The sequence below is a fragment of the Anomaloglossus baeobatrachus genome, chromosome 7 (genome assembly GCF_048569485.1).
Source record: "Anomaloglossus baeobatrachus isolate aAnoBae1 chromosome 7, aAnoBae1.hap1, whole genome shotgun sequence".
In the NCBI taxonomy this organism is placed as follows: Eukaryota; Metazoa; Chordata; class Amphibia; order Anura; family Aromobatidae; genus Anomaloglossus; species Anomaloglossus baeobatrachus.
The window spans coordinates 130,143,740-130,287,918 of NC_134359.1; positions in this window are offsets into that span (position 1 = coordinate 130,143,740).

Sequence of the window (144,179 nt, forward strand, 5' to 3'; positions counted from 1 at the left end):
CGACCCTGCAGCAACAGGTCACTGGATCAAATCCTCAAACTGTACCCCTCCATTTAAAAGGGGCCACTAGACCCTCAGAAGCCCCTTTCATCAGACGTTGCTGATGGAAATCCCTCACCAGGCAATTCACATGAAGATCCTCAGAATCAACCCAGGAGTTATCTTCAGGACCATAACCTTTCCACTTAACGAAATACTGTAGATGGTGCCTGATCTGCCTGAAACCAAGAACTCATTCTACCTCACTCTGACCTTTAAGAGTAGATTCTGTAACGCCTGGTCCCACCAGACCCCGTGGGGTGCGCGCTCCCTCACATCTGCCCAGTCCCAGCATGGCTCCCACGTGCACTCCTGGTCCCAGTCCCAGGCAGCTAAGGCCTTCCTCTTACCGGTCCCATGGCTCTGCAGACGCTGCTCCTACTCCCAGGCCTGCTGCAGCCTCTTCCTGTCTCCCGTCCTCATACAGAATTGCAGTAAGTGACTCTAGGCTGCGCGCGAGGCCACGCCCCCTTTCTTAAAGTGGTATGCCCCGTTTTCTGGAAGTGACCTCAGAGGTCACCTGTTACCTAATAGGTATTTAGGTTCACCTCCCCCGGCAGCAGGCGCCCGAGCAACACTTCTACTTGAGCTCTGCTAGTGTTCAGGCCCCCTTGTACTTCTGTTACCTGTTTGTTATCTGCCCGTTACTAATACTCTATCTCCCCGTAGTGCCGTCTGTACCTTCCGGCCGTACCCGCAGTGGACGTCACCAGCCATACCCGCAGTGGACGTCACCGGCCATACCCGCAGTGGACGTCACCGGCCATACCCGCAGTGGACGTCACCGGCCATACCCGCAGTGAACATCTCCGGTACCACACCCGTGTTCTGCCTGCTGCAGACGTCATACCCGAGCTACGCCTGGTCGTACAGAGACTCCTACCACCGGTTCCTGGCTGCCATGCATTTAGGCCTTCTGGGGAGGCGCCGCACAATCCCTGTACAGGGGTTCGCTGTTGGTCGCCTTCTCAGGGGAGTCCGGTGCACGGTCCAGTGGGTCCACTTCCGGACGCTCGCCGCTCCCCGGTGAGCGCAACAGTTTGCTCGGGCCATGGACTCCGCCGGGATCAAGACTAATCCCCTGACCGACTTGCAACAGGAGCTCTCACGCCAACGTGAGACCCAAGCAAGATAAGTGGGTCACATGAAGTCTGTGGAATCCCGTCTGGCATCCATGCAAACCTCCGGATCCTCTGACGCTTCCCAACTAGTGGAATTACAGAAGGAGCTTTCCCGCCAGCATGAGGCCCAGAGACGCATGGCCGTTGACATGGCATCCGTGGATGCCCGTGTATACGCCCTGCAGAACCCGGCCTCCTCTACAACTACTGACACTACGGGTTTGTCGACATGCATGTCTCCTTCCTGCCTAGCGTCCCCACCCATGTATGGAGGGGATCCCAGTTTGTGTCGCGGCTTCTTAAACCAGTGCTCCCTGCACTTTGAGCTGTCGCCACTGCAGTGAGCGACTGATCGCTCGAAAATCGCATTTGTCATGTCTCATCTGACTGGTCAGACTCTGGCTTGGATGAATCCGCTCTGGGAGAGGAATGACCCGACCGTTCAAGTCCTGTCCGTCTTTTTGAATACCTTCCGTAAAGTGTTCGATGAGCCAGGCCGTCTCTCGTCTACTGCCTCTTCACTCATGAGAATCCACCAGGGGAATCTCACCGTGGGACAGTATGCAATCGAGTTCCGCACTCTTTCCTCCGAACTCAAGTGGAACAATGACGCCTTGGTTGCTGCCTTCTGGGAAGGATTATCCGGAAAAATCAAGGATGAACTGGCCAGCCGGGATGTACCTACCACCCTGGAAGAGCTGATCTCTCTGGCTACCCGTATTGATCTCCACTTCCAAGAGGGTGCCAGAGAAGTCACCCGGGCGAGAAGAACCCCGCGCCTTGCGCCCGCCTTCCAATGGCCGATGTTACCTCCCTCCACCAGGCCTATTGCTCTGCACGAGCCCATGGAGGTTGATCGCGTCACTGAGTCCAGACTGTGGCAGAGGAAACGGAGAATGGCATGAGAGTGCTTGTACTGTGGAAGTGCCAAACATCTGATTCAGAACTGTCCAGTAAAGCCGGGAAACTACAGAGCCTAGGGTCCATCAGAGAGGCCACCCTAGGTCACACCAAGTCCTCTCCTTTTTTCCATGTACCCGTATCCCTCTCCTGTGGTTCCATCCGGTTGTCAGAGCATGCATTTCTGGATTCCGGCTCTGCTGGGAACTTTATCCAGCAGTCTGTGGTGGACCTACACCAGATTCCCGTCCGATGTCTTGCTACCCCCATCAGTCTTTCTTCCGTGGATGGAAAACTGCTTTCTGAACCCATCCGGTACATCACGGAGAACTGTACAATGCAAGTGGGGTTGCTGCACTCTGAGACAATCGCCTTCCACGTACTCCCTGGCATGATGCATGCCCTACTACTGGGAATACCCTGGCTTCGGTCACACAAGCCAGTGCTGGACTGGGATTCCGGAGACATCCTGCAATGGGGTGCTTCTTGCCACACTAACTGCCTGAAACCAGTGCATCATCCGCACCCACCAGTCGAACCGGTCAGCCTTCCCGGGTTACCTCCCGCCTATTGGTCCTTTGCCGATGTCTTTGACAAGAAGGAGGCTGAGACGTTGCCGCCACACAGACCCTACGATTGTCCCATCGACCTGCTCCCCGGAACAGTCCCTCCTCGTGGGCGCATCTACCCACTGTCGCGAGAAGAGACCCAAGCCATGTCTGAATACATAAAGGAGAATTTAGCACGAGGCTTCATCCGAAAATCCTCCTCTCCCGCCGGAGCGGGCTTCTTCTTTGTGGGAAAAAAGGATGGGGGTCTACGGCCTTGCATTGACTACCGCGGATTGAATAAGATCATGGTAAAAAACAGGTAAGCGCTACCCCTTATACCGGAACTGTTTGACCGCTTACGAGGTGCCAAGATCTTTTCCAAGTTAGATCTCCGGGGTGCGTACAATCTGGTCCGCATTCGGTCGGGAGACGAATGGAAGACCGCATTCAACACTCGTGACGGGCACTACGAATACCGAATGATGCCCTTCGGGCTCAGTAATGCTCCGGCGGTCTTCCAAGAGTTCGTGAACGACGTCTTCTGTGATCTTCTCTACACCTGTGTAGACGTGTACTTGGACGACATCCTTATCTTCTCTCCAGATTTGCATAGCCATCGAAGACATGTCCGTCTTGTCCTGCGGAGATTGAGGGAGAATCGTCTTTACGCCAAACTTGAGAAATGCCTGTTTGAGCAGACCTCGCTACCCTTCCTTGGCCACATAGTCTCTGATACCGGTCTGAAGATGGATCCAGATAAGTTGTCAGCCGTACTGAAGTGGCCCCGTCTGGAAGGGTTGAAAGCTATCCAGCGATTCCTGGGATTCGCCAACTATTACCGGCAGTTCATCCCACAATTCTCGTCCCTGGTACGCCCCATATCCTCTCTCCCTCGCAAAGGGGAGAACCCAAAGAAGTTGACCCCGGAAGCTGAAGACTCCTTCCTGTCCCTTAAACGAGCCTTCGCTTCTGCTCCAGCCTTACACAGACCCGACACTGACAAGCCGTTTATCCTTGAGGTAGACGCCTCCTCATCTGGAGCCGGTGCGGTCCTTACACAGAAAATGCCCGAGGGTAAGACAGTAACCTGTGGCTTCTTTTCTAAGGTTTTCTCCCCAGCAGAAAGAAACTACTCCATTGGAGACCGGGAGTTGCTGGCAATCAAGTTGGCCCTGGAGGAGTGGCGATATCTGCTGGAGGGGTCATTGCATACAGTTACCATCTATACCGACCACAAGAACCTGGCATATCTCCAGACAGTCCAAAGGCTAAACCCCCGACAGGTCCGATGGTCATTGTTCTTCGCCCGATTTGATTTTGTTCTGCACTTTCGTCCAGCCAAGAAGAATCTGAAGGTCGATGCGCTGTCTCGATCATTCCTGTTAGTGGATCAGTAGGATGACCCCCGGCACATCATTGAACCATCCAAGCTAATGGCGGCACCGATTGACATGCTCCACCTTCCTCCCGGTAAAATGTTTTCTTGCTGAGGCCGATAGGGAACATGTACTCCAGTGAGGACACTCTTCCCGAATAGCAGGTCATGTGGGTCAAAAGAAATCTCTGCAATTGATATCCCGGTATTACTGGTGGCCAGGGCTAGGTCAAGACGTCCAGGACTTTCTTTCCTCCTGTTCCTCCTGTGCCCGTAACAAGGTCCCGAAGACTCTTCCAGCAGGCCCTTTGCTTCCTTTACCCGTACCATCCTCTCCATGGCAACATATCGGCATGGATTTCATCACAGACCTGCCAAAATCGTCTGGCTGCACAGTCATCTGGGTGGTGGTGGACCGGTTCTCCAAGATGGCCCACTTCACACCACTCACTGGGCTACCGTCCGCTCCGGTTCTTGCTGAACTATTCATTCAACACATCTTCCGGCTTCACGGCTTGCCTCTCCATATCGTATCCGACAGAGGGGTCCAGTTCACCGCTCGGTTTTGAAGAGCAGTCTGCAAGATGATGGATATGGAATTTGACTTTTCTTCTGCCTACCACCCTCAGTCCAATGGGCAAGTGGAGCGCATTAACCAAGTCTTGACTAACTATCTCCGCCACTTCGTGGACGAACACCACAGCAACTGGGTCAAACTGCTTCCATGGGCCGAGTTCTCCTACAACAATCTTGAAAGTGAGTCCTCTGCTAATTCCCCATTCCAGGTGGTGCATGGACAGCGACCCAAAGTGCCCTGCCCTGTGACATGTTCTTCAGGCAACCCTGCAGCTGATGACCTCATGAGGTCTTTCTCCGCCATCTGGGCTGAGACTAAGTCGGCTCTGGAATGGTCCTCTGTCCGCATGAAGAAACATGCTGACAAGAACCATCTTTCAACCCGGAGATAAAGTCTGGCTCTCGTCTAAGTATGTCCGCCTGAAACAGCCGTCTTACAAGCTGGGTCCCCGCTTCATTGGTCCATTTGAAGTGCTCCGACAGATCAATGAGGTGTCCTACAAGTTGAAGCTGCCGTCTACACTTCGCATCCCGAACTCCTTCCATGTGTCCCTCCTCAAGCCGGTGGTCCTGAGCCGTTTCCACAATGATCCTGGGGCTTCGCCTCCTCCTGTTGGTGATGATGACGACTATGAGGTAAAAGCCATCCTTGCGGCTAAGGAGGTCCGAGGTAAATCCTACTATCTGGTAGACTGGAAGGGGTTCGGTCCTGAGGAGAGGACGTGGGTACCTGTGGAGGACGTGGATGCTCCTCGTCTCCTCCGGAGCTTCCTGAGGAGGAGGGGGCTTCAAAGGGGGGGTACTGTAACGCCTGGTCCCACGAGACCCCGGGGGGGAGCTCTCCCTCACATCTGCCCAGTCCCAGCATGGCTCCCACGTTCACTCCTGGTTCCAGTCCCAGGCAGCGAAGGCCTTCCTCTTACTGGTCCCATGCCTCTGCAGATGCTGCTCCTACTCCCAGGCCTGCTGCAGCCTCTTCCTGTCTCCCGTCCTCACACAGAATTGCAGTAAGTGACTCTAGGCTGCGCGTGAGGCCACGCCCCCTTTCTTAAAGTGGTATGCCCCGTTTTCTGGAAGTGACCTCAGAGGTCACCTGTTACCTAATAGGTATTTAGGTTCACCTCCCCCGGCAGCAGGCGCCCGAGCAATACTTCTACTTGAGCTCTGCTAGTGTTCAGGCCCCCTTGTACTTCTGTTACCTGTTTGTTATCTGCCCGTTACTAATACTCTATCTCCCCGTAGTGCCGTCTGTACCTTCTGTCCGTACCCGCAGTGGACGTCACCAGCCATACCCACAATGGACGTCACCAGCCATACCCGCAGTGGACGTCACCAGCCATACCCGCAGTGGACGTCACCGGCCATACCCGCAGTGGACGTCACCGGCCATACCCGCAGTGGACGTCACCGGCCATACCCGCAGTGAACATCTCCGGTACCACACCCGTATTCTGCCTGCTGCAGACGTCGTACTCGAGCTAAGCCTGGTCGTACAGAGACTCCTACCACCGGTTCCTGGCTGCCGTGCATTTAGGCCTTCTGGAGAGGCGCCGCACAATCCCTGTACAGGGGTTCGCTGTTGGTCGCCTTCTCAGGGGAGTCCGGTGCATGGTCCAGTTGATCCACCTCCGGACGCTCGCAGCTCCCCGGTGAGCGTAACAGATTCCTTGAAAATGACAACACAAAATTCCCACCTTAAAGACAGGAGCCTTTCTACGTCTGCAGTTAGAACTTCTTTTGGCCCAGTCACAAAGTACCAAAAGACAAAGACCCCTTTCATCCTTGTTACAGACCCTAATTAATAGAGGGGAAAATTTCTCCCTCTCTGACACGGAGGACTGTAACACTGGAAAGTTCCCAAAAACTGGATGAAAACCCCTTCAGCAAAAAAAAAAAAAAAATGAGATCTCCGTAGCTATAGAGCTATAGTTATTTAGAACAAACTCGTCAATAGGCAGAGCCTCCACTTATTCTTCCTGATTAGACAAAACAAAACATCTCAAAGGCTATGTGCGCACTTTGCGTTGAGTTTCTTGCAGTTCTAAACGCATCCTCTGGCAGAAATTGTATTTGTCAAATTTGGTTTTGACCACAAAAATGCTATAAATACGCTTGCGTTTTTCTGCGTTTTAGCCGCGTTTTTACCGCGATTTACATGCTTTTTCATTGCTTATAGTCAGATGCGTTTTGAATACCAGCCAGAACAAGCAAGGTTGTGAGCGTGCGAGGTGCTTCAGCAAAGTGCGGGGATTTCAGGTAAGTGCAGCATAGTTTAAATACAATCTCATAGTGGTGATAACTGTAATTGTTTAATTTCATTAGGGAATTGTGTGTCTGTTTGTCTGTGTTACTGTGAAAAAAGCAAAGAAAACAAAAAAAAGTGTGTCTTGTTTAAACACAATCTCATAGTTTGAAACAAGAACATAATTTTAATTTATCCTTATACGTTTCCCATTTTTTTTTTCTCTTTGTTTTTCTACTGTTTATCCCCATTTAATAGGTGCTCCGTGGACAATGATACCAGGTGTCTATCTTGTCAGATGTATGCAAGCCTTGAGCAGCCGTTCGAGTGTGAATATGTCTGCACTCGATGCGCTTTAAGGTACCGTCACACTAAGCGATGCTCCAGCGATCCCACCAGCAACCTGACCTGGCAGGGATCGCTGGAGCGTCGCTACACGGGTTGCTGGTGAGCTGTCAAACAGGCAGATCTCACCAGCAACCAGTGACCAGCCCCCAGCCAGCAGCGACGCGTGGAAGCGATGCTGCGCTTGGTAACTAAGGTAAATATCGGGTAACCAACCCGATATTTACCTTAGTTACCAGTGCACAACGCTTAGCGCTGGCTCCCTGCACTCCTAGCCAAAGTACACATCGGGTTAATTACCCGATGTGTAGTCTGGCTATGTGTGCAGGGAGCAGGGAGCCGGCACTGACAGCTGAGTGTCGGACGCTGGTAACGAAGGTAAATATTGGGTAACCAAGGAAAGGGCTTCTTGGTTACCCGATATTTACATTGGTTACCAGCGTCCGCAGAAGCCGGCTCCCTGCTCACTGCACATTAAGTTGTTGCTCTCTCCAAGTCACACACAGCGATGTGTGCTTCACAGCGGGAGAGCAACAACTAAAAAATGGTCCAGGACATTCAGCAACAACCAGCGACCTCACAGCAGGGGCCAGGTTGTTGCTGGCTGTCACACACAACAACATCACTAGCAACATCGCTGTTACATCACAAAAGTCGTGCCTCAGCAGTCATGTTGCTAGTGATGTTGCTTAGTGAGACGTGGCCTTTACAGTTCAGGAGGATCATATACAAGCAAGTAACAGTTATAGAAGATACAATATTTATATGGGAAAAAAAGACAACCCTGCTTGTGAGAGCTTACAATCTACAATGAGATGGAGGAAGGGTGCAAGGTACAAGTGCTTATTTACAGTGGCAAGCACACGAGCTGCGAAACGCGCGTCAGTGTTGGTGGGGGTTGCTACACTGATACCACTTGTTCCACCTGGTAATATGATGTTATGATGCATGATTTATAATTTCTTACTACATACCCTCTTTACTTCCTATCATCTTTTGAATTTTTCATGTTGTGATACACTTGTATCTCTTTTTGGCTATGTCATTCACTGACAAACATGCATATATATATATATATATATATATATATATGATACATTTTTTTACGTTTCTATGTGGTATATAGTGGTGCTATTAGTCACCATAGGTGTTGTACCCCCATGTGTTTATATTTCATCCGTCACCTGGGCGGTTCCATTTTTGATTGATGTGGTTTTAATTCATTTTGTTAATAAAGGTTACCCTTTTAATCATTATTGCTTGCTTTAAATCATTGGTGTTCATTTTGTCATATAAGCAAAGCCTCTTACTAGTTTTGTGGCATTGGTGTCATATTTCTCTAGTTTAGCAAATAAATAGTTGTCACCTAGAACCTGGAGAACCTGTCAGACACGCTCACAATTGTCCTCCTGAGTACGCGAGAAAATTAATGTCATCAGGGTACAAGATTAGCACAAATCTACCCACCAGGGAGCAAAAAATGTTATTTATGAAATTTTGAAAAACTGACGGAGCATAATTAACCCAGACTGCATCACCAAATTTTCAAAATTACCTTCAAGTGTATTAAATGCAATCTTCCATTTATCACACTGACAAACGCTTATCTGCGTTTTTTACCCACTTTTTTTTGCATTTTTGCTTCAGAAATTTCTTGAGAAAATGGTTGTAACCTTTCTGCAGACATTCCCTAGCAAAACCTATGGAAAAAAAAATAGCTATGCACACACTGCGTTTTTTTCTCATGAACATTCTTTCTGCAGAATTTTTTGAGAAAAAGAATGAGCATGTCACTTCTTTTCTGCAGGTACCTGCATTTTTTTTGCCATAGATAATGGTAAAAAAATGCAGGGACCAACCTGTGGAAAAAAACGGACAGAAACGCGGTAAAAACACATAGGTTTTTCAGTGCGTTATTGGTGCGTTTTTGTGCGCAAGCGCGCTAATCTTTCAGACTCAAGAAATTTCTTGAGAAAAATCCTTTTTCTAGTGTGCACATGGCCATAAGGTTTTATGACTCTCTCAAATCAAGTTTTGAAAACCATTTAGCGCCAGTCAATTCTTTAAAAAGGTCAGGTATAAGGGGCAAAGGATAAGGATTGTGAATCTTGATGGTATTAATCCCTCTAAAATGCAAGCATGGACGTAACCCTCAATCCTTTAAAAAAAAAAAAAACAAGGCAACTGGAGAGGTGGACAATCTCATACTCTTGAATCCCAATCTTTACATTTTAGAGTCTACTCCTTTTTTTTTAGAGAGATTCATTATTATATTTGAAACATTGAACCATTATGTGACCCAAGCAATTGCAGTATGAACAAAAACAAACTGATACACCAAGTTTTGTACCCCCTCTTAGATCACTGCCATCACTAATTTCCATAGTTTCAACAAATATGGAGGGAGATAACACTGAAACACATTTAAATGGGTCTCTATTTTTCAGGCGTCTATCTAAATGAACAAGTGTCATAGCCTCTTCCAGGGAATGCGGACAAAAACTGCAAACCATCATACTGTATTTTTAATGTGATCCAAAATTCCATGACAGAATTGACTCCAAAGATCAGGGCTGTTCCAGGAGGTCTCTACTACCCAGCGTCTAAACTCTGTGTAGTAGGACTCAGCTCTGCAAGTTCCCTTAACCAACTTAGGCTGGAGTCACACTTGCGATTGAATCGCATGAGTGCAATGCGAGAAAATCTCGCATTGCACTCGGACCAATGTTAATCAATGAGGCAGCTCCGATCTGCTATTTTTTTCTCAGCTCAAATCGGACTGAGAAAAAAATCGCAGCATGCAGACGAGGTGGAGGAGGCAGAAGCCGTGGCGGAACTTGGACAGACAGAGGATTGACACACAAGTCGTGGGGACGGCAAGACTTGTGCAGCAGACCCTTCACCATCTATCACCATAGTTACCCAGTGCCCAGTCAGCGACATGTAACGTCCCTGTCCATGCTTACTGGTCCAAGTATCAGTGGTGAAATGCACCCATTCACACACAGAATTTCTCAACGAAGTGGTGATGTTGTGTGCGACATGCTGGTGTAGCGCAGGCACACCTTTCTTAGAGAAGTAGTGGCGACTGGGCATCTGGTACTGGGGCACAGCGACAGACATAAGGTCTCTAAAATCCTGTGTGTCCACCAGGCGGAAAGGCAGCATTTCGGTAGCCAAGAGCTTACAGAGGGATAAAGTCAACCTCTTAGCTTTGTCATGGGTCGCAGGAAATGGCCTTTTATTTGTCCACATCTGAGGGACAGAGATCTGGCTGCTGTGTGTAAACGGTAATGAGTAGGGTGTCCCTGAAAAAATGCAGGTTTGTGAGGAAAGTGCAGGCGTAGACATGATGTTACCTTCATCCAACGTTGATGCTATCGATGTCTGAGAGAGCTGTACACACGCACTTGTTTCCCCTTCCAAACCAACTGACGACCTACCAAGCAAACTGCCTGTTGCGGTTACAGTGGTGGAAGTTGTGCGTGGAAAACCAGGTGTGACAGCTGTCCCCACAGTCCTAGAAGATGAAGAGCGCGCGGATGCACTTGAAGGGGCAGGCGGTGGATGGTTCGCTCCGCTAGACTGCATTGCAGCACGGTGAGCTTCCAACTGGGACATATGATATTTATTCATGTGACGATTCATGGAAGAAGTTATCAAACTCCTGAGGTTTTGCCCTCTACTAACAGAATCACGACAAATTTTACATATCACATGATTTGGGCGATCTTTTTCTATGTCAAAAAAGGTCCAGGCTAGGCAAGGCTTAGAGGGCATGCGACCTGCTGAGCTCCCGACTAGTGCTCAGTAGAGTTGAGCGCGGTTCGCGGTTCGTGGTTCTCCTGTTCGCGGTTCGAGTGATTTTGGGGGCTGTTCTAGATCGAACTAGAACTCGAGCTTTTTGCTAAAGCTCGATAGTTCTAGTTACGTTCGAGAACGGTTCTAGCAGCAAAAAGCTAAGCTAATTACTAGCTGGCTTTCCGCTGTAATAGTGTAAGTCACTCTGTGACTCACACTATTATGAAAATTCAGCGTATAGTGTGCGGGAACAGCGCATTCAGATCACTGCTGCTGGGATAATGGCGATCGCCATGTTTTGGGTTTTTTTCCTTGTCTTCCTTCCCTAAGCGCGCGCGTGTAGTGGGGCGGGCCAGCATGTCAGCCAATCCCAGACACACACACAGCTAAGTGGACTTTTAGCCAGAGAAGCAACGGCATGTGTGATAGGATGTCCATGTCACATGTCCCTGCATTATAAATACGGGCATTTTCCTCCAGCACGCCATTATCTGCCCTCTGCGTCTGGGTGTCAGTCACCGCTGGCGTAGCTCCTGTCTCCGATACTGCTGTGTACACTCTACACACAGCGCTATACAGAATAGGGATAGAAGTTTCTATTAGCCCTTGTAAGGGCTAATACCAGCAGGCTCAGAGCCATAGGTGACAGTCAGGTCCTTGAAAAAAGATTTTAACAGCTACACAAGATAACAGCGTCTGTGTAGCTAAGGTCAGGGATTTCCTCGCTGCATTTCCCCATTAGGAGGGATAGAAAGTGAGGCTTCCTTTCCTCTACCCAGACCCACAACCCTGCCACTGTACCCTCCTGCCCTTTGCACACTCAAGCTCATTGTTACTGAGCCATTATACTAGCAAACACTGAGTAAACTTAGTGGGATGCTAAAAGTGGGTGTTGGACTTCCATTAGTGTCCCACTGGTGCAAATCTATTTGCAGCACCTCTGCATTGCACACTGAAACTCATTGTTACTAAGCCATTATACTAGCAAACGATGCTGCCAGTTTAAGGGCTGTAGTTGCATTGTCAGGGATAATTATTGTTGTTTATTCTGCTGTTGATAAAGCTAGACAACCACTGCAATCTACACCACCTCTCAATTTTTACTACAACATTTTAAGTGCACAATCTTGTTGCAATCAAAATGAGTGGCAAAATGACAGATGCTGGTGGAAAGGGGAAGAGGCATGTTGGAAAAGGAAAAAAAGGGGTTGACCGTGGGGAAGGTGGCAAAGCTCCATTAACATCTGCTGAAGATAGACCATCTTCCAGGAAAAGTAAGATGTCTACTACTTACCGTGGACAATCCGATGTCCTCCCTTTTTTACGGACACGAACAACTGGAACAAAGGTAGATGATGGCCAAAAAAGGAAAATGCTTGAATGGATCTCAAGTGGTCCAACAAGTGCCCTCTCCGCCACCTCAACTACCACATCCAAAAAACACCAGTCCTCTGAGTTGTCAGCCCAATCACACTTGCATTCTCACAGCTCTGAAGTCTCCATCTGCCCTGCACAGTATGGTGGAACTGAGATGGCTGAGTCTGCAGAGCTGTTCAGTCACACTATAGCCTGGGAATCAGAGGTCTGCTCCCAAGCTACAGTGAGTACAGACCAGGAAATGGTCTGCAGTGATGCCCAGAACCTTTGTGACTCTGACTCAGGCCGTGAGGACCAAGTTTCTGAGCATAATGTTGACCCTTTTTCACAAACTGTAACACCTGTTGTTATAGACAATGAGAAACATACTGATGACGATGAGATGCAGATACCAGATTGGGATGACAACTTAAATATTCTGTCAGGGCAAGAAGAGGCTCAGTCTGAGGGTGAGGGGAGTGCAAACACAACAATTGATGAGGAAGTTCTAGATCCCACCTACCGTCAACCCACAGTCAGGCACTGGAGGAGGTCAACAGAGGCGGTGGAGGAGGATGCAACCGATGACGAAGTTACCTTGCGCCTTCCTGGACAGAGTTGGAGCACTGGTAGCACGTCTACAACTGCATCCTCAGCCACCACTCTGCCTCTGAGCACTAGTCGGTGTAGATCAGCAGGTCGCATGCTTGCCTTGCCTTGCCTAGCCTGGTCCTTTTTTGACATAGCAAATTATGTGATCTGTAAAATTTGTCATGATTCTGTTAGTAGAGGGCAAAACCTCAGCAGTTTGACAACTTCTTCCATGAATCGTCACATGAATAAATATCATATGTCCCAGTGGGAAGCTCACCGTGCTGCAATGCGACCTAGCGGAGCGAACCATCCACCGCCTGCCCCTTCCAGTGCATCCGCGCGCTCTTCATCTTCTAGGACTGTGGGGACAGCTGTCACACCTGGTTTTCCACGCACAACTTCCACCACTGTAACCGCAACAGGCAGTTTGCTTGGTAGGTCGTCAGTTGGTTTGGAAGGGGAAACAAGTGCGTGTGTACAGCTCTCTCAGACATCGATAGCACCAACGTTGGATGAAGGCAACATCATGTCTACGCCTGCACTTTCCTCACAAACCTGCATTTTTCCAGGGACACCCTACTCACCACCGTCTACACACAGCAGCCAGATCTCTGTCCCTCAGATGCGGACAAATAAAAAGCCATTTCCTGCGACCCATGACAAAGCTAAGAGGTTGACTTTATCCCTCTGTAAGCTCTTGGCTACCGAAATGCTGCCTTTCCGCCTGGTGGACACACAGGATTTTAGAGACCTTATGTCTGTCGCTGTGCCCCAGTATCAGATGCCCAGTCGCCACTACTTCTCTAAGAAAGGTGTGCCTGCGCTACACCAGCATGTCGCACACTACATCACCGCTTTGTTGAGAAACTCTGTGTGTGAACGGGTGCATTTCACCACCGATACTTGGACCAGTAAGCATGGACAGGGACGTTACATGTCGCTGAGTGGGCACTGGGTAACTATGGTGATAGATGGTGAAGGGTCTGCTGCACAAGTCTTGCCGTCCCCACGACTTGTGTGTCAATCCTCTGTCTGTCCAAGTTCCGCCACTGCTTCTGCCTCCTCCACCTCATCTGGGTCCTCCACCTCTGCCCCAAGCCTGCCTGGTCAGGCCATTAGCGTTCTCACTGCGCAGAAGGAATCACGCACCCCTCATTACTATGCTGGCAGCAGAGCGCAATGGTATCAGGCGGTCTTTAGCTTGAAATGTCTTGGAAATAAGAGTCACACAGCGGCTGAGTTGTGGGCAGCTCTGGAGACTGAGTTTAATAAATGGTTGTCTCCACTCAACCTGCAGCCTGGTAAGGCCGTGTGCGACAATGCTGCAAACCTGGTTGCGGCCCTTCGCCTGGGCAAGGTGACACACGTGCCTTGTATGGCTCACGTGTTGAACCTTGTTGTCCAGCAATTTTTAACACACTATCCCGGCCTAGATGGCCTTCTGAACAGGGTACGAAAACTGTCTGCTCACTTCCGCCGTTCAACCACCGCTGCTGAGCGACTTGCATAGCTCCAGAAGTCTTTTGGCCTGCCGGTTCATCGCCTGAAATGCGATGTGCCGACACGCCGGAATTCGACTCTCCACATGTTATAGCGACTGTGGCAGCACCGTCGAGCCCTCGTGCAATACGTGATGACGTATAGCCTGGGTCAACGAGATGCAGAGGTGGGGCAGATCACCCTGATGGAGTGGTCTCACATCAAGGACCTATGCACCCTTCTGCACAGTTTCGACATGGCAACGAATATGTTTAGCGCTGACAATGCCATTATCAGCATGACAATTCCAGTCATTTACATGCTGGAGCACACGCTAAACACTATTCGGAGTCAGGGGGTGGGACAACAGGAAGGGGAGGAACTACAGGAGGATTCATATGCGCAAGACACAACAACATCACCAAGGTCCAGACGTTCATCATCACCAACGCGGCAGGCATGGGACCATGGGGGACAGGGATCAACAAGGGCTCATGGTAGCAGGCGAAATGTTGAGGAAGGTGCAGGAGAACATGAAGAAATGGAGGACGAACTGTCCATGGACATGGAAGACTCAGCGGATGAGGGAGACCTTGGTCAAATTTCAGTTGAAAGAGGTTGGGGGGAGATGTCAGAGGAAGAAAGAACGGTTAGCACCTCTATGCCACAAACACAGCGTGGACTTGGTCCTCATGGCTGAGCAAGACACATGAGCGCCTTCTTGCTGCACTACCTCCAACATGACCCTCGTATTGTCAAAATTAGAAGTGATGATGACTACTGGCTTGCCACACTATTAGATCCCCGGTACAAGTCCAAATTTTGTGACAAAATTCCATAGCCATAGAAAGGGACGCACGTATGCAGGAGTATCAGCAGAAGGTGTTACTTGATCTTAGCTTGGTTTTTCCACCAAACATCCGTGCAGGTGCAGGGAGTGAATCTCCCAGTTGTAACTTGACAAACATGGGACGGTCTCGTCATCTTCAACAGTCTACCCGTACCAGTAGACTACCAATTTCCCATAAGCCAAAAAATGAAGAATACAATGGTTGGATGTCAAAATCCTTTTCTCTTATTTTATTAGTGCCAAAAAGTGAAAAACAAGTGCTGTACAATTGTCCGCCAGGAATCGACGTTTCGGCTAGCAAGCCTTCATCAGGTCGGACAGGCTGAATACATTATTTACAAGTGAGAAAACAAAACAAAAGAAAAGAGATAAATTAATAACATTGAATGGATACATTAGTCAAGGTACAGAAGGCAAAATAGGAAAAACGAAGATCATAGGTAATGACAAAAACATAGAAGCAAGGGTACAACGTACGCAGATTGGAACATTGAAAATACTGTATATTTAAGTATATAGAACCTAATAGGTATAGTAGCAATGTAACAGGGTAGAAGTGAGACACAGGTGCTGTGGAGTGACCGTACAGCACACATGGTAAGGACGCTCACCTTGACTTATAATGAGATGGCAACCTGGTACACATGCAGGATAGCTGCAAAAATATAGAGCCCTCCGTTTGGAGATAGCTAAGGGAAAAAAAGTAAAAGGGGTGAGGGAAATATATTGGCAGAAGAAAAGCAAGGAAAAGAAGAACAGAAGGTAGTGGTTGCTTCGACATACCCTGTGTCAAAGCCGTGAGAGCCCTGGGAAATGTCAGTATGTGGGATCCTAAGAGGTTAGTGGATCATGACCAGGGAGGTCTGAAACAGAGAATATGAGACCTATCTGTAAGGGTAAGAGAACGGGGGGTGACCCATTAGGTTGGGTAATATTTATTCATTGATAGGTGTTTCCATTAAGAGGTGAAATGTTGGTTACCTCGGTGGTCAGCTGTACCTCTTGGGGGTCTCAGTATACTAGGCCAGGGCGGCGACCATATGTGTCCCAGGGGGATAGCAGCTCCTGCAGTGTGGTGTCAATATCTAAGGTTCAAGTAAGAAACCAGGTTAACGTGGCTACTGTTGCTGTGCAAAGATAGTGGGTGGGGTAAAATACAATATTACCTATTAGCTCTGGTAGTATAGCCTAGAGAAGGATCACTGCGGCTCAAAGTACATCAGTCAATGACTTATATGGAAGAAGAGCAGTTCCCGTGGTATGGAATAGAGGTCACAGGCTCACGTATAGGAGTCAGGATGGTGTGCCTGATTGGAAATCTGTGGCATCGGAGGGGATAATATGGAAGATAATGTTGTCAACAGTACAGGGTAAAAGACTAGTAAGAGAAAGGGGAATAGAAAAGGTTACCTAGTGATTTGTTGAATAAGGTACTCTTGTAGGGGTTACCTAGAACGGACCGCTCCTGTAGTGGGGAGTCAGAGTCCAGAATTCATCCTAGTAATCAGGGTGATATGCCTGACTATCGCCTATAGCTGTGTGGAAAGAATTGAAAAGTAGTTAAGTAATAGTAATGGAGTTTGGATTAGATAGGAAGACGAGGAAGAAAAAGAGAAGGGTTACCTAGTGACTCTGAGGGATATGGCCTGGAGGGAAGTCCGTTGGCCCTGAAGAGAGTCAAAGGTAGCTGACTAGGAAAAAAAGGAGGAGATAGTGAAAAAAGGAATAGTAAGTTTACATCATACATTGGTGGTATGAGTGTGGTAATGTCCCGGTGAGTCACCTTACCATGAGCCTGTGGTGCCGCAGAGTTGGATCGCACGTCCTGTGGAGTGAAAAAAATGAAGGAGAAGCGTCTATTTAACTTCAAGCGTACCGCGACGTCATTTCCGGTTTTCGTGCGGAGTGGTGCATGTTGGGATTCAGTGTCCTGCGCATGCGCAAGTGACTTCCAATGGTAGAGGTGGTGAGCGCGTCACTGCCGCTAGGTGGAACGCGGTAGTGGAGCCATGGAACGCACATGTGACAAGGAGGGCGTGTTAGTGAGTCACATGACCGTGTTGGTAGTGGATCTGGACACGGATTACACATTTCGGTGCAGGAGTGAGTGACAGGCTGGTTTATAGTTGTCACGAAGTAGTATTAATTCTGTAAGGCAGAAAGGAAGGATTAGGATACCATATAGCAGGATAATCACATAATCAATATAGTATGTATACTGAGGTTATACAATGGGATAACTATGAGAACGCAGTTAATCAATAAGCCTCTACATCATAAGGGAAGCAATGAATAGACGGTTCATATTAGAATAACATTATGAATCACTGATATGGGATAAGTCGGAGATAGAGATTGCGATGCCTAGGGCAGAATATTCATGTATGCGACCAAGGTATACGTACAGTAAGGATATGTGGTGGATATATAATAGAATAGTAATATAAATGAGATTAGTTACTTATCTCCTAATATCAAGGAGGGGGAAAAAAGGGGGGAAAAAAATCAAAATAGAGATGAAAACGGAATTATGTTTCATAAGGGGACCGTACTGCAGTTCAAAATTATGGTCATCCATGGGTACTTCCATAGAATCAATATAAACTGGTATCCTCATGTATACTCTCATCAATAACAGAGGACCCTCCTAAGGAGAAGCCCATCAAAAAACCTGTTCGTACCTCCGGTTCAGACCCTGGGGCTCAAGGGTGCCCAGAGTGTGAATCCATCGAGCTTCTTTCTCCCGGAGTTTAACCCTGTCACCACCTCTGCGACTGGTGCCGACCTGATCGATGACCTGAAACCTCAGTTGTGAGATCCTATGACCTGCTGTTATGAAGTGGAGGGGAACGGGTAGTAAGGTGCGACCGCACCTAATGTCCGACTTTTGCTTGTTAATGCGGTCTCGGATATGTTGGGTAGTCTCTCCAACATATCCAAGACCGCAGGGGCATTTAATAAAATAGACCACGAAGGAACTATCACAAGTAAAGAAATCCCTAATTGGAAAGGCTCTACCAGTTCTGGGGTGTGTGAAAGAGCTCCCTTTGGTGATATTAGAGCATTGGGCGCACCTAAGACAAGGGAAGGTGCCAAACTGTGGGTTACTAAGAAACTTCTGTTTGGGAACGTGGTGACAGGAGCCTATGTCCGCCCGAACCAGTTTATCCCTGATGTTTGGTGATTTTTTGTAACAGAATAGTGGTGGTGTCTTGAATTCACTAATTTCAGGATAGGAGAGGCCAAGAAGTGGCCAATGCTTTAGAATAATTCTCTTGACCAATGGAGAGAAGGGATGGAATGTATTAATTAGGGGCATACGGTCTGATTGTATTTGCGGCTTGCGGGATAAGGATCTCGTATTGGTTGCTATGTTAGTGGGGTAGCCCCTCTGCCTAAACTTGTTGGTCATCTCATCATGTCTTGCCCTGCGATTATCGTTGTCACTTACGATCCGGTCTACTCTCGTGTGTTGACTAATTGGCAAGGAATTTTTCGTATGTTTTGGGTGGTTGCTGGTGTAGTGGAGAAGGCTGTTCTTATCTGTGGGCTTGGTATAGATGTCGGTTGTGATGGTACCATCCCTATTTTTGATGACCCAGCAATCCAAAAAGTTGATCCTATCGGTACTATGGTTAATGGAGAAGGTTAAGCCTGGTTGGAAAGTGTTGATCTCCTCGTAGAATGTGAGTAGGGAGTCTAAATCGCCATCCCAAATCAAAAAAACGTCATCTATGTATCTACGCCAAATCAAAGCATGGCGTACGATTTGAGGGTGAGAATGTATATATCTGTCTTCAAATGCAGCCATGAAGATGTTAGCGTAGGGGGGCGCGACGTTAGAGCCCATCGCGGTCCCCCTACGCTGCACATAAAATTGATCCTGGAATAGGAAAAAGTTCCTTTCCAGGATAATCCTGAGTAGATCAATACAGAATTCTCTGTTTTCAGTTGGTAAGGTGGTAAACTGTTCAAAAAACCATTGTACCGATGCCAAACCCTCCTCATGTTCAATGCTTGTATATAGTGAATTAACATCAAGTGTCACCAATATGGATGTATCTGGAATATGATGGAGATCCATTAATACCTCTAAAAAATGGGACGTGTCCTTGAGATACGAGGGAGTCAGGGGAATGAAGGGTGAGAGGATCTTCTCAACTGTGCGGGCCAATGGAGAAAGGACCGAGTCCGTTGAGGCCACTATGGGCCTACCTGGGGGTCGAGTAAGATGTTTGTGGACTTTCGGAAGTGTGTAGAAGACTGGGGTAATTGGATGTGGATTGCTGAGAAAGTCCCTTAATTTCTGATCAATGATACCTCGTTCAAAGTGAAGTTGAGCCGTAGTTTTGATCAGAGAGGAAATATCTGATGTTGGATTATGGGGGATACATCTGACAATTGTCCAAGGATTTCCGAAATATAATACTGTCGGTCAAGGACAACAATGGCTCCCCCCTTATCCGCTGGCTTGATAATAACTGTCTGATTATCCCTCAAGTTGTTAAGAGCCCTAGATTCATCTACTGACAAGTTGTTTCTAATGTGAAATGTGCCAGAATGAATCTGTTTGTTCAAATTCTCAATATCATGGGAAACCAATGAAACAAAGGTTTCGACCGGATGATATGATCTAGGGGGCATGAAGGAACTCTGTGATTTAAGTTGTAGGGACTTGAGTGAGAAGCAAGGGGGAGAGGCAGTTGAAACCATATCAGCATTGTTAACATGATCAACAGTGTTTACATTATCGAAGTGCACTTTTAACCATACAGATCGGAAAAAATGATCCAGCTCCTTTTGCACAGAAAAGGTGTCATACATAGGGATAGGGCTAAATGAAAGCCCTTTCTGCAGGACCAAGTGCTCAGCAGGTGATAGGTTGTACGAAGAAATGTTATAGACTAGGTTCGTGTTACCTGTGACCTGGTCCATACCCGGTCCTCCCGGTAGTTGCGGTTGCCGCCTGTACCCCCTCCTCGTCTTCTTATGGGGGGCCGTCGTTGACCTAAAAAAACGGGCTGTGGGCGCTGGGGACGGGTGTCGAAGTCCGAACTCCCCGATGATGAATAGCCTGTGTAACGAGAAGGACGTCGTGAGAAGAAGGAGGAGGACTCCCCTGAGCGCCATCGGTAGACGGTCCCCTGGGAATAGTCCTCCTGATCTCTGAGAAATTTATTGCGCTTTTTAGCCTCTAGAGTCCTCCTGAAGTTGGAAATATAATCGTCAGTTTCTTTTTTAAGTTGCTCGAGCTCGGTAGCTGATAGAACTTGTTTCAACTGGGTTTCGGTTACTGAGATATTTGTAGACAGTAGGTCAACTTATTTCTGCAGGAAGTCAATAGTTAGGGTAATAATGTCCATTGAACATTTGTTTAAAATTGCTTCGAACTTATCACAGTATTCATTGTTGTCAGCAAAAATTGTCGGTCTTAATGTGACCCGTAGGCCCCTTGGGATACGTTTGGTCCGGTGGTACTCAGCCAAGGTGGTCAGGTGGAGATCTAGGGAAGCGTGTTTCTGCAGCACCTTCTCAAGGTCCCGTTTCTTGGTTTCCTCTGCTGGTATGTTGAGAAAAGAGCAGGGCTTCGTGACCCTTGATACTATGTTATTTGTCTCATCTTCATTATATGAAAAAGTGGTGAAACCGGATTGCGACATGGGCAGATCCAAAAACGCCTTGTTGGGGAAATGAGGGAGCTAGGTCAAAATGAGTTAAGTAATGAAGTAACGAAGACCTTGCTTCACCTCTCGTAGGTGCTCAGGAGAAAAATAGACTATCATTGGAGGAACTTACTATTCCTTTTTTCACTATCTCCTCCTTTTTTTCCTAGTCAGCTACCTTTGACTCTCTTCAGGGCCAACGGACTTCCCTCCAGGCCATATCCCTCAGAGTCACTAGGTAACCCTTCTCTTTTTCTTCCTCGTCTTCCTATCTAATCCATACTCCATTACTATTACTTAACTACTTTTCAATTCTTTCCACACAGCTATAGGCGATAGTCAGGCATATCACCCTGATTACTAGGATGAATTCTGGACTCTGACTCCCCACTACAGGAGCGGTCCGTTCTAGGTAACCCCTACAAGAGTACCTTATTCAACAAATCACTAGGTAACCTTTTCTATTCCCCTTTCTCTTACTAGTCTTTTACCCTGTACTGTTGACAACATTATCTTCCATATTATCCCCTCCGATGCCACAGATTTCCAATCAGGCACACCATCCTGACTCCTATACGTGAGCCTGTGACCTCTATTCCATACCACGGGAACTGCTCTTCTTCCATATAAGTCATTGACTGATGTACTTTGAGCCGCAGTGATCCTTCTCTAGGCTATACTACCAGAGCTAATAGGTAATATTGTATTTTACCCCACCCACTATCTTTGCACAGCAACAGTAGCCACGTTAACCTGGTTTCTTACTTGAACCTTAGATATTGACACCACACTGCAGGAGCTGCTATCCCCCTGGGACACATATGGTCGCCGCCCTGGCCTAGTATACTGAGACCCCCAAGAGGTAAAGCTGACCACCGAGGTAACCAACATTTCACCTCTTAATGGAAACACCTATCAATGAATAAATATTACCCAACCTAATGGGTCACCCCCCGTTCTCTTACCCTTACAGATAGGTCTCATATTCTCTGTTTCAGACCTCCCTGGTCATGATCCACTAACCTCTTAGGATCCCACATACTGACATTTCCCAGGGCTCTCACGGCTTTGACACAGGGTATGTCGAAGCAACCACTACCTTCTGTTCTTCTTTTCCTTGCTTTTCTTCTGCCAATATATTTCCCTCACCCCTTTTACTTTCTTTCCCTTAGCTATCTCCAAACGGAGGGCTCTATATTTTTGCAGCTATCCTGCATGTGTACCAGGTTGCCATCTCATTATAAGTCAAGGTGAGCGTCCTTACCATGTGTGCTGTACGGTCACTCCACAGCACCTGTGTCTCACTTCTACCCTGTTACATTGCTACTATACCTATTAGGTTCTATGTACTTAAATATACAGTATTTTCAATGTTCCAATCTGCGTACGTTGTACCCTTGCTTCTATGTTTTTGTCATTACCTATGATCTTCGTTTTTCCTATTTTGCCTTCTGTACCTTGACTAATGTATCCATTCAATGTTATTAATTTATCTCTTTTCTTTTGTTTTGTTTTCTCACTTGTAAATAATGTATTCAGCCTGTCCGACCTGATGAAGGCTTGCTAGCCGAAACGTCGATTCCTGGCGGACAATTGTACAGCACTTGTTTTTCACTTTTTGGCACTAATAAAATAAGAGAAAAGGATTTTGACATCCAACCATTGTATTCTTCATTTTTTGGCTTATGGGAAATTGGTAGTGTGCCGGAGTTAACCTCCAATGATAGTCTATTTTTCTCCTGAGCACCTACGAGAGGTGAAGCAAGGTCTTCGTTACTTCATTACCCGTACCAGTAGCACCGTATCTGGTGCTGGTAACAGCAATTTTATTGAATCTTTTCATAATGTTTTTAGACCCTCCTTTGCAAGGCCACCAGAGACAACAAGTCTGATACATAGTCAACGGCTGGAGAGGATGATACAGGAGTATCTCCACATGAACATCGATGCCATTACTTTGCAAATGGAGCCTTGCTCATTTTGGGCTTCAAATCTTGAAAAATGGCCAGAGCTCTCCACTTACGCCTTGGAGATTTTGTCGTGTCCAGCTGCCAGCGTTGTCTCTGAACGTGTCTTCAGTGCTGCTGGGTGTGTGCTGACAGATAAGCGCACGCGTCTGTCCAGTGACAATGTGGACAGACTAACGTTCATCAAAATGAACAAGTCATGGATCCACAAGGAATTTCCTACCCCTGTGTCATCCTGGGAAGAGTAAATGCTTGTGGATTTGGAATGTGCTTGATGCAAATCTATCTGTGAAGTGTACAACTGGGGCACAAGTGCTGCCACTGATGGGGTGTGTGTGGGACCCAATTTTTGGAAAAAAAGGGACACTCTGCTTGGAGTAACCCTTGCTTTCTGGGTTTTTTAAAATGATTTAAGATGAACAGATCTGGGAAAAGCAAAGAGTTTGCCACCTACCCCGGGGCCATCCTGGAGACGGTGAAGGATGGCATATTTTTGAATGTGCTTGATGCAAATGTACCTGTGAAGTGTACAACTGGGGCACAAGTGCTGCCACTGAAAGGGTGGGTGTGTGTGAGGCCCAATTTTTGGAAAAAAGGGAGACTCCGCTTGGAGTAACCCTTGCTTGCTGTGTTTTTTAAAATGATCCAAGATGAACAGATCTGGAGTAACTCTTGCTTGCTGTGTTTTTTAAAATGATCAAAGATAAACAGATCTGGGATCAGCAAAGACTTTGCCACCTACCCCGGTGCCATCCTGGAGACGGTGAAGGATGGCGTATTTTTTAATGTGCTTAATGCAAATGTACCTGTGAAGTGTACAACTGGGGCACAAGTGCTGCCACTGAAGGGGTGGGTGTGTGTGTGGCCCAATTTTTGGAAAAAAGGGAGACTCCGCTTGGAGTAACCCTTGCTTGCTGTGTTTTTTAAAATGATCCAAGATGAACAGATCTGGGATCAGCAAAGACTTTGCCACCTACCCCGATGTCATCTTGGGGACAGTGAAGGATGGCGTATTTTTGAATGTGCTTGATGCAAATCTACCTGTGAAGTGTACAACTAGGGCACAAGTGCTGCCACTGAAGGGGTGGGTGTGTGTGTGGCCCAATTTTTTTAAAAAAGGGAGACTCCGTTTGGAGTAACCCTTGCTTGCTGTGTTTTTTAAAAGGAGCCAAGATGAACAGAGCTGGGATCTGGAAAGACTTAGCTACCTACCCCGGTGTCATCCTGGGGACGGTGGAGGATGGTGTATTTTTGAATGTGCTTGATGCAAATGTACCTGTGAAGTGTACAACTGGGGCACAAGTGCTGCCACTGAAGGAGTGAGTGTGTGTGTGTGGCCCAATTTTTGGAAAAAAGGGAGACTCCGCTTGGAGTCACCTTGCGGTGTTTTACATGATTTTAGAAGGGCGAGCCATGCCTATATTTGTGTCTCCTCCTCTTTTTCCTTGTCCAGCTCTTTTGTTTTCACATGAGTATATGTCCTTGTCACTTTCCCATGTGTTTGTGTTGTGAGTTGTTTGTCACCTTTTGGACACCTTTGAGGGTGTTTTCTAGGTGTTTTTATGTGTTTGTGATTGCCTCCCATTGTTTCCTATGTGGTTCGAGTGGTTCGCCGAACCGAACTCGAACGAGACCTCCGTTCGGCGAACCGAACTCGAGCCAAACCGCGACCGGTTCGCTCATCTCTAGTGCTCAGAGGCAAAGTGGTGGCTGAAGATGCAGTTGTAGACGTGCTACCAGTACTACTCCTCTGTCCAGGAAGGAGCAAGGTAACTTCGTCGTCAGTAGCATCCTCCTCTACCACCTCTGTTGACCTCCTCGAGTGCCTGACTGTGGGTTGACAGTAGGTGGGATCTAGAACTTCCTCATCAAGCGTTGTGTTTGCACTCCCCTCACCCTCGGACTGAGCCTCTTCCTGACGTGAACCAATATTTAAGTTGTCATCCCAATCTGGTATCTGCGTCTCATCGTCATCAGTACAATCCTCATTAATCATCCATCATTGTTCCTTAACATTATGCTCAGAAACTTGGTCCTCACGGCCTGAGTCAGAGTCACAAAGGTTCTGGGCATCACTGCAGACCATTTCCTGGTCTGTACTCACTCTAGCTTGGGAGCAGACCTCTGATTCCCAGGCTATAGTGTGACTGAACAGCTCTGCAGACTCAGCCATCTCAGTTCCACCATACTGTGCAGGGCGGATGGAGACTTCAGAGCTGGGAGAAAGCAAGTGTGATTGGGCTGACAACTCAGAGGACTGGTGTTTTTTGGATGTGGTAGTTGAGGTGGCGGAGAGGGCACTTGTTGGACCACTTGAGATCCATTCAAGCATTTTCTTTTTTTGGCCATCATCTACCTTTGTTCCATTTGTTCGTGTCCGTAAAAAAGGGAGCACATCGGATTGTCCACGGTAAGTAGTGGACATCTTCCTTTGGCTGGAAGATGGTCTATCTTCAGCAGATGTTAATAGAGCATTGCCACCTTCCCCACGGACAAACCCTTTTTTTCCTTTTCCAAGACGCCTCTTCCCCTTTCCACCAGCATCTGTCCTTTTGCCACTCATTTTGATTGTGACAAGCTTGTGCAGCTTTATTAACAGCAGAATAAACAACAATTACTATCTCTGATAATGCAACTACGGCCTTTAAACTGGCAGCATAGTTTGCTATTAGAATGGCTTAGTAACAATGAGTTTGAGTGTGCAATGCAGTGGTGCTGCAAATAGCTTTGCACCAGTGGGACAATAATGAAGTCCAACAGCCACTTTTAGGATGCCACTAAGTTTCCTCAGTGTTTGCTAGTATAATGGCTTAGTAAAAATGAGTTTGAGTATGCAATGCAGTGGTGCCGCAAATAGCTTGGCACCAATGGGACAATAATGTAAGTCCAACATCCACTTTTAGGATGCCACTAAGTTTACTCAGTGTTTGCTAGTATAATGGCTTAGTAACAATGAGTTTGAGTCTGCAATGCAGTGGTGCTGCAAATAGCTTTGCACCAGTGGGAAACTAATGGAAGTCCAACAGCCACTTTTAGGATGCCACTAAGTTTCCTCAGTGTTTGCTAGTATAATGGCTTAGTAACAATGTTTAGTAACAATGAGCTTGACTGTGCAATGCAGAGGTGCTGCAAATAGATTTGCACTAGTGGGACACTAATGGAAGTCCAACAACCACTTTTAGGATGCCACTAAGTTTCCTCAGTGTTTGCTAGTATAATGGCTTAGTAACAATGAGCTTGAGTGTGCAATGCAGTGGTGCTGCAAAAAGATTTGCACTAGTGGGACACTAATGGAAGTCCAACAGCCACTTTTAGGATGCCACTAAGTTTCCTCAGTGTTTGCTAGTATAATGGCTTAGTAAAAATGAGTTTGAGTGTGCAATGCAGTGGTGCTACAAATAGATTTGCACTAGTGGGACACTAATGGAAGTCCAACAGCCACTTTTAGGATGCCACTAAGTTTCCTCAGTGTTTGCTAGTATAATGGCTTAGTAACAATGAGTTTGAGTGTGCAATGCAGAGGTGCTGCAAATAGCTGTGCACTAGTGGGACACTAATGGAAGTCCAACAGCCACTTTTAGGATGCCACTTAGTTTCCTCAGTGTTTGCTAGTATAATAGCTTAGTAAAAATGAGTTTGAGTATGCAATGCAGTGGTGCCGCAAATAGCTTGGCACCAGTGGGACAATAATGAAGTCCAACAGCCACTTTTAGGATGCCACTAAGTTTCCTCAGTGTTTGCTAGTATAATGGCTTAGTAAAAATGAGTTTGAGTATGCAATGCAGTGGTGCCGCAAATAGCTTGGCACCAGTGGGACAATAATGGAAGTCCAACAGCCACTTTTAGGATGCCACTAAGTTTACTCAGTGTTTGCTAGTATAATGGCTTAGTAACAATGAGTTTGAGTCTGCAATGCAGTGGTGCTGCAAATAGCTTTGCACCAGTGGGACACTAATGGAAGTCCAACAGCCACTTTTAGGATGCCACTAAATTTCCTCAGTGTTTGCTAGTATAATGGCTTAGTAACAATGAGCTTGAGTGTGCAATGCAGAGGTGCTGCAAAAAGATTTGCACTAGTGGGACACTAATGGAAGTCCAACAACCACTTTTAGGATGCCACTAAGTTTCCTCAGTGTTTGCTAGTATAATGGCTTAGTAACAATGAGCTTGAGTGTGCAATGCAGAGGTGCTGCAAATAGATTTGCACTAGTGGGACAGTAATGGAAGTCCAACAGCCACTTTTAGGATGCCACTAAGTTTCCTCAGTGTTTGCTAGTATAATGGCTTAGTAAAAATGAGTTTGAGTGTGGAATGCAGTGGTGCTACAAATAGATTTGCACTAGTGGGACACTAATGGAAGTCCAACAGCCACTTTTAGGATGCCACTAAGTTTCCTCAGTGTTTGCTAGTATAATAGCTTAGTAAAAATGAGTTTGAGTATGCAATGCAGTGGTGCCGCAAATAGCTTGGCACCAGTGGGATAATAATGAAGTCCAACAGCCACTTTTAGGATGCCACTAAGTTTCCTCAGTGTTTGCTAGTATAATGGCTTAGTAAAAATGAGTTTGAGTATGCAATGCAGTGGTGCCACAAATAGCTTGGCACCAGTGGGACAATATTGGAAGTCCAACAGCCAGTTTTAGGATGCCACTAAGTTTACTCAGTGTTTGCTAGTATAATGGCTTAGTAACAATGAGTTTGAGTCTGCAATGCAGTGGTGCTGCAAATAACTTTGCACCAGTGGGACACTAATGGAAGTCCAACAGCCACTTTTAGGATGCCACTAAATTTCCTCAGTGTTTGCTAGTATAATGGCTTAGTAACAATGAGCTTGAGTGTGCAATGCAGAGGTGCTGCAAATAGATTTGCACTAGTGGGACACTAATGGAAGTCCAACAACCACTTTTAGGATGCCACTAAGTTTCCTCAGTGTTTGCTAGTATAATGGCTTAGTAACAATGAGCTTGAGTGTGCAATGCAGAGGTGCTGCAAATAGATTTGCACTAGTGGGACAGTAATGGAAGTCCAACAACCACTTTTAGGATGCCACTAAGTTTCCTCAGTGTTTGCTAGTATAATGGCTTAGTAACAATGAGCTTGAGTGTGCAATGCAGAGGTGCTGCAAATAGATTTGCACTAGTGGGACAGTAATGGAAGTCCAACAGCCACTTTTAGGATGCCACTAAGTTTCCTCAGTGTTTGCTAGTATAATGGCTTAGTAAAAATGAGTTTGAGTGTGGAATGCAGTGGTGCTACAAATAGATTTGCACTAGTGGGACACTAATGGAAGTCCAACAGCCACTTTTAGGATGCCACTAAGTTTCCTCAGTGTTTGCTAGTATAATAGCTTAGTAAAAATGAGTTTGAGTATGCAATGCAGTGGTGCCGCAAATAGCTTGGCACCAGTGGGATAATAATGAAGTCCAACAGCCACTTTTAGGATGCCACTAAGTTTCCTCAGTGTTTGCTAGTATAATGGCTTAGTAAAAATGAGTTTGAGTATGCAATGCAGTGGTGCCACAAATAGCTTGGCACCAGTGGGACAATAATGGAAGTCCAACAGCCACTTTTAGGATGCCACTAAGTTTACTCAGTGTTTGCTAGTATAATGGCTTAGTAACAATGAGTTTGAGTCTGCAATGCAGTGGTGCTGCAAATAACTTTGCACCAGTGGGACACTAATGGAAGTCCAACAGCCACTTTTAGGATGCCACTAAATTTCCTCAGTGTTTGCTAGTATAATGGCTTAGTAACAATGAGCTTGAGTGTGCAATGCAGAGGTGCTGCAAATAGATTTGCACTAGTGGGACACTAATGGAAGTCCAACAACCACTTTTAGGATGCCACTAAGTTTCCTCAGTGTTTGCTAGTATAATGGCTTAGTAACAATGAGCTTGAGTGTGCAATGCAGAGGTGCTGCAAATAGATTTGCACTAGTGGGACAGTAATGGAAGTCCAACAGCCACTTTTAGGATGCCACTAAGTTTCCTCAGTGTTTGCTAGTATAATGGCTTAGTAAAAATGAGTTTGAGTGTGCAATGCAGTGGTGCTACAAATAGATTTGCACTAGTGGGACACTAATGGAAGTCCAACAGCCACTTTTAGGATGCCACTAAGTTTCCTCAGTGTTTGCTAGTATAATGGCTTAGTAACAATGAGTTTGAGTGTGCAATGCAGAGGTGCTGCAAATAGCTGTGCACTAGTGGGACACTAATGGAAGTCCAACATCCACTTTTAGGATGCCACTAAGTTTCCTCAGTGTTTGCTAGTATAATGGCTTAGTAACAATGAGCTTGAGTGTGCAATGCAGAGGTGCTGCAAATAGATTTGCACTAGTGGGACACTAATGGAAGTCCAACAGCCACTTTTAGGATGCCACTAAGTTTACTCAGTGTTTGCTAGTATAATGGCTTAGTAACAATGAGTTTGAGTCTGCAATGCAGTGGTGCTGCAAATAGCTTTGCACCAGTGGGACACTAATGGAAGTCCAACAACCACTTTTAGGATGCCACTAAGTTTCCTCAGTGTTTGCTAGTATAATGGCTTAGTAACAATGAGCTTGAGTGTGCAATGCAGAGGTGCTGCAAATAGATTTGCACTAGTGGGACACTAATGGAAGTCCAACAACCACTTTTAGGATGCCACTAAGTTTCCTCAGTGTTTGCTAGTATAATGGCTTAGTAACAATGAGCTTGAGTGTGCAATACAGAGGTGCTGCAAATAGATTTGCACTAGTGGGACACTAATGGAAGTCCAACAGCCACTTTTAGGATGCCACTAAGTTTCCTCAGTGTTTGCTAGTATAATGGCTTAGTAAAAATGAGTTTGAGTGTGCAATGCAGTGGTGCTGCAAATAGATTTGCACTAGTGGGACACTAATGGAAGTCCAACAGCCACTTTTAGGATGCCACTAAGTTTCCTCAGTGTTTGCTAGTATAATGGCTTAGTAACAATGAGTTTGAGTGTGCAATGCAGAGGTGCTGCAAATAGCTTTGCACTAGTGGGACACTAATGGAAGTCCAACAGCCACTTTTAGGATGCCACTAAGTTTCCTCAGTGTTTGCTAGTATAATGGCTTAGTAAAAATGAGCTTGAGTGTGCAAAGGGCTGGAGGGTACAGTGGCAGGGTTGTGGGTCTGTGTAGAGGAAAGGAAGCCTCACTTTATATCCCTCCTAATGGTGAAATGCAGCGAGGAAGTCCCTGACCTTAGCTACACAGACGCTGTTATCTGTAGCTGTTAAAATCTCTTTCCCTGGACCTGACTGTCATATATGGCTCTGAGCCTGCTGTTATTAGCCCTTACAAGGACTAAAAGAAACTTCTATCCCTATTCTGTATAGCGCTGTGTGTAGAGCGTACACAGCAGTATTGGAGACAGGAGCTACGCCAGCGGTGACTGACACCCAGACGCAGAAGTCAGTAATGGCGTCCTGATGGGCAGATACCTGTTTTTATAATGCAGGGACATGTGACATGGACATCCTATCACACATGCCGTTGCTTCTCTGGCTAAAAGTCCACTTAGCTGTGTGTGTGTCTGGGATTGGCTGACATGCTGGCACTCCCCACTACACGCGCGCGCTTAGGGAAGGAAGACAAGGAAAAAAAAATAAATGGCGATCGCCATTATCACAGCAGCAATGATCTGAATGCGGTGTTCCCGCACACTATACGCTGAAATTTCATAATAGTGTGTCACAGAGTGACTTACACTATTACAGCGGAAAGCCAGCTAGTAATTACCTTGGCTTTTTGCTGCTAGAACCGTTCTCGAACGTAACCAGAACTATCGAGCTTTAGCAAAAAGCTCGAGTTCTAGTTCTATCTAGAACAGCCCCCAAAATCACTCGAACCATGAACTGGAGAACCACGAACCGCGCTCAACTCTACTGGAGACTGCCCTTCCCGTGGTTTTTCCTTCCCGGTGAAAGACCTGGCTAGTTACCTGCCAGCGTTGAGAAACATGTGATGGTGTCTCCGCGACTTCCTTGTTTTGCATATTTCCCAGGGGGCATTGCTCTAGAATCACTGCGTTGAGAAAACACGTGATGGTGCTCCGCGGTGTTGGATGTTGATCTCCTTAAGGTCAACCATCCTTACCTATATAGTCTTCTACTAGGCATTGCTCCCACTAGCCAGTTTCTTACTCCACACTGATGAGAGGCAAATACCCCGAAACAGCTGTCTATGGATGGATACCATGTTTTGGCATAGATGGTTTCCTTGACTGAAGACTGCCCTTCCCGTGGTTTTTCCTTCCCAGGGAAAGACCTGGCTAGTTACCTGCCAGCGTTGAGAAACATGTGATGGTGTCTCCGCGGCTGCCTTGTTTTGCATATTTCCCAGGGGGCATTGCTCTAGAATCACTGCGTTGAGAAAACATGTGATGGTGCTCCGCGGTGCTGGATGTTGATCTCCCTAATGTCAACCATCCTTACCTATATTGTACCATCTCCGGGCTCGGACCCGGGCACGACGGGGTGAGTGGACCCTAAGTCAAGGAGTAGCTTCAGGCAACCTGACAATTTACCCGACGAGAACGGAGCCTTCAAGATCCGCTCTTCACCCGCTCCAAAATCGGGGTACTAGCGTAACGAGGGGGAAAGGACTTTCCACTAAAACGGTCCAGGAAATCCCAAGCGTGAACCCTGAGAGCAAGCTCCCACAGTTAGCCACACTGGGGAGCGGGACCCGGCTAGTTTCAAGCTATAGGGGCCAACTAAGAAGAGAACAAGGTGCCAAGGAAAAGGTCACAGATCATCAGGCAACACCAGCAGAAACGGGACACATATGTGCTCCCCCTCAGCGGCAGCGGTGTCCAGAACTTTGGTTTACTAAGTTATCGGTGTCAGCATTATTGGATTGAGTGAGTACGCAAGTGACCCTTACCATCCCTGTCACCATCACCAAGCCCTGGGACATTCCCCCTACCCGTGGAGGGGTTAAACACCTTGCTGCCCACTCCATTACCCCCGGGTACTCCCAGCTGCAGCAGTGGTACTCCACCTTGCCACACACCACGGGTGGCGTCACGAACTTTAGACACTATCCCCTGTAAATACTCTCACTTTAATTGGAGTGGCAGCATGACCCCCGGGTCCGGATGCCCTTCGAGCCACCGCGGATTCGGATCCAAGCAGCCCGGCTGCTGACGCGGGGGCGGCACACAACCACACCATGATCAAACCACATATAGCCAACTCATGGTGGCCCAATAATACAATACTGATCATAAAAGAAACCACAATATTAAAAACCTTAATGGAACTCTGTATATAGTGTTCAGGCAATACCAAGATCACTGGTGACAATATACACAGGAGCTCTGAATATAGTGTACAATGTACAGGTAATACAGAGCTTACTGGTGACATTATACACAAGAGCTGTGTATATAGTGTAATGTGTGCACATTTAATATACAGACTTACCATTGACATCTCTAAATGAAGTTATACATGTTCACATTTCTTCTTCGTCCGGAGCAAACCACTATCACGTCTTCCTGCCAAACTCATCTTTGCAGAAAATAACACACATACATCTATAGCTGATCACTTCAAGAACATATTCCCCACTTTTCCCCTACTTCACACCACACTGAGCCAGAAAAATAAAAAAGCAACATAAATCTATATTTCTACATTGCGGGTTTTTTATGTAAGTTAAAAGCCATTTTTTAGAGTACCAGTAAAAGCTATGAGATTTCAAAAATACTGAATTGGAAAAATGCTACGTTTTTGAAAACTGCAGCATATCAAATCTTTCAGAGTTTTTGCCCATACACATTTAACCCCTTAACAAACGCGGGCAGTAAAATTACGTCATAAGAGGTCATAGTGTAATGCTGTTGCTGGCAGCCGGCGGGGATCCGCACACATCAGCTTATTTTTATAGCTGACATGTGTGCCTCACAGGAACGAGTGGGTCTGCGTTCCACCCGTGCCTGTTAACTCCTTAAATGGCGCTGTCAAAATGTGGCGGAGCCATTTAAATCCCCGCCATGGTAAATCTTCACTTACCTGGCTCCATCGGCGTCGCAGAGTCGTGATCACTGTGAGCTGATGGTTGTCATGGTAACACATGGTCATGTGATGACTCCTGTAGCTCACATGACTCACTTCCTGTTTCACACGACTGCTGCCAGAAACAAAAGCTGAGTAGTTCTGGTGATCACAGCTGTGTAGCTGTGATTAACAAAAATAAATGAGAGATAAGACTGCTGATCCTTATAGTCCCCTAGGGTGACTAGTAAAATAAAAAAGTTTTAAAAAATTAGAAAAAATAAAAAAAAAAAATATTTAATATTTCAAATCACCCCCCTTTCACCCCATTGAAAATTAAAGGTTTAAAACAACTGAAAATATGTCTTATAGTAGCCACCTTTTGCTTTGATTACTGCTTTGCACACTCTTGACATTCTCTTAATGATCTTCGAGAGGTAGTCACCGGAAATGGTTTTCACTTCACAGGTGTGCCCTGTTAGGTTTAATAAGTGGGATTTCTTGCCTTATAACTGAGGTTGGGACCATCAGTTGTGTTGTGCAGAAGTCCGGTGGATACACAGCTGATAGTCCTACTGAAAAAACTGTTAGAATTTGTATTATGGCAAGAAAAAAGCAGCTAAGTAAAGAAAAACAAGTGGCCATCATTACTTTAAGAAATGGAGGTCAGTAAGTCCGAAAAATTGGGAAAACTTTGAAAGTGTCCCCAAGTGCAGTGGCAAAAACCATCAAATGCCACAAAAAAACTGTCTCACATGAGGACCGCCCCAGGAAAAGAAGACCAAGAGTCACCTCTGCTGCGGAGGATAAGTTTATCAGAGTCACCAGCCTCACAAATCGCAGGTTAACAGCAGCTCAGATTAGAGACCAGGTCAATGCCACACAGAGTTCTAGCAGCAGACACATCTCTAGAACAACTGTTAAGAGGAGACTTTGCACAGCAGGCTTTCATGGTAAAATAGCTGTTAGGAAACCACTGCTAAGGACAGGTAACAAGCAGAAGAGACTTGTTTGGGCTAAAGAACACAAGGGATGGACATTAGACCAGTGGAAATCTGTGCTTTGGTCTGATGAGTCCAAATTTTAGATCTTTTTATCCAACCACTGTGTCTTTGTACGACACAGAAAAGGTGAGCGGATGGATTCTACTTGCCTGGTTCCCACCATGAAGCATGGAGGAGGTGTGATGGTGTGGGGGTGCTTTGCTGGTGACACTGTTGGGGATTTATTCAAAATTGAAGGCATACTGAACCAGCATGGCTACCACAGCATCTTGCAGCGGCATGCTATTTCATACGGTTTGCGTTTAGTTGGACCATCATTTCGTTTTCAACAGGACAATGACCGCAAACACACGTCCAGGCTGTGTAAGAGCTATTTGACTAAGAAGGAGAGTGATGGGGTGCTACACCAGATGACCTGGCCTCCACAGTCACCACACCTGAACCCAATCGAGATGGTTTGGGGTGAGCTGGACCGCAAAGGCAAAAGGGCCAACAAGTGCTAAGCGTCTCTGTGAACTCCTTCAAGACTGTTGGAAGACCATTTCCGGTGACTACCTCTTGAAGCTCATCAAGAGAATGCCAAGAGTGTGCAAAGCAGTAATGAAAGCAAAAGGTGGCTACTTTGAACAACCTAGAATATAAGACATATTTTCAGTTGTTTCACACTTTTTTAAGTATTTCATTCCACACGTGTTAATTCATAGTTTTGATGCCTTCAATGTGAATCGACAATTTTCAGAGTCATGAAAATAAAGAAAACTCTTTGAATGAGAAGGTGCATCTAAACTTTTGGTCTATACTGTATATATACACACATTTGGTATCGCTGCGTTCAGAAATGCCCGATCTATCAAAATATAAAATCAATTAATCTGATCGATAAACAGCGTAGCAGCAAAAAAATCCAAGGCCAAAATTAAGTCTTTTGGTTGCCACAAATTTTACGCAAAATGCAATAACAGGTGATCAAAACGTAGCATCTGCGCACAAATGGTACCATTAAAAATGTCAGCTCAAGATGCAAAAAATAAGCTATTGCTGAGCTATAAATTCTGAAAAATGAGAATGAAAGGTCGCGGAAAATGGCACAAAAAGTGTACCACTTTTTTCGAACAAACTTCTGATTTTTTTTAAACCTCTTAGATAAAAGTAAACCTATACATGTTTAGTGTCTACGAACTCATACTGACCTGAGGCATCACACCAACATATCAGTTTTACCATATAGTGAACATGGTGAATAAAATATCTCAAAAACTATCATGCAATCGCACCTTTTTTGCAATTTTTCCGCACTTGGAATTTTTTGTGCCATTTTCCAGTACACTGTATGGTAAAACTTATAATTTCATTTAAAAGTACAACTCGTCCCGAAAAAAACAAGCCCTCATTTGGCAAGTTTGATGGAAAAATAAAAAGGTTGCGGCTCTCAGAAAATTGGAAGCAAAAAAAAAAACGAAAAATGGATAATCGCCAGGGGTGTGCGGATGGTGCGCACCCATTCAAGTGTATGTATGCAAGTGAAACATTGGACTGATATCATCTAAGTGCAGTCCAATATAAGCAGAGTAAGACAAAAGAGAAGATGGAGAAATTAATCTCTTGATTGTCTCTGCCCCTGTGATCTGATTCTTGCATGTGAGAGAATCGGAGCACAGTGAATGACACTCAGCTCATACTCACAGCAAAGTTTGAGCTGAGTTTCATTGGCATGAGAATATAAATGCCAGAATGAGCATGCTCTAAAATAAAGTAAAACAGTAATAATGTCTCCTAATTAGCCCCTACAGTAATTAGGTCCCCTAAATGCCACCATAAATTAATAATGTAAGGCCCTCATCCTGGGCCCTTTTATTTAATAATGTTCCCTATCCTGTGAAAATATTAAAGGGTTTGTCCAGTCTACAATGAAAACTATGGAGTCACTTTGTGTGCCACTCTATGTACCTGCAGACTTGTGAATCTTCCCAGTACACGCACTGTGCGCTGTGAGGATACGTCACTGTCAGGATCATGAAAGGCAGACAAGTATGCAATATGCATACTCCCGGGCTGGCCAGTGTAATTGTCAATAGACAGTATTAGCCATCATGTACCTGCCTATATAAAGCTTGAGCCCACACATAACCCCCCATAAACAGTATGAGCCACACATGGCACCACTATATAAAGTATGAGACCACACATATCCCCCTATAAACAGCATGAGCCTCCATATAGCCCCACTTTATACAGCATGAGACCATACTTCCCTATCAACAGTATGAAATTAGCCCTGTATAAACAGCAAGAGCCCACACATAGCCTCTTATAGACAGCATGAGTCCCCACTTAGTTACCTATATACAGTGTGAGTGCACTTATAGCCCCCTATAAACAGCATGAGCCCACACATAGCCCACCTATATACAGTATCATCCCACAAAGACCCCCTATAGACAGAAATAGCCACCACATGGCCCACTATAAACAGCATGAGCCCCCTCATAGCCCCATATAGACAGCAATAGTGTCACGCTCCCCGGCTCCCCTGCCATGCTCCCCGGCTCCCCTGCCATGCTCCCCGGCTCCCCTGCCTTGCTCACCGACTCCCCTGCCACGCTTCCCCGCTCTCAGGTCACGCTCCGCCGCTCCCGTGCCAGGCTTCCCGGTCCTCCGCTCCACAGCCTTCATGCCCCATCACCTGCGGTCCCCAGGCAGCCCGGTCCCCGCTCCCGGCGCCCATCGGCAACGCTGAGCCAGCCCGGCACTCCTGCCTCCTGTGCACCGCTTCCTGCTCTGGCTTCTGGCACCCGGGCCTCGCGCATGCGCATTAGGGCGCGCGCGCGGTCATTGACCCGCTCTTAAAGGGCCAGTGTCCTCCAACAGGATATTGAAGAATCAGGTACAGGGTATATAGGGGGATCCTTTCCAAGTGGGCGGGGCCTGTTCTTCCTGTTTGCTAAGCTAGGTGTCAGGTCTCCCTGTGTCTTGTGCCATACTTACCTATCTCTCTTGTAGAGTCGCTCCTGTCACGCCAAATGGTCCTGACGACTCCCGAACCCCGAACGGTGACTGTCTGCCATCCCGTCAGTCCCTACCATCTCCGATCCCCGGATCCGTGTGGTGACCCTCTTCCTCGCTCCGCTGGTTCTGGACTCTGCCTAATATCATCTCGGCCTCCGAACCTGAGCTCCGTCACCCGGACTACCTTCAGAGACTCCGTAGTCCCAGGGACTTCTTCACTCCACGCCTCTCAACGGACTGTCCTTCTACCCGTAGTGCTCCGGCTACCGGGCACCTTGCCCTCGGTGAGGTGTTCAGCCCAGTGGATCCACCTCCTGGGCCTACCCATCCACCTGGTCCTAACAGTAAGAACAGGCCATGGATCCCGCCGAAGCACTAGCGGCCCAGCTGGGCAACTTGCAGCAGGAACTCGGACGACAGCGCGAGACCCAGTCCCGCATGCTGGCCTTCATGTCCTCGGTGGATACCCGCCTGAACACGCTGCAAGCAACCACCACGTCCCTGGCATCTCAGGCTTCTACAACACGGCCTACGGCCACAGTTCCCGTGGCGGCTACCTCGGAAGCTTCTAAACTCCGCCTGGCCTCTCCACCCCACTATGCCGGAGATCCTAAGACCTGCAGAGGATTCCTGAATCAGTGCTCCCTCCACTTTAAGCTGCTTCCGCACCTGTTTGCCTCCGACCAAGCCAAGGTGGCGTTTGTGATGTCCCATCTGGAGGGTGAGGCACTGGCCTGGATGAACCCCTTGTGGGAGAGGGAGGACCCTGTAACTGCTGACATCCAGGACTTACTGCAGGAGTTTAGAACCACCTTTGACGAACCTGGACGTGCCGCCACGTCCGCCTCATTACTCCTCAGGCTACGTCAGGGGACCATGACGGTGGGGCAATATGCCATCCGTTTTCGCACCTTGGCCTCAGAATTGGGGTGGAACAATGAAGCCCTCACCGCCGCCTTCTGGGAAGGTCTCTCCAGTCGTATTAAGGATGAGCTGGCAGGCCGCGATGTTGCTTCCACTTTGGATGCCCTAATTGCACTAGCCACCCGCGTGGACCTCAGATTCCAGGAACGATCCAAAGAGGTGTCCCGCGAGAGACGTCCGATACGGCATTCCTCGCCTCCACAGAAGCCCGTCGTACCTCAGTCGGCATCGTCTGGCATCTCTGTTCATGAACCTATGCAGATTGACCGTCTGAGGCAGTCCGAACAACGCCGAGCAGAACGGCTTGCTAAGGGTCTCTGCTTCTACTGCGGAGAGGACACACACCTGCTACGTTCCTGTCCAGAGAGGCCGGGAAACTCCAAAGCTTAGGGTTGGTAGGAGAGGCCACCCTAGGTGCTGGGACTCTCTCAGACCCGGTTACGTGGACTGTTCAAGTGACAACGGGAGAGACGTGGTTCACGGCCGAGGCGTACCTCGATTCCGGGGCAGCAGGCAATTTCATCCAGCAGGCCACGGTGGACAAGTACCAGGTGCCGGTTACTCCACTCGACAAACCCCTCGTGATTGCCTCTGTAGATGGGAGACCCCTCTCTGACACCATCTCGTGGATCACCAAGCCAGTAGAACTACGTACCGGTGCCCTGAACACCGAGAACATCAATCTCTACGTCCTCCCACACATGTCTCATCAAATCCTGCTGGGACTCCCCTGGTTACGGACACACGAACCGTCGGTCAGCTGGCGTACTGGTGAAATTACCCGATGGGGCTCCTCTTGCCACGAGAACTGCCTGAAGTCTGTACAGCCCATCCGACGACCTCCGGTTCCGGAGTCACTACCAGGACTGCCTTCGGCCTATTGGTCCTTCGCGGACGTCTTTGATAAGAAGGAGTCAGAGGTACTGTCGCCACATCATCCTTACGACTGTGCCATCGACCTACTCCCGGGAACTACACCACCTCGAGGACGGATATATCCTTTGTCCCCTGCTGAAACAAGGGCCATGTCTGCCTACATCACTGAGAACCTGGCAAGGGGATTCATCCGGAGATCCTCCTCTCCTGCTGGAGCAGGCTTCTTCTTCGTTAAGAAGAAAGAGGGCGACCTACGCCCATGCATAGACTACCGGGGATTGAACCAAATCACCGTAAAAAAATAAATACCCCCTGCCGCTCATCCCCGAATTGTTTGATCGGCTTAGAGGAGCTCGTGTGTTTACCAAGTTGGATCTTCGGGGTGCCTACAACCTGGTCCACATCCGTTCTGGGGACGAATGGAAGACCGCATTCAATACTCGCGATGGGCACTACGAGTATTGTGTGATGCCCTTCGGCCTGTGTAACGCACCGGCAGTCTTTCAAGAATTGGTGAACAACGTGTTCTGGGACCTTCTCTACGTCTGTGTGGTGGTATATCTGGATGACATCCTGGTCTTCTCTCCGGACCTCCAGACCCACAGAGAGAACGTGCAGCTGGTACTGCAAAGGCTGAGAGAGAATCGTCTGTACGCCAAGTACAAGAAGTGTGTCTTCGAGCAGTCTTCTCTTCCCTTCCTGGGTTACGTGATCTCCGATACCAGTCTGCAGATGGACCCAGAGAAGGTCTCTTCCGTTCTCAACTGGCCTCCTCCTTCCGGACTGAAGGCAATCCAACGGTTCCTTGGATTTGCGAACTATTACCGCCAGTTCATCCCTCACTTCTCTGCCCTGACTGCGCCTCTCTCCGCCTTGACCAAGAAGGGGGCTAATCCAAAGGACTGGTCACCTGCGGCCGACCCCGCGTTTGGCTCCCTGAAACAGACCTTTGCTTCCTCTCCTGTGCTCCACCGTCCTGAGTTAAACCGACAGTTCACCTTGGAGGTGGATGCCTCCTCCTCAGGAGCCGGAGCAGTGCTCATGCAGAAATCCTCCTCCGGGAAGATGGTTACTTGCGGTTTCTACTCCAAGAGCTTCTCAGCGCCGGAACGCAACTACACCATCGGTGACCGAGAGCTATTAGCAGTCAAACTGGCTCTGGAGCAATGGCGCTACCTTCTGGAGGGAGCAGTGTACCCCGTGATCATTTACACGGACCACAAGAACCTGGAATACCTGCGGTCTGCTCAGCGACTGAACCCACGACAAGCCAGGTGGTCCTTGTTCTTTGCCAGGTTCGATTTTCAGCTCCATTTTCGGCCCGCGGAGAAGAATGTGCGAGCAGATGCCTTGTCCAGGTCATTCGTACCCATGGAACAGGAGGAGGAGACATCCCAGCCCATCATCTGCCCAAGTAAAATCATTCCGGTGGCCCCTGTCACTCTGGCCCAGATACTGCCCGGGAAGACCTATGTCTCTGAGACTGACAGACAAAAAGTGTTGCATTGGGGCCATGCCTCGAAAATAGCCGGCCATGCTGGTCAGAAGAGAACATGGAGTACAATAGTACGTCACTACTGGTGGCCATCCCTTCGCACGGACGTCGCGTCTTTTGTCTCAGCCTGCTCCTCTTGTGCCCGGAACAAGACGCCCAAACACCTGCCATATGGTCGCCTTCTGCCACTGCCAATCCCCTCCGTTCCGTGGCAACACATTGCGATGGACTTTATTACAGACTTGCCCTTGTCCGCCGGACACACAGTCATATGGGTCGTGGTGGATCGGTTCTCCAAAATGGCTCATTTCGTCCCTATGGCTGGACTGCCCTCTGCCCAGGAACTCGCTGAAGCCTACATACAGCACATCTTCCGGTTGCATGGCTTTCCATCCCACATTGTGTCCGACAGAGGAACTCAGTTTACCTCCCGCTTCTGGAGGGCCCTCTGCAAACATCTGGGAGTGGCTCTGGACTTTTCTTCAGCCTACCATCCTCAGTCGAATGGCCAAGTGGAACGAGTCAATCAGATCCTGACCTCCTTCTTGCGTCACTACGTTAATACCCATCACGACGACCGGTCCACGCTTCTTCCTTGGGCTGAATTCTCCCATAACCACCACGTCAGTGAGTCCTCCTCCAGCTCTCCCTTCCATGTCGTTTACGGACTTCAGCCTTCCGTCCCATTACCTGTATCTTCTTCCTCGGATGTCCCTGCTGCTGATGCTGTAGTCCGTGACTTTTCTACAATTTGGAACTCTGTCAAGACGTCCCTTGAACGTGCTTCCCTGCGGATGAAGAGACACGCAGACAAGAGGCGTCTGGACCCTCTGTGTTTCTCTCCTGGAGATCTGTTCTGGCTTGCTTCCAAGTACGTCCGATTGAAGCTGCCATCATACAAGCTGGGTCCTCGCTACATCGGGCCGTTTAAAATCATCGGCAAAATAAACGAGGTCTCCTACAAGCTGCAGCTCCCGGCCACGATGAGAATACCCAACTTGTTCCACGTCTCCCTGCTCAAGCCGGTTGTCCTTGGTCCCTTCTCCGCTGCTGCCAGTTCTGCTCCTCCTCCTATTGCTGATGATGACATCTATGCGGTAAGGAATATCGTGGCCATGAAGACCGTACGGGGCCGACAGTTCTTCCTGGTGGACTGGGCGGGGTATGGTCCTGAGGATAGGTCCTGGGAACCCCGGGAGAATGTGGGTATTCCTCTGATACGTGCCTTCCTGTCCCGGTTGCGGGGAGGGGGGCGTGGGGGAGGGGGTACTGTCACGCTCCCCGGCTCCCCTGCCATGCTCCCCGGCTCCCCTGCCATGCTCCCCAGCTCCCCTGCCTTGCTCACCGGCTCCCCTGCCACGCTTCCCCGCTCTCAGGTCACGCTCCGCCGCTCCCGTGCCAGGCTTCCCGGTCCTCCGCTCCACAGCCTTCATGCCCCATCACCTGCAGTCCCCAGGCAGCCCGGTCCCCGCTCCCGGCGCCCATCGGCAACGCTGAGCCAGCCCGACACTCCTGCCTCCTGTGCACCGCTCCCTGCTCTGGCTTCTGGCACCCGGGCCTCGCGCATGCGCATTAGGGCGTGCGCGCGGTCATTGACCCTCTCTTAAAGGGCCAGTGTCCTCCAACAGGATATTGAAGAATCAGGTACAGGGTATATAGGGGGATCCTTTCCAAGTGGGCGGGGCCTGTTCTTCCTGTTTGCTAAGCTAGGAGTCAGGTCTCGCTGTGTCTTGTGCCATACTTACCTATCTCTCTTGTAGAGTCGCTCCTGTCACGCCAACCGGTCCTGACGACTCCCGAACCCCGAACGGTGACTGTCTGCCATCCCGTCAGTCCCTACCATCTCCGATCCCCGGATCCGTGTGGTGACCCTCCTCCTCGCTCCGCTGGTTCTGGACTCTGCCTAATATCATCTCGGCCTCCGAACCTGAGCTCCGTCACCCGGACTACCTTCAGAGACTCCGTAGTCCCAGGGACTTCTTCACTCCACGCCTCTGAACGGACTGTCCTTCTACCCGTAGTGCTCCGGCTACCGGGCACCTTGCCCCAGTGCATCCACCTCCTTGGCCTACCCGTCCACCTGGTCCTAACAAATAGCCCCATATAGACAGTATGTGCACTCATATAGCCTTCTGTTGTCATGCTGTGACTGCAGAATAGCAAGGGATTATGCTGTTTCTCATGCTAAGGGACTATAAGCTAGCCCTAACCTCAGGGTTACCCCTAATGGTGGAGATGCCTGAGTCGTGTGCTTGGCTTTTCTCCTGACTAGAAGTAATCTATTTTCCCATAGGGAAGGAAGGGTCAGGAGTGTGATGGCAATAAAGATAAAGACAGACAGGGAAAAAGCAAAACTCTGACACACTGCAAACTCACAGGAATAAACAGTAAGAGGCTACAGAGAAAAGCAAGAGAAGTAAGGCAGCAATAAAAGGACAACAGGATTTAACACCACAACTGCTCACAGCAATAAAGTACTACAACTACCAGTAACTTTGAATCACACCACCTCTCCAAACCAATATAGACTAGCTATACCTGGCATTAATGGAATTGTCCATCCAGCATATACAGTCATGGCCAAAAGTTTTGAGAATGCTACAAATATTAATTTTTACAAAGTCTTACTACTTAGGTTTTTCTAATGGCAATTTGCATATACTCCAGAATGTCATAACGAGTGATCAGCTTAACAGCAATTACTTGCAAAGTCAATATTGGCTAAGAAAATGAACTTTAACCCCCAAAACACATTTCAACATCATTGCATTCCTGCCTTAAATGGAGCAGCTAACATTGTTTTAGTGATTGTTCCATTAACACAGGTGTGGGTGTTGATGAGGTCAGGGCTGACGATCAATCAGTCATGATTAAGTAAGAATGACACCACTGGACACTTTAAAAGGAGGCTGGTGCTTGGGATCATTGTTTCTCTTCAGTTAACCATGGTTATCTCTAAAGAAACACGTGCAGCCATCATTGCTCTGCACAAAAATGGCCTAACAGGGAAGAGTATCGCAGCTACAAAGATTGCACCTCAGTCAAAAATCTATCGCATCATCAAGAACTTCAAGGAGAGAGCTTCCATTGTTGCCAAAAAGGCTCCAGGGCGCCCAAGAAGGACCAGCAAATGCCAGGACCGTATCTTAAAACTGTTTCAGCTGCGGGATCGGACTACCAGCAGTGCCGAGCTAGCTCAGCAATGGCAGCAGGCTGGTGTGAGTGCTTCTGCACGCACTGTGAGGTGGAGACTCTTTGAGCAAGGCCTGGTTTCAAGGAGGGCAGCAAAGAAGCCACTTCTCTCCAGAAAAAACATCAGGGACCGACTGATATTCTGCAAAAGGTACAGGGAGTGGACTTCTGAGGACTGGGGTAAAGTCATTTTCTTAGATGAATCCCCTTTTCGATTGTTTGGGACATCTGGAAAACAGCTTATTAGGAGAAGAAGAGGTGAGCGCTACCACCAGTCTTGTCTCATGCCAACTGTTAAGCATCCTGAAATGATTCAAGTGTGGGGTTGCTTCTCAGCCAAGGGAATCGGCTCACTCACAGTCTTGCCTAAAAACACAGCCATGAATAAACAATGGTACCAAAATGTCCTCCAAGAGCAACTTCTCCCAACTGTCCAAGAGCAGTTTGGTGCCCAACAATGCCTTTTCCAGCATGATGGAGCACCTTGCCATAAAGCAAAGGTGATCACTAAATGGCTCATGGAACAAAACATAGAGATTTTGGGTCCATGGCCTGGAAACTCCCCAGATCTTAATCCCATTGAGAACTTGTGGACAATCATCAAGAGACGGGTGGACAAACAAAAAGCAACAAATTCTGGCAAAATGCAAGCATTGCTTATGCAAGAATGGACAGCTATCAGTCAGGATTTGGTCCAGAAGTTGATTGAGAGCATGCCAGGGAGAATTGCAGAGGTCCTGAAGAAGAAGGGTCAACACTGCAAATATTGACTTGCTGCATTAACTCATTCTAACTGTCAATATAACCTTTTGGTACTCATAATATGATTGCAATTATATTTCTGTATGTGATGTAAACATCAGACAAACATAATTAAAAACCAGAGGGCAACAGATCATGTGAAAAAATAATTTTGGTGTCATTCTCAAAACTTTTGGCCATGACTGTATAGGTGGGGAGTGAATGTGACTGGCTCCCCCAAAGCATGTGATAAAAGGAGATTATCAAGCAATTCAGCAGGAATTAATCCTTGCCAGCCTGCCTATGAACCAGAGGGACCTGCTAATGGTGCAGAGGGACACATGGTTCATGTGAAATCACATAGCTGTGACGATCCCCATTGATTTTAATTAGAATGCATGTGAATGTGTCTCCAGTACATGTGAAAATGGACACAACACATACTGGAAACATGGACTTGTGAGGGCCTAAAAAATCTACTATTTTACATTAATGAGACAAAATATTAGGTTCCTCTTGTGTTCCTATTTCTTAGAATACAAATAATAACTGTATCCTTTATTCTTCTTGGAGAACCGTGATCAATTAAAGTGTCCTTCCTTTCATATGTATACATCTAATACAGTCATATGAAAAAGTTTGGGCACCCCTATTAATGTTAACCTTTTTTCTTTATAACAATTTGGGTTTTTGCAACAGCTATTTCAGTTTCATATACCTAATAACTGATGCACTCAGTAAAATTTCTGGATTGAAATGAGGTTTATTGTACTAATAGAAAATGTGCAATCCGTATTTAAACAAAATTTGACCAGTGCAAAAGTATGGGCACCTCAACATAAAAGTGACATTAATATTTTGTAGATCTTCCTTTTGCAAAAATAACAGCTTCTAGTCGCTTCCTGTAGCGTTTAATGAGTTCCTGGATCCTGGATGAAGGTATATTTGACCATTCCTGTTTACAAAACAATTCCAGTTCAGGTTAAGTTTGATGGTCGCCGAGCATGGACAGCACACTTCAAATCATCCCACAGATGCTCAATGATATTCAGGTCTGGGGACTGGGATGGCCATTCCAGAACATTGTAATTGTTCCTCTGCATGAATGCCTGAGCAGATTTGGAGCGGTGTTTTGGATCATTGTCTTGCTGAAATATCCATCCCCTGCGTAACTTTAACTTCGTCACTGATTCTTGCACATTATTGTCATGAATCTGCTGATACTGAGTTGAATCCATGCGACCCTCAACTTTAACAAGATTCCCGGTGCCGGCATTGGCCACACAACCCCAAAGCATGATGGAACCTCCACCAAATTTTACTGTGGGTAGCAAGTGCTTATCTTGGAATGCTGTGTTTTTTTGCCTCCATGCATAACACCTTTTTGTATGACCAAACAACTCAATCTTTGTTTCATCAGTCCACAGGACTTTCTTCCAAAATGTAACTGGCTTGTCCAAATGTGCTTTTGCATACCTCAGGCGACTCTGTTTGTGGCGGGCTTGCAGAAACGGCTTCTTTCGCATCACTCTCCCATACAGCTTCTCCTTGTGCAAAGTGCGCTGTATTGTTAACCGATGCACATTGACACCATCTGCAGCAAGATGATGCTGCAGGTCTTTGGAGGTGGTCTGTGGATTGTCCTTGACTGTTCTCACCATTCTTCTTCTCTGGCTTTCTGATATTTTTCTTGGCCTGCCACTTCTGGGCTTAACAAGAACTGTACCTGTGTTCTTCCATTTCCTTACTATGTTCCTCACAGTGGAAACTGACAGTTTAAATCTCTGAGACAACTTTTTGTATCCTTCCCCTGAACAACTATGTTGAATAATCTTTGTTTTCAGATCATTTGAGAGTTGTTTTGAGGAGCCCATAATGCCACTCTTCATAGGAGATTCAAATAGGAGAACAACTTGCAAGTGGCCACCTTAAATACCTTTTCTCATGATTGGATACACTTGTCTATGGAGTTCAAAGCTCAATGAGGTTACAAAACCAATGCTTTAGTAAGTCAGTAAAAAGTAGTTAGGAGTGTTCAAATCAAGAAATTGATAAGGGTGCCCATACTTTTGCACCAGTCAAATTTTGTTTAAATGCGGATTGCACATTTTCTGTTAGTACAATAAACTTCATTTCAATCCAGAAATATTAGTCCATCAGTCAGTTATTAGATATATGAATCTGAAATAGCTGTTGTAAAAACCCAAATTGTTATAAAGAAAAAAGGTTAACATTAATAGGGGTGCCCAAACTTTTTCATATGACTGTATATAAAGCTGAATGTGTGTATGTATGTCCGGGATTGGCATCTGCACCATTGCAGCTACAGCCACAAAATTTTGCACACTCACACGTCTGGACCCCGAGAGCGTCATAGGCTATATTGTGAGGTGAAATTTTAACCCCGCGCATTCCAATTTACCAATCAATTTTGCCCCTATCTACATAATGGGGAAAAAGTGAAACGAAAAGTGTATCCGCACCGTCGCATTTACAATCACGAAATTTTGCACAGACACCTCATGTGACCCAGGGAACATCGTAGACTATGTTTTAACAGGAAAATTTAACCCCGTGTTTTACAGTTATGCTCCAAAAAACATGCCTCCATTAAAGTAAATGGAGCCTGGAACTACAGGTTATTAGTAGGAGCTATGATTGGTTGCTATAGGAACAAAAGACATTCATAGTATAAGAAGCTTATATGTGAGGTAATAAGATGTCGGTGGGGAGATGGACAGAGAGAGACAGACAGACAGAGACAGACAGAGACAGACAGGAAAGAGACAGAGAGATAGAGACAGACAGGGAAAGAGACAGACAGAGACAAACGGTGAAAGAGACAGACAGAGACAGACGGGGAAAGAGACAGACAGAGATAGACCTGGAAAGAGACAGACCTGGAAAGAGACAGATGGGGAAAGAGACAGATGGGGAAAGAGACAGACAGACATGCAGACAGGGACAGAGACAGGCAGACAGGGAAGGAGGAGACAGCCAGAGAGACAGACAAAGATAGATGGGGAAAGACACAGACCTTGATAGAGAAAGACGGGGAAAGAGACAGAGAAATAGAGACAGACAAGGAAAGAGACAGACAGAGACAGGCAGACAGGGAAAGAGACAGACAGGAAAAGACACAGACAAAGAGACGGGGAGACAGACGGGGAAAGAGACAGACTTGGAAAGAGACAGATGGTGAAAGAAACAGAGATAGAGACAGACAAGGAAAGAGACAGACAGAGACAGGCAGATGGGGAAAGAGACAGACGGGGAAAGAGACAGACGGAGAAAGACAGACGGGGAAAGAGACAGACGGGGAAAGACACAGATGGGGAAAGAGACAGATGGGGAAAGAGACAGACAGAGACAGACGGGGAAAGAGACAGACAGAGACAGATGGGGAAAGAGACAGATGAGGAAAGAGGCAGACCTGAAAAGAGGCAGGCCTGGAAAGAGACACCTGAAAAGAGACAGACGGGGAAAGAGACAGACAGAGACAGACCTGGAAAGAGACAGACCTGGAAAGAGACAGACGGAGCACATTACTTGGCCAATTTAGTTAAATCTGTGTGGAATATCTGGGGTGTTGAAATATATATTGTGAAATGCTTCTATTAGCTTAGCTTTTGAATTTTAATAATTACATTTCTATTTGTTTTGTGGTTTTTGTGTGCAGAATAAATTTTGGTTAATACATTCTATTTTGTTAACAGCAGTTATTAACCCGGGCGAAGCTGAGTAGTACAGCAAGTATAGAATAAAATGCAACCAGGCCTGGTTTATACCATAATAAAAAGAGGGATGGTGTCTTTATCTTGAGACATATGATTATTGCAGCAATATATCTTACTTCATTATATTTTATTTATTGCATTTGTGGCGCCCTGGACAAGCCAGGGGCCACAGAGCACAACACCCACACACCCCACACTCCCAGCAGGCACACCAAAGCCAGAACACAAAACCCTTGTTGCCTTCCTCCAGGGGCTGATGATCACACCAGGGGGTGGGCCAGGCGGTGGGTCCCGCCCACCGAGGAGTTCACAGTCCTGGAGGCGGGAAAACCAGGCGAGTTGAGCTCAGGCAGAGCTTGAGTGCAGAGCAGAGTCTAGTTGTGACAGCAAAAGTGGAAGGAGGAAAAGTGTTGAGAGAGGAGAAAAGTGACAGCTAAGCAGCCTGAAGTTGGTCCGGGTGTGTGGCCCGGACAGATCAGCAAGGTTGGCAGACGGTGGTGACCGTCTGCAGGAGTGGCTGATTGGAGTCTACCGTAAGGACCGTGGACGGGCGGTGGCCTGGCGGTATCGGACCGGTACGCAAAGAGAAGCTAGCACCATCTGGCAGGGGCTTTTCGGACCCTGGCAAGGCTAGGAGTCGCCGTGAATTTGCCGAATCCGTTAGTGAAGGGGACCTCCTGGGTTTCCAAACAGTCAAGTCCCGACAGAAGGCAACAGTCCAACCAACAGAGGGAGACACTGCCACCGCCAAGGCAACCGTTTCTCAGGGCCAGCGCATGCGGGCAAAAGGGGCGCCTCCGGCCAATATCCCAGCCGGGGAGCGGGTTACCGGTGGGAACCCATTGGAACCGTACAGACATCTTAGGTGCAGGGAAAGGCAGTTGCCACCAACCTGCTGGGAGCAGCAACACCGCAGCCGTCTGTGGGACCCGTCCATCCAGCCGTGTGTGTTACCAAGAACTGTGTCTTCATCATTGGGCTGAGTGAGTACCACCGTGCCGTGCGGCACAGCGCTGCCCCTGCGACCCTGCACCCCGCCAGGTCCCGTAACCTGCCTGCCATCCATCCCTACCCCATCACCGGGCCCCAGGACAACCAACCCCCTACCCACGGAGCGGAGGAATAACAACAAAGCTGCTCCCTGTCACCGCTCCCAGGATCCCCGTCCAGAGCAGCGGTGGTGTCACCAACAATATCCATAATCAAAACCCCTACAACCAATCAATCCCCTTTTCACTCACGGGCGAGGAGCGCCGCTCGAGTCCCCGGGATCTGGCCCACCGCTCGAGCCACCACCGAGCAGCAGCAGCGGCCGCAGCAGCAGCGGCAGCCGGACCCGAGCAGTGGGAGAGCGCAGCGTCCCCTCCTCCGCCCGCGACACATTTTTTTCTCCGTTACTAATATAAAGAACCAAATAGCTTTAGGGTGGGTAGATATACTTAATTTCCCATTCAGCCACACATTTAAGCCAAGAGATTTTGAAGGAGTGTTTGAAAACCTTCAGAAAGCAATCTAGTAATATATGGATGACAATAAATATGAATATTCTGCTAAGACACTGAGAAAACATACTTTTATGCTCACCAAACATTTAGCAATGTCATGGTAACAGCAAGACAATAAAGTAAATATATTTTGGCATGGTTATGTGAATGAAAAAAAAATCAATTGTACAATCTCATCCAAATTTTGACTTCCAACTTTTTGCTTATGCTGTTAAGCAGCCAAGTAACTTGGCACCAAAATATAAACCAACTTCTTAAACTGACCTAAGAATAAACTGATATCCTCATAACTTATGTAAATCTCGTTCTCCATCTGAGTGTGCTGTGATACAGAGGACTACAAAGCCTGCTTCATGTTATCTACCACAGTTGAACTTTTGTTCCTCTTTGCTGACAACTAGCCCAGCAGATTAAGCCTGATTTACACCTTTCAATTCTGCATACGATATCATATGCGATGTGACACGCCCCCATCGTATGTTTGACATGTTCAATTTGTTGACCGTGTCGCACAAACGATTATTTGCCGTCACACGTACTTACCCTTCTATACGACCTCGATGTGGGCTGCGAACCTCCACTTCCTGGAGTGGGAGGGACATTCGGCGTCACAGCGACGTCACACGGCAGCCGGCCAATAGAAGCGGAGGGGCGGAGATGAGCGGGACGTAAACATCCCGCCCACCTCCTTCCTTCCACATTGCCGGCGGGAGCCGCGGGACGCAGGTAAGATCTGTTCATCGTTCCCGGGGTGTCACACACTGCGATGTGTGCTGCCTCGGGAACATTGAACAATCCGACGTTCAATTTTTAGGTTTTGAACGACGTGTATGCGATGAATGCTTTTAAGTTCAATCGCAATCGCACGTAGCTGTCACATGCTACAACAACACTAACGATGCCGGATGTGCGTCACTTACGATATGACCCCGCCGACACATTGTTAGATTTGTTGTAGCGTGTAAAGCCCGCTTTATTCAGTTCAAATCATTCCAGGTTCTCTAGTCTCCCCTCAACCACTTACTTATTAACATATTAGTTATTAGAGATGCAACATTACCACTGGCAGAGATAAAAATAAAATGTTAACAAGACTCTTTGAAGGCAGGCTTCATAATGTAACACTTGCCGCAGGAGATGGTAAAGTGGCAAGCTGAAGTGGACCCACTGGACCACAGGGGGACCCCAGGCTTACACTTTAATGGAACAACTGAAGAATTGTGAAGGCATTGAATGCATGATTACATAAATATATGAAAAATGAATGTATATCCCATAATTATATCAGCACCAAAAAATATGGACCAAACAAACAAATCGCAAGGAAGACTCAGAAAAAAACAAAAGAAACGTGATCAAATGTGCGTATACAAATATTCTTTATTGAACCAAAGGAGTGAGGTGAAAATAAGCGGTATTTATCCAAAAATATGAAACGCAATTGGGTCAAAATTACAACCAGATAAACAGGTAAACACCAACACACAATGCAACCTCTGACACGGAGTATGCACAATTTGCAATAATATAAGGAATTAGTCATTGTCTAATTAACAAAAGACTAGGAAGTAGTGTCCAGAATTCTGTGCTGTTATATATAAAGACAGTCACTAGGGCTGTATCAAGCAAAGACCACTTAGTCTAAATGCAGTATATGTGTGCCGCCCCCGGGTCAGCAGCCGGGCTGCTCGGATCCGGATCCGCGGTGGCTCGAGGTGTCGTTTGGACCCAGGGGTCGTGCGGCCACTCCAATTAAGGGGGTATTTACAGGGGACGGTGTATTTACAGTTCGTGACGCCACCCGTGGTGTGTGCTAAGGTGGAGTACCACCGCTGCAGCTGGGAGTACCAGGTGGTGATGGAGTGGGCATCCAGGTGTTTAACCCTAGAACGCATACCTGGGGCCTCGCAGGCCTGCTAGGTCATTTGTTTTCTATGGTAGATTGAATTGCTTGCGCGTTCTAGGGTTAACCCCTCCACGGGTAGGGGGGAATGCCCCGGGACTTGGTGATGGTGACAGGGATGTGCCGTTGGGAAGGTAAGGGTCACTTGTGTACTCACTCAGTCCAATAACGCTGACACCGACAACTTTAGTAAACTAAAGTTCTGGACACCGCTGCCGTTGAGGGGGAGCACGTTTGGGTCCCGTTTCTGCTGGTGTTGCCTGTTGATCTGTGACCTTTCCCTTGGCACTTTGTTTTCTTCTAGTTGGTCCTCTAGCATGAAACTAATCGGGTCCTGCTCCCCAGTGTGGCTAACTGAGGGAGCTTGCTCTCAGGGTTCACGCTTGGGATGTCCTGGACCATATGTGTGGAAAGTCCTATCCCTCTCGTTGCGCTAGTAGCCCGATTTTGGAGCGGGTGGAGAGCGGATCTTGAAGGCTCCGTTCTCATCGGGCGAATTGTCAGGTTGCCTGAAGCTACTCCCTGACCTAGGGTCCACGTACCCTGTCGTTCCCTGGTCCCAGCCCGGTGATGGTCCAAGGCCACCGGCTGTCCTCCACGACAATACCGTGCCCTTGTCACGATCCCCTGCGACTGGGGATCCAGCTCCTACCAGGCCCAGACCAACGTCTGCTACCTAGTAGTTCCAAGGAGCCCAGCTCTTTACCTCCTCTCACTTTCACCTCCAACACTACACTCTCACTTTTTCTGACTGACTCCTGACACTCCTGATCTCCCCTTAATCAACCCCCCAAGTGGGCGACCCTATTCCATTCAGGCTGTCCACTGATGTGTCTGGTGGGTGTGGTGCAGAGTGTTCCTAGGATTTTGATTAGCTGGTTTTGGCAACACCATTGGTTAGGGACTCGTAACCAAGGAGGAAGTGGATATTGCACAGAAGGGCAGATTGCACAATACCCTGTGACGACCTGATAAGCCAGGACTTCACATTCCCCCTTGGTTAAATGTAGCTCGTCCCCGAGCTACAGGACATCAGAGGTTTATTTATTTATTTATTTTTTTAACTGTGGAAAAATAGAAAAAGAACATTTTTATTTACACAGGTTCATCCCACACTAGGGAGGCTTGTCACTTATACGTTACTTACGGGCTCGCACCGTCATCACCAGGCTCCTCATCTCTTCCCTCCAGTGATCCAAGATGAACAGGAACTGCGTCAGCATCCTCCTGCACAGCTGCTCTGTCTCCTCCTCGATCCAGGTCGCGGTCCTGGGAACAGCACGCTCCGGTGACCAGCTCCGCTCCGCCATCTTGCCTCTGCGCTGTCCAGGAACGTTATGGCAGAGAATTGGAGTCCCTGCTTCTCTTCCGCTGTAGTTACATTCCGGCATGCCCCCTCGGTTTTCACTCAGCACTCCTCTCGATTCTGTGGCCCTCTGGGAACTTCCGGTTCTGACCTCACATGCAGGACGAAGGGCAGTGCATCTGCTTCGCGTGCTTTCGCGGGGAAGATGGTGTTTTTGGCGTGAAAAGATGGTGGAAGATGGCGGAATTGGCAGGAACGGGATCTTGACTCGCGGATTTCGGTCTTCAAGGCGCACATCACCCAGGTAAGTGGGTCCTGCTCGTATCCTGTTCATGATGCCAGGTTTTTGAGGTGTGCCACCCCCGTGTCAGCAGCCGGGCTGCTCGGAGGGGGCGTCCGGACCCGGGGGTCATGCGGCCACTCGAATTAAGGGGGTATTTACAGGGGACGGTGTATTTACAGTTCTTGATGCCACCCGTGGTGTGTGGTAGGGTGGAGTACAACCGCTGCAGCTGGGAGCACCCGGTGACGATGGAGTGGGCAGCCAGGTGTTTAACCCCTCCATGGGTAGCGGGGAATGCCCCCGGACTCGGTGATGGTGACAGGGATGTGCTGTTGGGGAGGTGAGGGTCACTTGTGTACTCACTCAGTCCAATAACGCTGACACTGACAACTTTAGTAAACCAAAGTTCTGGACACCGCTGCCGCTGAGGGGGAGCATGTTTGGGTCCCGTTTCTGCTGGTGTTGCCTGTTGATCTGTGACCTTTCCCTTGGCACTTTGTTTTCTTTTAGTTGGTCCCTCTAGCATGAAACTAATCGGGTCCCGCTCCCCAGGGCCCCGTAACCAAGAAGGAGGTGGATATTGCACAGAAGGACAGATTGCACAATACCTTGTGAAGACCTGATAGGCCAGGGCGCCACACCTGCATGTCTATGCATTCAAATTAGCCAGTGGACAGGTAAAAGATGATAAAGGTATTACAATGATCTACGCCGCACAACAGATGAAAGGTATGTGTTAATACCAGTGCTGCAGGAAAAATATATAAATGCATGTGTCGCGGGCGGAAGGGCCGCACTCACTACGCTCGGGTCCGGAGCTTCTGCTGCTGCTCGGTGGCTCGAGTGGTGGGCCGGACCCGGGGACTCGAGCAGCGCTCCTCGCCCACGAGTGAAAAGGGGGTGGTTTGTTTTGGGAGATAGTTTGTGACGCCACCAACGGGTCGTGGTGATAATGGGCACCACGGCTGCTAGTGACGGGGATCCCGGGAGCGATGGCAGGGAGCAGCTAGGATGTTGGTTCCCCCTCCGTGGGTAGGGGTTGGTGATCCCGGGGCCCGGATGGTGATACGGGGAGGCAGAAATGCCGGGGTGCAGGGTTGCAGGGGCAGCGCGGCGTGGTGCCGGATGGCACTGTGGTACTCACTCAGGCACAAATTCACAGAGTCTCTGGTAAACCAAACGGCTGGATAGACGGGTCTCGCAGCCGGCTGCAGTGTCTTTGCTCTCCCCGGACAGGTTGATGGTGGCTGTCTTTCCCTGCACCGTTGTGTATGTATCGACTCCGATGGTTTCCCAACGGTAGTCCGCTCCCCGGCATGTATGTACCGAAGGAGCCCGTTTTGCCCGCAGGCGCTGGCCCTTGGATCTCTAGCCTATGGCGGTGGCTTTTTATCCTCACTGTGTGGACTGTTGCCTTCTGTCGGGTCTTGGGTGTTAGGAAACCCCTGGGGTTCCGGTCACTCTCGGATTTGACCATTGTCGGCAGCTCCCAGCCTAGTCGGGGTCCGATGGCCCTGCCTTTGTGCTTGGTACAAATCTGCTCCCCGGCTCGGTACCGGCAGGCCACTGCCCGTCCCCAGTCCTATGGTTACGCTGACTTGCACCACCTCCTGCCGATGGCCACCACCGTCTGCCGACCTTGCTGACAGTACCTGGGCTCCTAACCAGACACTAACAGTTTCTGTCCTCTCACTTTCAACTCTCAAATGAATCTGTCACTTTTCCCGCCTCCAGGCCTGGGAACTCCTTGGTGGGTGGGGCCAACCACCTGGCTCCGCCCCACCTGGTGTGGACATCAGACCCTGGAGGGAGGCAACAAGGGTTTTGTTTGACTGATGTACTCGTAGACTATCCAGGGGAGGGGGTGTGTGTGATGTTATGTTTGTGACTACCTGGCTAGTCCAGGGCGTCACATTCCCCCTTGGTGAAATGCAGACTGTCCGTGGGCTGCCAGTCCATCACCGGTTTTATTTCTGAAAAATAGAAATTTAACATAAAAAAACTTATAACATAAGCATATTTTTCATTCTTCCCTTACGGGAGGCTTTTCTTTTAAACGTTATTTAACGGCATAAAAACATTTTTATTAATAACGGACGGGTTCATGTTCCTCCGCTCCCCCACCCAAGCAACCTATACCTTGATGCTGCCCCTAAGAAACGGACAGCACCCCTTTACCCCAGTCCTGGTCCAGGTCACCCGAGCGGGAACATGTACGGTGTCTCGCACCCGGCTGTCATTTCAGGGGACCCCACGTCCAGGGGGACCCCTGACCACCGGAGGATGGCCACCGGTCCTGGTGGTGGCCGGACCCCAGCCTGCTCTGCTGCGGGTCCTTCCTCCAATCTGCCTCTCCAGAGGCGGCAAGCGGAAAACGGCCCACAAATTATTTACAAGACCACAAGTTCGTGGTTGGCCTGCAAGTTCTCGGCCTTATTCATGAGTAGTTTCTCATGTGGGCTGTTTTGAAGTAGTAATACGGCAGACGAAGAATAAACATATAATGATGGTCCCAACGGGGACCACTTTCTCCTTTTCCGGACGGTATAAATCAGGTAAGTCATTTGGATCATTGGTGTTCATTCATTCAATTATTTACATAATCAACATGCTGCACCCCTAGATGGTAGTTTCCCTATACCTAAGCGGGGGCCTACCTAGGTTGGGGCATGTGGACCTTCTGGGCCAATGACGTTAGTAGCGGGCGATGGGACAGAGGAGACAACCGGTTCCTCCTTCCATATGTCGTGTATGGCAGGTGGAGACCTACGGGGGCTTGGTATAGGTGCATCCCTGGGCACTGGTTCACTGGCGGTAATTTCCGTTTCCATTTCTTCCACGGGTTGTGGGAACATTATCACCGGAAGAATCACCGCGCCGTTCTGCATAGGCCAGTCTGCTGGAAAGTCACCCATCACTGTGTGGATCACCTCTTTTTCTTTCTCCCTGTTCGGTATGGGAACCGGAACTTCGTTTGCCAATTCAATGGGGGTGGGCACCTCTTCAGGTCATCCCTGGAAACTGTAGCCGAGGTCTTCCCCTGGTCGCGACTAATCAGATAGGCCTTTTCATTCTCCCATTCAGTGGGCTGTATGACATACGGGGTCTTCTCCCACTGGTCATCAAGCTTATGAGTTCTTCTCTTCCGTTTCAGCACCACATCCCCGGGTTCAAAGGTGATGGCTGGAGCCCGCTTGTTGAAGCGCTGCTCCTGTTTTTCCCGGCGCTGGCGCAGATTCTTCTCCACATATTCCTGGACCCGCTGGTACTGCGCTTGCCGCCGGACATCCCAGTCGGCGGTCGAAGGGAGGGCCTCTGGAACTTCCAAGTCCATTTCCAGGTCCACCTGCAGCCGGCCCGGCCGGGCTCTCATCAGATACGCCGGTGTGCTTTTGGTAGAACCACAGGGGATGCTATTGTACATGTCTACCAGGTCAGGCAGCTTCTCCGGCCACAGGTTTCGTTCTTCAAAGGGTAGTATCTTGAGGAGATTCAGAACTAGGTGGTTCATCTTTTCACACATCCCATTAGTCTGGGCATGATATGGCGTGGTCCTGATCTTTTTACAGCCGTATAATTGACAAAACTCTTGAAACATCTCTGCTTCAAAGGCCGAACCCTGGTCCGTAAGCACCCTCTCCGGTTATCTGTGCGGTCGACAAAAGTAGGCCTAGAATGCTCTAGCCGCGGTGCGACCGGTCAGGTCTTTGACTGGAACAACCATCATGAATCTCAAGTAGTGGTCCACGATGGTCAAGGCATAGGTATATCCATTCCGGCTGGGTGTAAGCTTGACATGGTCCAAGGCGACCAACGCTGGCCTAAGGAACCACCAGCTGGCGAACCTTCTCGTGAGTCTTCGGGTTGATCAGCTCCCGATACAGCTTCCCTTGGTGCAGGTACAGCCGGGCTCGTTCTTTCCACAGCCGCTGGGCTTCAGAGGGAGCTGCGGGATCCATTCTGGAGGAGCCCTGCTCAATCATGGTCTTGACCAACTGGACGGCAGGCGCCTGGTCTTGGGCTTCTTGCCACCCCTGGCTGGGTAGCGGGTCCAGGTTCACCTGTTGCTGTTTGACATAAAGTTTCTCGACCGGTGGCCGATGGAACGCGGGCAACTCGATTTCTTCGAGATCATCGTCTTCCGACCCCCCATCCGGCAGGTGGGGCATCTGGGATAACGCAACTGCGTTGGTGTTCTTGCGGTCGGCCCTGTACTTGATAGTGAAGTCATAGTTAGACAGCCTATCCACCCACCGTTGCTCCAGAGCGCCTAGCTTGGCCGTGTCCAGATGTTTCAATGGATTATTGTCCGTGTAGGCAGTGAATCTTGCTGCCGCAAGGTAATGTCGGAACCTCTCGGTGATTGCCCACACCAGGGCTAAGAACTCAAGCTTGAAGGAGCTGTAATTTTCGGGATTCCTTTCCGTGGGCCGGAGTTTTCGGCTGGCGTAGGCGATCACCTTTTCCTTCCCGTCCTGGACCTGGGACAAGACTGCCCCCAGGCCCACATTGCTGGCATCGGTGTAGAGGACAAACGGGAGGTTGTAGTCGGGGTACGCCAGGATTTCCTCTCCTGTCAAGGCTGTCTTCAGCTGGCGAAAGGACTCTTCATTCTTTTCTTCCCACACAAACGGGAGTCCAGGGGCTCTGCCACCCTTGGTCTGTCCCACGAGGAGATCTTGCATAGGTGCAGCCATCTTCGTGTACCTCTTGATGAAGCGGCGATAATAGCCCACCAGGCGCAGAAACTGTCTCACCTATCTCACTGTGGTCAGCATCGGCCAGTCCTGGATAGCAGTGATCTTCTCGGGATCTGGGGCGACACCTTCTGCGCTCACCACGTGTCCGAGGTACTGTACCCTAGGCTTCAGCAGGTGGCATTTGGAGGGCTTCAGCTTCATCCCATACCTAGCAAGGGACGCAAACACTTCAGCCAGGTGCTCCAGGTGAGCCTCGTACATCTGGGAGTATACGGTCACATCATCTAGATACAGCAAGACAGTTTCGAAATTGAGATGTCCCAGGCAGCACTCCATGAGCCGTTGGAAGGTTCCAGGGACATTGCACAGCCCAAATGGCATGCTGTTGAAGTCGCAGAGTCCCATGAAAGTGGCAAATGCAGTCTTCTCACGGTCCTCTGGTGCGACCGCCACCTGCCAGTATCCGCCGGTAAGGTCAAGGGTAGAGAAGAAATTAGCAGTTTTCAGCACAGCCAGCGATTCCTCGATACGGGGGAGAGGATAGGCATCTTTATGCATTATCTGGCTGATCTTCCGGTAATCCACACACATTCGCATAGTGTCATTCTTCTTCTTCACCAGTACCAGTGGGGCTGCCCAGGGACTACAACTATCCCGAATGACCCCTGCCTCCTTCATGTTCCTCAACATGTCCTTAGCGCATTGATAGTGTGCTGGCGGGATGGGCCTATACCTGTCTTTGATGGGTGGATGTATGCCTGTAGGGATATGGTGTTGAACCCCTTTAATCCTCCCGAAATCTAGTGGGTGCTTGCTGAAAACCTGCTCATACTCCTGTACTACCCTGTACACTCCCTTTTTGTGATGCGTGGGTGTAGCTTCAGTGCCTACATGCAGTTCCTGGCACCACTCCACTAACTGCTCGGGGGGTATATGGTTACTGGCAGGGGGTGCAGAGGTAGGAGGGGCGGTCTCATGAATGGTGTGAGGGTCTAGGGTAAGCAGCTTGGCCAGGGTAGCGTAACGGGGAAGTCTAACTTCTTCCTCCCCACAATTCAGCACTCTCACAGGCACTCTCCCCTTCCTGACGTCAACCACCCCTCTGGCCGCCATCACCGTGGGCCAGTGCTCAGAAGGCATGGGCTCCACCATCGCTGGGTAGTCGCGCCCCTTGGGACCTACTGCTGCCCTGCACCAAATCATCATCTCGTTTCTTGGTGGCACTGTGGCGCCCTGGACAACCCAGGGGCCACAGAGCACACACCCCACACTCCCAGCAGGCACACCAAAGCCAGAACACAAAACCCTTGTTGCCTTCCTCCAGGGGCTTATGATCACACCAGGGGGTGGGCTAGGCGGTTGGCCCCGCCCACCGAGGAGTTGACAGTCCTGGAGGCGGGAAAACCAGGCAGATTGAGTTTGGTAGTGAAAGTGAGCAGAAGGAAGTAGTAGGTGAGCAGCCTGAAGTTGGTCCGGGTGTGTGGCCCGGACAGAGCAGCAAGGTTGGCAGACGGTGGTGACCGTCTGCAGGAGTGGCCGATTGGAGTCTACCGTAAGGACCGTGGACGGGCGGTGGCCCGGCGGTACCGGACCGGTACACAAAGAGAAGCCGGCACCATCTGGCAGGGGCTTTTCGGACCCCGGCAAGGCTAGGAGTCGCCGTGAATTTGCCGAATCCGTTAGTGAAGGGGACCTCCTGGGTTTCCAAACAGTCAAGTCCCGACAGAAGGCAACAGTACAACCGAGTGGGAGAGACACCGCCACCGCCAAGGCAACCGTTTCTCAGGGCCAGCGCCTGCGGGCAAAAGGGGCTCCTCCGGCCAATATCCCAGCCGGGGAGCGGGTTACCGGTGGGAACCCATTGGAACCGTACAGACATCTTAGGTGCAGGGAAAGGCAGTTGCCACTAACCTGCTGGGAGCAACAACACCGCAGCCGTCTGTGGGACCCGTCCATCCAGCCGTGTGTTTTACCGAGAACTGTGTCTTCATCATTGGGCTGAGTGAGTACCACCGTGCCGTGCGGCACAGCGCTGCCCCCGCAACCCTGCACCTCCCCAGGCCCCGTAACCTGCCTGCCATCCATCCCTACCCCATCACCAGGCCCCGGGACAACCAACCCCCTACCCACGGAGGGGAGGAATAACAACAAAGCTGCTCCCTGTCACCGCTCCCGGGATCCTCGTCCAGAGCAGCGGTGGTGTCACCAAAATCACCACAACCGTGGGTGGCGTCACGGACAATATCCATAATCAAAACCCCCACAACCAATCAACCCCCCTTTTCCCTCACGGGCGAGGAGCGCCGCTCGAGTCCCCGGGATCCGGCCCACCGCTTGAGCCACCACCGAGCAGTAGCAGCGGTCGCAGCAGCGGCAGCCGGACCCGAGCAGTGGGAGAGCGCAGCGTCCCCTCCTTTGCCCGCGACAACTTGGCGTCACCAACAGGATCCTACCGCTCTGCCGTCTGGTAGAGGTGCGCCTTGTTACCGCCGGAGGTGTCCGGCCGGAAAATTTGAAAAGCCGCCATCTTGGGCGCGAAACGTTCCCGCTCGAGCGTCTCCTCGAGTAGTGGAGGCGCGAAGGTCTAAACCCCGCCCCGATAGAGGAGGAGCCGGAAAGAGACTAAGGGGGACGGAAACAAGATGTCTGCGCCCGACGAAGCCGCCGGAGGAGCGGCGGATGCAGCCGCGGGAGCACCCGTAGGTGGGAATGGGCCTGCCCAGGTCCCGGCCGCGTTGGCGGGGGGTGCCGCGGCCCCAGCCCTCGCACAGGTGATGCTGTTCTCTTTGCCCTATGTGCCCGGAGCTGCCTGGCTACCGCAGTACGATGGGAAACCTGATGCCTTGCAGGTTTTCCGGAAAAAACTTAGTCCGCTGCTAGAACTGTACCCCCTGACTGATAAGCAACGTGCAGCGCTAGTGCTGGGGCAGCTAACCGACGCGGCTGAGCAAGAGGTGGAGACCTGGGCCGAGGGGGACCGGTCCTCTGTAGCCACCATATTTGAAAAGCTGCAGACTACATTTGAGACCCGTACCGAGGCAGAGTTGTGGATGCAGTTCTATCAGTGCCGACAACAGCCCGCAGATAGCATTCGGGACTATGCTCTGCGCCTGCAGACCGCACTGAAGCGGGTGGACACTATCAGCAGCGTGGACAGTAACAAGATGTTATTTAAGCAGTTTGTGCAGGGGATGAGGTCCTCAGAGGACCACAAGCAGCTTCGGCTGTGGGCCCTAGAACACCCTGACGTGGACTTTGCCGTATTAAAGGAACGGGCCATCAAAGCTCTGCAACTTCCAGCATCGGAAGCTCCTGAGCCAACCCCGTGGCCAGTTGAGACTGCTCCCGTTGTGGTGGCTCTTACCCCACCGGCACCGCCAGTGCCTGCAGCCCCAAGCGGGACAATGGAAGAGCTCACTGCTCGAGTTCGCCGCATGGATGGGGACCTTGCTAAGATTCTTGCCGCACTCCAGCCTCCAACCAGATCCCAGGCACCGGTGAAGATGCAGCTCGCCGACAGCCCGGAGGACGTCCCCTGGATGCAGCGGAGAAGGGCCAATGACTCCCGGAATGGGCCCCCAATCTGGTACAGGTGCAGCAAACCCTGGGGCCATGGGCCAATCCTCAGGAGTAGAACCCCATGGCCCCCCAGACTGGCGGGACTGGTACATCGGGGCCCGGCCCATAATCCCCGTGGCTGTGGACGGCATACCGGTGATGGCTCTCCTGGACACTGGATCACAGGTAACCACCATACCATACACATTGTATCAACGGTATTGGGGGACAGACGAGCTGGCTCCCCCAGATGCTAGTATAACACTGATTGCTGATGATGGACTCCCATTGACCCAAGTGGGATGCAAACAAGTGGCCATGACTATGGAGCGAGCTGAATTGCAACACCAGGGTATGATTGTGACAATGACTGAACCCAGTGATCATAACCCAAAGATAGTGCTAGGAACCAATGTGATGGAGCACTGTATCAGTGATGTGTTGACCCTACTGCAGCAGCTGGCCGCCACAGCGGCGGGGAGCCGACAGAGAGCTGTGCAGCGTGAGATCCGAGCCTTGATGTACCACCAGCATGTGAACTCGACAGGAGGAGAGATTGGTGGGGTGTGAGTGATGGATGTTGCCCCGTTGACTGTGCCCCCCCAGGAGCGACATGATGATTTGGTGTAGATGATAGAGCCCATGCCCTCCGAGCACTGGCCCACAGTAATGGCCGCCCGAGGAGTGGTAGATGTAAAAAAGGGGAGAGTGCCTGTGAGGGTGCTGAACTGTGGGGAGGAAGAAGTCAGGCTTCCCCGGTATGCTACACTTGCCAAGTTGCTCACACTGGACCCCCACACCATCCGCGAGGCAGTCCCCCCAACCTCACCACCGACTGCCAGCACTCACCCGCCCCAAGGGGAGTTAGATGAGTGGCACCGACAGTTACATGTAGGCACTGACGATACTCCTACACATCACAAAGAAGGGGTATACCGGGTGGTACGGGAGTATGAGCAAGTTTTTAGCAAACACCCCCTAGACTTTGGGCAGATTAAAGGGGTCCAACACCATATCCCCACCGGTGAACACCCCCCTATCAAAGAGAGGTACAGGCCTATTCCCCCTGCACACTACCAATGTGCCAAGGACATGTTGAGGAACATGAGGGAGGCAGGGGTTATCAGGGACAGCTGTAGTCCCTGGGCCGCCCCGTTGGTGCTGGTTAAGAAGAAGGACGGCGCCATGCGGATGTGTGTGGATTACCGGAAGATTAACCAGATAACGCATAAAGATGCTTACCCACTGCCCCGTATTGAAGAGTCCTTGGCCGCACTGAGAACCGCAAACTACTTCTCTACCCTTGACCTCACCAGCGGGTACTGGCAAGTGGCCGTGGCACCCGAGGACCGGGAGAAAACTGCCTTCACCACCCCAATGGGGCTCTGTGAATTCAAAAGTATGCCGTTTGGGCTGTGCAACGCCCCTGGAACCTTCCAATGGATGGAATGCTGTCTGGGGCATCTACATTTTGAGACCATCCTGTTATACCTGGATGATGTGATTGTGTACTCCCAGACATATGAAGCCCACCTGGAGCACCTGGCCGAGGTGTTCGCGTCCCTTGCCAAATACGGGATGAAGTTGAAGCCCTCCAAGTGTCATCTGCTGAAACCCAGAGTGCAGTACCTGGGGCATGTGGTGGGTGCAGAAGGTGTCGCCCCCGACCCCGAGAAGATCACTGCCATCCAAGACTGGCCGAGACCAACCACAGTGAGGGAAGTAATGCAGTTTCTGGGTCTGGTGGGGTACTACCGTCGCTTCATCAAGGGGTAGACGAAGATGGCTGCCCCCATGCAAGACCTCCTCGTGGGACAGACCAAAGGTGGTAGACTCCTCGGAGCCCCACTGGTGTGGGAAGAGAGGCATGAGGAATCCATCCGCCAGCTTAAAGCGGCCTTGACCGGAGAGGAGATCCTAGCGTATCCTGATTACAGCTACCCGTTCATCCTCTACACCGATGCCAGCAATGTGGGCTTGGGGGCAGTCTTATCCCAGGTCCAAGATGGGAAGGAAAAAGTGATTGCTTATGCTAGCCGAAAGCTCCGACCGACTGAAAGGAATCCTGAGAACTACAGCTCTTTCAAGCTTGAGCTCCTGGCGCTGGTGTGGGCTATCACCGAGCGGTTCCGCCATTACCTGGCTGCAGCAAAATTCACCGCTTTCACGGATAACAATCCGCTGACCCACGGACACGGCCAAGTTGGGCGCGTTAGAACAGCGGTGGGTGGCCAGGCTAGCCAACTACGATTTCACCATCAGATACAGGGCCGGTCGTGCCAACGTTAATGCTGATGCACTCTCTCGGATGCCCCACTTGTTGGAAAAAGGGTGCGAGGATGACGACCTCGAAGAGATCGAGTTGCCTGCGTTTCACCAGCCACCAACTGAGAAGGTGCATGTCCACCAACAACGGGTGAACCTGGACCCGCTACCCAGTCAGGAGTGGCAGGAAGCTCAAAACCAGGCGCCCGCTGTCCGCCTAGTCAAGATCCTGGTGGAGCAAGGTGCTGCTGGAATAGACCCTGCCGCCCCAGCTGAAGCCCAACGCCTGTGGCGAGAACGGACCCGGCTGTATCTACACCAGGGGAAGTTGTACCGTGAGCTGATTAACCCAAAGACTCATGAGAAAATCCGCCAGTTGGTGATTCCGCAAGCTAATGTGCCCACCGTTCTACAAGCGTACCATGATGGTGCCGGACACTTCGGATGGAAGAAGCTGGAAATGCTGTTGAGAGAGCGGTTCTATTGGAGCGGGATGTGGGAGTCTGTAGAGGCCTGGTGCCGAGAGTGCGGGCCTTGCACACTGAGAAGGAAGGACGAGGCCAGCCAGAAGGTGCCCCTACACCCGATCGTTACACATCAACCGCTGGAGCTGGTCGCCCTGGACCATGCAAAGCTCACCCCCAGCCGAAGTGGGTACACCTACGCTCTAACTATAGTAGACCACTATTCAAGGTTCATGGTGGTTGTCCCAGTTAAAGACCTAACTGGCCGTACCGCCGCTAGAGCGTTCCAGGCTTATTTCTGTCGACCACATGGATACCCTGAGAAGGTGCTTACTGGCCAAGGCCCGGTCTTTGAAGCGGAGGTGTTCCATGAGTTTTGTCAGTTGTACGGCTGCAAGAAGATCCGGACCACGCCTTACCATGCCCAAACCAACGGCATGTGTGAGAAGATGAACCACTTGGTCCTGGGCCTCCTCAAGACATTGCCGCTAGAAGAGCGGAACCTGTGGCTGGAGAAGCTACCTGACTTGGTCGATATGTACAACAATATCCCTTCCAGCTCAACGAAGTGCACCCCAGCATACCTGATGAGGGCTCGCCCCGGCCGGCTACCGGTGGATCTGGACATAGGATTGGAAGCCCCAAAAGCACTCCCTTCGACAGCTGAATGGGAAACTCGGCGGAGGGTCCAGTACCGACAGATTCAGGAATATGTTGAGAAGAACTTGAGTCGGAGTCGGGAACAACAGGAGCAGCGCTTTAACCAGAAGGCGTCTTCTGGCCCTTTCCAGCCTGGAGATGTGGTGCTGAAGCGAAAGAGGAGGACCCACAAGCTGGATGATCAATGGGAGCAAACCTCATATGTCATACAGCCCACAAGATGGGAAGATGGGAAAGCCTACCAGATCAGTCGTGACCAAGGGGGCACCTTGGCCACGGTTTCCCGGGACTATCTAAAGAAGTTCCCACCAGCATTGAGAACAGCGGCTGAAGTTCCGGTTCCTCCACCAGCGGAGAAGGCAAAAGAGGTAATCCACACAGTGATGGGTGACTTCCCAGCGGACTGGCCTACACAGAACGGCGCGGTGATTCTTCCAGTGATACTGTTCCCACAACCCGTGGATGAAGAAGTGATGGAGGCGGTCAACCGTGAGCCAGTGCCAGTGCCCAGGGATGAACCTGTGCCCAGCTCCCCTATGCCTCCGCCTGCCCCACACGATAGCAGGGAAGAGGAACTGATTGTCCCCGCTGCCCCACTGCCTGTCCCCACTGACCCCGGCCCCGGAGGTCCACTCGGCCCAACCTAGGTAGACCCCCACTTAGGTACAGGGAAACTGTTCTTTAAAGGGGAAAAATTCTGTGTGTGTTTGAAAGTTTGAGAATGATAAGTAAATGATTAACCAAAGATTTACCTGATTGTCAACCTTGATTTGGAACCGGTTGTAGCCGGCAGCTGGTCCCCGTTGGGACCCCCTTCACCACCTTACATAAGAAACTACTTATGAAAAGGCCCGAGAACTTACAGGGCAACCACAAACTAGTGGCATGTAAATAAAAATGTTTGTTACAGCTTCCATCATTACCGCCTCCGGAGAGGCAGATTGTAGGAAGGGCCCGCAGTGGAGTAGGCTGGGGCCCAGCCACCACCGGAACCGGTGGCAATCCTCTGGGGGTTTCAGGGGCTCCCCATGGACGTGGGTCCCCTGAAAAAGACAGAACCCGCTTGGGCAACTTGTGCAGGACTGGGGTCAAGGGGTGCTGCCTGTTTGCTTAGGGGCAGCATCAGGGCCAGGTTGCTTGGGTGGGAGAGAGCGGAAGCCGTAACCATTTGCAACCGTTAGTAACGTTTAAGTAAGAGTACCTCCCGATGTGGGAAGATGTTATTATAATTTTATGTCTGTTACCGTTTTTTATCTTTTTCAGTTGGTGAAAATAAAACCGGTGATGGACGGGCAGCCCGCAGACAGTCTGCATTTAACTAAGGGGGAATGTGGCGCCCTGGACAAGCCAGGGGCCACAGAGCACAACACCCACACAACCCACACTCCCAGCAGGCACACCAAAGCCAGAACACAAAACCTTTATTGCCTTCCTCCAGGGGCTGATGATCACACCAGGGGGTGGGCCAGGCGGTTGGCCCCGCCCACCGAGGAGTTCACAGTCCTGGAGGCGAGAAAACCAGGCAGATTGAGTTTGGTAGTGAAAGTGAGCAGAAGGAAGTAGTAGGTGAGCAGCCTGAAGTTGGTCCGGGTGTGTGGCCCGGACAGAGCAGCAAGGTTGGCAGATGGTGGTGACCGTCTGCAGGAGTGGCCGATTGGAGTCTACCGTAAGGACCGTGGACGGGCGGTGGCCCGGCGGTACCTGACCGGTACACAAAGAAAAGCTGGCACCATCTGGCAGGGGATTTTCGGACCCCGGCAAGGCTAGGAGTCACCGTGAATTTGCCGAATCCGTTAGTGAAGGGGACCTCCTGGGTTTCCAAACAGTCAAGTCCCGACAGAAGGCAACAGTCCAACCAAGTGGGAGAGACACCGCCACCGCCAAGGCAACCGTTTCTCAGGGCCAGCGCCTGCGGGCAAAAGAGGCTCCTCCTGCCAATATCCAAGCCGGGGAGCGGGTTACCGGTGGGAACCCATTGGAACCGTACAGACATCTTAGGTGCAGGGAAAGGCAGTTGCCACCAACCTGCTGGGAGCAACAACACTGCAGCCGTCTGTGGGACCCGTCCATCCAGCCGTGTGTTTTACCGAGAACTGTGTCTTCATTATTGGGCTGAGTGAGTACCACCGTGCCGTGCGGCACAGCGCTGCCCCCGTGACCCTGCACCTCCCCAGGCCCCATAACCTGTCTGCCATCCATCCCTACCCCATCACCGGGCCCCGGGACAACCAACCCCCTACCCACGGAGGGAAGGAATAACAACAAAGCTGCTCCCTGTCACCGCTCCCGGGATCCCCGTCCAGAGCAGCGGTGGTGTCACCAAAATCACCACAACCATGGGTGGCGTCACGGACAATATCCATAATCAAACCCCCCACCACCAATCAACCCCCCTTTTCACTCACGGGTGAGGAGCGCCGCTCGAGTCCCAACCGAGCAGTAGCAGCGGCCGCAGCAGCAGTGGCAGCCGGACCCGAGCAGTGGGAGAGCGCAGCGTCCCCTCCTCCGCCCGCGACAGCACCACCAAGGGGGCCACATCCATCACCCTTACTCCACCAATCTCTCCACCCGTCAAATTCACTTGCTGCCGATGCAGGAGGGCCCGGATCTCACGTTGTACTGCCCTCTGTCGGCCTCCTCCTGCAGTGGCGGCCAACTGCTGCAACAGACTCAGCACCTCACCCATACAATGCTCCATCACATTAGTCCCTAGAATTACTTTTGGGTTATGGTCACTGGGTTCATTCAGCACCACAATCATTCCTTGGTGTTTTAGCTCCGCACGTCCCACGGTCAGGGCCACTTGTTTGTATCCCACCTGGGTCAGAAGGAGTCCATTGGCCGTGACAAGGGTCAGGCTATCATCAGGGGGGGGGCAAGTTCACCATTACCCCAATACTGCTGGTACAATGTATATGGCATAGTGGTTACCTGCGATCCTGTGTCCAATAGGGCCATGAGCGGGATGCCATCCACTGCCAGAGGAATGATGGGGCGAGTTCCAACGTACCGGTCTCTCCAATTGGGGGGGCCATTGGGGTCTACTCCTGAGGATTGGCCCTTGGCCCCAGGGGTTGCTCGTTTAACGGGCATCGCCTAGAGTAGTGGCCAGGCTTGTTTCACCTGTAACAAATAGGAGGCCCATACCGCGAGTCATTGGTCCTTCTCCGCTGCATCCAGGGGATGTCCTCTGGGCTGTCGGCGAGCTGGATCTTCCCTGGGGGCTTGACTCTCTTCGGAAGCTGGAGTGCGGCGAGGATCTTGGCTAGGTCTCCATCCATGCGGCGGACCTGGACAGCCAGCTCATCCATCATCCCGACGGGCGCTGCAGGGGCCGGTAGAGCCGGGAGAGGAGGTGCCACCGAGATGGAAGCGGTTTCAGCCAGCCATGGGGCCGCCTCATGAGCATCTGGTGATGGGGCTTGCAAGGCCTTGATGGCTCGTTCCTTCAATACTGCAAAGTCCAGATCGGGATGTTCCAGGGCCCACAGCCGTAGCTGCTTGCGGTCTTCCGTGGACCCCAGCCCTTGCAGGAATTGTTCTACTAGCATCTTATTGCTGTCCACATCGTTAATAGTGTCTACCCGCTTCAGCACACGAAGGGCTGTTTGCAGGCACAAGGCATAGTCTCTTATATTATCCGCAGGCCGCTGTCGGCACTGATAAAACTGCATCCGCAATTCCGCTTTCAAGCGGGTCTCAAAAGCGGTCTGGAGTTTCTCAAAAATGGTAGTCACTGAGGCCCGCTCCGCGTCGGTCCAGGTCTCTGTCTCCTGCTCAGCCGCGCCAGTTAGCTGCCCTAACACTACCGCCACCCGTTGCCTGCCAGCCAGGGCATACAAATCGAGGACCGGGCTAATCTTTTTACGGAACGCCTACAAAGCATCAGGCTTCCCATCATATTGCGGTAGCCAGGCAGCACCAGGAACATAGGGCAGGGAGATCGGCATTACCTGGGCGACTGCTGGACCTGCGGCCTCCCCCGCTTTTGCGGCAGGAGCAAGGGCTGCCCCATTTCCGTCTGCGGGCGCCGCTGCGGCTGCGGACACCACTCCTCCAATGGCTCCGTCGGGTGCAGACATCTTTTTCCCATCCCCCCTTGGTTCTTTCCAGCACTTCCCTCTTCTGGGGGCGGGGCTTCACTCTTGCGCCTGCTCGGGGAAGACGCTCGAGCGGAAAATCTTCGCGGAACTTCAAATTTTTCGGCCGGACGCCGCCGGCGGGGACTGCAAGGCGCACATCTACTGGTAGCTAGATTGGTTCTAATCCTGTTCGTGACGCAAAGTTGTCGCGGGCGGAGGGGCCGTGCTCGCTACGCTCGGGTCCGGGGCTTCTGCTGCTGCTCGGTGGCTCGAGTGGAGGGCCGGACCCAGGGACTCGAGCAGCGCTCCTCGCCCAAGAGTGAAAAGGGGGTGGTTTGTTTTGGGAGATAGTTCGTGACGCCACCCACGGGTCGTGGTGATAATGGGCACCACCGCTGCTGGTGACGGGGATCCCGGGAGCGATGGCAGGGAGCAGCTAGGATGTTGGTTCCCCCTCCGTGGGTAAGGGTTGGTGATCCCGGGGCCCGTATGGTGATACGGGGAGGCAGGAAGGCCGGGGTGCAGGGTTGCAGGGGCAGCGTGGCGCGGTGCCGGATGGCACTGTGGTACTCACTCAGGCACAAATTCACAGAGTCTCTGGTAAACCAAACGGCTGGATGGACGGGTCCCGCAGCCGGCTGCAGTGTCTTTGCTCTCCCCGGACAGGTTGATGGTGGCTGTCTTTCCCTGCACCGTTGTGTATGTATCGACTCCGATGGTTTCCCAACGGTAGTCCGCTCCCCGGTGTGTATGTACCGAAGGAGCCCGTTTTGCCCGCAGGCACTGGCCCTTGGATCTCTAGGCTATGGCGGTGGCTTTTTATCCTCACTGTGTGGACTGTTGCCTTCTGTCGGGTCTTGCGTGTTAGGAAACCCCTGGGGTTCTGGTCACTCTTGGATTTGACCATTGCTCCCAGCCTAGTCGGGGTCCGATGGCCCTGCCTTTGTACTTGGTACAAATCTGCTCCCCGGCTCGGTACCGGCGGGCCACCACCCGTCCCCGGTCCTACGGTTACGCTGACTTGCACCACCTCCTGCAGACGGCCACCACCGTCTGCCGACCTTGCTGACAGTGCTTGGGCTCCTACCCAGACACTAACAGTTTCTGTCCTCTCACTTTCAACTCTCAAACGAAGATGTCACTTTTCCCGCCTCCAGGCCTGTGAACTCCTTGGTGGGTGGGGCCAACCGCCTGGCTCCGCCCCACCTGGTGTGGACATCAGACCCTGGAGGGAGGCAACAAGGGTTTTGTTTGACTGATGTAGACTATCCAGGGGAGGGGGTGTGTGTGATGTTATGTTTGTGACTACCTGGCTAGTCCAGGGCGTCACACATGCAGGAATGAAACCTGACAACAGGCTCTATGTGAGATGTATATGTGATGCCCTGGCCTATCAGGTCGTCACAGGGTATTGTGCAATCTGCCCTTCTGCACAGTATCCACTCCTCCTTGGTTACGGATCCTGGTCCTTTGGTGTTGCTAACAGCTTAGCCAGTCAAAATCCTAGGAACACTTTACACCAAACCCACCAGACACACCATTGGAGGGCCTATAGGGTGTTGGTAGGGAGAAGTGAGAAGTGAGAAAGTGACAGAGAAGTGAAACAGGAGTGAAAGGAGGAGGAGGTGGAAAGTGACTCTCTGAGAGAGAGAGGTCACCGATCCGGATCAGGGCTCCTGGAGTTTACTAGGTGGCAGACGTTGGTCTGGGCCTGGTAGGAGCTGGAACCCCAGTCGCAAGGGATCGCGTCAAGGGGGCATGGACTGCCGAGGAGGGCAGCCGGTGGCCTTGAGCCATTACCGGGCAGGGGAAAGGGCACAACGGGGTACGTGGAGTCTAGGCCGGGAAGTAGCTTCACGCATCTCGGTAATTTACCCGATGGGGGTGAAGACTGCAAGATTCATCCCCAACCTGCTCTAAAATCGGGGTACTAGTGCACCGATGGGATAGGACTTTCCCAAATACAATCCAAAGAAATCCTACGCATGAACCCTGAGAGCAAGCTCAGTGCGTTAGCCATACGGGTGAGCGGGACATGAAAAGTTTCAAGCTTGAGGGTCCAACTTGTGAGAAGGTGCCACGGAAAAGGCCACATGCTAACAGCAACACCAAGGGCACGGATCCCAGCATGCTTCCTCCAGGCTGCAGTGGTGCTCAGAATTCTGGTTTACAAGCTGTCGGTGTCATTATTTCTGGACTGAGCGAGTACGCTGAAAAGCCCCTTTTCCTCCACCCAATGGCACCCCAAACGCCTCCACTCAACGGGCCCAAGGACACAAACCCCCTACCCACGGAGGGGTTAAACATCCTGCTGCTACACCTTTGCCACTGGGCTCGCCCAACAGCAGCAGTGGTTTCCTACATTACCACACACCGTGGGTGGCGTGACAAACTTTCAATCCCCCTGTAAATATCCCCCTTTTTCTGAGTAGCCGCACGACCCCCAGGTCCGGAGACCACTCGAGCCACCGCGGATCCAGATCCGAGCAACCCGGCTGCTGGCACGGGGGCGGCACACCTCAGATTTTCTGGCATCATGAACAGGATACGAGCACTTACCTGGGTGACGTGCACCTTGAAAGCCGAAGACTGGAGGTCCAAAGTTCTTTTCCCGCCAATACCGCCATTATCCACCATCTTTTCGCGCCAAAAAGCTGTCTTCATCGTAAAAGCGCGCAAAGCCTAAGCCCCGCCCTTCGTCTTCCAAGTGAGGCCGGAACCGGAAGTTCTCAGAGGGACACAGTCAGCGAGAGAGTGCTGTGAAAAGACCAAGAGGGTGGGCCAGAATGTGTTACTAGCGGAAGTGGAACAGGGACGCCAGGACTATGCGACAACATTCCTGTGAGATGCAGTGGCAAGATGGCGGAGCGAGACTGATTTGCAGAACGTGCTGTCCCTGAGACCGCAACATGGATAGAGTTGGAAACAGAGCAGCTGTGCAGGAGAATGCGGATGCAGTTCCTGTTCATTCTGAATCATTGGAGGTAAGAGATGAGGAGCCTGGCGGTGGCGGTGCGAGCCCATGAGATTGAAATCCCACGTGAAGAGAGGGTAAGCAATTACCCAGCCCTTTTTGATTGCCCAAATATGGCCACAGCAGCTGAGGGATCCAGACCGTCCCTGCTTGCGGTGAGCGCTCCACCATCAACTACCCCTTCCTTGGCGGACGCCGAGCTGCCCACACCAACCCCGGCAGCGGAGCCTTCAGTGTATCTACAGGAAGCTCCAGCTGCAGAGATCCAGACCACAACCCTCATTCCAGTCACAGCAGCGGTCATCCAGACACCAGCGAGACCAGACCCGGCCGCATCACCGGGCCCGTCCTCAGAGGCGGAGCACCCAGACCCTGCAACCCCGGCTGCGGAGCAGTTGGTTCATCAGTTTACACCTGCGGGAGCGGAACCAAGATGTCCACCTGGTCCGCAACTGCGCGGCATCCCGATGGATGTTGGGGCCGCCAGAGTCCAAGTAAAGCCAGAGCCAGATAGGGAGCTGAGGCCGGACGCCGACACCCCCTACTAGGAACGACAACAGTACCAATTGCAGACGGAGATTGCAACCCGAGACCGGCGATGACGGGACCTTGCCGCCCGTGATCGAGAAGAGAAGGAGCAGATAAGGAGCACTGCTTCCCGAGTAAGAGGGCCACAGTGCCATGGCCTTATGTAGCGGTTTGACTCCGAGCAAGGATGGGGGTTTATCTGCGAAGCGGGCCTCACGGCGGGGGTGTATGTGTCCCAACGAGATGTGGCGCAGCACCTTCTTTGGGGCCACCCAGAGCGTAATCTTCAGCCGGAGGAGATGGTTACCTATACCCGGCATTGCGGAAAGCGGGGCTGGTATGCCCTGGAGGTAACCAAGCATGTGATGTTTGAGGAAGGGTATGTGTCGGCGTCAGTAGCGCGTAGTCGCAAGGAAGCGTGGCTGCGAGACCTGACAGTCTATTACTGAGTGAAAAAGGTTACAGTTCCAGTAGTTGCGATGCCATAGAATTGTTAGGTATGGGTGCTTTCGTTTGTTATTTTTTAGTTTGTTATTTTCCATATAGAAAATGTTAGTAAATAAGTGCCTAATCAACCAGTTTTAATGAAAAGAGTGAAAGTTACCAGATTTGCAAGTAAATTGTGGAAAAGTGTACAGCCGGTATATGGAAGTCGTTTAAGTTTTTATACATAGGTAAATATGGACCACGGTCACAGGACTGGCGTGACCAACATGAACTTGTGTTTTGTATAATAGTTGCACCTCCTATGCTGACCAGAGTTGTCTAAAAGACAATACCTGGGACCTTAACCCGGTCACGGACCCACCATAGGTTTCCAGTGGGAACAGGTTGTTTGGTGGCGGGTTGTTGGGGTCCAGGACGTTGGGACTGGACTGTCGCAGGAAGGGGCTGCAACGGAGTAGGTTGAGCCTCTGCTACCATAGACACCGGTAGCATCCCACGGTTGGGCAACGAACTCTTAATAGTTTTGGTAACGTTTAAGTGAAGTGCCTCCCCTGTGAGGGATGGAACCCAATAATAAAAATGCATAATGTTAAAATGTTCCTTTTTTCCCTTTGCAGTTAAAAACAAAAATAAACCTCTGGTGTCCTGTAGCTCGGGGACGAGCTACGTTTAACCAAGAGGGAATGTGACGCCCTGGCCTATCAGGTCGTCACAGGGTATTGTGCAATCTGCCCTTCTGCACAGTATCTACTCCTCCTTGGTTACGGATCCTGGTCCTTTGGTGTTGCTAACAGCTTAGCCAGTCAAAATCCTAGGAACACTTTACACCGAACGCACCAGACACACCATTGGGGGGCCTGAAGGGAATAGGGCCGTCCAGATGGGGGGTTGGTATGTAGAAGTGAGAAAGTGACAGAGAAGTGAAACAGGAGTGAAAGGAGGAGGAGGTGGAAAGTGACTCTCTGAGAGAGAGAGGTCACCGGTCCGGAGCAGGGCTCCTGGAGTTTACTAGGTGGCAGACGTTGGTCTGGGCCTGGTAGGAGCTGGAACCCCAGTCGCAGGGGATCGTGTCAAGGAGCACGGATTGCCGAGGAGGGCAGCCGGCTGCCTTGAGCCATCACCGGGCAGGGGCCAGGGCATGACGGGGTACGTGGACCCTAGGCCGGGAAGTAGTTTCATGCATCTCGGTAATTTACCCGACGGGGGTGAAGACTTCAAGATTCATCCCCAAACTACTCCAAAATCGGGGTATTAGCGCACCGATGGGATAGGACTTTCTCCAATACAGTCCAAAGAAATCCTACGCATGAACCCTGAGAGCAAGCTCAGTCCGTTAGCCCCATGGGTGAGCGTGACCCGAAAAGTTTCAGCTTGAGGGTCCAACTAGTGAGAAGGTGCCACGGAAAAGGCCACAGGCTAACAGCAACACCAAGGGCACAGATCCCAGCGTGCTCCCTCCAGGCTGCAGTGGTGCTCAGAATTCTGGTTTACAAGCTGTCGGTGTCATTATTCCTCGACTGAGTGAGTACGCTGAAAAGTCCCTTTTCCTTCACCCAACGGCACGGAGGGGTTAAACATCCTGCTGCAACACCATCGCCACCGGGCTCCCCCAACAGCAACGGTAGTCTCCTACATTACCACACACCGTGGGTGGCGTCACGAACTTTCAATCCCCCTGTAAATATCCCCCTTTTTCTGAGTGGCCGCACGACCCCCGGGTCCGGAGACCCCTCGAGCCACCGTGGATCCGGATCCGAGCAGCCCGGCTGCTGGCACGGGGGCGGCAAAAAAAATTAAGACAGCGAGAAACCAAAAACTGGCTGCACTGCACCTAATAAGGAGGAGAGAAGCTGTACCTGATATAATGCAGGAGACCCAAGATTAAGCGTCTACCCGATCCGTGGCGTTTCAGAGGATACCTTCGTCTGAGAGCGGTGACTCCTTAAAGGCATGTTTCATAATTAAACGCCACAGGAGATGGTAAAGTGGCAAGCTGAAGTGGACCCATTGGACTACAGGGGGATTCCAGGCTTACACTTTAATGGGAGGAGATTGATTTCGCTCACTGCGAGGCGGACGCCAGTTGGTACTCCCAAGACAGAGAACAGAACTGTGGCAGCTGACCCCCTGGGCAGGGATGGACACAGGTGAAGACAGGCTGAGTCTGTAGTGTAGCCAGGGACCACCAGGATAGCTGAAGCAGACAGCACGGCCAGGATGGACAGGCAGAGTCACTAGAGCCAACAGGGAAGGACTGACAGGAGTCAGGTACAGGCAGGATGGACAGGATCCAGGTGCCAACAGGGCAGAACGGGTTGGAGCCAGGTACAGCCAGGACAAGAGAGATAAGGGGACCTGACAACTAGCTGGCTAGGGCACAAACCACTAACAAACTAATCAAGGGCGTTGATCAGGCACCTCCTCTAGAGGGAGAGTGCCTTAAGTACAAAGTGCCACAGCGATAGGCTGAGAGGCACTTCCTGGGAGAGACGTGCTGGCACATTAAGAGAAGAACAGTGGTGCGCATGCACACCCTAGGTGCACAGGCCCCAGGAGGAGGAAGCAGGAAGCACCCGAGTGGAGTGCCACAGGGACGACAATAGCATGGAGAGAGCCAGAGCCGTGGTCAGTAAGCGCGAGTTCCTGTGAGGAGAGGAGTAAGGGGTGCAGGGACGCCAGCGCTTCTGTATCCCATTTAGGCCTGAAGAAGGGCTTCTATCTTCAAAGTCAATGGTAGCCGGCAGACAGGCATAGCAGGCCCCATCTCACTGGATTTCCAGTCCAGAACAAACTAGAGCACGGATCCAAGGAGACCTAGAAAAAACAAACAAGACAGGTTTGGGAGTACAAGTAAGTGGATCCTCTCCGAATGTGTATCTCCCACGCATAATTCCACAGGTGCAGGAATGAAGCATCCAGGTTCAGATTGGAGCATTCTACTCACGCACGATACCGACAAGAGCTTCAGAAGGCGTTGGATGGGAGTCTGGTCATGTACCACAGGCTCAGGAACGAAGCGTCGGGGGTCAGGAATGAAGCGCCTGGATTCAGATTGGAACATTTCACCCATGCATGACACCAACAAGAGCTTCAGAATATGTTGGATGGAAATCTGGTAATGCTCCACAGGCTCAGGAACAAAATTTCTCACAGAAGTGGAGTCCAGATGAGTCGTCTCAAAGGACTGAATTACTCCACACAAGACATTGGCCTGGAGAGTTTCACAACCTCTCTCCTTCAACTCTCAGACTCGACTCTCTGCTCTACACTGACTACACTCCTCACCTCCCCTCCCTGACCACCCAGGTGGGCGACTCTATACCACTCAAGCCATCCACTGGTGTGTCTGGTGGGTGTGGTGCAGGGTGTATCGAGGATTTGATTTGCTGTTGGAGGCAACACCATTTAGTTAGGGACCCAGAACCAAGAGGGAGGCGGAATACTGCACGGAAGGGCAGTTTGTGCAGTACCCTGTTACGAGCTGATAGTCCAGGGGCGTCACAGAGAATGTGTCTGGCCGCATCGGTAAGGAGAAAGTGACTCCGGCATTACAGGAGCTATGTGAGGGCTCATCCTGTATATATGGGTATACATGAGGGCTAGTGCTGTATATATGGGCTTGTTTGAGGGATCAATCTGTATATAGAGGTTTTGTGAAGGCTCATACTGTATTTAGGGGCCTGTGTGTGGGCTCATCTAGTATGTAGGGAGGCTTTGTGAGGGATCATACTGCATTTAAGGAGCTATGTAGGGGCTCAATCTGTGAATAGGCGGCTATGTGAGGGTTAATACTATGTATATGAGGCTATGTGAAGGCTTATACTGTATCTAAGGGGATATGGGGGGCTCATACTGTATATAGAGAGCTATGTGGGGTCTCATAATGTATATATAGGGGCTATGTGGGGGATCATGCTATTTGAAAAGACCTGTGTGGGGGTCCTACTGCATATAGAGTGTCTGTGTGTGGGTCATACTGTATATGGGGGCTATGTGGGGGCCTATATGAGGAGTGTCAGTGTGCCGCACCTGCAGCGGCCGAACCGCTCGGATCCGGGGGTGATTACTCGTGGCTCGAGGGTCTCCGGACCCAGGGGCTAGGGGCCACTCACAAATGTGAAGAAGGTGGAATTATTTACAGGGGAGATATAGTTTCTGATGCCAGCCGTGGTGTGCGGAAACGGGGAGTACCGCCGCTGCAAGTAGGAGTGCCCGGGGTGATGGAATGGGGCAGCCAGATGATGTTACCCTCCACGGGATGGTGGGGGGTTGCAGGGGAGTTCAGGCACACTGGAAGCAGGGGGTGATCAGGTACTCACTCAGAAGGAAAGCAGACGCTGACAACATGGTAAACCAAGTCGCTGGGTGCCGCTGCCCTCTTGGGGAGCTCGCCCGGGTATTTGTCCCCTGCAGTACAGCCTGATGGTCCAGAGCCTACCTCCATGCACAAATTTTAGTAGTGTCCAAGGGGCCCGTAAGCTTGAAGCTGTCCGGGCCCCGCTCCCCACTTTTTGAGTGAAAGAGCTGTGCTCTCAGGAGCTCACGCTTGGGATATCAGTGGGCTGCTTTGGTTGGGAAGCCCTATCCCCCTTGTTGTGCTAGTGTGACACCCTGGCCCATCAGGTTGTCACAGGGTATTGTGCAATCTGCCCTTCTGTACAATATCAATCTCCTGTTTGGTTACGGGTCCCTCACCTTTGGTGTTGCCAAGAACAAGCTAATCAAAATCTTAGGAACACTCTGCAGCACACCCACCAGACACACCAGTGGACGGCCTGAGTGGAATAGGGTCGCCCACTTAGGGGAGTTGGTTAAGGGGGAGTCAGGAGTGTCAGGAGTCAGTCAGTTGAGAAGTGACTCTCGATAGGAGAGGTCAGGAGCTGGGCTCCGTGAACTACTAGGTGGCAGACGTTGGTCTGGGTCTGGTAGGAGCTGGACCCCAGTCACAGGGGATCGTGACAAGGGGCATGGACTGTCGAAGAGGACAGCCGGTGGCCTTGTGCCATCACCGGGCAGGTGCCAGGGCACGACGGGGTACGTGGACCCTAGGCCAGGAAGTAGCTTCAGGCGTCCTGACAATTTACCCGACGAGGACGGAGCCTTCAAGATCCGTTCTCCACCCGCTCCAAAATTGGGGTACTAGCGCAATGGGGGGGATAGGACTTTCCCACTACATGGTCCAGAAAATCCCAAGCGTGAACCCTGAGAACAAGCTCACCCAGTTAGCCATACTGGTGAGCGGGACCCGATTTGTTTCAGGCTAAAGGTACCAACTAGAAGACAAGGTGCCATGGGAAAAAGGTCACAGACTAGCAGGCAAAACCAAAGGGCATGGGACCCAGGCATGCTCCCTCTCAGCGGCAGCGGTGTCCAGAACTTTGGTTTACTACAGTTGTCGGTGTCAGCGTTATTGGACTGAGTGAGTACGCAAGTGTCCCTTACCGTCCCAACGGCACACCCCCGTCACCCTTCACCGAGTCCCTGGGGCATTCCCCCTACCCGTGGAGGGGTTAAACACCTAGCTGCCCACACAATCGCCACCGGGTACTCCTAATCACAGCGGTGGTACTCCACCTTACCACGCACCACGGGTGGTATCACGAACTTTCCACACCATCCCCTGTACATAACCCCCCTTGGTTTGGGGAGCTGTGCAACCCCCGGGTCCGAAGCCCTCGAGCCACCGTGGATCCGGATCTGAGCAGCCCGGCTCCTTGCGCGGGGGAATCACACTAGGGCCCCCGATCTTTGAGCTTTGTGGGGACAGTCCATAAAGGCCCTATCCTCCACAGGTTAATTGCCGTGTTTCTTGAAGCTTTTCCCTGACCTAGGGTCCACTACCCCACCGTGCTTTCGGTCCCAGACCAGCTATTGTACTTGCTGCTGACTGTCCTCCGAAACTAAGTCAGGCACCCAGTCCCAATATCACGCGACCGAGTCTCCAACTCCTCCGAGTCTAGACCACCGTCTGCAACCCAATCTTCTCCTCGCCGGAAGCCACATGCTCCCTCCTAGCTCCTCACTGCTCGAGTGCTACCATTCAACTGACTTGTCACCTCCCTGCCTGACCCCTAGGTGTGCGACCCTATTTCAGCTTAACAGCCCACTGGTGTGCCTGACAGGGTGTGGTGTGAGGTGTGATTGGGATTTTTGGATGCTGATGGAGGCAGTGCTGCAATTTGGGAACCCAAAACAAAGAGGGGTTGAGTCCTGCACTAAGAATAAAGAGCGTGCAGTCCCCTGTGACGCCCTGACTAGTCCAGGGGCGTCACATCAGCATACTTAATTCTGCTCAATTTTAAGTGATACAATTAATATCAAATAATTACGGTATAACTAATATGTTAATATTAATATTGAGCTTAGTTAATATCAGCCTATTGGTTTGGCCTCCACAACAGTCATTGCCTCTCATGTGGTCCCTAGGGAGAATTAATTTCCCACCACTGCTCAATTATGTATAGTGCTGTGTACTCCTGCCTGTACCCGAACCTGTACCAGTGCTGCCTGTTCCCGAACCTATACCTGTCCTGTCAGACTCCAGCCTGTGGCTCCAACTCCATCCTACTGTCATGGCCCCCTTTCAGGGTTTGAGCCAGTGATCTCTGGTTGTTGGTTGGTTTCACTCTAAAGCGGGCTTTACATGCTACGATATACAGTATCTAACGAGATGTCGGCGGGGTCACGTCGTAAGTGATGCACATCCGGCATCGTTAGTGATATTGTAGCGTGTGACAGCTATGAACAAGCAGAAATACTCACCTTCTCGTTCATCGTTGACACGTCGCTCATTTTCAAAAATTCGAACGTCCTGTTGTTCATTGTTCCTGAGGCAGCACACATCGCTCCATGTGACACCCCGGGAAGGATGAACTGCAGCTTACCTGCGTCCCGCAGGCAATGCTGAAGGAAGGGGTGGGCAGGATGTTTACGTCCCGCTCATCTCCGCCCCTCCGCTTCTATTGGCCGACCGCTGTGTGACGTCGCTGTGACGCCGAACGTCCCTCCCCCTTCAGGAAGTGGATGTTCACCTCCCACAGCGAGGTCGTTTGGAAGGTAAGTACGTGTGATGGGGGGTTACAACATTGTGCAACATGGGCAAGAAATTTCCTGTGCCGCACAAACGATGGGGGCGGGTGCGATCACAAATGCGATCGCAGGAAAATCGACACATGTAAAGCAGCCTTAAAGGGTGCTTTACACGCTGCGACATTGCTACCGATATATATCGCCGGGGTCACGTCGTTAGTGACGCACATCCCGCGCCGGTAGCGACATCGCAGCGTGTGACACCAAGGAGCGACGATCAACGATCGCAAAATCATTCAAAAACGGTGATCGTTGACACGTCGCTCCTTCCCTTAATATCGCTGCTGCCACAGGTACGATGTTGTTCGTCATTCCTGCAGCAACACATATCGCTATGTGTGACACCACAGGAACGACGAACATCTCCTTACCTGCGTCCACCGGCAATGCGGAACGAAGGAGGTGGGCGTGATGTTACTTCCCGCTCATCTCCGCTTCTATTGGCCGGCCACTTAGACGCCGCAGTGACATCGCTATGATGCCGAACGTACCTCCCCCTTGAAGGAGGGATTGTTCGGCGGTCACAGCGACGTCGCTGACAAGGTATGTGCTGCCAAAGCGATAATGTTCGCTACGGCAGCGAGCACCAAATGTCGCACATACGATGGGGCGGGTGCTATCGCGCTCGACATCGCTAGCAATCGCTACCGATGTCGCAGCGTGTAAAGTACCCTTAAGTCTATGTGTCCACGGGACTTTATACTTGCGGATATATACGCAGGTACGTCCGCAGGTTACCTGCAGCTGCTCGCCGGAATCCGCAGCTATTTTTAGCTGCGGTAGTACAGCGAAATAACTGCGGTAAACCTGCGGACATTCATGTGGCTTACCTGCAGAAGTCCCGGCCCTATCTCCATAGTGGAGAGCCGGGATTTCCGCAGGTAATTCTGCAGAAATAATTGACATGCAATTACGTGCGGCTGCAGGACATCCGCAGCATGTTCCGCAGCTGCACGTATCCGCAGCATGGACACAGCACTCCCCATGTGTAACGGGGTGCCAGGGGTGCCTCCGGCCTTGTAGTCGTGGCCCTTGCTGACAGGCTTACCCCTGGCGTCGCCGTCACTGGGGGGACAGGAGGTGCCTTGGTGGGGCAGAGTGTGGTGGTGCAGGTGTTGTCCGGCGCACAAATACTCTTCAGGCGTGAGTCAATGCAAACAACAAACATCTTTTATTCTCCGCAGTTCTTCACACTTGGCAGTAATAAAGCACAATGCTATGGCGCTTCCTTCAGCTGAGGGGGAGTCTACTCTAGCGTTCCCTCAAGTGGGCGACTTGCCTGACTACTTCACTTCGCCCGGCTCCCACTTCTGGCTACCCACAGCCCGGACCCACACCGGACTGCTTTGCACTATGAGGTTCCGCCCGCTCCTGTCTTCTCCGGCTTCCCTGTACTTCAGCTGCCACACTCTGCCCCTGGCTGTTCCTTCCTCTTCTCTGTCCCAGAGCCAACTGCCTGTGTCACACACTTTCTTCCCTCCTAAACTGCCGGCTCCTCCTCCCTACTGTGGTGACAGCCGTCCCACCTGGCCACTAGGGGGTACCCTGACAACAGCATACATGAATACAATATAAAACCTTTTTTATTAATAACGTTTCCGGGTTAACTAGACTTCCTGATGAGGGGTCTACCCACCCCTTACACATGTACCATAGGATAACATGGGGAGTGTCTGTACATGCTGAAACCTGCCGATTTATCTGGAAAATCCAGAAAATCTGCGGATTTTCTGCAGATAAATCCGCAGGTTTAATCTCCCATGGGCAAATAGCCTTAGTCGGACCACAGCCTGTTTTGTGTTGGTCCAACTGCTGAAGAATCTCGTCTTTCTTTCTAATACTTTACCTTCCTGTTTCACTTCTATTCAGGTGTGTGCACTTTCTCATTTTGCTTGCCCAATTAAATTTTGTGAGGGACTATTTATACTTACTAATCACATGTCTCAACATTGGCTAAAGTTCTGGATGAATGGTTGTCTGGAATCCCTGCTCTTCCATTAAGGGGTTCTTACAGAGACATTGCTATTGCTATTCCCTGCACTTTGTGTGAATCCCTTCCCAGATATCTCCTATTTTGTTTAATGTAAGTCTAGGAGGGTTTCCACATATTCTGTTACTTGTTTTGTTTTTTTTGTATTCCATCAGTCCTATATAACTATGTTTGTATGTTCATAGCCCTGTGTCTCACCCTCTGCCTGTGCGCACTTCATTTATGTGTATTATTGTTTATATGCCACACTTGGTTTCAAGCTAAGGGTGCAGTTAAGGACAGAGAGTCAGCCGTCGAGAGTGGGGGCGCCATTACATGATCTTAGAGTGCCAACCTCAGCTGTCTGTCAGGGACAAATTAGGGTCAGATCAGGTTTTGGAACCTGTGGATTTCTCGTTTCACATTTCCCCTCATTTGTACATCCCCGTAACAGTGTTAGGGTTTAGTCGCAACACCTACCTTTGCCAGTCTACACTCTGTCATGCCTGCTGCCAGTACAGACTCCAGCTTCTATCGCCAACTCAGTTTCCTCTGCTGTCAGTCCTGTCTCTAGCACGTAGGCCCTCAAACAGAATGAGCCCTCACATAGCCCCTATATACAGGATAAGCCCTTACTTATTCCAATATATACAATATGAACACTCAAACAGCCCCATATATACAGGATTAGCCTTCCAACAGCCCCTTATATACAGTATAAGCTCTCTGTATTGCCAGCAGCAGTGCTCCATGAAAGCTACCAGCTTGGAGATGTGTGCACAAAGCATTATAATGAGGACAATTTGGCCATGGCCCCACTGAAGCTTAGTGCCCAAGGTGGTAGCCCAGATTGCCTCATTATAATCCGCCTCTGCTTATAAGTCAATGTCTATGGGTTAAATGATGAAAGCCAGGTGCTTTTGGACATGAAATGGTTTGTGCCAAGTCTCTCTGAGTTAGCTGAGTACAACACTACATAAGGATTCTGCTACCATCATGTTTCACTGTAGTCACCATGTATATTAAAAAAATAATTTAGAAAAAATGCATGGTGCCTACAGTGAAACATGGTGGGGACAGTGTCCTTGTGTGGGGCTGTATGAGTGCTCTTGGTGGCAGAGAGCTATATTTTATTGAAAGTTTCATTAATTCACAGATATATGCCTCTGGAATGGCATGGAATGAACAAGTTGGCGATTTATTGCAACATTTATCTTTTTCCATTCTTCCAGAACGATATCTTTTAGGATGCTGGGTGGAGAGTGATGCTCAACTTGTTTTATCACCAAATGTTTGGGTTCCAATCAGGAACTGAATCACTTTCACCTTGTTCTTCTGGAACCCCGGTCACAGGGGGTAGTGGCAAGAGGCACGGTACTGCCACGGAGGACAGTTCGGCGGCCTTTTGCTACAACCGGACAGGGGCCAGGGCACGACGGGGTACGCGGATCCTAGGCTGGGAAGTAGCTTTATGCAGCCCAGTAATTCACCCGACGAGGACGGAATCTTCATGAACCGCTCTCCACCCGCTCCAAAATCGGGGTACTAGCGCATCGAGAGGGATAGGACTTCCCAAAACCGTCCAGAAAATCCCAAGCGTGAACCCTGAGAGCAAGCTCACCCTGCTAGCCACGCAGGTGAGTGGGACCCGAGTAGTTTTTGGCGAAAGGGATCCACCAAAACTAAACACAGTGCCAAGGGACAAGGCTTCAGACCAACCAGCAACGCCAAAAGGGCACGGACACAGCGTGTTTGATAGAGATGAGCGATCCGGCCGCGGTTCGGCTCGAGTTCGGTTCGTCGAACGGAGGTCTCGTTCGAGTTCGGTTCGGCGAACGTTCGACAAACCACTCGAACCGCATAGGAAACAATGGCAGGCAATCACAAACACGTAAAAACACCTAGAAAACACCCTCAAAGGTGTCCAAAAGGTGACAAACAACTCACAACACAACACAAACACATGGGAAAGTGACAAGGACATATACTCATGCGAAAACAAAACAGCTGGACAAGGAAAAAGTGGAGGAGACACAGATATAGGCATGGCACGCCCTTCTAAAATCATATAAAACACCGCAAGGTGACTCCAAGCGGAGTTCTCCCTTTTTTCCAAAAATTGGGCCACACACACACCCACCCCTTCAGTGGCAGCACTTGTGCCCCAGTTGTACACTTCACAGCTAGATTTGCATCAAGCACATTCAAAAATACGCCATCCTTAACCGTCCCCAGGAGGACACTGGGGTAGGTAGCAAAGTCTTTGCTGATCCCAGATCTGTTCATCTTGGCTCCTTTTAAAAAACACAGCAAGGGTTACTCCAAGCGGAGTCTCCCTTTTTTTTTCAAAAAATTGGGCCACGCAGACACCCACCCCTTCAGTGGCAGCATTTGTGCCCCATTTGTACACTTCACAGGTAGATTTGCATCAAGCACATTCAAAAATACGCCATACTTAACCGTTCCCAGGATGACCCCGGGGTAGGTAGCAAAGTCTTTGCTGAATCATGACTTGTTCATCTTGGCTCCTTTTAAAAAACACAGCAAGCAAGGGTTACTCCAAGCGGAGTCTCCCTTTTTTTCCAAAAATTGGGCCACACAGACACTCACCCCTTCAGTGGCAGCACTTGTGCCCTAGTTGTACACTTCACAGGTAGATTTGCATCAAGCACAATCAAAAATACGCCATACTTAACCGTTCCCAGGATGACCCCGGGGTAGGTAGCAAAGTCTTTTCTGAACCATGACTTGTTCATCTTGGCTCCTTTAAAAAAACACAGCAAGCAAGGGTTACTCCAAGTGGAGTCTCCCTTTTTTTCCAAAAATCGGGCCACACAGACACTCACCCCTTCAGTGGCAGCACTTGTGCCATAGTTGTACACTTCACAGGTAGATTTGCATCAAGCACAATCAAAAATACGCCATACTTAACCTTTCCCAGGATGACCCCGGGGTAGGTAGCTAAGTCTTTCCTGATCCCAGCTCTGTTCATCTTGGCTCCTTTTAAAAAACACAGCAAGCAAGGGTTACTCCAAGCGGAGTCTCCGTTTTTTTCAAAAAATTGGGCCACACAGACACCCATCCTTTCAGTGGCAGCACTTGTGCCCCAGTTGTACAGTTCACAGCTAGATTTGCATCAAGCACATTCAAAAATACGCCATACTTAACCGTCCCTAGGATGACACCGGGGTAGGTAGCTAAGTCTTTCCTGATCCCAGCTCTGTTCATCTTGGCTCCTTTTAAAAAACAGAGCAAGCAAGGTTTACTCCAAGCGGAGTCTCCCTTTTTTTTAAAAAATTGGGCCACACAGACACTCACCCCTTCAGTGGCAGCACTTGTGCCCTAGTTGTACACTTCACAGGTAGATTTGCATCAAGCACAATCAAAAATACGCCATACTTAACCGTTCCCAGGATGACCCCGGGGTAGGTAGCTAAGTCTTTCCTGATCCCAGCTCTGTTCATCTTGGCTCCTTTTAAAAAACACAGCAAGCAAGGGTTACTCCAAGCGGAGTCTCCCTTTTTTTCAAAAAATTGGGCCACACAGACACTCACCCCTTCAGTGGCAGCACTTGTGCCCTAGTTGCAAACAGGATGTTTTGATTTGCATCAAGCACATTCCAAATCCACAAGCATTTACTCTCCCCAGGATGACACAGGGGTAGTAAATTCCTTGTGGATCCATGACTTGTTCATTTTGATGAACGTTAGTCTGTCCACATAGTCACTGTCACTGGACAGACGCGTGCGCTTATCCGTCAGCACACACCCAGCAGCACTGAAGACACGTTCAGAGACAACGCTGGCAGCCGGACACGACAAAATCTCCAAGGCGTAAGTGGAGAGCTCTGGCCATTTTTCAAGATTTGAAGCCCAAAATGAGCAAGGCTCCATTTGCAAAGTCATGGCATCGATGTTCATTTGGAGATACTCCTGTATCATCCTCTCCAGCCGTTGATTATGTCTCAGACTTGTTGTCTCTGGTGGCCTTGCAAAGGAGGGTCTAAAAAAATTATGAAAAAATTCAATAAAATTGCTGTTACCAGCACCAGTTACGGTGCTACTGGTACGGGTAGACTGTTGAAGATGACGAGACCGTCCCATGTTTGTCAAGTTACAACTGGGAGATTCACTCCCTGCACCTGCACGGTTGTTTGGTGGAAAAGCCGAGCAAAGATCGAGTAACAGCTTCTGCTGATACTCCTGCATACGTGCGTCCCTTTCTATGGAAGGAATTATGTCACAAAATTTGGACTTGTACCTGGGATCTAATAGTGTGGCAAGCCAGTAGTCATCATCACTTCTAATTTTGACAATACGAGGGTCATGTTGGAGGTAGTGCAGCAAGAAGGCACTCATGTGTCTTGTGCAGCCATGCGGACCAAGTCCACGCTGTGTTTGTGGCATAGAGATGCTAACCATTCTTTCTTCCTCTGACATCTCCCCCCAACCTCTTTCAACTGAAATTTGACCAAGGTCTCCCTCATCCGCTGAGTCTTCAATGTCCATGGACAGTTCGTCCTCCATTTCTTCATGTTCTCCTGCACCTTCCTCAACATTTCGCCTGCTACCATGCGCCCTTGTTGATCCCTGTCCCCCATGGTCCCATGCCTGCCGCACTGGTGATGATGAACGTCTGGACCTTGGTGATGTTGTTGTGTCTTGCGCATATGAATCCTCCTGTAGTTCCTCCCCTTCCTGTTGTCCCACCCCCTGACTCCGAATAGTGTTTAGCGTGTGCTCCAGCATGTAAATGATTGGAATTGTCATGCTGATAATGGCATTGTCAGCGCTAAACATATTCGTCGCCATGTCGAAACTGTGCAGAAGGGTGCATAGGTCCTTGATCTGAGATCACTCCATCAGGGTGATCTGCCCCACCTCTGCATCTCGTTGGCCCAGGCTATACGTCATGACGTATTGCACCAGGGCTCGGCGGTGCTGCCACAGTCGCTGTAACATGTGGAGAGTCGAATTCCAGCGTGTCGCCACATCGCATTTGAGGCGATGAACCGGCAGGCCGAAAGACTTCTGGAGCGATGCAAGTCGCTCAGCAGCGGTGGTTGAACGGCGGAAGTGAGCAGACAGTTTTCGTACCCTGTTCAGAAGGCCATCTAGGCCGGGATAGTGTGTTAAAAATTGCTGGACAACAAGGTTCAACTTGTGAGCCATACAAGGCATGTGTGTCACCTTGCCCAGGCGAAGGGCCGCACCCAGGTTTGCAGCATTGTCGCACACGGCCTTTCCAGGCTGCAGGTTGAGTGGAGAGAACCATTTATTAAACTCAGTCTCCAGAGCTGCCCACAGCTCAGCCGCTGTGTGACTCTTATTTCCAAGACATTTCAAGCTAAAGACCGCCTGATGCCGTTGCGCTCTGCTGCCAGCATAGTAATGAGGGGTGCGTGATTCCTTCTGCGCAGTGAGAACGCTGGTGGCCTGACCAGGCAGGCTTGGGGCGGAGGTAAAGGACCCAGATGAGGTGGAGGAGGCAGAAGCAGTGGCGGAACTTGGACAGACAGAGGATTGACACACAAGTCGTGGGGACGGCAAGACTTGTGCAGCAGACCCTTCACCATCTATCACCATACTTACCCAGTGCCCAGTCAGCGACATGTAACGTCCCTGTCCATGCTTACTGGTCCAAGTATCGGTGGTGAAATGCACCCGTTCACACACAAAGTTTCTCAAGGAAGCGGTAATGTTGTGTTGGACATGCTGGTGTAGCGCGGGCACACCTTTCTTAGAGAAGTAGTGGCGACTGGGCATCTGGTACTGGGGCATAGCGACAGACATAAGGTCTCTAAAATCCTGTGTGTCCACCAGGCGGAAAGGCAGCATTTCGGTAGCCAAGAGCTTACAGAGGGATAAAGTCAACCTCTTAGCTTTGTCATGGGTCGCAGGAAATGGCCTTTTATTTGTCCACATCTGAGGGACAGAGATCTGGCTGCTGTGTGTAGACGGTGTTGAGTAGGGTGCCCCTGGAAAAATGCAGGTTTGTGAGGAAAGTGCAGGCGTAGACATGATGTTGCCTTCATCCAACGTTGGTGCTATCGATGTCTGAGAGAGCTGTACACACGCACTTGTTTCCCCTTCCAAACCAACTGACGACCTACCAAGCAAACTGCCTGTTGCGGTTACAGTGGTGGAGGTTGTGCGTGGAAAACCAGGTGTGACAGCTGTCCCCACAGTCCTAGAAGATGAAGAGCGCGCGGATGCACTGGAAGGGGCAGGCGGTGGATGGTTCTCTCCGCTAGGCCGCATTGCAGCAATGTGAGCTTCCCACTGAGACATATGATATTTATTCATGTGACGATTCATGGAAGAAGTTGTCAAACTGCTTAGGTTTTGCCCTCTACTAACAGAATCACGACAAATTTTACAGATCACATAATTTGGGCGATCTTTTGCTATGTCAAAAAAGGACCAGGCTAGGCAAGGCTTAGAGGGCATTTGACCTGCAGATCCACCCCGACTAGTGCTCAGAGGCAGAGTGGTGGCTGAGGATGCAGTTGTAGACGTGCTACCAGTGCTCCGACTCTGTCCAGGAAGGCGCAAGGTAACTTCGTCGTCGGTTGCATCCTTCTCCACCGCCTCTGTTGACCTCCTCAAGTGCCTGACTGTGGGTTGACAGTAGGTGGGATCTAGAACTTCCTCATCAATTGTTGTGTTTGCACTCCCCTCACCCTCAGACCGAGCCTCTTCTTGCCCTGACAGAATATTTAAGTTGTCATCCCAATCTGGTATCTGCGTCTCATCGTCATCAGTATGTTTCTCATTGTCTATAACAACAGGTGTTACAGTTTGTGAAAAAGGGTCAACATTATGCTCAGAAACTTGGTCCTCACGGCCTGATTCAGAGTCAAAAAGGTTCTAAGCATCACTGCAGACCATTTCCTGGTCTGTACTCACTGTAGCTTGGGAGCAGACTTCTGATTCCCAGGATATAGTGTGACTCAACAGCTCTGCAGACTCAGCCATCTCAGTTCCACCATACTGTGCAGGGCGGATGGAGACTTCAGAGCTGGGAGAAAGCAAGTGTGATTGGGCTGACAACTCAGAGGACTGGTGTTTTTTGGATGCGGTAGTTGAGGTGGCGGAGAGGGCACTTGTTGGACCACTTGAGATCCATTCAAGCATTTTCCTTTTTTGGCCATCATCTACCTTTGTTCCAGTTGTTCGTGTCCGTAAAAAAGGGAGCACATCGGATTGTCCATGGTAAGTAGTAGACATCTTACTTTTGCTGGAAGATGGTCTATCTTCAGCAGATGTTAATGGAGCTTTGCCACCTTCCCCACAGACAAACCCTTTTTTTCCTTTTCCAACACGCCTCTTCCCCTTTCCACCAGCATCTGTCATTTTGCCACTCATTTTGATTGCAACAAGATTGTGCGCTTAAAATATGGTAGTAAAAATTGAGAGGTGGTGTAGATTTCAGCAGTGGTCTAGCTTTATTAACAGCAGAATAAACAACAATAATTATCCCTGACAATGCAACTACGGCCCTTAAACTGGCAGCATAGTTTGCTAGTATAATGGCTTAGTAACAATGAGTTTCAGTGTGCAATGCAGAGGTGCCGCAAATATCTTTCCACCAGTGGGACAAAAATGAAGTCCAACAGCCACTTTTAGTATGCCACTAAGTTTCCTCAGTGTTTGGTATTTTAATGGCTTTGTAACAATGAGCTTGAGTGTGCAATGCAGAGGTGCTGCACATAGATTTGCACCAGTGGGACACTAATGGAAGTCCAACAGCCACTTTTAGGATGCCACTAAGTTTACTCAGTGTTTGCTAGTATAATATCTTAGTAACAATGAGTTTGAGTGTGCATGCAGTGGTGCTGCAAATAGCTTTGCACCAGTGGGACACTAATGGAAGTCCAACAGCCACTTTTAGGATGCCACTAACTTTACTCAGTGTTTGGTATTATAATGGCTTTGTAACAGTGAGCTTAAGTGTGCACTGCAGAGGTGCTGCAAATATCTTTGCACTAGTGGGACAATAATGAAGTCCAACAGCCACTTTTAGGATGCCACTAAGTTTCCTCAGTGTTTGCTAGTATAATGGCTTAGTAACAATGAGTTTGAGTGTGCAATGCAGTGGTGCTGCAAATAGCTTTGCACCAGTGGGACACTAATGGAAGTCCAACAGCCACTTTTAGGATGCCATTAAGTTTACTCAGTGTTTGCTATTATAATGGCTTTGTAACAATGAGCTTGAGTGTGCAATGCAGAGGTGCTGCAAATATCTTTGCACTAGTGGGACAATAATGAAGTCCAACAGCCACTTTTAGGATGCCACTAAGTTTCCTCAGTGTTTGCTAGTATAATGTCTTAGTAACAATGAGTTTGAGTGTGCAATGCAGTGGTGCTGCAAATAGCTTTGCACCAGTGGGACACTAATGGAAGTCCAACAGCCACTTTTTGGATGCCACTAAGTTTACTCAGTGTTTGCTAGTATAATGGCTTAGTAACAATGAGTTTGAGTGTGCAATGCAGTGGTGCTGCAAATAGCTTTGCACCAGTGGGACACTAATGGAAGTCCAACAGCCACTTTTTGGATGCCACTAAGTTTACTCAGTGTTTGCTAGTATAATGGCTTAGTAACAATGAGTTTGAGTGTGCAATGCAGTGGTGCTGCAAATAGCTTTGCACCAGTGGGACACTACTGGAAGTCCAACAGCCACTTTTAGGATGCCACTAAGTTTCCTCAGTGTTTGCTAGTATAATGGCTTAGTAACAATGAGTTTGAGTGTGCAATGCAGTGGTGCTGCAAATAGCTTTGCACCAGTGGGACACTACTGGAAGTCCAACAGCCACTTTTTGGATGCCACTAAGTTTACTCAGTGTTTGCTAGTATAATGGCTTAGTAACAATGAGTTTGAGTGTGCAATGCAGTGGTGCTGCAAATAGCTTTGCACCAGTGGGACACTACTGGAAGTCCAACAGCCACTTTTAGGATGCCACTAAGTTTACTCAGTGTTTGCTATTATAATGGCTTTGTAACAATGAGCTTGAGTGTGCAATGCAGAGGTGCTGCAAATATCTTTGCACTAGTGGGACAATAATGAAGTCCAACAGCCACTTTTAGGATGCCACTAAGTTTCCTCAGTGTTTGCTAGTATAATATCTTAGTAACAATGAGTTTGAGTGTGCAATGCAGTGGTGCTGCAAATAGCTTTGCACCAGTGGGACACTAATGGAAGTCCAACAGCCACTTTTTGGATGCCACTAAGTTTACTCAGTGTTTGCTAGTATAATGGCTTAGTAACAATGAGTTTGAGTGTGCAATGCAGTGGTGCTGCAAATAGCTTTGCACCAGTGGGACACTACTGGAAGTCCAACAGCCACTTTTAGGATGCCACTAAGTTTACTCAGTGTTTGCTATTATAATGGCTTTGTAACAATGAGCTTGAGTGTGCAATGCAGAGGTGCTGCAAATATCTTTGCACTAGTGGGACAATAATGAAGTCCAACAGCCACTTTTAGGATGCCACTAAGTTTCCTCAGTGTTTGCTAGTATAATGGCTTAGTAACAATGAGTTTGAGTGTGCAATGCAGAGGTGCTGCACATAGATTTGCACCAGTGGGACACTAATGGAAGTCCAACAGCCACTTTTAGGATGCCACTAAGTTTACTCAGTGTTTGCTAGTATAATGGCTTAGTAACAATGAGTTTGAGTGTGCAAAGGGCAGGAGGGTACAGTGGCAGGGTTGTGGATCTGGGTAGAGGAAAGGAAGCCTCCCTTTCTATCCCTCCTAATGGGGAAATGCAGCGAGGAAGTCCCTGACCTTAGCTACACAGACGCTGTCATCTTGTGTAGCTGTTAAAATCTGTTTTCACGGACCTGACTGTCACCTATGGCTCTGACCCTGCCGGTATTAGCCCTTACAAGGACTAGTAGAAACTTCTATCCCTATTCTGTATAGCGCTGTGTATAGAGCGTACACAGCAGTATCGGAGACAGGAGCTACGCCAGCGGTGACTGACACCCAGACGCAGAAGGCAGATAATGGCGTGGAGGAAAATGTCCGTTTTTATAATGCAGGGACATGTGACATGGACATCCTATCACACATGCCGTTGCTTCTCTGGCTAAAAGTCCACTTAGCTGTGTGTGTGTCTGGGATTGGCTGACATGCTGGCCCGCCCCACTACACGCGCACTTTTAGGGAAGGAAGACAAGGGAAAAAAAAAAAAAAATGGCGATCGACATTATCCAAACAGCAGTGATCTGAATGTGCTGTTCCCGCACACTATACACTGAAATGTCATAATAGTGTGAGTCACAGAGTGACTTACACTATTATAGCGGAAAGCCAGCTAGTAATTAGCTTGTCTTTTTGCTGCTAGAACCGTTCTCGAACGTATCTAGAACTATCGAGCTTTCGCAAAATGCCCGAGTTCTAGTTCGATCTAGAACAGCCCCCAAAATCACTCGAGCCGCGAACTGGAGAACCATGAACCGCGAACCGCGCTCAACTCTAGTGTTTGAACTAAAGCTGCAGGGCGTTCAAGACTTTGGTTTACCCGGTGTCAGTGTCAGTATCTCTAGACTGTGTGAGCACGTTGTGCCCCTTTGCTTCCAACGGGTCCCTAGCCTACCATCACCGAGCCCCGGGACACCTTCCCCTGCCCATGGAGGGGTTAACATCACCAGCTGCCATCCCATCACTCCAGGGTGCTCTCCCTCTCTCCTACACGCAGCAGCGATGGTATCCCATTTTACCATGACCCTTGGGTGGCGTCACTAACACTATCCAATCCACCCTTTCTTCCCCTTTTTCATTTCGAGCAGCCGCACGACCCGCCTTGGGTCCGGAGACCCCTCGAGCCACTGCGGATCCGGATCCGAGCAGCCCGTCGGCTATCACAGCGGCGGCACAATAGCATTCAGGTTACTGGAGTAGACAGCATTGTGCTCGGTCTGAAGTGAACTGCAGTAGTAGTAGGTTTTACTACTGCAGCATCGCTTTCCCAGGTTATCCAGAGAATAACTTTGAACATTTAACATTAAGTGAACGTGTGCAGTACTTTAGTGCCTGCCAGTGCCAGGGCCCACCGGAGGATCCTCTGGTCCTCCAGTGGGCCAGTCTGATCTTGACTGTTAGACCTTTAGGATTAGGCTATCTGCACTAAAATAGCATTTCCCAAATCTGGCATGGAGGTAGATAGTTCACCATGGACTACATATGAGATTTGAGATTGATATTGTTTTCTTGTAAATTGTAGTAATTCATTGTGGTAGGGGGTTTCACTGAGAATGTGCCATAGCAATATATATTGAATAGATTTTATGCACAAGAGTTAATTGAGCAATTGCACTTGCAGGTCACCGAGATTTACAGAAGATATTAGAATTGTTTTGGAACACCATTAAACTGATGAATTAAAAAAGCCAAAGAACAAATTGTGTCTGAGTTTCCAATATGTATACAAGAGGTGCTGTGCAAGTGTTTTTTAAGTGTTACCTAATGTTATAGTTTGTGCCATTATATTTCAGTAATTGCTATGGCATTTTACTGTAATCACTCCCAGATTTAAGTGGTGCCTTAGTTATAGAAGCCAGTCATTTCCATTAATTAAAATGACCCTTTTGACTCAAAACCTCCACATCTTATTTGGCTAGCTGGCGGAACGCTGACATTTGTATGTCTGCGGATAGAAAGAGTTTATGAGATGTGGAGACACCGCAGCCTAATCTAATCAATGTAATTAGGGTGATTGCATTGCAGATAAACGTGCAGGTGTAGCCTGAGATGCCTGCAATGTGGCACTTTATTAAACAATACTATCAAGTCTGAAGTATATATAATAAAATCTGAGTCAACTCGGCCATTCAAAGCCACAAAATAAACATTTCCCTAAATCTTGGCACAACTCAGCATGGAAAACAGTAAGTAGAAGAGAGAAATAGCTGGCAGAGGTAAGGAAACCATGAGTGCGTATTTAATTAAAATAATATGTAAGGATTTAGTGATGCTGCCTGGTCAGCAGTAGAAGGAACGTAATCCCATTTTCTCAGATCAGGTTATTGATGCACGCTTGTTTAATGTTTTAAAGCCACAGCATTGTATAATATATGTGCATATCATTCATTCAGAAGGGAAATCTAATTGTGCAAGCCTGCTTCCTTACACTGCACAGTGACTTCAGGCTTTCACAGAAAAGTAGGCCAAATTTAAATATTCATGTTATTATTTTTATTTTCACTAAATTCCCTTGTTTTATTGGTGATCATAGCTGATCTATACAGAAGTACCTGTGTAGTCTAAAATTAAACACAATATAACTACAAAAATACATACAGCTGCACTCTAAAATGCTAACTTTGAATAAGGGAACTCTGGCATTGCATTACTGCTATAGGAATATTTGAAAAAAGAGATACTTAGCCTATGTATGTGAGCCCGGTAGCCAATGGCAAGGTGATCTCTTATATATTGGGACCCTAACTTGAAAAGCTTCTATCTGGGTAAAAACCTACTTATCTGGGCAATAAGGATCCAGCTATAAAGGAGGATTGACACACCCTGGTTATACGGCATAGTGCTCAGTCAGTTTTTAACCCAGATAGAGGCATTTCAAGTTAGGGCCCGATATATAAGAGATCACCTTGTCATTGGTGATCGGGTTCACCTGCAACACATAAGCCAAGTATCTCTTTTTTCAAATACTCTTATAGCAGTAATGCAATACCAGAGTTTCCTTATTCAATGTTAGCATTGTTAGCCGACATGGTGCCGGATCTCACAGGAATAGTGTATTTCTGCTGTTCTGATCATCAGAAATGCACAGACAATCAGACTGTGCAGTGATAAAATCCCCTAGGGGGACTAATAAAATCAACAAAAAAAATTTTAAAAAAAGTTTTAAAAAATATGAAAAAAATTAGAAAAACCTAAACGTTCAAATCACCTTCCCCCTTTCGCTACATTGAAAATAAAACAATAAAAAAAATAAAAATATACACATATTTGGTATTGCCATGTTCAGAAATGGGCGATCTATCAAAATATAAAACAAATTAATCTAATTGGTACTCGTCGTACCGATCAGATTAACGTTCCAGATACCGATCAGATAAAATTCTAAATGCCAAAATTACATTTTTTGGTTACCGCAACATTGCATTAAAATGCCATAACAGGTGATTAAAATGTTGCATCTAAACAAAAATGGTATAGTTAAAAACATCAGCTCAAGAAGCAAAAAATAAGCTGTCACTGAGCCCCAGATTCTAAAAATAAGAACTCTACAGGTCTCAGAAAATAACAGCAAAATCACAATTCTTTTTTTTGGACAAATTCTGAATTTTTTAAAAAAATGTTTCCCTTAGATAAAACTTAACGAGTAGATAAGTCCAGTCTGATGAAGGCGTGTGTGCCGAAACGTCGACTTTTTGTGGACATTTCTATGTACAGCACTTCAAAAAAAAAAATTTCACCAATAATAAAATAAACAGCAGAACTACAAGTTTCGATTCATTTTTTCATTTGGGGTAATCAGTAATCAGTGTGCCGGAGTTCTCCTACTCAGTGTTATATATTTTTTTCTTCTGAGCACCTGTAAATGGTGACACTTAGCCCTAATTGTATTTTTAGGTAAATGTAAAAGTATACATGTTTGGTATCTACGAACTTGTACCAACCTGAGGCATCATACTGACGTTAGTTTTACCATATAGTGAACAAGGTGAATAAAAGACCCCAAAAACAATTGTGCAATTGCAATTTCATTGCACTTGGAAATTTTTCCCGTTTTACAGTACACTATTTGGTAAAATGAATGGTTTCATTCCAAAGTACAACTCGTACCACAAAAAACAAGCCCTCATATGGCAATATTGATGGAAAAATGAAAAAGTTATGGCTCTTGGAAGAAGTGGATGAAAAATCAAAAATGAAAAATCGCCGGGGGTGAAGGGGTTAAAGGCACTCCGAACTTAGCTGAAGTTCAGGCTTTGAATCCTGCATGTCATTTTCTGGTGTGCGTTCAACACGGGATAATGTTTCTGTCGGCAATTGATAAGACTTGTGTCCAAAGGGAGCTGTCTGACAAGCTTATTTCAGTGGACAGACCCTTCCTTGTCACAACCAACATATAAACAGAGAAGGAGACTGATTTACTTTAAATATTGAAATGAGCCATTTATGATTTTAATATTTCATGTAAAGCAGTGTAGTAGTAGTAGTATAATAGAAAGTTTACAATGTTGTCCTACTTGTAGGGGTTGTCCCTACTGAGCATGCATGGTGTTATGGCAATTAGCCAAACCACGTGCCAAGTGAATTGACGGAGGGAATAAAGGAGGCCACTCTGGAGTCATCTGATTCACCATTAGGGCAACGCCCATAGGTTATATCTATTGAAAAGCTTTAACATACAAGTTTATACACTTTATCATTATTGGTTACTTTTCAATCCTTAAGGCCCTGTCACACACAGAGATAAATCTGCTGCAGATCTGTGGTTGCAGTGAAATTGTCTAAAAGGGCCACTTAATATGGTGGTTATGGTGGTTGTTTTGTCTTGTTGGTCTACTAGGCATTGCTCTCACCTGGCCAGAATCCTACTCCACACTGATGAAGGGCAATACCCTGAAACAGCTGTCTGTGGATGGATACCTGGCCTTGGTATTTCCCCTGTCATATCTTTAAACTTGTCAAAGAGTTGGATATTGACTAAAAGGGCCAGTTAATATGGTGGTTATGGTGGTCTCCTAAAAAGAGCCACTCCTTGGCTAGGTCCTTCCCGGAGGGATATCTGGCTAGTTTCTGTGTCGAGACTCCTAACAGAGGCTCCACTGATTTTTTTGATTTGCATATTTCCCATGGGAGGAATGCACCTAGGATTTCACTGTGTTGACCACCCTCGTTGGTCACTGGCAGTGTTTTCTCTGGCTGGTGTCCCCGAGATCAGTGATTGTTTTGTCTTGTTGGTCTACTAGGCATTGCTCTCACCTGGCCAGAATCCTACTCCACACTGATGAAGGGCAATACCCTGAAACAGCTGTCTGTGGATGGATACCTGGCCTTGGTATTTCCCCTGTCATATCTTTATACTTGTCAAAGAGTTGGATATTGACTAAAAGGGCCAGTTAATAGGGTGTTTATGGTGGTCTCCTAAAAAGACCCACTCCTTGGCTAGGTCCTTCCCGGAGGGATATCTGGCTAGTTTGTGTTGAGCGCCCTCGTTGGCCACCGGCAGTGTTTTCTCTGGCTGGTATCCCCGAGATCAGTAATTGTTTTGTCTTGTTTGTCTACTAGGCATTGCTCTCACCTGGCCAAAATCCTACACCACACTGATGAGGGGCAATACCCCGAAACAGCTATCTGTGGATGGATACCTGGCCTTGGTATTTCCCCTGTCATATCTTTAAACTTGTCAAAGAGTTGGATATTGACTAAAAGGGCCAGTTAATATGGTGGTTATGGTGGTTTCCTAAAAAGAGCCACTCCTTGGCTAGGTCCTTCCCGGAGGGATATCTGGCTAGTTTCTGTGTCGAGACTCCTAACAGAGGCTCCACGGATTTTTTTGATTTGCATATTTCCCAGGGGGGAATGCACCTAGGATTTCACTGTGTTGAGCGCCCTCATTGGCCACCGGCAGTGTTTTCTCTGGCTGGTATCCCCGAGATCAGTGATAATTTTGTCTTGTTGGTCTACTAGGCATTGCTCCCACCTGGCAAGAATCCTACTCCACACTGATGAGGGGTAATACCCCGAAACAGCTGTCTGTGGATGGATACCTGGCCTTGGTATTTCCCTTTTCATATCTTTAAACTTATCAAAGAGTTGGATATTGACTAAAAGGGACACTTAATATGGTGGTTATGGTGGTCTCCTAAAAAGAGCCACTCCTTGGCTAGGTCCTTCGCGGAGGTATATCTGGCTAGTTTCTGTGTCAAGACTCCTAAGAGAGGCTCCACGGACTTTTTTGATTTGCATATTTCCCAGGGGGGCAATGCACCTAGGATTTCACTTTGTTGAGCTCCCTCGTTGGCTGCCGGCAGTGTTTTCTCTGGCTGGTCTCCCCGAGATCAGTGATTGTTTTGTCTTATCTTAACTTAGCATATGTCTTAGGAGCATTCTAATATTTTATGTAAAAGATGCATAGTCATGTTAGTTTTCTAAGTGTACCAAGCGCCATCTTAAATTCATATGTATAAGGTGATGTGTTCATATATTATACAATATGTTAATATCACTGTATTGTAACAAATGTAACAAATTCAAATAGAATTTTAAGCACAATTAAGTCCCTAATCAGATGATTTCCTTTACACATGGTGACTAGCTCAGCCCCTGAAATGGACACTGATGACTCTTCATTTCAGGGTGGGAACAGAAGCTCTGGCAGTGATCGCACAGCCTCTGCCCCCTGATGATGTCCCATTTGAGTATCCCAGCATGCACTGGGGATTCTCAATTGGAACATCACCAAAATGGAAGTAGATAAAAATAAACAAACAAAGCAGATTACAGTGGGAATGATAGGGGGTTTTAACTAAAGCTTATTTGAAAAGCTGATAATTATAATAAATAGTTATTCTAGATGAAAATCATTATTAATTTTCGGACCAATCCTTTAATCACTTAACAACCGCGGGTGGTAATTTTACATCCTAGCGGTCATAGTGTTAATCCCTGCGTGCTGCTGCAAGCAACCTGCTGCGATCAGCACACGTCAGCTGATATGTACAGCTGACACATGTGCCTGCAAGGCACGAGTGGAATCGCACTCCGTCCGTGCCTTTTAACCCTTTAAATGGTGCTATCAATATGTGATAGTGCCATTTAATCATAATCGTGCTAAAGCTTTACTTGCAGCCCGACACTGGATGTCACGTGACATGATCATGTTGATCCGATGGTCGTCATGGTGGCACAGTGTCATGTGATGACTCCTGAAGCTATCATGAGTCACTTCCTCTTACACCCGGCAGACTGCCCTGTGTAATAGGAAAGCTGCTTTTCTCCAGATCTGAGAAGTGCTGCTCTGATCGTGAGAAAGGAACAAGCGATCAGACTGCTGATCCTTATTGCCCTTAAGGGGACGATTAAAAAAAAAAAGTGAAAAAAGGTTTTGAAAAATTAAAAAAAATAAAAAACCTAACAGTTCAAATCACCCGCCTTTCACACCATTGAAAATTAAAGGGTTGAAAAAAAAATACACACATTGGTATCGCCATGTTCAGAAATGCCTGATCTATCAAAATATAAAATCAATTAATCTGATCGGCAAAAAAATTCCAAACTCCAAAATTAAGTTTTTTACTTGCCACAAATTTTGCACAAAATGCAATAACAGGCAATCAAAATGTAGCATCTGCACAAAAATGGTACCGCTAAAAACATCAGCTTGAGACACAAAAGATAAGCCATCACTGAGCCCCAGATCCTGAAAAATGAGAACTTTACAGGTCACAGAAAATGGCACAAAACATACGCTACTCTTCTGGGACAAATGTCTGAATTTTTTAACCCCATAAACAATTAAGTAAGATCCGGCACTCAAACTTTTTATTATTATTTTATTATTTTTTTGACAGGCGTAGTATTCTGTGTGACAATCAATATTCAATATAACGTTTCGGTCATATGTGACCTTCTTCACATTATTTCACACAGGCTGCCTGTGTCAAGGGTCTCTCCACTGATAAGCATGCTATTCTGATATGCTGCCACTCAGGTCTTCATTGGTATGGGTAATAGCATAATGAGGACCTGAGTGGCAGCATATCAGAATAGCACGCTTATCAGTGGAGAGACCCTTGACACAGGCAGCCTGTGTGAAATAATGTGAAGAAGGCCACATATGACCGAAACGTTATATTGAATATTGATTGTCACACAGAATACTACACCTGTCAAAAAATAATAAAAAAATAATAATAAAAATTTTTCTTTTTGCAAATTTTACAAGTTTGAGTGCCGGATCTTACTTAATTGTTTATGGAGTTGGACCCTATCTGAGCACCAACAAGGTTTATAAGGAGTGCCGTATTTGTATCCAGAATTGATTTTTTTAACCCCCATAGATAAAAGTAAACCTTTACATTTTTGATGTCTATGAACTCACACCAACCTGAGGCATCACGGCGACACATCAGTTTTACCATATAGTGAACACAGTGAATAAAATATCTCAAAAACAATCGCGCAATCACACTTTCTTTGCTATTTTTCTGCATTTGGAATTTTTTTGCCGTTTCCTAGTACACCTTATGGTAATTCTCATGACTTCATTTAAAAGTACAACTCGTTCCGCAAAAAACGAGCCCTCACATGCCTATATTGATGGAAAAATACAAAAGTTATGTCTCTTGGAAGAAGGGTGGCGAAAAAAATATAGAAAGCGCAAAATCGGTTGGTCGTGGAGGGGTTAAGCCAGCCACATAGTTGTCACAGCTGATGTACAGTTAGGTCCAGAAATATTTGGACAGTGACACAAGTTTTGTTATTTTAGCTGTTTACAAAAACATGTTCAGAAATACAATTATATATATAATATGGGCTGAAAGTGCACACTCCCAGCTGCAATATGAGAGTTTTCACATCCAAATCGGAGAAAGGGTTTAGGAATCATAGCTCTGTAATGCATAGCCTCCTCTTTTTCAAGGGACCAAAAGTAATTGGACAAGGGACTCTAAGGGCTGCAATTAACTCTGAAGGCGTCTCCCTCGTTAACCTGTAATCAATGAAGTAGTTAAAAGGTCTGGGGTTGATTACAGGTGTGTGGTTTTGCATTTGGAAGCTGTTGCTGTGACCAGACAACATGCGGTCTAAGGAACTCTCAATTGAGGTAAAGCAGAACATCCTGAGGCTGAAAAAAAAGAAAAAATCCATCAGAGAGATAGCAGACATGCTTGGAGTAGCAAAAGCAACAGTCGGGTACATTCTGAGAAAAAAGGAATTGACTGGTGAGCTTGGGAACTCAAAAAGGCCTGGGCGTCCATGGATGACAACAGTGGTGGATGATCGCCGCATACTTTTTTGGTGAAGAAGAACCCGTTCACAACATCAACTGAAGTGCAGAACACTCTCAGTGAAGTAGGTGTATCTGTCTCTAAGTCAACAGTAAAGAGAAGACTCCATGAAAGTAAATACAAAGGGTTCACATCTAGATGCAAACCATTCATCAATTCCAAAAATAGACAGGCCAGAGTTACATTTGCTGAAAAACACCTCATGAAGCCAGCTCAGTTCTGGAAAAGTATTCTATGGACAGATGAGACAAAGATCAACCTGTACCCGAATGATGGGAAGAAAAAAGTTTGGAGAAGAAAGGGAACGGCACATGATCCAAGGCACACCACATCCTCTGTAAAACATGGTGGAGGCAACGTGATGGCATGGGCATGCATGGCTTTCAATGGCACTGGGTCACTTGTGTTTATTGATGACATAACAGCAGACAAGAGTAGCCGGATGAATTCTGAAGTGTACCGGGATATACTTTCAGCCCAGATTCAGCCAAATGCCGCAAAGTTGATCGGACGGCGCTTCATAGTACAGATGGACAATGACCCCAAGCATACAGCCAAAGCTACCCAGGAGTTCATGAGTGCAAAAAAGTGGAACATTCTGCAATGGCCAAGTCAATCACCAGATCTTAACCCAATTGAGCATGCATTTCACTTGCTCAAATCCAGACTTAAGACGGAAAGACCCACAAACAAGCAAGACCTGAAGGCTGCGGCTGTAAAGGCCTGACAAAGCATTAAGAAGGAGGAAACCCAGCGTTTGGTGATGTCCATGGGTTCCAGACTTAAGGCAGTGATTGCCTCCAAAGGATTCGCAACAAAATATTGAAAATAAAAATATTTTGTTTGGGTTTGGTTTATTTGTCCAATTACTTTTGACCTCCTAAAATGTGGAGTGTTTGTAAAGAAATGTGTACAATTCCTACAATTTCTATCCGATATTTTTGTTCAAACCTTCAAATTAAACGTTACAATCTGCACTTGAATTCTGTTGTAGAGGTTTCATTTCAAATCCAATGTGGTGGCATGAAGAGCCCAACTCGCGAAAATTGTGTCACTGTCCAAATATTTCTGGACCTAACTGTATAAACTGAGAAGGGTAACAGTTTACTATAGAGGTTGAAATGAGAATGAGCAACCAGCCAACCCCCTTCACACCCCTTCACATACAACGTTTGTCACATACCAACACAGGATACTGCATGGTGTTTTGTGATAGACACAAACAGGAATATGACCTGTCAATACCTCGAACCAGATGTGAACTATATTAGTAAGGCCTGTTTCAGATGTCAGTGATTCTGGTACGTATGTGCTAGTTTTTTATACCTACCAGAATCACATACATACGCAGACCCATTATAATCAATGGGTCTTCGCACACATAAGTGATTTTTCACTGACCGTGTCTCCGTGCAGCATACATGCGTGTCTGTGATTGCCGCACGGAGACAAGTCAGTTTTTTTCTGGCCTCACTGATGTCCCACGAACCACACTATGATGTGGTCCGTGAAACACGTACCAGAAAAATCGTACATTGAAAAAAAACAACAGTTTCAACTCACCTTCTCCAGCGACGCTCTGTGCAGCCTCTGCTCTCTGCAGCTTCCTGGCCGGCTCATTATGGCATGCATATTCATGAATGCAGCCAGAGCCAACGGGGAAGTAGCTGCAGAGGGGAGAGACGGCGGTGGCCGGATGCTGCAGAGTTGGAGAGTTCAGCACCACGAACAGCAGGAACAGGACAGGTGAGTATACGTCCATATGCAATCGCGGAACATGGAGTGACATAGGCGTTTTTTTTACACATCAGTGAAAAACGTCTGTATTTTTCACTGACGTGTGAAACAGGCCTTGCATATATCAGGGGCGTATCTAGGGGGGGCTGGCGGGGCATTTTCCCCGGGCGCAACTGTGACAGGGGAGCTTTCGGGCGCCTGATGCAGCGCTGTGAAAGTCTCCACGTGGGCTGCGGTTGCCGCTCTGCAGTGGGAGCGTGGCGTTCACACTGACAGCCGCACTCATAGAATCTGCAGCGCGCGGCTCCCACTGCTCAATTGTCCTCATATCTGTTAGACGTGAGGACAAGTGAAGCTGTGATGCCGGCGCTGATTTCCGGGTCAGAGCGACGGCTATTATGTGATCATGTCAGCTGATCACACTGCTGACCCGGAAGTCAGGCCCGCAACGCAGAGACGGCAGAGAGCACTGATAAGTGCTCCAGTGTGGAGCTGAAGACACGGACGGAGGAACATTATCGGGTAAGGGGGGGGGATATCTATGCACACGGAATGGGGAGACAGAGGGTGGGGAGAGGGAACTATTAGTGCACACATTATGAGGGAATAGAGGGTGGGGATGGGGCAGTATCTAAAGACAGTATGGAGGAGAGAGGATGGGAAGAAAGCAGTATCTATAGACACAGTAGGGGTGAGGGGGAACGAGAGAGGTTGGGGAGGGGGAAGCATCTTTGGGCGCAGTATGGGGAGAGAAATGATGAGGGATGATGTATGGGGAGAGAAATGATGAGGGATGATGTATGGGGAGAGAAATGATGAGGGATGATGTATGGGGAGAGAGATGATGAGGGACAATGTAGGGGAAAGAGATGATGAGGGATGATGTATGGGGAGAGAAATGATGAGGGATGATGTATGGGGAGAGAAATGATGAAGGTTGATGTATGGGGAGAGAAATGATGAAATGATGAGGGGTGATGTATGGGGAGAGGGAGAATGCGGGGTGATGTATGGGGAGAGGGATGATGCGGGGTGATGTATGGGGAGAGGGAGGATGCGGGGTGATGTATGGGGAGAGAAATGATGAGGGTTGATGTATGGGGAGAGAAATGATGGCAGATGATGTATGGGGAGAGACAGGATGCGGGTGATGTATGGGGAGAGGGAGGATGCGGGGTGATGTATGGGGAGAGGGAGGATATGGGGTGATGTATGGGGAGAGGGTGGATGCGGGGTGATGTATGGGGAGAGGGAGGATGCGGGGTGATGTATGGGGAGAGGGAGGGGTGACGTATATAGACATGGTATGGGGAGCAAAAGGGAATGAAATTTTGAGGACACAGAATAAAGAGTGACATGGTATGAGGAGCAAGTGGGCAGGATGGAGAGTGAGGTGGAAAAGTATATGGACACACAGGAGGTAGTGAGGAAGACAGTAAGGGATAAGAAAAATGTGAGGGGGCACAGAATAGAGACTGGGTAGTGGAGGGACGTGGTATGGAGAGGGGGCAAAATTGGAGGACAGTGTGAAGCCATAGCGAGGAGGGGGTGGGATGAGAGGGTACAGTATAAAGACTGGGCAGTATAGGGTGATACAGTGAGAGCACAGTGTAAAAAGTAGTATGGAAAGGAGAGGGAGTGTATGGGGCATGTAAGATAAGAGGGGCAGTGTGTGGGTCATATATTGTGCAGAGAACACAGTGAGGGGCCATTATTTGTTCAGGGGCACAGTGTAGGGTAGATATTTTTAAGTAGAAGTATTATAATCATTCTGCTATTTTAGGGGCATCGTGATGGGATGTGCTGCAGAAGACTGGAGAAGATGGAAATCTGCAGAGATGAGATGTGAATGTGCAAAGTCATCATGGCGTCAGGACAAGGTGAAAAGAAAGAAACGACTCAGAGGCAACATCATCTATAAGGTACCTGAATGTAAATGTTTATTTGTGATACTGACTATGTCCCATCATTAGGCCTTGGTCCCACTTGCGCATTGCTTCTGATGTGAGCACAATGGGACCCCCACTGATCAGCTGTTCTTGATGCAGGTGGCCGGAAATGCTTATTTCTGGATCTGCTCCGTCCTCTGATAGTGTCCGCGGCCGGGTACTGCACATCCGCCTCATTGATTTTAATAGGAGACTGCTGCCACTATTAGAAGACGGAGCAGATCCACAACTGAGCACTTCCGGCCACCTGCCACCACCGACATGGCACCTGGATCCTGAACAATCAGACATTGGGGATCAATCCTAAGGAAAGGCCTTCAGTGTTAAAGTAGTGGACAATCTTTTTAATAAAGTCTTGTGCCGTCTGACAAGTTAAGGGTTACTTTGTTTTTATTTATGTTGTTAGGAGCATTAAAGGGGTTGTCCAAGTTTGTGATGAGCCTGCAGTCACTCCTTGTGTCACTATATGTGACTGCAGCCTTCTGAATTCTCACAGTGTGCACACTGCTCGCTATTAGGATTCTCTGGTGCCGGTGGTGACAGTGGGAGGTTACAAAGCTGCAAGTATGCGATTTACATAGATGTGGTCACGTGCTGAACCGACATGCTCAATGAAAATGAATTGACTGAGGCCGGACACATCAAACCAGAATGTGGCCAGAAGTGTACAAATCTCATACTTGTGCTCACATGATCATCCATTCTCGTCACTGGTACCGGAGAATCCTAAAAGTGTGCGGAGCAGAGAGAGTCACTGCAGATTTTCATCTCTAATCTGGACAATCCCTTTAATTACAAAATTATGTAGTGTAGTATCCTCAGTTCTAACAGCGTGTAATATACCCACTGTCACAATTCAGCTCTGCTCGCTGGTCACCACATGGCCACTCCACTCATATGTGATTTTCATACTTGCATGTGACGATTAGCTTTTCTTCATACATTTCTCATTGAACATTGTGAGAATTATTAAGAGAAGCTCGTCCTCACGTGACTAAGTGTGCAAATCATATATGAGTGCCTGGTCACATGACGACCACCCAAATTGCTTGTGTGTGTGTGTGGGGGGGGGGGGGCAAACTGAATTCTTGCCCCGGGTGCTGGAAAGTCTAGATACACCTCTGCATATATAACCTACCAATTTAGACATAGTTACATTTTTGGAACACTAATTTAACTGGTCAACTCTTTCAAGTTGGAAAGTAATGCAACATTTTTATTTTACTGAAATGATACTATGCATTAAATATTGACAACAGGAATGTGCAATACAGTATGTGTTCTCATTCTGGCTTCTATTCACTCACAAAGGATCAATCAATTAGTGTAGGTTCAGAGATGAGCTAAAGCCCCGCTGCACAAATGTGCTGCTCAGCCTTTCAAGCTGGCAATCCCACTGTTAGTAATGTATTGTTGTGGAGCATCAGATTGTGGCGAATCATTGTTTTGTGCTTGCTTTTAGTAGAATGTGTGTGCCTGAGACTACAAATCAATCTTAAATAAGGAGCCAACAATGCTGTATTAAACGTAATATTATAAAAGCTATTATATTAGCACAACAATATTTCATATTGTGAATGACCTAATCAGTAGGACCTCCACCCAGTAAGAGAACCCCTCCATTGCCCCCTGTCCCCAAAGGTCTGAAAGAAAAAAATGTGCTACAAAGGATAACATATTTATTAAAAAAAAAAAAAAAATCGGGATAAATAATACTCAGTTTCTGATTTTAACATTTATGGCCAAAGCGCTTATCTGCTATGTAGAAAAGCATTATTACACTGTATAGAAGATAAACAGCATGTGTTCCCAGGTAATCATACACACAGATATAGATACATAGAAGAATTCCATTGTGTTATACAAAATTGAAGTTGCATTGAACACCAGCAAAAAGAACAGCAGGAATACTGATGTGTGAGAGTTCGGCGAAGAATACAAAGTAGTTCAAATTTGGATGCATAATGTATAACATGAACAGACCCATTACAACGTGGCTTTTGAATAAATATTGCAATTACATTATATAATGAATGGAATATCGAGTGACACAAATCCACAAATCGGAAAGTAATTATGTTGGTACCATATTAATGCATCCAAGATGAAATTAAAGTTCCATAATAAAACTCAGGTGTACTGCAAATGCATTCATGGTTTTACCCCATGCAATGGATATAAATGATTCAAAGAAAAATCATAACATTGAACAAATATTTACAAAAAAATTCAATTTTTGTAAACTAATATTTGTCAATGTAAAAACATGGAGTTTAGAAGTTATGTATGCACATAGAAAGTAACAGCGTTCTCTCCAATAAGCATTCTTTGTTTTTGTGTACCCCTTAATGCCCCTGCAGGCTTCACTTTGCTTTATGGTTACTTTACAGTTTTAAAACCAAATAATATTAAATGGAATGATTATCTTAAATCATAATGTTTTTTGATAATTTTTGGAGGTATAGAAATAATTAAAGGATCATTGCTATTTATGTAGCCTCAGCACAAACTGTCACATCAAAAAACAGCTAGAAAAATGCAAAATTGCACAGCTGGCCAAAGAGTAGGTAAAGCAAGAGGATATTTTAAGTACACTTAAAGGTAATGTGTCATCAGAAAATGACCTAATTTTAATTCAGATTGCTGTGTTCAACATATTTTATAAAAAGAAGTAATTTCACAATTTTTCTTAAAGGTAAGATGTCGCGTTTATTTATTTTTGTATTAATAATAGTGATTATGAAATCAAGTATTTTTAATACAAAATTAAATTCACTGTTTATTTAGTTTTGACTTAATTCTAGTTTTTCTGAAGCATCGGGGGCTGCCATCTTGGATTGCTGGCAGCCCCCTTTGCATAGAAGACCGTTGTCAGACTGCGACTCTATAATTAACACTGAGAGCTACCTACTGTGAGCTGGACATGCCCCCTGGGCTGTCCAGATCACAGAAGAGGGAGGAGATCAGTGCCATCTTTGTGGAGCTCACAGCGTATGCTGTGTGCTCCGCTTTCCCCCTGTCACCCTCACGGGATGGATGGGGTGAGTACCGGTGCTGGCCGGCACCACAGCATGTGGGGGTGCGGAATACAGTGAGGCATTGTGAAACAGTCAGTGGGGCACTGGGAAACAGTCAGTGGGGCATTGTGAAACAGTTAGTGGGGCATTGTGAAACAGTTAGTGGGGCATTGAGATACAGTTAGTGGGGCATTGGGATACAGTTAGTGGGGCATTGGGATACAGTCAGTGGGGCATTGGGATACAGTCAGTGGGGCATTGGGATACAGTCAGTGGGTCAGTGGGATACAGTCAGTGGGGTATTGGGATACAGTCAGTGGGTCATTGGGAAAAAGCCAGTGGGTCATTGGGAAACAGTCAGTGAGGCATTGGGAAACAGTCAGTGAGGCATTGGGAAACAGTCAGTGGGTCATTGGGATACAGTCAGTGGGGCATTGGGATACAGTCAGTGGGGCATTGGGATACAGTCAGTGGGGCATTGGAATACAGTCAGTGGGGCATTGGGATACAGTCAGTGGGGCATTGGGATACAGTGTGGCGTGGGTTACAATGGCGCACTATGCAGCGGGCCTTAGTGACATTTTAGACATATTAGGATCACTTTGCGGCCACCAACAAAATGGCTCCACACTGTGATCCTAAACTTCATTCTCTCTTATCCTTGTGGAAACACCCAGAATGGGAGGGGGAGGTGGGACATCACACACAGGAGAGCAAATTCCACCCACTTTAACAGCAGTTGTAATATGAGCTAGTTCTACAGTAGCTTTACAACAGGATTTCAGCACCTGCTGCCCCCAGGTGTTTAAGAGTGGAAAATATCAAACTTTTAAAAAAAAAAAAAAATGATATTTTTCTCAATTAAAGACAAATAATATTATTTAATCATAACATTAAAACATTAATACTTTATATTTTTTCAGTTATTGAAACTTTTTTGATGACACCTTCCCTTTAAAAATAAAATAACACACAATCCATCTTGGAGAACCTGTGACCACAACTCAAACTAAGCTTTCTTAAACTGGACAGCACAATTCATGCCAAAATGCCTTGATAGCCTTGTAGTCTTGAGATTTGATTGTACCCTGCACAGATTCAACACCTTGTGCCAGATGCTGCAAACCAGCCCCAAACATGACCAATCCTCCTCCATGTTTCACAGTAGGTTCAATGTTCTTTTCTATGTATGCTTCATTTTTGGATCTGGGAACATAGAGCTGAGGTGACTTGCCAAAAAACTCTTGTTTTGTCTCATCTGTTCAAAAGACATTAACGAGAGGCTTTTGGGCTTGCCAATATGCATTTAGGCAAATTCCAGTTTCGATTTTCTATTATTTGGTTTCAACAGTGGTTACCTCCTCTGCCATCTTTCATGAAGTCCTTTTTTGCCAAGACAGTGATGAATGGTGTGATCTGACACAGATGTACAGTTAGGTCCAGAAATATTTGGACAGTGACACAATTTTCGCGAGTTGGGCTCTGCATGCCACCACATTGGATTTGAAATGAAACCTCTACAACAGAATTCAAGTGCAGATTGTAACGTTTAATTTGAAGGTTTGAACAAAAATATCTGATAGAAATTGGAGGAATTGTACACATTTCTTTACAAACACTCCATATTTTAGGAGGTCAAAAGTAATTGGACAAATAAACCAAACCCAAACAAAATATTTTTATTTTCAATATTTTGTTGCGAATCCTTTGGAGGCAATCACTGCCTTAAGTCTGGAACCCATGGACATCACCAAATGCTGGGTTTCCTCCTTCTTAATGCTTTGCCAGGCCTTTACAGCTGCAGCCTTCAGGTCTTGCTTGTTTGTGGGTCTTTCCGTCTTAAGTCTGGATTTGAGCAAGTGAAATGCATGCTCAATTGGGTTAAGATCTGGTGATTGACTTGGCCATTGCAGAATGTTCCACTTTTTTGCACTCATGAACTCCTGGGTAGCTTTGGCTGTATGCTTGGGGTCATTGTCCATCTGTACTATGAAGCGCCGTCTGATCAACTTTGCGGCATTTGGCTGATTCTGGGCTGAAAGTATATCCCGGTACACTTCAGAATTCATCCGGCTACTCTTGTCTGCTGTTATGTCATCAATAAACACAAGTGACCCAGTGCCATTGAAAGCCATGCATGCCCATGCCATCACGTTGCCTCCACCATGTTTTACAGAGGATGTGGTGTGCCTTGGATCATGTGCCGTTCCCTTTCTTCTCCAAACTTTTTTCTTCCCATCATTCTGGTACAGGTAGATCTTTGTCTCATCTGTCCATAGAATACTTTTCCAGAACTGAGCTGGCTTCATGAGGTGTTTTTCAGCAAATTTAACTCTGGCCTGTCTATTTTTGGAATTGATGAATGGTTTGCATCTAGATGTGAACCCTTTGTATTTACTTTCATGGAGTCTTCTCTTTACTGTTGACTTAGAGACAGATACACCTACTTCACTGAGAGTGTTCTGGACTTCAGTTGATGTTGTGAACGGGTTCTTCTTCACCAAAGAAAGTATGCGGCGATCATCCACCACTGTTGTCATCCGTGGACGCCCAGGCCTTTTTGAGTTCCCAAGCTCACCAGTCAATTCCTTTTTTCTCAGAATGTACCCAACTGTTGATTTTGCTACTCCAAGCATGTCTGCTATCTCTCTGATGGATTTTTCTTTTTTTCAGCCTCAGGATGTTCTGCTTCACCTCAATTGAGAGTTCCTTAGACCGCATGTTGTCTGGTCACAGGAACAGCTTCCAAATGCAAACCCACACACCTGTAATCAACCCCAGACCTTTTAACTACTTCATTGATTACAGGTTAACGAGGGAGACGCCTTCAGAGTTAATTGCAGCCCTTAGAGTCCCTTGTCCAATTACTTTTGGTCCCTTGAAAAAGAGGAGGCTATGCATTACAGAGCTATGATTCCTAAACCCTTTCTCCGATTTGGATGTGAAAACTCTGATATTGCAGCTGGGAGTGTGCACTTTCAGCCCATATTATATATATATATATATATATAATTGTATTTCTGAACATGTTTTTGTAAACAGCTAAAATAACAAAACTTGTGTCACTGTCCAAATATTTCTGGACCTAACTGTATATTACATTTTCTGTATTAGAATTAATAAAAGAAAAAATCTCAAAGTTTTTTCCATTTTTTTTAGAAGAAAATGTTTTTGTTTTGACCATATACTTGCAACACTTACAGATTTTTGCACCACAACCATAACAGCCTACAGTTTTCATCCAATTTTGTTTCAATTTTTTGTCTGGATCAGTGAATAAGCTTGCCGTCAACATGCGGTAGGAGCCCTCCTAGCAACAAATTTAATTGAGTATTTTTTAATTATTTCTTTTAATTCAACACTTTGTTCCAGAATGGGTAAATGTTTTTTAATAATGGAGACTACTTGTTGATACTGCGGACTAAATTTAGTACTGAAGTCTATACCCAGATCGTTGTTTTTTTCTTTGATATTTTTATATTCCAAAGCATCCTGTCTATTTAAGTTATCTACTATGCCTCTTGCTGTTTGTAGAGACCAGTTTGGGTAACCCCTAGATTTTAATCTTTTTACCAACAGTTCAGATTCTTTCATATAGGTACTTTTTTCAGTACTATTTCTTTTAGTTCGAATCAATTCACCAGTGGGTATGTTCCTGATGACATGACTGGCGTGACATGAATTTGCCATCAGTATACTGTTAACAGCTGTGGGTTTACGATAGGGTTCTACCAACACCTTTTTTCGATTTGGATGTGTATTGAAGGTCAAATCTAAAAAATTAATTGATAGCTCGTTCATGTGACATGTAAATTTAAGATTGACACTATTGTTGTTTAAATATGAAAAAAAGGAAGACACAAAATCCTTCTTCCCCTCCAAACAAAAAACAAATCATCAATAAAGCGTCCCAGCCTAAAAATAATACTTCTCATCAAAAACAAAATAATTATGGGTAAGCAAAAAATTAGTTACAAGTAACAAAAAATGTTGGCTTTCAAATGTATACTCACTGTATTTGGATAATTAATATCTAAGATCTCCAATTCAACAGAATGTGGAATTGATGGATATAATCCAATAACATCACATGAGAGCCACAAATAATCTATCCCCCATTCAATTTTTTCTACCATATTAATAGCTGCTTTGCTATCTCTCAGGTGACTAGGAGTTAGAGCCACAAGGGGTTGTAAATAATGATCCACCCACTCCCCAAGGCGTTCGCTGAAGGATCCTATCCCTGAAACGATAGGTCTCAGTGGGGGAGGAAAAATTTCTTTATGCACCTTTAGAAGTGAGTGGTAGATAGGTGTAATAGGATGGTCACAATACAAAGCTTCACTCAATTTCTCTGAAATAGCTCCTGTAAATACACCTTCCTGTATTAGTTTTTTCATTTCCTCATTGAAAGGGAGGGTGGGATTTTCATTTAGTTCCCTGTACACACTGGAGTTTTCCAATGCGGTTAAATTGAGTTTTTTATATAAGCCAACATCCAGAATGGTAATTGATCCACCCTTATCTGACTGAACAATTTTTAGATCTTTGTTCTTGTTCAATTCCTGAAGAGCTTTATGCTCATGAAATGTCAGATTATGATGGGTCAATTCCACTCTGTTATTTAATTCCACCAAATCTCTTTCCACCACTTCTTGAAAAACATCCAACATAGGAGGTCTGGATTTGAGTGGGTAAAATTTTGTATTTTTTACATGAAAGGAATTGTTTAAATTGACCTGGTATTCTTTGGAACTTTCAGATTCTAGTTCTCTCAGATTAAACAAACCCACCTGTTCCTTAAGCATAAGTAACTTTTCAACATCCCTGTTTTTTGTAGAACAAAAATTATCAGTACCAACATTATCCTCGAAATGACATTTTAGAGTTAAACAACGTGCTAGACCAGGGGTGGGCAATTAATTTTCCCATGGGGCCGCATGAGAAATTGGGATTGGTTTAGAGGGCCGGACTAATATAATTACCTCAGTTCTACCCAATATACTACATCACTACACCCCCTCCATATACTACACCTGTAATAAACTACACCACTACACCCCTATATACTACACCTGTATTATACTACACTCCCTCCATATACCTGTAATATACTACACCCTTATATACACCTGTATTATACTACACCACTATATAATACACCTCCGATATACTACATCATTACACCCCTATATACTACACCTGTAATATACTACATCACTACACCCCATATACTACACCTGTAATATAGTACATCTCCATATAGTACACCTGTAATATACTACATCACTACACCCCTATATACACCTGTAATATACTACATCACTACACCCCTATATACTACACCTGTAATATACTACATCACTACACCCCATATACTAAACCTGTAATATACTACACCTCCATATAGCACACCTGTAATATACTACATCACTATACCCCCATATACTACACAACTATATACACCTCCATATAGCACACCTGTAATATACTACACCCCCATATGTCACACACCCTGCTCCCCATACAGCCTGCACCCCCATATCACACACACTACACCCCATACAGCCTGCACCCCCATATCACACACACTACACCCCCATATGTCACACACCCTGCCCACATATCTCACCCTGCCTGTACCCCAACTTACCCCTCTCAAACACTCTGCACCCCTTCACATCCTTCTGTCAGTCTGCAGCCCTCATATGCCACTCAACCTGCAACTCCATCTTCCCACATATGCCACTCACCCTGCAGCTCCATCTTCCCTCATATGCACTCACCCTGCAACTCCATCTTCCCTCATATGCCACTCACCCTGCAGCTCCATCTTCCCTCATATGCCACTCACCCTGCAGCTCCATCTTCCCTCATATGCACTCACCCTACAGCTCCATCTTCCCTCATATGCACTCACCCTACAGCTCCATCTTCCCTCATATGCACTCACCCTGCAACTCCATCTTTCCTCATATGCCACTCACCCTGCAACTCCATCTTCCCACATATGCCACTCACCCTGCAACTCCATCTTCCCACATATGCCACTCACCCTGCAACTCCATCTTCCCACATATGCCACTCACCCTGCAACTCCATCTTCCCTCATATGCACTCACCCTGCAACTCCATCTTCCCTCATATGCACTCACCCTGCAGCTCCATCTTCCCTCATATGCCACTCACCCTGCAGCTCCATCTTCCCTCATATGCCACTCACCCTGCAGCTCCATCTTCCCTCATATGCACTCACCCTGCAGCTCCATCTTCCCTCATATGCATTAACCCTGCAACTCCATCTTCCCTCATATGCTACTCACCCTGCAGCTCCATCTTCCCTCATATGCACTCACCCTGCAACTCCATCTTCCCTCATATGCCACTCACCCTGCAACTCCATCTTCCCTCATATGCCACTCACCCTGCAGCTCCATGTTCCCTCATATGCACTCACCCTGCAACTCCATCTTCCCTCATATGCCACTCACCCTGCAACTCCATCTTCCCTCATATGCACTCACCCTGCAGCTCCATCTTCCCTCATATGCACTCACCCTCCAACTCCATCTTCCCTCATATGCACTCACCCTACAGCTCCATCTTCCCTCATATGCACTCACCCTGCAACTCCATCTTTCCTCATATGCCACTCACCCTGCAACTCCATCTTCCCACATATGCCACTCATCCTGCAACTCCATCTTCCCACATATGCCACTCACCCTGCAACTCCATCTTCCCACATATGCCACTCACCCTGCAACTCCATCTTCCCTCATATGCACTCACCCTGCAGCCCCCCTCCCCCTCATGTCCCCTCTTTTCTCATTACCAGTCATCATGTGTCCACATCTCCTTCAGGATTCAGCATCTTTGCTTACTGCCCGGCATCCTGTGTCTCCTCCCACACAGTCACATGGGCGTGACATCATCGCAGGTCCTGCAAGATGAATTATTCCATCTGCTGTGCTGCTTCTTCTTCTGCCGGGCGGGAACTTTTGAAATGACACACGCAGCGCAGTACTGACAACGTCAGAGCGCGCGCGTGTGTCACTGACAATTAGTGCCGGCAGGGAACAGAGGAAAGACTCCTGCGTTCCGCTGCCTGCACTGACTGTGCGGCGGACCTGCACAGGATCTCTCCCTGCTCGGCACGCTGCAGCCCGGCTCCACTGCACCGGCTGAAGACGGGCGGGCTGGTCACAGAGAGCAGGCGGGCCGGATGTGGCCCGCGGGCCGCCCCTTGCCCAGGTCTGTGCTAGACGATTAACATCCAACACTGTGTCATACACATTGAATTTACATGCCGGGGAAAAACTGAGTCCTTTTGACAAAAGTGAAAGTTGCGGTGCTGAAAGTATATAACTGGAAAGGTTGTAGACTGGTATAGTTATTTTTTCCGTTTCCGGAGTTTGTCCTGGTAAGCCTGTCCTCTTATGCCATCTTCCTCCTCTCCTTCTATTCCGTTTTTTGGCTTGGCTCCCTCTTTATTGAAATTTCTTTGGTAAGATTTTCTTCTTTCTGTACCATTATTGGATGCACAAGCCACAGATGAATCCGAATAATCATCTGAAGTATCGCCAAAAGTAGTATCCATATTTTCTTGAGTTTTTTGAAAAGTCACTTTATGTTTGCTAAACCAGGGTTTCCGTTTTTTTAATATTGAAGACGGATTCCTACTCCAGTTATATACACATTTGTTGTTATAATCCTCTATATCTCTTGTGTATTTTCTTTTTTTGGTCTCAATGATGGTATGTTCTAGTTTATTTAGTTTTTGTTGCATTTTTTCATATAATGATTTATAAGAGTCATTGCCTTGATACATTTCCAGGGAATCTTTCACAGTCTTAATTTCATCACTGAGTTTTTTAAGTTCAATCTCCTCTTCTTCAATGATTAATTTTATAAGATTGAGAGAGCATTCACTGAGAACATTTTCCCATTTGGTCTGGAATTCATCATTATAAGCTGTTGTAGCCACTTTTTTTAGTCTCAGACCACGTGGGATTATTCTCCTCTCCCAATAGCAGCTGAGAGAATTATGGTCCCACCATAATTTCTGTTCCTTTATCATAATTCATTCCAATTTATACATGATGGAATTCAATCCCTCAGGTGCTGTATCCACTCCACTGGCTTTGTCATTAAATATCAAGGCAAGTTTATTGCGTCTTGTGTTGCAGTAATCCACCTCCATGGCAAAAAAAAAAAAAAAAATTTTTACTGATGGGATCAGTCGTATGTATTAAAGTTTCAAGTTCAATAATTTGATTATGGGTGCTCGGCTAATACTCCCAAAAAGCAATAATCAAACAATGTAGAAAACTTATAGCCAGCTCACCATAAAAGAGTTCCTCTTGATGCAGTGGTCGGTGTTCACCTGATATTCTGCAGGGATTCAGGCAGGGAGTGTGCCCAAACAAATGGAAATGTAGGAGAATTAGGATCCAGCAAAATGATGAAATTTCACCAAAATTTTAAAAACTTCTTCTTTATTATTCCTTTGAGTCATATAAAAGTATGAGGAACTCCAATCAATTAATAGCACTCCAGCAAGGGACTACATGTTTCAGCACTATGTGCCTTCTTCGTGGTCCTACTTGAACTGAGCTCCAACACTGACAATATATCCTCCTTTGTGGAACATATTCAAATAACCCTTAATTAAAAGCAGTGGAACAGGACAATTAAAAACATCTGAGTAGATGGTTGAGACTCAGTTCAAGAATATTGCTAGAAAAATACATATATTGAACATATTTTATACATAGACAAATAATATATACATTTGATAATAAATAAACAATGATATAGAATAATCGCAACACGATAGTTATACATATATATATATATGAAAAATACATCCTGCAGCAAGCAAGATCTGTATATCTGTATATCAAGATCTGTATATCAATGACAGAAACCAAAAAAAACAAAAAAAAAAAAAAAACCCCAACCTTTCCCCTCCTTTTCTTGTTAATATTGTGTAATTAGATCCATTCTGCTGTTCAGTCCGTCAGGAACTCTAGTCTCCAGTAAAAAAATCCACCTACTTTCTCTAGATAAGATTTTACTTTTATAATTGCTACCCCTGTGTGGTTTTGAAACCACCTCTTTTCCCCTAAAGGAAAAACTTTTTAAATCTCCTTTATGCACAATTGCAAAGTGTTTAGAGACCGCAGAGGCTCCTGCAATGGGCAGATTCACTGAGTCCAACAAATGTTTTCGCATATGCTGTTTCAATGAATTAGTGGTACAACCAACATATTGAAGTCTGCAAATATTGCAATCGATAAGATATATTACATTTTCTGTATTAGAATTAATAAAAGAAAAAATCTCAAAGTTTTTTCCATTTTTTATAGAAGAAAATGTTTTTGTTTTGACAATATACTTGCAACACTTACAGATTTTTGCACCACAACCATAACAGCCTACAGTTTTCATCCAATTTTGTTTCAATTTTTGTCTGGATCAGTGAATAAGCTTGCCGTCAACATGGATCCTATGGTAGGAGCCCTCCTAGCAACAAATTTAATTGAGTATTTTTTAAGTATTTCTTTTAATTCAACACTTTGTTCCAGAATGGGTAAATGTTTTTTAATAATGGAGACTACTTGTTGATACTGCGGACTAAATTTAGTACTGAAGTCTATACCCAGATCGTTGTTTTTTTCTTTGATATTTTTATATTCCAAAAAATCCTGTCTATTTAAGTTATCTACTATGCCTCTTGCTCTTTGTAGAGACCAGTTTAAGTAACCCCTAGATTTTAATCTTTTTGCCAACAGTTCAGATTCTTTCATATAGGTATTTTTTTCAGTACTATTTCTTTTAGTTCGAATCAATTCACCAGTGGGTATGTTCCTGATGACATGAGTGGCGTGACATGAATTTGCCATCAGTATACTGTTAACAGCTGTGGGTTTACGATAGGGTTCTACCTACACCTTTTTTCGATTTGGATCTGTATTGAAGGTCAAATCTAAAAAATTAATTGATAGCTCGTTCATGTGACATGTAAATTTAAGATTGAAACTATTGTTGTTTAAATATGAAAAAAAGGAAGATGCAAAATCCTTCTTCCACCTCCAAACAAAAACCAAATCATCAATAAAGCGTCCCAGCCAAAAAATATTGTGTCTGTATGGATTGTTAGAATGAAAAATATATCTCACCTCCCATACTGACATAGTTAGATTTGCTAAAGATGGTAAGAATTTGGCTCCCATGCTCACTCCCTGTATCTGCAAATAGTCAATTTATATGAATTAGCTCACCGTGTAAGGCTCAATCCCGATTCCGTCCTGGAGCACGGACAGGCACTGCCACAGCCCAATGAAATGCAGAAAAAAGAGGATGTCCAGCTCTTCAGGCAAAGAATCACGTCTTTATTTCATCATGCAGACACAGAGAATGACATGACCAGCACTACGCGTTTCAGGTGAAAACACTCACCCTTGATCATGATTAAGGGTGAGTGTTTTCACCTGAAACGCGTAGTGATGGTCATGTCATTCTCTGTGTCTGCATGATGAAATAAAGACGTGATTCTTTGCCTGAAGAGCTGGACATCCTCTTTTTTCTGCATCTGCAAATAGTACTTCTCATCAAAAGCAAAATAATTATGGGTAAGAAGGGTACCAATAACTTTGTCCACATGTGTATATCGCCTATATATATATATATATATATATATATATTATATATATATATGGCCGGCTTTAGGTTTGCGCGACTCGTGCGGTCGCACAGGGCGCCGACGGCCATACTTCAGGGGTCGTAAATTTCCTGGCTCCTCAAGTCCCAGCACTGCGTTTTTACTGTAACCGCCGCCGGTTAATTACTCGGCTTTATGTAGCCCCTGGCCAGCCAGGCCCAACATGTTCACCGAGCCCCAGTCACAGCTGCAGCAGAGGGGCCCGGTGGTGTCACTTCAGCCACAACTGCAGTCTGCACATGACTAAGGTACGTGCAAAGTCCTTCTAGGGCATCGCATGCACATTAGCCATGTGGTCGGGGAGGCACTGTGAATGGAGCAGAGCAGAAAGGTGGCGTGTCATCCCGCAGCCCAATGGGATGAGGTCATCACTTTTCAACTCATCACAGTGTTGCGGGCAATGCGGAGCTGGTGAGCGCGCAGCATCCAGCAGTGAGAGGTAGGCGCTCTATGAGCTGAAGATTGCCGGGGGTGGTGGGGGACCCGCTGACACCAGCCGCGGGGGGCGGGGGGGGCTGACTCCAGGCGCGGGGGGCGGGGAGGCGCTGACGCCAGCCGCAGGGGGTGGGGGTGGGGCGCTGACTCCAGGGACGGGGGGTGCCGCTGACTCCAGCCACTGGTGGTGGGGGGGGGGGCGCTGACTCCAGGGACGGGGGGTGCCGACTCCAGGGGTGGGGGGTGCTAACTCCAGCCGTGGGTGGTGGTGAAGGGCACTAACTCCAGGGGCGGGGGGTGCTGACTCAAGCCACGGGGGATGGGGGAGCCGCTTACTCCAGCCGTGGAAGGTGGTGGGGGCACTGACTCCAGGGGCGTGGGTGCTGACTCAAGCCGTGGGGGGCGGTGGGAGCCTCTGACTCCAGCCGCGGGTGGTGGGGGGCCGCTAACTCCAGCCGCGGGTGGTGGGGGGAGGCACTGACTCCAGCTGCGGGTGGTCGGAGGGGCACTGACTGCAGCCCCTGCCTTGTTTTAGCTGGATGTGTGGAGGGCACACATCCAGCTGAAATGCATCGCTGCTCAAAGAGGATGCTGCAGGACGTGGGAGCCGGGGAGGGTGAGTAAAATGTTTGTTTTTTCTTTTTGCAATAGACAAATGTACGAGGAGAGACCCAGGAAAGGCACATATACAGAAGAAGGAGGAGATATATTCCAGGAAGAGGACAAAAACCAGGATGGGGACATATATACCAGAATGTGACCAGGAGGGGAATATATTGACATCAGGAGGAGGCTAGGATTGGGATATATATGCTGGGAAAGGGACAAATAAACCATGATGGGAATATATATACCAGGAGGAGGACATATATACCAAGAAGGGCACAGAAACCAGGATGGGGACATATATACCAGAATGTGCCCAGAATTGGGATATACATACCAGGTTCCCAGGATTGGACATATATACCAGGATGGGAACAAATAAACTGGGATGGGGACATGCATACCAGGAGGGTCCCTGGATGGGGACATATATTACTGGAAGAGGACATTTATGCTAGGAAGGGAACAATAAACCGGGATGGGGACATGCATACAAGGAAGAGCCCAGGATGCAGACATATATACCAGGATTTGGACATATATACCAGGAGGATATTATACAGAGAGACAATGTGTGTGGGGGGATAGTATACAGAGGGGTAGTGTGTGTGGGGTGATATACAGAGGAGCATTTTGTGTGTGAGGAAATATATTAAGAGGGGCAGCTTGTGTTACAAAGGGGCAGCGTACATGAGGGATATTACAGAGAGGGTCATTGTGTGTGTGTATATTATACAGAGTTGCAGTGTGTGGGGGATATATAGAGGGGCAGTGTGTGTGTAGGATGCTACACAGAGGAGCAGTGTGTGGGATATTAGACCAATGGGCAGTGTGTGTTGGTATTTACAGAGGAGCAGTGTACGTGTAGGGACATTATACAGAGGAGCAGTGTGTGTAGGGGGATATATTGAGGAGCATTGTTTGTGGGGAGATATTATACAGAAGAGCAGTGTGTAGGAGGATATTATACAGAGGAGCAGTGTGTGGGAGGATATTATACAGAGGAGCAGTGGGTGTGGGAGAATATTATACAGAGGTGTTGTGAATATCAGTTATGCTTTTGCTGCTGTGAGGCTCCCTCTTGTGGCCAGGAATGGTTTGGACAGAGACCAGGTGTGTTGAGCAATGGGCGTTTCCATTGCTAACTCTCTGCCTATTTAAACCCTGGTCTGCTGGCAGGCTATGCCGGATGTCAGTTGTTCTTTGTTCACCAGCCTGTTTCATCCTGCTCCAGACCACATCTACCCCAGATAAGTGCTTGGCTCTTTATTTGTTGTTTGGTTCTTTTTGCTCTTATCTGAGTTTGTCATTTGCTGTGGTTATTGTCAGTTTATTTGCTTGCAGGAATCTTTCCTCTCAGTTCCTTAGCTGGGAAATTCCCTGCAGCTATGTTTGGAGTATTGCTTCTATAAGTCCATGTGTTTGTTGCTTCTTGAATTTGTATGGTTCCTGCTTTCTGTTCATTGGTATGACAAGAGCGCCTGGTATAGGACAGAGTTCAGATCTAGGGATCTGAGGGCTTTTTGTACTATCAGGTTTTTGGATTTTTGTAGGGTTTTTCTCTGGCCACCATCAGTCCCTTTCATATCCTGTCCTATTTAGTCAGTAGGGCCTCACTTTTGCTAATCCTATCATCTATCTGTGTATTGTGTTTTCCTATATCACCGCAGTCTTTGAATGTGGGGGGCTTGCTATTCTTTGGCAATCTATTGTCTGAGGCAGAGAGTTATTCAGCTTTCCTTCCTTTAGGATAGCTAGTTCTCTGGCTGGGTCCGCGGTGCACAGGATGATAGTTCACACCTCGGCAACTTCTAGTGTTGATGGTTAGTAAGGGGATGGCGGCCAGATTAGTTGCCAATGCTCTTGTCATCTTTTACCAATGATTTATGGTGGTCTTCCATGGTTCCGGATCATAACACAGAGGAACAGTGTGTGTAGGAGGATATTATACAGAGAAGCAGTGTGTGTGGGGGATATTATATTGATAAACAGTGTGTGTGGGGGATACTAAACAGAGGAGCACAGTGTGGGGGGATATTATACAGTGGAGCAGTGTGTATGCGAGGATATTATACAGAAGACCATTGTGTGGGGGATATTATGCAGAGGGGCATTGTGTGTGGGGGATATTATACAGAGAAGCAGTGTGTGGTGGGATATTATACTGAGAGGCAGTGTATGTGTGGGATATTATACTGAGGAGCAGAGTGTGTGTGGGGGGATAATATACTAAGGTGCAGTGTGGGGGGATATTATACAGAGGAGCAGTGTGTATGTGGGGATATTATACAGAAGACCAGTGTGTGGGGGGGTATTATGCAGAGGGGCATTGTGTGTGGGGGATATTATACAGAGAAGCAGTGTGTGGTGGGATATTATACTGAGGGGTAGTGTGTGTGTGGGATATTATAATGAGGAGCAGTGTGTGTGTGGGAGGATAGTATACTAAGGTGCAGTGTGTGGGTGATAGTGTACTGAGGTGCAGTGTGTGGGGGGATATTATACAGAGTAGCAGTGTGGGGGGATATTATACAGAGGTGCAGTGTGTGGGGAATATTACACTGAGGAGCAGTGTGTGGGGGATATTACAATGAGGAGCAGTGTGTTTGGGGGAATATTATACAGAGGAGCAGTGTGTGTGAATATTATACACAGGGGCATTGTTTGGGTATATTCTACTGAGGGGCAGTGTTTTTGGGGTATATTATACATGGGGCAGTGTGTGTGGGAGAGATATACAGAGGAGCAGTGTGTGTGTGTGTGTGTGTGTGTGTGTGTGTGTGTATGTGGGATATCTTACAGAGGGGATATTATACACAGGGATATCGTGTGGGGGTACACTGAGGGGAAATGTGTGGGGGAATATTATAAATAGGGGCAGTGTGAGAGAGAGATTATGGAAAGGGTCGGTGTAGAGAGTATATTATGGAGAGGGGAAGTGTAGGGGGTGGATTATTAATTTTCTAAGGGAAATGCTTTATTTTCTGGAACAACTTCAAAGGTGCTAACACTTTTGGCCATGACTGTGTGTGTGTGTGTGTGTATGTGTGTATATATATATATATATATATATATATATATATATATATATATACACATACACACACAGTACAGACCAAACGTTTGGACACACTTTCTCTTCTCTAGAACAACTGTTAAGAGGAGACATTGTGCAGCAGGCCTTCATGGTAAAATAGCTGCTAGGAAACCACTGCTAAGGACAGGCAACAAACAGAAGAGACTTGTTTGGGCCTAACAACACAAGGAATGGAAATTAGATCAGTGGAAATCTGTGCTTTTGTCTGATGAGTCCAAATTTGAGATCTTTGGATCCAACCACCGTGTCTTTGTAGAAAAGGTGAACGGATGGACTCTACATGGCTGGTTCCCACCGTGAAGCATGGAGGAGGAGGTATGATGGTGTGGGGGTGCTTTGCTGGTGACACTGTTGGGGATTTATTTAAAATTGAAGGCATACTGAACCAGCATGCCTACCACAGCATCTTGCAGCGGCCTGCTCTTCCATCCGGTTTGCATTTAGTTGGACCATCATTTGTTTTTCAACAGGACAATGACCCCAAACACACCTCCAGGCTGTGTAAGGGTTATTTGACTAAGAAGGAGAGTGATGAGGTGCTATGCCAGATGACCTGGTCTCCACAGTCACCAGACCTGAACTCAATCGAGATAGTTTGGGGTGAGTTGGACTGCAGAGTGAAGGCAAAAGGGCCAACAAGTGCTAAGCATCTCTGGGAACTCCTTCAAGACAGTTGGAAAACCATTTCCGGTGACTACCTCTTGAAGCTCATCAAGAGAATGCCAAGAGTGTGCAAAGTAGTAATGAAAGCAAAAGGTGGCTACTTTGAAGAACCTAGAATATAAGACATATTTTCAGTTGTTTCACTTTTTTAAGTATTTCATTCCACATGTTTGCATTCATAGGTTTGGTGCATTCAATGTGAATCTACAACTTTCAGAGTCCTGAAAATAAAGAAAACTCTTTGAATGAGAAGGTGTGTCCAAACTTTTGGTCTGTACTATATATATATATATATATATATATATATATATATATAGTTAGGTCCAGAAATATTTGGACAGTGACACAATTTTCGCGAGTTGGGCTCTGCATGCCCCCACATTGGATTTGAAATGAAACCTCTACAACAGAATTCAAGTGCAGATTGTAACGTTTAATTTGAAGGTTTGAACAAAAATATCTGATAGAAATTGTAGGAATTGTACACATTTCTTTACAAACACTCCACATTTTAGGAGGTCAAAAGTAATTGGACAAATAAACCAAACCCAAAAAAAAAAATTTTATTTTCAATATTTTGTTGCGAATCCTTTGGAGGCAATCACTGCCTTAAGTCTGGAACCCTTGGACATCACCAAAAGCTGGGTTTCCTCCTTCTTAATGCTTTGCCAGGCCTTTACAGCCGCAGCCTTCAGGTCTTGCTTGTTTGTGGGTCTTTCCGTCTTAAGTCTGGATTTGAGCAAGTGAAATGCATGCTCAATTGGGTTAAGATCTGGTGATTGACTTGGCCATTGCAGAATGTTCCACTTTTTTGCACTCATGAACTCCTGGGTAGCTTTGGCTGTATGCTTAGGATCATTGTCCATCTGTACTATGAAGCGCCGTCCGATCAACTTTGCGGCATTTGGCTGAATCTGGGCTGAAAGTATATCCCGGTACACTTCAGAATTCATCCGGCTACTCTTGTCTGCTGTTATGTCATCAATAAACACAAGTGACCCAGTGCCATTGAAAGCCATGCATGCCCATGCCATCACGTTGCCTCCACCATGTTTTACAGAGGATGTGGTGTGCCTTGGATCATGTACCGTTCCCTTTCTTCTCCAAACTTTTTTCTTCCAATCATTCTGGTACAGGTTGATCTTGGTCTCATCTGTCCATAGAATACTTTTCCAGAACTGAGCTGGCTTCATGAGGTGTTTTTCAGCAAATTTAACTCTGGCCTGTCTATTTTTGAAATTGATGAATGGTTTGCATCTAGATGTGAACCCTTTGTATTTACTTTCATGGAGTCTTCTCTTTAATGTTGACTTAGAGACAGATACACCTACTTCACTGAGAGTGTTCTGGACTTCAGTTGATGTTGTGAAAGGGTTCTTCTTCACCAAAGAAAGTATGCGGCGATCATCCACCACTGTTGTCATCCGTGGACGCCCAGGCCTTTTTGAGTTCCCAAGCTTACCAGTCAATTCCTTTTTTCTCAGAATGTACCCGACTGTTGATTTTGCTACTCCAAGCATGTCTGCTATCTCTCTGATGGATTTTTTATTTTTTTTCAGCCTCAGGATGTTCTTCTTCACCTCAATTGAGAGTTCCTTAGACCGCATGTTGTCTGGTCAAAGCAACAGCTTCCAAACGCAAAACCACACACCTGTAATCAACCCCAGACCTTTTAACTACTTCATTGATTACAGGTTAACGAGGGAGACGCCTTCAGAGTTAATTGCAGCTTAGAGTCCCTTGTCCAATTACTTTTGGTCCCTTGAAAAATAGGAGGCTATGCATTACAGAGCTATGATTCCTAAACCCTTTCTCCGATTTGGATGTGAAAACTCTCATATTGCAGCTGGGAGTGTGCACTTTCAGCCCATATCTATATATATAATTGCCTTATTCTGTCTGTCTGTCTGTCTGTCTGTCTGTCTGTCTGTCTGTCTGTCTGTCTGTCTGTCTTACTCCAAAATTGTGTCCTTACGGTGACACAAAGCGGATTGGCCGCTGGCCATGACCCCGCCCCCCCGCACGGATTGGTCCCTCGCCCTGGCTCCACCCCCACACGGATTGGCCGGCCGCTCGCACAGGCTCCGCCCTCCACACGGATTGGCCTCTCGCCCCGGCACCCTGCACGTATTGGCAACTCGGCCACGCCCCGCCCCCCTCACGCAATGCACGCTCACTCTGGCCCCGCCCCCCGCACGCATCCCCCGAACTGACAAGGAGACACGACTCCCAGGTGAGTACTGTACCCCCGGGAGCCCACACCAGCATACGCCGCCGACCCAGCCGACACAAACCCTCGCATTGCTGGGGTTTGCCGCCGTATGCTGGTGTGGGCTCCCGTGCGAGTGGGGGACGTGATGCGCTGGTAACCATGGTAGCATAGTTACCAGCGCATCAAGGTCCTGCAGCGGCGGAAAATACACACACGCACACACATAACAACAGACACACACACACACACACATACACATACATCAGATCACACTCACTCTCACACACACCTCACACACACACATCAGATCGCATCCACATACTCACAGCATCCGGAGATATCGCTTGCTTCTCGGCCGCGATATTGTGCTGTGAGCTTCCAGGACCTGCCGGAGGATCACATGGCCAGAAGCATGTGGTATCTCCGGATGTTGTGAGTGTGAGCGCGTATGTGCAATATCGTCAATGTGTGTGTGAGTGTATGCGATCGGGTGTGTGTGAGTGTATGCGATCGGGTGTGTGTGAGTGTATGCGATCGGGTGTGTGTGAGTGTATGCGATCGGGTGTGTGTGAGTGTATGCGATCGGGTGTGTGTGAGTGTATGCTATCGGGTGTGTGTGAGTGTATGCGATCGGGTGTGTGTGAGTGTATGCCATCGGGTGGGTGTGAGTGTATGCCATCGGGTGGGTGTGAGTGTATGCCATCGGGTGGGTGTGAGTGTATGCCATCGGGTGGGTGTTAGTGTATGCGATCGGGTGGGTGTGTGTGTGTGTGAGTGTATGCGATCGGATCTGTGAGTGTCGGCAGAGGAGCACGGCGTGCTGGAGGAGGCTGGGAGGAGAGAGGCTGATCCTGGGGAAGGCTGGGAGGGGGAGGCTGATGCTGGGGGAGGCTGATGTTGGGGGAGGCTGGGAGGCTGTAGGCTGATGCTGGGGGAGGCTGATGCTGGGGGAGGCTGGGAGGAGAGAGGCTTATGCTGGGGGAGGCTGATGCTGGGGGTGGTTGGGATGAGAGAGGCTGATAATGGGGGAGGCTGGAAGGAGAGAGGCTGATGCTGGGGGAGGCTGATGTTGGGGGAGGCTGGGAGGGTGTAGGCTGATGCTGGGGGAGGCTGATGCTGGGGGAGGCTGGGAGGAGAGAGGCTGATGCTGGGGGAGGCTGATGCTGGGGGTGGCTGGGATGAGAGAGGCTGATGCTGGGGGAGGCTGATGCTGGGGGAGGCTGGAAGGGGGAGGCTGATGCTGGGGGAGGCTGGGAGGAGAGAGGCTGATGCTGGGGGAGGCTGATGCTGGGGGAGGCTGGAAGGAGAGAGGCTGATGCTGGGGGAGGCTGGGAGGGGGAGGTTGATGCTAGGGGAGGCTGGGAGGAGAGAGGCTGATGCTGGAGGAGGCTGGGAGGAGAGAGGCTGATGCTGGGGAAGGCTGGGAGGAGAGAGGCTGATGCTGGGGGAGGCTGGGAGGCAGAGGCTGATGCTGGGGGAGGCTGGGAGGCGGAGGCTGATGCTGAGGGAGGCTGATGCTGGGGGAGGCTGGAAGGAGAGAGGCTGATGCTGGGGGAGGCTGATGCTGGGGGAGGCTGGGAGGGGGAGGCTGATGCTGGGGGAGGTTGATGCTGGGGTAGGCTGGAAGGAGAGAGGCTGATGCTGGGGGAGGCTGATGCTGGGGTAGGCTGGAAGGAGAGAGGCTGATGCTGGGGGAGGCTGATGCTGGGGGAGGCTGGAAGGAAAGAGGCTGATGCTGGGGGAGGCTGATGCTGAGGGAGGCTGGGAGGTGGAGGCTGATGCTGGGGAAGGCTGGGAAGAGGGAGGCTGAGAGGAGAGAGGCTGATCCTGGGGAAGGCTGGAAGGAGGGAGGCTGGGAGGAGAGAGGCTGATGCTGGGGGAGGCTGGAAGGAGAGAGGCTGATGCTGGGGGAGGCTGATGCTGGGGGAGGCTGACGCTGGGGGAGGCTGGGAGGAGAGAGGCTGATGCTGGGGGAGGCTGGGAGGAGGGAGGCTGGGAGGGGGGAGGCTGAGAGAAGAGAGGCTGATGCTGGGGGAGGCTGAGGCTGGGAGGAGAGAGGCTGATGCTGGGGACAGAGAGGCTGATGCTGGGAGGAGAGAGGCTGATGCTGGGAGGAGAGAGGCTGATACTGCGGGCAGAGAGGCTGATGCTGGGGGCAGAGAGGCTGATGGAGCACGATGGGGGGTGCGCAGCATGGGGGATGGAGCACGATGGGGAGTGCGCAGCATGGGGGATGGAGCACGTTTGGGACTGCGCAGCATGGCGGATGGACCACATTTGGGAGTGCGCAGCATGGCGGATGGAGCATGTTTGGGAGTGCGCAGCATGGCGGATGGAGCACGTTTGGGAGTGCGCAGCATGGCGAATGGAGCACGTTTGGGAGTGCGCAGCATGGCGGATGGAGCACGTTTGGGACTGCGCAGCATGGCGGATGGACCACGTTTGGGAGTGCGCAGCATGGCGGATGGAGCATGTTTGGGAGTGCGCAGCATGGCGGATGGAGCACGTTTGGGAGTGCGCAGCATGGCGGATGGAGCACGTTTGGGAGTGCGCAGCATGGCGGATGGACCACGTTTGGGAGTGCGCAGCATGGCGGATGGAGCACGTTTGGGAGTGCGCAGCATGGCGGATGGAGCACGATGGGGGTTGCGCAGCATGGGGGATGGAACACGATGGGAGGTGCACATCTCCCCCCAACACACACACACACACACAACACACCACACACACACTGGGAACCACAAACACCGCCGTACACAGACACCCACACACACAACGCTGCACACACACAACACCCAACACACAAACACCGCGGCATACATAAATATACGCACATACCACGCAACACACACACATTGCACAAAACATACCTCCCCCCAAAACACACCACACCCACACAAACTGCGCAACACACACACACACAACACTACAGACACACAGCGCTCCACAAACAACGCAACACACGCAACACACATACAACACCGCTCTCACCCCCCGCCACACCCAGACAACACCCAGAACATGTACAGCGCCCTACACAAACACTTGGTAACTACACACAACAACATCTATATATATATATATATATATATATATATATATATATAGAACAAAAATCATACATTAACTACACAATACGTAAATTCTAGAATACCCGATGCGTAGAATCGGGCCACCTTCTAGTTATATATATAATTGTATTTCTGAACATGTTTTTGAAAACAGTTAAAATAACAAAACTTGTGTCACTGTCCAAATATTTCTGGACCTAACTGTATATATATAATATATATACACACACACACACACACATACGTTTTTCCAACAATGGTGGTGAGTGTGGAGGGCTTGAGGGGTGGAGTCGGAGCTGGGGTGGGGTGTAATATCCATGGATACGGCATAAATGGTTGAAATCTGAAGACCTCTAAAAAAAACAAGATCAGACGGGTGGATTTGAGGTGCAGACTCTCCAGCACAAACTTGTAATTTATTGTACATTTGAAGAGATCAATTTTCTTAAGATATAAAAAAAATAGCCTCCTGTCCTTGTTTGTTTCCTGGGAAGCTGGGTAAATAATCAGTAGGGGGGGGCACCAAAGGGCAGTTTTGCACAGGGCACCATTCAGGCTAAGGCCGGCCCTGTATATATATATATTGCGAGGTAGTGGCGTTGCTTGGGCAAAAACGTGAGGCAGCAGCGTGTTCACACCAACCAATTTATTGTTGCAGCATAAATAGATCCAATTTCCCACAATCAAAGTCTCTTCCGGATCACAGCCGGTGCATATAGACAAATCCTTGGTATAAAAAGTCTTGTTACCTTAGGACCCCGTTAACCGCAGGGGTCTTGTTAATGTTCTCCTAGGCTCACACTCTTGGCCTATGTTCACTCCACACAGAGCCAGCTCAGCTCACACAGCATGTGGTAGCTTCATCAAGCCTGGCTCTCAACTGAGACACACCCTGATGTGCTTTGCCAGATTTAAACGAAAATGCTGGACATGAGGATTGCTACAAAACCTGGACTGGGAGGAGGGATCTGTCTCCCTGTTACCCTTTGTGCTATACTTCCCGTAATAGCTATAGCAAACTCAGAGGGTTTACAGACACATTCTGGGGGACACATAGCGGTCTTCAAATATTACCCCTGACACTGCCTCACATATCCCCCCCTCATTTCAAACGGGTGGGTTTGAACTTTTGCCAACATACAGGGACCTCTGGACAGGGCATCTGCATTGCCCTGCAACCTACCAGCCCGGTGTTCCACAGAAAAGTAAAAATTCTGCAAGGAGAGAAACCACCTGGTGACTCTAGCATTTCTCTCCTTAGCATTCCTCATCCAGACCAAAGGGGAGTGGTCTGTCACCAGGCGAAAGTGTCACCCCAGCAGGTAGTAGCGTAGGGATTCCAGAGCCCATTTTATGGCCAGGCACTCCTTCTCCTCTATGCTATAGTTCTTCTCTGCCGGGGTGAGTTTTCTACTCAAATACAGTTAGGTCCAGAAATATTTGGACAGTGACACAAGTTTTGTTATTTTAGCTGTTTACAAAAACATGTTCAGAAATACAATTATATATATATATAATATGGGCTGAAAGTGCACACTCCCAGCTACAATATGAGAGTTTTCACATCCAAATCGGAGAAAGGGTTTAGGAATCATAGCTCTGTAATGCATAGCCTCCTCTTTTTCAAGGGACCAAAAGTAATTGGACAAGGGACTCTAAGGGCTGCAATTAACTCTGAAGGCGTCTCCCTCGTTAACCTGTAATCAATGAAGTAGTTAAAAGGTCTGGGGTTTATTACAGGTGTGTGGTTTTGCACTTGGAAGCTGTTGCTGTGACCAGACAACATGCGGTCTAAGGAACTCTCAATTGAGGTGAAGCAGAACATCCTGAGGCTGAAAAAAAAGAACAAATCCATCAGAGAGATAGCAGACATGCTTGGAGTAGCAAAATCAACAGTCGGGTACATTCTGAGAAAAAAGGAATTGACTGGTGAGCTTGGGAACTCAAAAAGGCCTGGGCGTCCACGGATGACAACAGTGGTGGATGATCGCCGCATACTTTCTTTGGTGAAGAAGAACCCGTTCACAATATCAACTGAAGTCCAGAACACTCTCAGTGAAGTAGGTGTATCTGTCTCTAAGTCAACAGTAAAGAGAAGAATCCATGAAAGTAAATATAAAGGGTTCACATCTAGATGCAAACCATTCATCAATTCCAAAAATAGACAGGCCAGAGTTAAATTTGCTGAAAAACACCTCATGAAGCCAGCTCAGCTCTGGAAAAGTATTCTATGGACAGATGAGACAAAGATCAACCTGTACCAGTATGATGGGAAGAAAAAAGTTTGGAAAAGAAAGGGAACGGCACATGATCCAAGGCACACCACATCCTCTGTAAAACATGGTGGAGGCAACGTGATGGCATGGGCATGCATGGCTTTCAATGGCACTGGGTCACTTGTGTTTATTGATGACATAACAGCAGACAAGAGTAGCCGGATGAATTCTGAAGTGTACCGGGATATACTTTCAGCCCAGATTCAGCCAAATGCCGCAAAGTTGATCGGTCGGCGCTTCATAGTACAGATGGACAATGACCCCAAGCGTACAGCCAAAGCTACCCAGGAGTTCATGAGTGCAAAAAAGTGGAACATTCTGCAATGGCCAAGTCAATCACCAGATCTTAACCCAATTGAGCATGCATTTCACTTGCTCAAATCCAGACTTAAGACGGAAAGACCCACAAACAAGCAAGACCTGAAGGCTGCGGCTGTAAAGGCCTGGCAAAGCATTAAGAAGGAGGAAACCCAGCGTTTGGTGATGTCCATGGGTTCCAGACTTAAGGCAGTGATTGCCTCCAAAGGATTCGCAACAAAATATTGAAAATAAAAATATTTTGTTTGGGTTTGGTTTATTTGTCCAATTACTTTTGACCTCCTAAAATGTGGAGTGTTTGTAAAGAAATGTGTACAATTCCTACAATTTCTATCAGATATTTTTGTTCAAACCTTTAAATTAAACGTTACAATCTGCACTTGAATTCTGTTGTAGAGGTTTCATTTCAAATCCAATGTGGTGGCATGCAGAGCCCAACTCGCGAAAATTGTGTCACTGTCCAAATATTTCTGGACCTAACTGTAGGTGATCGGGTGCTCCTCTCTATCTACCTCCTGGGACAGAACTGCACCCAGACCCACCTCAGAGGCATCTGCCTGTACTATAAACTCCTTTTGAAAGTCAGGGTTGACAAGGACAGGCTGACCACATAGGACAACCTTTAGCGCCTGAAAGGCTTCCTCTGCTTGTGTATTCCAGTGGACCATAACCGACTTCTTCCCCTTTAAGAGATCGGTCAAAGGCGCCGACCTTCCAGCAAATTGGGTATGAATCGTCGGTAATACCCCATTATACCCAGAAAGGCTCTTACCTGTTTTGTGGTAAGGGGACGAGGCCAGTTTTGAATGGCTTCGATTTTGTTTACTTGTGGCTTGATAACCCCTTGGCCTATCACATACCCCAAGTAACTGGCTTCTTTGATACCCATAGCACATTTGTTTGGATTCGCTGTCAGACCAGCAGCTCTGAGCGAATCCACTACCGCTTGTACCTGAGATAAGTGGGTGCTCCAGTCACTGCTATAGATGATGATGTCATTCAAATATGCGGAGGCATACAGTTGATGGGGTTCTAACACTATGTCCATTAATCTCTGAAACGTGGCCGGAGCCCCATGTAAACCAAATGGCAAGACGACATAGTGATAGAGCCCCCCTGGCGTGACAAAAGCGGTCTTTTCTTTTGCCGCCTCTGTCAGCGGCACCTGCCAGTAACCTTTAGTGAGATCGAGAGTCGTGAAGTACTGGACCCATCCCAGTCTCTCTATCAGCTCATCGACCCTGGGCATGGGATACATATCACATTTCGAAACGTCATTTAACTTTCAGAAGTCATTACAGAATCTTAAAGAACCGTCTGGTTTCGGGATCAGCACAATGGGACTGGCCCATTCGCTTGTGGATTTTTCAATAACCCCCAGTTGGAGCATCTTTTTTACCTCCTCCGCAATGGCTTGCCTACGAGCCTCTGGTACCCGGTATGGCCTCAGGCGTACCATTACTTGAGGCTCGGTGACAGTATCATGGTGGATTACGGTTGTTCGGCCGGGTAGGCTTGAGAACACATCCGTATTCCACTGCACTAACCTCCGAGACTCCCGTCTCTGCTATTTTGAGAGAGAATTCCCTATCCTTACTCCCGATTCATCATCAGGGGACTCCTCCTTGGTTGTTGTTAAGGCACCTGAAGAGGTTAGGTTCAACGTTACATCAGTCACCATACATTCTCTGTCTTTCCACGCCTTTAGCAGGTTTACATGGTATATTTGCTCTGGTTTTCTTCTCCCTGGTTGATACACCTTATAGTTTACTTCCCCTACTTTCTCCCGGATCTCATAGGGACCTTGCCATTTGGCTAAGAACTTACTTTCTGAGGTAGGTATTAGAACTAAGACACGATCCCCCAGTTTAAAAGACCTGGCGGAGGCCTTTCTATAATACTGAGTACTTTGGGCCGCCTGAGCATCCAGCAAATGCTCTTTAACAATGGGCATTACTGCCGTGATACTATCCTGCATACCCATAACGTATTCCACCGTGCTTTTGTGAGGGGTGGGCTCCTGTTCCCAAGTTTCTTTAACAATATCCATCAGTCCCCGCAGATGCCTGCCATACAGTAACTCAAATGGCGAAAACCCGGTGGAAGATTGTGGGACCTCGCGGATAGCGAACATTAAATAGGGCAATAACATGTCCCAATCTTTCCTCTCTTTGGAGACCACCTTTTTCAACATAGCCTTCAGAGTTTTATTAAAACGTTCCACTAGACCATCGGTCTGGGGATGGTACAATGACATGCGCAGCTGCTTGATCTGGAGGAGTTTGCACAGTTCCTTCATAATTTTAGACATAAAGGGAGTGCCCTGATCGGTCAGGATTTCTTTGGGTAACCCCACGCGACAGAACATAGCAAACAACTCCCGAGCAATAAGCTTCGCTGAGGTGTGACGCAGTGGAACGGCCTCCGGATAACGCGTTGCGTAATCCATCACTACCAGGATGTGCTGGTGACCACGGGCTGATTTTACAATGGGTCCGATCAGATCCATAACAATCCGCTCAAAAGCCACCTCAATAATGGGTTAAGGTATCAGAGGACTACGGAAACGGTGCGTGGGTACGGTCAACTGACAAACGGGGCAGGACTCACAGAACCTCTTAATTTCTGCGCCGGCCCCTGGCCAGTAAAACCGCTGAAACATGCGTTCCCGCGTTTTCTCTTTACCTAGGTGCCCACTCATTAGGTGGTTATGAGCCAATTCCAAGGCCTGACGGCGGTACAGCTGAGGGACCACCAACTGTTCCACTATTTCCCCCCGGATTTTATCAACCCGATAGAGCAACTCTCGCTTTAGAGCCATGTAGGGAGTTTCCAGCTTGGCACCAGGCCGCTGGGGTACCCCATCAATTACCTGTACATTTCCACGTCCAGGAACCAATGTGGGGTCCCGGAGCTGAGCTGTTCCAAAATTATCTGGAGACACGTTCAACTCCGGGATTGCCTCGGGTGGCTCAACCTCTCCTGCCATTACCTCTAGGGGGAACCTGGCAGGGTTACACTCTGTCACTATACTGGTGACCCCTACGGCAGGTATCCCTGAGTCGGGATCGTCCGGCTCAGGGCCTGGTTCAATCATACACCTCGGAGGGCTAGGTCTCCTCCCACATAATGTCCAGAACAAGGGCAAGTCTCTTCCCAAAATAACATCATATGGAAGTCTTTCATCACCCCCATGTCATATTGAACCTCTCCACATGAGGTAGCAATGGTGACCCTTTCCATAGGGTATTCACGTAGGTCTCCATGAATACAAAGTACCCCTACTTTATGTCCCATGGGGGTTTCCCCAGAGACCAAGGAGGCATGTACAAGAGTCACTACACTTCCCGAGTCCAACAAAGCCTCTGCTGTATAGCCATTAACACGTACTTTGCAGAGATGGGGCTTCTTCCCCATAGTAACAGTGCTTACAGCACCATCAGAATGGTCATACATTCATTCCTGGCGAGCGTACCGGCAGTCCATGGGTTCTGATGTGAGATGGCACTGTGCCATCACATGCCCGAGCTGATGGCACCGCCAGCACATAACAGCAGAGGTGTCCCTGTTTCGGGTGTCCGACTTTGGGGAACCGGGACTCCGGCTGACCTTAGTCTGGGGTTTACTCTCTGCCATGGCTAAAGACGGGGCAGCACCCGAGGAGGGATGGGAGTCTTTCACCAACTGTGAAGGGGGCGTATCCCTACGGGGTGCCCGCCATGAAGCAGAGTCCCGGACCAACTCCTGAGTAGCTGTGTAGCGTTCCACCAAATACACTAGTTGGTCCAGGGTACCGGGATCCCCCTGTCCCACCCACCGTTGAATGGGAGCTGGCAAAGTCCGCACAAACCGTTCAATCACCACCCGCTCGATCTGTGAACCTGTGAACGTGCAGGTTTTCCCTTCACAAAGGACCACTGATTCCCTCACTGGGCCCGGAGATAAGTGTTAACCCCCATTCATGCAAGGATCTCACCTTTCAGGGTGCCATAGTCCTTGGCATCCTCCGTGCTGAGATCCAGATAGGCTTTTTGGGGTTCACCTATCAAGAACGGGGCCACGACATCAGTCCAACGGTCGATAAACAATTTCTCTCGCTCTGCGGTCCTCTCAAACACGGAGAGAAAGGCTTCTGGGTCGTCCTCTGCACTCATCTTCATAAGTGCCGCCCTTACTCTGTCCTGGGCCGCAGGAAGGACTGGATGACCTGGTGTTACCGCTGGGAGCGCGTCTCGCAGAGCCGCAAGCTACTGAGTCAACAAGCTGTTTGTCTCCTGTTGCTGAGCTAATGCCCGCTGGAGCTGGGCATTTGTTTGTTGCTGCTGAGCATTAGCTTGTTGCTGCTGAGCATTAGCCTGTTGCTGTTGTGCACTGGTTTGTGCAAAAGCCTGCTGTAGTTGAGCACTAGACTGGGCCAGCTGCTTTACAAGATCCTCCATGGTGACTGCTGAGTGAAACTGTAACTTTGCAGGCTTGATAATCAACATGTGGAAACTGGGTTGTTGTCCCTAGCAACCAGGCTGAAATGCCTGCAAGCTTTGTGGACCCACCGATCACCGCAAACAGTCAGTAAAAAAAAATATATATATTTTTTTTTTTCTTTTCCAGGGAAGTACATCTAAGGCCATTGCCCTTAGCAACCAGCCTGCCATGCCCGCATTCTCCACCATAATGTGAGGTAGCGGCGTTGCTTGGGCAAAAACGTGAGGCAGCAGCGTGTTCACACCAACAGTCTATTTATTGTTGCAGCATAAATAGATCCAATTTCCCACAATCAAAGTCTCTTCCGGATCACAGCCGGTGCATATAGACAAATCCTTGGTATAAAAAGTCTTTTTACCTTAGGACCCCGTTAATCGCAGGGGGTCTTGTTAAGGTTCTCCTAGGCTCACACTCTTCGCATGTGTTCACTACACACAGAGCCAGCTCAGCTCACACAGCCTGTGGTAGCTTCATCAAGCCTGGCTCTCAACTGAGACACACCCTGATGTACTTTGCCAGATTTAAACTAAAATGCTAGACATGAGGATTGCTACAAAATCTGGACTGGGAGGAGGGATCTGTCTCCCTGTTACCCTTTGTGCTATACTCCCCGTAATAGCTATAGCAAACTCAGAAGGTTTCCAGACACATTCTGGGGGGCACATAGCGGTCTTCAAATATTACCCCTGTCACTGCCTCACAATATATATATATATATATATATATATATATATATATACACTGTGTATATATATGTATATAGATAACACATTATCACACAATGGGCAACAGATGATCATAGTCCACCTATACTCTGCCACAATGACCACAGAGCATACCTACATACAGAACGTTCAATAAGCCGTCTCTATTCTATCGATTCCTTTTTCCAAGTGGCTATTGTAAAGGATATTCCTTAGTGTTAGCAGAAGATAAGGTAAATAAAACCACCAAAAATAATATAGATGATATGGAAAAAAGTGTAATTGTCATTTCAGAAAGAAGAGCCAGTAAAATGTCTGTTTAGAACTTCATGAACAGCAGCTGCCATCTCCTATCTCAGTAATTGAGACTGTCTGAATTGAGAATATTTAGAATAACAAATGAGTTCAGGAAGAAATCAAAGCATATTTCTCTAACATATATTACTAAGTTTCCTATTTTCATATTTACTATTGATTTTTGAAATATAAATTGAAACAGTGGTTACGCTTAAATCTACTATGAGAAAATAAAAACATATTAGACAAAACAATATTTAACAATATTTAACACTATATGGTTATATTTATTAAAAAATAATAAAGGTTATTCATTTTGTTTATTTCGGGGTTCACCTACATTTAGCCAATTTTGACTTAAGCATATTTCTAAATATATTTCCAGTTTCAGCAAATGTTCACGTCTTATTATTGGAGCCTCGATATCCTAGAGAGAATCATCATCACCGATGGCGCATGACTCTCTTTCCTCCTAGATGCCTCTTTGTAACATTTTATTTTGCTTTGTTCACCAGGCAGTCTTAGTTTCCCTTACTTGTTACAAAAGACCTAGCAAAGATTTACGGAGGTTATTGCATTACTTGACTGGCAAGGTTCCAGCTGAAATGTCTTTTTAAAGTTCTTGCCTGCAGAGTGGAAATTAAGAAGATTCATCAATGTGTCCGCAGTGCTTCTTTCTGACGTTGTGAGTCATAAAGAAAAGCACTCGCAGTATCCAACCTATCGCCTGAGAAATGAGCCATTGGAAATTAAAGTGCCTTGTTTCTCCCGCTCACAGGCACAGCACAGTGCAATTTTCTCTAGTGCATCTTATTAATGACCCATGCCATTTTAAGTCACATGGGGATTTTTTTTCTGTGGTTTCTTTACCTGTGGACAGTGCTTTCACTGAAAAGTTGTACTGTGATGGGTGACCATCCAGGGACAAATCCCACTAAATTTTTAACAGCAAATACACACGTCCAATGAAACTCACATCTGGGGAAATCCGCCCAAACATAATAAATCAGAGTTGTTTCTTGTTGCAGGATATTCCAAGACATAAATTACTAAGACTCTTGGTGTTTATTGTACTGTTGAATCATTGGGCATTACTTATCTGCAAGCAGATCTCAGCCATGCTGATTAAATATTGATACTTTTACTGTTATATCATATTTATGAGGATTTGATAAATATAAATACGATCAGCAGGTTCTAATTGTACAGTATGAGTAATGTCTTACACTGCTGCATTATGATGAAATGTTGGCATTGGTTCACAAGGTAAATTCACCGATCATGGTTATCATAATGGTCATAATGATTAGAGACAAAGAAGAAAAAATAATGTTCAAAAAATTTGGGAGTGAGAGGAGGAGATTTACATTTTGGTATCACTGTTGCACCAGTGTTAATAGCAGCTCTGTATGGCCACCTTTGATCGGTTTTCATCAAAGCTTCTCTGAAGCATAATGTGAAGTTATAGGAATGTGAAGGCCTCAAAACCTGCATTCCCTTTGAAGTAACATAAAGCAAAGTCTAATCTGCCAGAAGAATGATGGTGCACTAGTTCATTTATATTTATTATTTATTTATCATCACGCCATAACATAAGCTGACAGAATGTGCATCACTTTAAATTCAAGCTTGTTTGGAATACATGCAACAAGAAATCCAAGTAGAAATATAAGGCCCCATGCGCTTTGATTTTTTTTGTTGCGCTTGTGCCATTTTCTAATACAATATTAGCTGCATGTGTATTATTAAAGGGAACCAATCACCAGGATTTTCGCATATAGGCTAAAGCCAGTGCTATACTGGCACTATCAGGCTGAGTCTATACATACCTGTAGTGGTCAGCTCAGATGTTTAGGATTTGTAATCCAAGAAAGTAAAGTTTATAAAATTAGCTGCTTGTTGAGTGACAGTTGCACTGGAGCAGATAATAATATTCATAGTTATCCCCTCCCCCTGTTAGAATTAGCATAAGTATTATACAAATGATTCACTTTCTTGCAGGACCTGTGGTGAGGTCATACCCATGTGATCTGGTATCCAGCTTTGTTGGCTGAGGCCGCGCCCCTTCTGGTCACATGGGTATGACCTCACACAGGTCCTGCAACAGACAAAGTGAATCGTTTGTATAACACTTATGCTAATTCTAACAGAGGGAGGGGATAACTATGAATATATGATCTGCTCCAGTGCAACTGTCACTCAACAAGGAGCTAATTTTATAAACTTTACTTTTTTGGATTTCAAAACCTAAACATCCGAGCTGACCACTACAGGTATGTATAGAATCAGCCTGATAGTGCCAGTATAGCACTTGCTTTAGCTTATATACGAAAATCCTGGTGATTGGTTCCCTTTAAAGTTGTCCAAGTTATCTTTTTATTTACCTACACAGTTAATGATATCGATGATGCATGATCAGTTCTGATCAATAATAAATTCTAGTTTTAGTTTATGGTTTTTGTGTATTTAAATATTATTTATAGAGCTGAGGGCATCTTTTGAGACTTTAATTTGCAATCGTCGCCAAATTTTTCAAGGAAATTCAATTTGCTGTGAATTTGAAAGCTTTCAGCTGCCATGCAAACTGTACTTATACACACAATCTGTAAAGTTTCTTCAGTGATATAGGGCTGTCTCCCTGTATTCCTAGGGCTAAACTGTAATATCCTCTTACTGTCCAGATTCACCACAAAATGCCATCTTCAAGGCATTACGGGTAAGCCCTCCTGAGGTCATATGACTCTTCTCAGGCTGATTCAATCATCTGTAAAATGATAGGCGGTCAAGTTACATAATTTGTGAGAAGTAAAGTTATGGGTGAGCATGACTTACAAGACAGCCAATAATGCAGGATGAGAGGCAGACAAATGAGGCAGGATACACCAGTAGACACAGAGCCAGAAGTGTAGCTATACAGCCGGCCTGCAAAACATGCGGCCCACCGAGGGATGTTGTGCAGCATGCAGAAAACTGGGAGATGCCAGGTCCCCCTCCCTATTTTCAAAGATGTGAATACAGTTAAACACTTCTGCACCAGGACTGAGGTAGAGCAGAGAAGCACTTGTCAATCCGCACCTAACTTGCAGCAGCTTGATGAGGTCATGACGCCACACTGTGACCTCACCACACTACTGGTGTTGCTGGCTCCATAGCGCAAGGGAGGCAAGTAAACACTGAAAAAAGTAAGTGCTCGAAGAGGAGCCGAAGATAAACCATCCTATTGTAGGAGGAGGAAAAAGTGAGGTGGTGGGGAAGGGGGTTGCTGCTACTATGAAACCCCACTGTAGAGCAATGGGGGAAAGGATTGTGAAGGAGGTACAGTATGCAGAGGGACAGGGTGTGTATGGGGTAATATTATGGATAGGAATTGTGAGAGTGTGTGGGCAATTATGGAGAGGAACTGTGTGTGGGGGGATTCCGAAAAGGAGCTGTGTGTGGGGAATATTACGGGGAGGTGCTGTGTGAGGGAAATATTATGAAGAGGTGCTGTGTGGGGTGAATATTATGTAGGGGAACTATGTGTGAAGGAATACAGAGAGAAGCTGTGTCGGGGGGATATTATGGAGAAAAGATTTATGGGAGGGAATTATGGAGTGGAACTTTGTGTAGGGACATTATTGAGAGGAGGTATTGTCATGGGTGTGTCATGGTTTACAGACAGTCCTGTGATGTCTGGCTGTAGAAGGTTGCAGCATTTGACTAAACAAACTGCTTCCTGACACTCTGTTCTTCCTGCTGTGGTGTAGATGACATTCTATGTATCTTCTCTGCTTGGAGTTAATCCCTTTCCTTTTAGTACCCTGTGGATATCCTCACCTATCAGCTGTTAATCGTCATCACTTCCCTTTGTGTCCTTAAATACCAACATTTAGCCTTGAAGTTTGATTACATTTAGCCTTGAAGTTTGATTATGATAGCGTTATATTCCTATACAGGCCTTTTATGCAAGCAATCAGCTTGTATTCATCTGAAGAAAAATTGCTGTTCATTGCAGTTCCTCTCCCTGAGTGTTCTAGAAGATGTTATTCCTTCACTTTCGCCTGTTTATGCTCCTTGTGTATTCTTCAGATCTTAGTGTTGTTGACTAAGTGCTCATCCCATCTGTTGCTTACCTAGGGCCCAGTTCAGGGTCAGCCAGAACCAGGTATCCTGCTCGGTACGTATGTACGGAGCATAGGGTGGTCAGGTGAGCTAGGGGCCAGTGAAGGTTTGGTCAATGGCCCCCATCTCCCCCTTCCCAAAACCCAGGGTTTCCCTTCCCTGTTGCCATACACATGGTATTTTCCCATACCTAGCGTGACAGTTATGTATGATGACATTATGGAGAGGGGCTGTGTGGGGGGACATTATGGAGAAGAATTGTTTGGGGGAATATCAGACCGGAGCTTTATGGGGGTAATATTATGGAGTGGAGCTGTGTGGGAGGGAATATTATGGAGAGAAGCTGTGTGGAAATTATAGAGAGGAGCAGTGTGCGTGGACATTATGGAGAGAAACTTTCTGGGGGGTAATATTATGGAGAGGAACTGTGTGGGGGGATATTATGGAGAAGAGCTGTGTAGGGCAACATTACAGAGAGGAGCTGTATGGGGGGGGTAATATTACAGAGAGGATTTGTGTGGGGGGAACATTATGGAGAGGGGCAGTGTGGGGGGAATATTATGAAGAGGGGCAGTATGGGGAGATAGTTTTTTTACAGGAAGCAAAGTAGGGGGAAATTATTCAGGGGTGTAGAATGAGAGATATCTTTATTTATGGGGTAGCATAATGATATTTTTATTATTAAGGCCACGGTGTTGGGAACTACTCCTGAAGGTGGAGAAATCTCACCATAAAAACTAAAGCGATGGGAATGATCAATATCACCACAGTGGTCTGCAAATGTTTGGGCACCCCTGGTCAAAATTTTCTTTGTATTTCTGGCAAAAAAATATACTCGTATTTTACAATTAACAGAAAAAGGGAATGGGTGGATGCAAAAGTTTGGGCACCCTCTATGGATACTGCCTAGTAGCATCCTTGTTACGGTTGCTGCGAGCGCTGGAGACTAAGTCCAGATTTCTTGCTACTGCACATGTGCGAGCGCCGGAGACTAAGTCCTATCTTGGAGCCATTGCACATGTGCGGGTGACATCATCGCTGACACGAGGTCACATGTCTCTGACACCTTCTATGCCGATTGGTCGCTGGTCATGTGCTTGTGATGCCTTGCTCGGAGATAGGCCAGCATGACGTCACTCCTGTCGTTCTGGCAGCGGATTGGCTCTGGTGTCCTCCATCTTGGATGAGGCACAGAGTCTATATAAGACCCTGACACACGCCGCATGGCGCTCAGTCCTCTTGGTTCATGCATAAGAGTAGACGCTCTGTGCGCGTTCCTCTAGGCATTCCTCTGTCTATGCTAGGTGAGCGCTACCGGCAGGGTAGCGTTCTTATACCTTACAGCTTCGGCTGCTGTCCGTATCCTTACCTCTTAGGGGAGCGGACATAGGCAGGTGCCTGAGGCACATGGTCTGGCTGGGCCTTGTGGTTCGACTCGTAGGTGGACGTTGCCGCTAGGGTAACGTTCCTTATACTGCGTCTGGCAGTTGTTCGTATCCTCGCACACTAGGGGAGCGAACAGAGGTAGGAGCTTTGTGCGGCTTACGCTGCTGTTCGTCTCTTTTGCACCACTAGAAGAGCAGACCTAGGCAGGTGCCATATCTAGTGGTTCGTGTCCTCGCACACTAGTGGAGCAAACGCAGGTAGGAGCTTTGTGCGGCTTACGCTGCTGTTCGTCTCTTTTGCACCACTAGAAGAGCGGACCTAGGTAGGTGCCATTTCGCACACATTGCCTTTGTCTCTGTGATTATTAACAGAGATCATTCCACACACCCTCCAAGTAAGGGAGGAATTGCTTTACTTACTTATTATATCCTTCTGTGAGTTAACAGAGGTATTGCACTCTGCCATAGTCTGCAGCAGAGTCTTTGCACGGTGGACCCTGACTGTCTGATACTCCTTTAGGTTATCAGACAGCCCCCCGTAACATTAGGACTGAGCCAAGGGTCTGGCAGTTATGGCAGAATATCAGCAGTTACACCGTTACATACAAGTACTTGAGTCACGGCTCAAGAGTATAGAGGATAAACCTCAGACCATGGTGACATCTGCACATGATCCTCGACTTGCTCTGCCAAACAGATATTCTGGCGATGCCAGATCATGTCGTGGTTTCATTAGTCAGTGTCAGATACACCTAGAGGTCAACTCTTCTCGCTTCTCTACGGAGAGGTCCAGAGTAGGCTTTATCATCTCCTTACTTCAGGACAAAGCCTTAGAATGGGCAACTCCCCTATGGGAGCGCTCTGATGTGGTTACTCTGAGACATCAAGACTTTCTTGATGCTCTTAAGGCGGTATTCATGGGTCCGCAGGTTACCCATGATGCGGCCCTGAGACTGTTAGATCTATCTCAGGGTTCGTTATCCACTAGTTCTTATGCCATTGCTTTTAGAACTCTAGTGGCAGAACTAGATTGGCCAGAGAAGGTGTTGATTCCTATCTTCTGGAGAGGGTTGGCAGGCTATGTCAAGGATGCTCTTGCTACTCGTGAGGTCCCTGCTTCTCTGGAGGACTTGATCACAGTAGCAACGAGGATCGATGTACGCCATAAGGAACGTAGACTCGAGGTCTCTTCCTCACGCCCTAAGCATCGGGCTATTCCAGTTGTTGAGGGTCCACTACCATCTTCCTCAGCATCTGAAACATCTCCCACTCCTATGGAGTTAGGTCATACGTCTTCCAGACTACGCAAGTCTGGTCCTCCTATATGTTACGTATGTCGTCAGGCTGGGCACTATGCCAACAAGTGTCCTAGTCGTCAGGGAAACTCCCTGGCCTAGTAACCATTAGAGGGGGGTTACTAGAGACGTCTTCTGCACCCTCTAAGTGTTGTATCCCAGGTCAGCTCTCGTTATCTGAGAATACATGGCCTATTATGGCTTTTGTGGATTCCGGAGCTGACGGGACTTTTGTGTCCTCAGGATTTGTAAAGGGACACAATATTCCCTCTATCATGTTAGAGGCGCCTATTCCTGTCCGTGTTGTTAATGGAACTATGTTGTCTGACTCCATTACATTGAGGACAGTTCCCTTGCGCCTTTCCCTGTCTCAGGGTCACATAGAGGAGATTTCTTTTCTTGTTTTGCCTGAGGGTATAGACGACATCCTTCTGGGTCTCCCATGGCTTCGGACTCATGCTCCTCACATTGACTGGGAGTCTGACAGCATTATTAGTTGGGGTTCGAAATGTCAGTCCCGATGTCTTCCCTTACCACCTAAGGTCATTGCGGTTGCATCTACTGATCTCTCTCCCATACCTACACCCTATCTGGATTTCGCTGACGTGTTCTCCAAACAGGGTGCTGAGGTTCTTCCACCCCATAGGCCGTATGACTGTGCCATAGACCTTATCCCAGGTTCGGTTCCACCTAAAGGCAGGGTTTACCCCCTGTCGATACCTGAGTCGGAGGCCATGTCGACCTATATAAGAGAGAGTTTAGAGAAGGGGTTCATTCGTAAGTCTGTCTCTCCCGCGGGAGCTGGGTTTTTCTTTGTTCGGAAGAAAGAGGGTGATTTGCGTCCCTGCATAGATTACAGGGGTCTCAACGCAATCACAATAAAGAACAAATACCCATTACCTTTAATTTCGGAGCTCTTTGACAGATTGAGAGGAGCTCAAGTTTTTACAAAGTTGGATCTGCGGGGTGCGTATAACTTGGTACGAATTCGAAAGGGTGACGAATGGAAGACCGCTTTTAACACCCGAGACGGTCACTATGAATACCTCGTCATGCCTTTTGGGTTATGTAATGCACCCGCAGTATTTCAGGACTTTGTAAACGATGTGTTCAGGGATTTACTGTTATCCTCAGTAGTGGTGTATCTGGACGACATCCTGATTTTTTCTCCTGATCTGGAGACTCATCGTCAGGATGTCGTTCGTGTCCTTTCCCGTTTAAGGGAGCACTCATTGTTTGCTAAACTCG